General features: G+C 34.0%; 16 protein-coding genes, 1 long non-coding RNA gene, 1 other non-coding gene and 1 pseudogene across 20 annotated transcripts; 8 read left to right on the forward strand and 11 right to left on the reverse strand.

The window, feature by feature from the left end:
• Positions 1–1,844: 1,844 nt before the first annotated feature.
• MSP2 (microspore-specific promoter 2) lies at positions 1,845–4,578 on the forward strand. The gene is made up of 4 exons (XM_021103448.2): positions 1,845–1,925; positions 2,031–2,195; positions 3,147–3,341; positions 4,417–4,578. Exons 1-4 carry the CDS (start codon positions 1,845–1,847, stop codon positions 4,576–4,578), a joined length of 603 nt encoding a protein of 200 aa, XP_020959107.1.
• Positions 4,579–13,580: 9,002 nt separating this feature from the next.
• Positions 13,581–14,168, reverse strand: LOC148563184 (uncharacterized). Its single transcript, XM_088489109.1, has 2 exons — positions 13,976–14,168; positions 13,581–13,876 (listed from the first exon to the last, which is right to left on the reverse strand). The coding sequence occupies exons 1-2, from the start codon at positions 14,166–14,168 to the stop codon at positions 13,581–13,583; spliced, it is 489 nt and encodes a 162-aa protein (XP_088345235.1).
• A 3,846-nt stretch (positions 14,169–18,014) lies between these two features.
• On the forward strand, positions 18,015–19,272 carry PYL1 (PYR1-like 1). Its single transcript, XM_016345625.3, has one exon. It carries the CDS (start codon positions 18,155–18,157, stop codon positions 18,812–18,814), a length of 660 nt encoding a protein of 219 aa, XP_016201111.1. The 5' UTR covers positions 18,015–18,154; the 3' UTR covers positions 18,815–19,272.
• A 13,367-nt stretch (positions 19,273–32,639) lies between these two features.
• Positions 32,640–35,445, reverse strand: LOC110271678 (uncharacterized). The gene is made up of 2 exons (XR_002362243.2): positions 34,865–35,445; positions 32,640–32,967 (listed from the first exon to the last, which is right to left on the reverse strand). It is a non-coding gene; the product is annotated as an uncharacterized LOC110271678 (long non-coding RNA).
• LOC107642316 (protein HAIKU1) lies at positions 33,020–34,871 on the reverse strand. The gene has a single exon (XM_016345626.3). The coding sequence runs from the start codon at positions 34,466–34,468 to the stop codon at positions 33,467–33,469; it is 1,002 nt and encodes a 333-aa protein (XP_016201112.1). The 5' UTR covers positions 34,469–34,871; the 3' UTR covers positions 33,020–33,466.
• Positions 35,446–38,658: 3,213 nt separating the features above from the next.
• TRNAM-CAU (transfer RNA methionine (anticodon CAU)) lies at positions 38,659–38,744 on the reverse strand. The gene is given in 2 exon segments: positions 38,659–38,694; positions 38,707–38,744. It is a non-coding gene; the product is annotated as a tRNA-Met (tRNA).
• A 51-nt stretch (positions 38,745–38,795) lies between these two features.
• LOC107642317 (FAM50A-like protein) lies at positions 38,796–41,716 on the forward strand. Of its 3 annotated transcripts, none has more exons than XM_016345627.3 (2): positions 38,796–38,932; positions 40,948–41,716. In XM_016345627.3, exon 2 carries the CDS (start codon positions 40,968–40,970, stop codon positions 41,511–41,513), a length of 546 nt encoding a protein of 181 aa, XP_016201113.1. In that variant the 5' UTR covers positions 38,796–38,932; positions 40,948–40,967; the 3' UTR covers positions 41,514–41,716. The 3 variants fall into 3 exon arrangements, with proteins under 3 accessions (XP_016201113.1, XP_016201114.1, XP_088342450.1); XM_016345628.3 differs by having other exon boundaries at positions 38,837–38,932; positions 40,945–41,716; XM_088486324.1 differs by lacking the exon at positions 38,796–38,932 and adding an exon at positions 40,721–40,847.
• A 2,898-nt stretch (positions 41,717–44,614) lies between these two features.
• LOC148563185 (uncharacterized) lies at positions 44,615–45,223 on the reverse strand. The gene has a single exon (XM_088489043.1). The coding sequence runs from the start codon at positions 45,186–45,188 to the stop codon at positions 44,919–44,921; it is 270 nt and encodes an 89-aa protein (XP_088345169.1). The 5' UTR covers positions 45,189–45,223; the 3' UTR covers positions 44,615–44,918.
• Positions 45,224–63,469: 18,246 nt separating this feature from the next.
• On the reverse strand, positions 63,470–66,136 carry LOC110262911 (uncharacterized; annotated as a pseudogene).
• Positions 66,137–67,311: 1,175 nt separating this feature from the next.
• On the reverse strand, positions 67,312–70,167 carry LOC107642318 (transcription factor MYC2). Its single transcript, XM_016345630.3, has one exon. The coding sequence runs from the start codon at positions 69,742–69,744 to the stop codon at positions 67,726–67,728; it is 2,019 nt and encodes a 672-aa protein (XP_016201116.1). The 5' UTR covers positions 69,745–70,167; the 3' UTR covers positions 67,312–67,725.
• A 6,778-nt stretch (positions 70,168–76,945) lies between these two features.
• On the forward strand, positions 76,946–81,796 carry LOC148563186 (uncharacterized). Its single transcript, XM_088489125.1, has 2 exons — positions 76,946–79,168; positions 79,334–81,796. Exons 1-2 carry the CDS (start codon positions 76,946–76,948, stop codon positions 81,794–81,796), a joined length of 4,686 nt encoding a protein of 1,561 aa, XP_088345251.1.
• A 20,341-nt stretch (positions 81,797–102,137) lies between these two features.
• Positions 102,138–107,278, forward strand: LOC107642319 (putative ADP-ribosylation factor GTPase-activating protein AGD8). The gene is made up of 7 exons (XM_088487797.1): positions 102,138–102,451; positions 102,582–102,700; positions 103,931–104,363; positions 104,475–104,738; positions 105,540–105,665; positions 106,405–106,503; positions 106,784–107,278. Exons 1-7 carry the CDS (start codon positions 102,383–102,385, stop codon positions 106,889–106,891), a joined length of 1,218 nt encoding a protein of 405 aa, XP_088343923.1. The 5' UTR covers positions 102,138–102,382; the 3' UTR covers positions 106,892–107,278.
• A 1,304-nt stretch (positions 107,279–108,582) lies between these two features.
• Positions 108,583–112,603, forward strand: LOC107642320 (uncharacterized). The gene is made up of 8 exons (XM_016345632.3): positions 108,583–109,408; positions 109,502–109,622; positions 109,880–109,990; positions 110,210–110,376; positions 110,500–110,829; positions 110,941–111,063; positions 111,457–112,012; positions 112,123–112,603. The coding sequence occupies exons 1-8, from the start codon at positions 108,980–108,982 to the stop codon at positions 112,413–112,415; spliced, it is 2,130 nt and encodes a 709-aa protein (XP_016201118.1). The 5' UTR covers positions 108,583–108,979; the 3' UTR covers positions 112,416–112,603.
• Positions 112,604–117,812: 5,209 nt separating this feature from the next.
• LOC107639915 (uncharacterized) lies at positions 117,813–119,019 on the reverse strand. Its single transcript, XM_021103526.2, has one exon. The coding sequence runs from the start codon at positions 118,974–118,976 to the stop codon at positions 117,969–117,971; it is 1,008 nt and encodes a 335-aa protein (XP_020959185.2). The 5' UTR covers positions 118,977–119,019; the 3' UTR covers positions 117,813–117,968.
• A 1,910-nt stretch (positions 119,020–120,929) lies between these two features.
• On the forward strand, positions 120,930–122,099 carry LOC107639916 (uncharacterized). The gene has a single exon (XM_016343477.2). The coding sequence runs from the start codon at positions 121,109–121,111 to the stop codon at positions 121,964–121,966; it is 858 nt and encodes a 285-aa protein (XP_016198963.2). The 5' UTR covers positions 120,930–121,108; the 3' UTR covers positions 121,967–122,099.
• A 2,527-nt stretch (positions 122,100–124,626) lies between these two features.
• On the reverse strand, positions 124,627–125,876 carry LOC148563187 (uncharacterized). The gene has a single exon (XM_088486126.1). It carries the CDS (start codon positions 125,726–125,728, stop codon positions 124,799–124,801), a length of 930 nt encoding a protein of 309 aa, XP_088342252.1. The 5' UTR covers positions 125,729–125,876; the 3' UTR covers positions 124,627–124,798.
• Positions 125,877–130,040: 4,164 nt separating this feature from the next.
• LOC107639918 (uncharacterized) lies at positions 130,041–131,582 on the reverse strand. Its single transcript, XM_016343481.3, has 3 exons — positions 130,970–131,582; positions 130,733–130,889; positions 130,041–130,659 (listed from the first exon to the last, which is right to left on the reverse strand). The coding sequence occupies exons 1-3, from the start codon at positions 131,580–131,582 to the stop codon at positions 130,041–130,043; spliced, it is 1,389 nt and encodes a 462-aa protein (XP_016198967.1).
• A 3,943-nt stretch (positions 131,583–135,525) lies between these two features.
• LOC107642322 (uncharacterized) lies at positions 135,526–136,449 on the forward strand. Its single transcript, XM_016345634.3, has 3 exons — positions 135,526–135,629; positions 135,976–136,131; positions 136,213–136,449. The coding sequence occupies exons 1-3, from the start codon at positions 135,586–135,588 to the stop codon at positions 136,391–136,393; spliced, it is 381 nt and encodes a 126-aa protein (XP_016201120.1). The 5' UTR covers positions 135,526–135,585; the 3' UTR covers positions 136,394–136,449.
• Positions 136,369–137,023, reverse strand: LOC107642321 (AIG2-like (avirulence induced gene) family protein). Its single transcript, XM_016345633.3, has one exon. It carries the CDS (start codon positions 136,988–136,990, stop codon positions 136,478–136,480), a length of 513 nt encoding a protein of 170 aa, XP_016201119.2. The 5' UTR covers positions 136,991–137,023; the 3' UTR covers positions 136,369–136,477.
• Positions 137,024–144,179: the final 7,156 nt, after the last annotated feature.

Here is a 144,179-nt window from a genome sequence, read left to right on the forward strand (position 1 = left end):
CCATAATCCATGTCCATCAAAATTGTTGGCTTGCATTCGGTTTTAGATTCCATCATGCAGATTAGTCCTTGTTTTTTGGCATAAATGTTAGAAATTGTGGCAAGAAAAATTTGTACAACTGATCTTAGATTCTTGGATATATGCCATTACCATATATAAAGGTTGATGCCTCCATTTTTCCAACTTCCATTATTTCAGAACATTGAGATAATATGCCTCAAATTTGGTGCAAAACAGATATTCAAAATAGTGAAATGACCCTTTTCTAAATGTAAAACAATCCTATTGTATTCCATAGAAAGTGCTCAGTATATGCTGATGGAATAACCTATATAACCATGGATGATCTAATATGATAAATTCTAAAAGAGCAATACTTCAAGGTTAGTAAAATTTATTATTTTTTATTAATAATTAACTAGTAATATTTCAAAGTATTGACTAAAAATATATTATTGGACTACTAAACTAAAAATTTTGGACTATTAGCTAATATAAATTAAAATTGTTGGTCCTCTAGTTTTTCTGATTTTAAAATAAGCCTTGTCTTTAAAATAAACATAACAATTGTATTAAAATATAACCAATAAAAGTAAAACCAAGGGGCAAAAATTACCTTAAACCATTTACCCCTTAACCTTCTAAGTGTGTGTTTGGATGACAGTTTATAAACAAGAGTTTGTATAAAATTGATTTTATAAATTTGATTTTGATGAAAAGTAAGTTTATGTTAGAGTGATTTATGTTTGGTAATCTTTGTATCAAAATGGATTATAGTAAAGTAAATGTTGTTTGGATTACACTACTCAAAATTACCTTTAGATAAAAAATTATTAAAATAGACATCAACTTAAATAAATTTTTATATTATCCTATCATTTTAATTTAAATATTTAAATAGATCTTATTAATTAATTTTATAATAAAATTAATATTTACTTACTAAAATAAAAATAACATATAAAAATTGATAAAAAATATTTTTATATCAAAAGCAAAAATAATATATGAAAAATATATCAAAATATACTTTATTAAATTACATTACTTATAATTTTTTTACTACTCTCAATACTCTTTTATTTAATATTATTTTAAATTATAAATTTTAATTATTTATGACTTTATTATTACTTAATTTTTTATTTACTTTGTTCTTTTTAATAGGATCAATAATTTATATTATAACAAAATTATAATAATAAATTAATATACAAGAATTACACTTACAAATTTTAACAGAAGTAAACAAAAAATAAATTGCCAATGAGTTATAACTCAAATGGCATAATCTCCCCATAATCATTTAAGAGGTTACGAATTCGAGTCTCCTATCTTTTGGTATAAATATTTTTTTATATAAAACCAAAAATAAAAATTTTATAAATATATTTAAAATATTCGAGTACTAAATAGGCTAAAAAAATAAAGGGTAGAATTGATAAAAAAAATTAATCTTAATATAATTTTTCTAAACGCATAAGCTATAATTTTTAGCTTCTTATCAACGTACATTAAAAATGTAAAATTATTTTAGCGTTTAGAACAAAAGATATCCAAATATAAAGAAAAAGCGTTCAATCCACTCTCTTTTTTCTAACACTAAACCTAGGGGTAAAAGAAAAAAAATATGTGACTGCCACGTAACATAACAAACTAGCGTTTGACCAGTGAAGGTTACTCAAAATCTCGCTCCAAAAGAAGCGAGGGAATAAGTAACTGTAATACAATCTGTTGATTTTCTTCGCTTCTTTGTTGAGTGCTGAAACAAATAAACAACTACTACTTCTTCTATAACATATATAGCATTTCACCAACACAAAAACCCTCCCAAAACTTGCAAAATGGAAGACACAAAGACAAAACTACCCTCACATGAATCCACCATCCCTCTCATTGCTAGGTTGGATCATCTTGAATTCATTGTGAGAACCTCCCCTTTTTTCATCATTATATGTTATTATATTCTATATTATATATCCAATTTTGTCTTTTTATTTGTTTGTAACGTTTTTGTGGTTGGTCCTTAGATGAAATATTTGGAAAGAAAGCAAAGAAGTGGAAACAATAATAACAATAATAGTAATGTTAATGTTAGTGCTGAGAAACAATCTGGGGAATTGAGAAAGAAAGATGCATTTTTCAAAGGAACATTGCTGGATAGGGTGGCCTCTCTTGAACACAGACTTTATCAGGTGAAATTATATATTTAATTATTCATTATTATTATTATTATTATTATTATTATTATTATTATTATTATTATTATTATTATTATTATTATTATTATTAAATATCTTAAATTCATGCATTCAACCGAGACTTAATTACATGCTGATTAACCAGTGTTTCATTATGATTTAATTGACATTGTTTATTTTAATTAACTTGAAAGCAAATCTTTTTACATAATTAGACACCTGACTTCAACTACTTATTATAGTGATTAATAATATCACTGGCCAACAAACAAGTTGATTATTAGTTATTTTGAGAGAATAAATCCAAGTAGTTCATGAAAGCTTTGCTTAAATTACTGAGATACATCTTTCTTCAATTTTTGTGTCATCATGTTCACTCATCATTCTTAGATTTTGTTGTAACCCTCCGACTTCTTGTTTTTAAATTTTGTATGGGTTTAACTAACATATGCTCTAAGAACATAAGATAAGTATAAAAGTTTAAAATATTTTTATTTAATGAATACAAAATAAATACATTAGAAATTTAAATATTTTATATTTTCAATAAAAAAATTTTAATTTGTAAACTTAATAAGTTTAGGACATAAGATAGATAATTTTTTTTATTATATTAGATATCTAATTAACATTCATTTTATAAGTATAAATAATATCATTCAATTACTGAGAAACTATTATTGAAAAAAAATTAATGATATATAAGATAATTATATAAAAGTTCCAATAAGATGAGATTTATTTATTTCAGTAACTCAATTTAGAGTTCAATTAGGAAGCTAATAAGTTCATTTTTTATTTAGTCAATCACTTAATTTTTTAAAATTATTTTTTATAATAAAAAATTAATTAATATTGACTAATTAAAATTTTATTTCTTATAGTTTCTTTAAATTAATTTAAGAATGTGTTTTGAACCTTTTTTTTTTTTTCCTTCTTTTCCAGCTTTGCATGGAAATGGATTCAAGTGGCAGCTCTTATCCTTTGTCCATAACTTCAACACAAGATTCTGGAGAATCTTCTTCAAGCCAGGAATCCAAAGGAGAAATATGTTACTCATTTCCAACCTTCAACAATCTCCCAAATCATGGACACAAAGCCATGCCTCACAACCACACTAGGACACTTCTTGAATTGCAGGTTAGAAAATAAACAGAATAAAATATTCAAATGATTATTTAAATTGTAATTGTTTCTATTATTGGATCCCTTTATCTTAGCTTTTGTCTTTTTATGAAAATAAAATACTCATAAGGTAACCTAAATTAGAAAGTTGGCACAATGTCTCTTTCAGACTCAACAAGATAATACCCAATTTCACACATCATTAGTCAATTAAATAATCACTCTATTTTATTTTTTTCTCACTTGAATTTGAACTATAGCTAGTTCTAGAAAAATTCAGAACACTCTGGAAACCAATAAAATATTGTTTTTCAAAAAAATCTAATTCAAGTTGAAATAGAATAATAACTCTATGTTTCTCTAAAAAGCTATGATGCATAGACACATAGGATATGACACGACATGAAACACACGACATACAAATTTTAAAATTTTATAACATACAGAAACACGCATATATATAAAATATAAGATATTTTTTAGATAAGTCGTAATGATATTTTGATATTTTATTGATATTTAAATATAAATTAATTTTAATTATATAAAATATTTAAAATATGTTTTGCTTTAATAAATAATAATATATACTATTTTTAAATTTATTTCAAGAATACAAGTTAAAAATAACGTTGGACATACTAACACGTAATGGTATTTAGGTGTATTTATGTGTGTCCGACAAATTTTTTTTATTTTTTACTAACACAGTTAGACACAGCAGACACGCGTGTCGGACGAGTATCAATGAGTATCGTGTTCGAAATATATCTGACACGCGAACACTATAACTAAACAAAGTGTCTATGCTTCATGGCTAAAAAGCATAAGTAGCTTGGAAAATTCACAGGAAAGATAGGTCAAAAGTCCACGTACAATGAACCTTTTTGCCAAAAGCATGTATTCACATACAAATACTAGAAACTTAGAAACTAAAGTAGAAACATATCATAGGCATCATGATTCACCAGGTGAGCCTCTAGTGTGTTCTCCTTTCCCTTTCTCAAATTTGTTGTTTGCATGTTTATAAATTATGAATTAACCAGTCAAGATCATTGTTTATTGACAACATATGTATTGGTGCATGCAGGAACAATGTGAGGGCATTAAGAATCCAAAGAAAAATTCAAGCAAGCAGCAGGTGGTGAAAAATAATAAAGCAAAGAAGAAGGAAAAGAAAGGCACTGTCTCTGTGGCAAAGAAACGGAATCCACCAATTAGTTGGCCACATTTAAAGCTATTAGGCTGCTAATGCTCCCAAAATCATTGTTTAATTCTATAATTAACGGGAACAAGTACCTTATTAGTAATAAAAATTGTGGACCAATACTTATTATTATATTCTAGAAACAACAAGAATCATTAGGAATGGTCAGTTGACTACTTAATTAAAATATACTTAATTAACTTGTCCCCTCATTAATTTTGTGCTATTACCAATTCCCGTTAATTCTCCCCACAACTTTTATTTACCTGATTGTTGTTATTATTAGACATTTTGTTCGTAGTATTACTATTATTATTATATATATTTCATGCATGGTACATTATTATATTTGAATCCTGCTAGGGAGCTAATGGAGTATTTGTATAATGTGTACAATGGACTATTTATTTGGCCCAATATGAGTTAAAAAATAAACATTTAGGATAAAATACTACTAATTTCTCAAACACAATATACCCATATTATCCAGAATAACCATCCGGATACAAAAGATAATAAACATCTGATATCCTATTGAATCGAACATTCCTAAAGCCCCATTGTACACATTGTACAGATACTCTATTAGCTCCCTATACTTTCTCTTATATTTTTATTGTTGTGTTTTTGAAAATTTGTGGTCCTTTCCTCTATGATAATAAAATAAATGTGAGCATAGATTTGGGTAGATAGACTAGATTCAACTATTTGTAAATTTCTATTGATACAATATTGCTTAGAGTGCTTGGGAAATGAACCCTAACTGTTTTTTAGGGCCAGAAAGCCATGTGAAATCAATAATATTATGCACCCCCATCACACTCCAGATTCAGGCAACCCAATATTTTTTTTTCTTAGAAAAATGATTTATTATTTAAGTTGTGAATTATTGGAAGAAGAATGCCATCGATCGCATCATTTGGACGAACAACTGTTTTATATTATTGTTTAATTTGTCCTATCTATATATACTACATACATGCAATCAACGATGCATACTATAATTTTCATATTAGTAATACAGAAATACTAAAGATCGATATTTTCTTTTATCAATATTAGTTATATTTTGGTTAATATTATATTTTTTATATATATAATTTTCATAACAATTAATATGAAAAAGAAATAACTCAATATAGCATATAATAACAATACCTAATTATGCTCTCGACATCTCACATTTGTATGACTTAAATATATTACTTATAATAATACCTAACTTTTTTATTTTTTATTTTTGAATTAAGAACAGTGCTTAACTTTGAGTTAATATAAAACAATGGAAAAATAAAATAGCTACGACGGTTGTATACTTTGTATTGCATGTTTGGATTCATTCAGATGAATTTTCTATCCTTTCTTTATCATCTTTTCTTTTGTTACCTAATTAAATTTAGTCATATTTAATATTATAATAAGTAATTTTGAAAGATCAGTGTTATTTATATCATTAAAAACAGATATCCTTAACACACATTATAGAGAAAAAGTGAGGGGGTTGGGGGAGAAGAAACAAAAATACGAAGATATATTTATTGAAAAAGCTTTCTCTGTTGTTCAATTTAAAAAAATAAAATATTATCTAAAAAAACAAAAATTGACAGACCATTCAATTAAGAGAGTAAATAAGATAGAAAATAAATGATAAAGGAAGATTTAAAAATATCATATATATATATATATATATAGGTGAGTTTTTTGGTGGCATGGTTTTGGATGGCTAAGAATACCTATATGTTGACTGGCAAATAACTTTGCAACATATGGCATGTATGTCAATCCATAGAACAGTGTACTAAAGGAAGAGTGTGGTAAACCACAAATATTAATTGCAATGGCAAATATGAAAATTGGCTTCCAGAAAAAGAGTTTTATTTAGGTGGGTTATTGAAGGGGATTGAAAAATAAAAAAGTCTGGAACTAAAAAAGGGCTGACCAATAATAGAAAAAAAGTGGTATTAAATAATTAAAAGGATGCAGCAAGTAGTGATAAATCCTCAAATGAAATTCAGTATCGTAATAAATTAGTTTTTAATTTATTAAATTAGGAGATACTTAAAAATAATAATAATAATAAATAAAATGATATAATAAATAATTGTATTCAATTATTTGTAATATTTTGTTAAGTTAATGCAATTTGTAACAAATAATAAATCAAATCATATTTGTTATAAAAAAAATCTATCTATATATTTTGTTTTTTTTTAACTTCAATAAAAAAACACAATTTATTCCAATCCATGGAGGCATGGAGTCACACATAAACCAATACTAAAAAATTAGAAATTTATATAAATGAATATCATTTCTTCTTAACTTTATGTTATGGACTACAAATAGGTGTCTTAATTTATATAGAGTATTTTATCCATATATTATTGATATTATATAAAATAAAAAATAGTTTAATTTATTTTACAATGATATTTATTTTAGAATTATTTTGAATTATAAAATATTTTAATATTTTTATTATTTGTATAATAAATTATATTATTTATCTTTTAATTTATTTAAATTATAACTATGTACGAATGAAGTATATATTTTGTAAATAAATGAAAAATTAATATTTATGTGCGTTTAAGAATATATTCAACATTTTTTTTACTTGTTATTCTAGGTAAATGTACTTTTCAATTAAATTATATTTATTTTTATTTTAAAAATCTTTATTACACTTTTTTATTTTTATTTTTATCTTATTTGTTAAGTAAACATTTTATAAAATTTAAACTGAAAATGATATTAAATATTGTTTTTGATATGAATTTGATAATTGGTAATTCAATGACAAATAATACATATATAGAACTTAGATTGTAAGAAGGATCATGAAATATTTAGAATTATTTTGACTTTTACAATATTTAGATGTAATTATTTATTTGTAGTTATTTTTTATTATTTTTATTTTTATTTCATTTGGTATCTAAATTTGTTATGAAATTAAAATATTTAATATTAAAAATTTAAATCTGATGCAAAATCAGAATAAATTTTGTAAATTGAGAAAAGCTTCACCTACTCTGACATAGCAAATTTACTATATTCTCCTTTGTCACTATTGACGTTAGACTTCAGCAGATCTTGTTCTCACCATCAACTACATATCTCCTTCCACATGTCAACTTTTTCTCCAAACACATCATTTAGCCATCTTAGTCACCAAACACTTTCATTCACCAGAGACGTCACCATATATATATATATATATATATATATATATATATATATATATATATATATTGAGTTAGTCAAAACATTAAAAGAGATTTATACCTAAATAGTTTTATTGTAAATATGACACATGATAGAATTTAATAATATCATTTGATCTATATAGTCGACCTTACTTAGTGGAATAAGTGGAATAAGATGTTTTTTTTTTAATCCGTCGCGGATCTAAGTTCTATTTAAGGGTCTGTCGCTGGCCAATGAGTCGCTGCATGCATAAGGCGGGGTTCGAACTCCCGACACTTGCTTAAACGAACGAGTGAGCTGACCAGTCGACCAACCCAAGTTGGTTTAGATGTTGTTATTGTTACTTAAAACAACAAAGGCATAATGGGTCACTCTAACGAGGACTAATTATACCCATATATCCATGGTAAGCCAATTTTATATCATAGTGAATAAAGTGTTTGTACAACATTATTAAAGAAGTAAGAAGAATCGGATACACCCCACTAATAATGAAAAGGCCTAAAGACAACTACACATGATTATTACTATTAAGAATTGCTTAGCAGCAATGCATGGCTCATATAATTAAATAACTCAAGACATCGAATAACATATATATATATGACATTCTGCTAATTACTTTACATGATGTATCAATGAAAAAGGAGCATGCACGATGCATCATGAAGTCGTAGCAAAGCTTCTTGTTCGATCTTGTGCTACTTGCTGGCTATAAGATCGTTTCATGGCCACAAAATTTAAAAATGCCCATTACTTTTTCCTAGTCATGATTGTGAATCTTCCGTCGGGTTAACTTCAAATTGACCAATTTCTTTTGAGTTATGTTACGTGTACATTAAAATCAGTCCCCAAAATCAGTTATCAGTATAAAATATATATTAGAATACAAATATATATTAAAAATAAATTAAACTACACATATATTTATGCACAAATATATTGGTGGTTGATTTTAGTGGCTAATTTTAGTGTACAAATATTATTTTTAATTTCTTTTTCTCTCTATTTAACAACAAGTAAAATATTAACCTAATCATTTATACGTCTCTTTTTATAAATTTTTTCAGAAATAATTTTATAACATAATTGATAGTTTCTTAAAATAGTTTTGTCTTTTACTTTGAAGAATTTGACAAACTTAATATCTCAGTTTAAAAAGTTGGTAATTGTTAACATTTTTTGTGCTAATAAATACAGCTCTCAAAAATTAAACACCTCATATTCTAAATCTTTATAATTTAGATCACATGCAAAAAAAAAAAAAAAGTCAATTGCAGAAACATCTACTTAAATAAATTATAACTTAAAAAAAAAAACTAAAAAAGTGCCCGGAGGCTATAGAGAAAGAGAGAGGGGAAAAAAGGGGGTGCTTAGCTGGAAAATTCGTGAGATGATGTGGACGCCCATGAATTTTTATTTTGGAAGAATATTAGTTGATCAGTAAATTTTGTAATTTATAATTATTAATTAGTTATTATTAATATTTTTAATAATATTTTTTTTATCAAAGATAAGAGACTCGAACCCACAACTTTTTAATTGAGTATGGAAAGACTATGTCATTTGAACTATTATTTATTGGCTAATATTTTTAATAATATAATTATATTTAATAATGTAAAATTATTTATTTTTTTTACTAGTTAAATGTTGACCAAATTTTAATAAAAATACTCTAAATTTTTTCTTTATTTTGAACGAGGAATTTAAACCACATTATTAGTTCCAAACCCTTTTTCTTAATTTTTGAGTAACTTGGAGAACTAACTCATCTAATTCAGCTGACGTCATAACACAACAGCCACAAGAAAATTTTTTTAGTGTTAATCTGTTTAAGAAAAAGAAAATTTTAAAAGGAAATGTTCACTTCATAACGTAGTTAATTATGGTGGCTACAAACAGACAATTTTTTTGGTTATGCCATGACCATCATCTTTCATTATCTTTAGGAGACACTAATCAAACGGGATCATTTTACTATTTCAGAGCCTCCAAACATTAATTATCTGAAAACCAATATTAATTGATGATGTCGATGATAATAATAAGTCCACTTAAATTATTTCAGCGTGTGCATTTAATAATAATATCTATCTCAATTCTTTTTTTTTTTTTCAAAAAAAAATGACGTTATTAATTATTACTACATATATAAATCGATTTTGTTCCAAATAATTGAGTAGAATCAATTAGTTGATTTCGCCGAATTGTTTTAAGTCATTTTTTTTTGTAGGTAAATTCATGATTAGAGGTCTTAGTTTCTTTAGCTTTTAATAATTTGTATTGATAGGATGTCTTTGCAATCCATGTCATAATGCATAATATATATTGAAAAGAGAAATAATTAATTAATTAATTAATTAAATGTTATAACTTATGCAAGTTGCTAAGAAACACTGTGTATCGTTGAAAGCCACAAGCATCTTAGCAATGTCATGTACTCTTGTGGGGCCATTTTGCTCTAAACATATGTCATATTTTAATCATGAGCCTACATTAGGCACGGCACCAAATAAAGGAAAAGAAAGGGTAAAGATACATATATTCCACTATTATTAACCTATTATAGACAAATTTTTAAATATATTAATATATTGATATTTTATTAATTTTTAATTATTAATCTTAATTATATATATTATAGATATTTTTTATAATTAAAATTAACGATTAAAAATTATTGAAATATCCATATATTGGTACACTTAAAAATTTCCCCTACTATAATATATTCATGATTTCCTCGAGAATTATTCTCCTACATACATAACTGTGTCTAAAGTTTCATTTCTAGTTGAGCAGATTTAATTTGTCTTGTATTAAATGCTGATATGATAGAACTATCATAATAATAATAATTCATAACCATATGAGTGAGTTGAAATAGTGATTATTATAGGCATTCAAAAATTCCAAGCAGGTGAAGACGAAAGTTATACAAATAATAAATGATGATGGTGGTAGACAAATAAAAAAGATGATGGTGGTCACGTATAAGCATAGGAACTTCCTTCGGCTTTGCTTATTTTTATTATTAATTATTATTATCTTGTCATTAACGAATCCGATTGGCTCATTGACCCGAAACCTTCGAATGAATTCTTCAAATGTATTCTTTTTGCGCTTTGTTTGTTGTAACAGGAAATTGAGGAATGCTAAGGGCAAGTAATTTTGGTGTTTTGTAATTATTAATTGGTCATTAATAGTATTTTTAATGGTGTGAGATTATATTTAATGGTAGAAGATCACTCACTTTTGTTTTAATAGTTAAGTATTGGCCCAAAAATATAAAAATTGCTGGTCCCCTAAATTTTTTCTATATATATATATATATATATATATTTGTTATTTTGAGATATTTTTAAGATTTTAATTTTCATTAAAATCATTCAATTACGTTTTTCTTTTAGATAACTTAAAAAATAGAGCTACTTTCATAATATATGCTTTGAAATTTGTATAAAATATATTTATATTGATAGTACATACAAATTGTATAAAATATATTTTTGATATATATATATATATATATATATATATATATATATATATATATAATTCAAAGTGAACTATAATGAAATTAAATATTTTGATGATTTCAGTTTCCATTACGTTATTTATGTTATTAGCTCCATTACATAATTTATATCGTGTTAAATGTTAATTCTATAAAAAGAAAAAAAGGTTTCAATTTCATGGTTATGACTTATGAGAGAGTGCTATACCAATTATTCGGATTTTTTTAAATAAAATAAAAAAATTTAATAATTTTTTAAACAAGATATTTTAACTTTAATTTTAGAAATACGATTTTTTTATTGGTAATTAGAGCAAGTTCGTCATACCCCAAATTCTATATAAATTATAGAGTTCGCCATACCCCCGAACTCTATAATTTAGACAGAGTTTGGCGCACTATATATATCAGTGGGGCTATTTGTCTTTGTCCATTTTTTTTCCAATCTCTCTTCCAAATTTACTCTGTTCCTCCTTTCTTTTTGTTTTTTCGACGCCTGTGAAGTTAGTTCATTATGGACAACATTCTCAGTTCCAGGTCAGTAAATAATGGATTAGTTAGTGTTAATTTTTTTAGTTTAATTAGAGTTACTGTTTACATGTTGGATAAAATTATTACTTATAGGTTGCATGTTAGTTAGGGTTATAGATTTACTGTTTATATGTTTTTTAGACTTACTGTTTTTATGTTAGTTAATTTTTTTATGTTATTGTTTTTAAGTATAGTTGTTGTTTATTGTCTATAACATGTTAAGTAGTATAACAAAATAAATTGTTAGTTAATTTAGTCAGAATAATTAGTTTAAATTGTAAATCAGAAGATAGTTAGTGAAATAATTAATTAATTAATTATTGATTAATTAGTTAGTTGATGGCGTCAGTTAGCTGGGGCAGAAGTAGAATTGCTAAGTTTATAAGCTGTTTTGGATTTACATATTTTTTTTAATAATTTAGTTAACGTAAAAGGAACTAAGTTTAGTGTGTGTGATTTCATTTTACTAGATTGTGTTTAGATGGAGCCATGGAGGAGCAGTTATTAGGTTATGAAGGTGAGATGTACCGATTGGATCACGCAGAGCACATTACTGACAGGCTTGATCGAGTGGTACACTTTTTTAACTAGTTTTTTTTATTGTAATTAATAAATAGTGAACTTGTTATTTTTTATGTGTTCACTGTCTCCATTTTTTTTTATTTTTTTTTTGTAGGCGCCTCGGATCTTGCGCACCAGGAGGAATTTGATGATACGGCCGCCGAAGCAGATTAGGCCATATCTTAGACGAGCCGAATTTGAGTATGCGGCCTATATGGTCGAGTTTGAGCACGATTGGTTGCTTGCCTCGGCTTTGATAGAGAGGTGGAGGCTTGAGTCCCACACATTTCATCTACCGTGCAGGGAGATGACTATCACCCTGCAGGACGTGGCCTATCAGCTGGGACTCAAGATCGACGGTGATCTTGTGAGTGGATGCATTGGTGGGTGGGAGCAGCACCATCAGGGACGCACCATCGAAGAGTTATGTGAGCAGATTTTGGGTGTTGTTCCCGACTCAGACGACAGACAGTCACAGACGAAGTGGACTGTGAAGCTCACTTGGTTCCACAACACAGTTTGTGGAGAGATGGAGCAGGATGCCACAGAAGAGCGCCTCATGAGGTACACGAGAGAGTACATCATGTAGTTGATAGGGAGCTTCCTATTCCCAGTTGCATTAGACTCTTGGATGCACAACAGTTGGCTCCCCCTACTGAAGGACCTTGATACGTGTGGCCGGTTATCGTGGGGTTCGGCTGTGCTGGCATGGCTGTACCGCCAGATGTGCCGGACCACGGAGCATGGTCAGTGCAATTTGGGTGGGTGCGTCAGCTTGCTACTGTCTTGAGTTTATCACCATATTCCGCTGCTACGGTCCGACAGCTTTGATACTCGTCGATTTTCCCTGATGGAGAGGTATTATAAATACTTATAATAACCTTTCATATTATTATTACTTAGTTAATTAAATTGAGCGATAAAATAATATTGTGGATGGCATTGTAGGTGGGTTCCGTTCCAACCGGACAATGCCAGAGGCAAAAGTAGGCTTAAGCATTACAGGCGTACCCTGAACGGGATTGGAATGCTGAATGTAAGTGATAAATATTTACATTTTACATATTTAAGCTTTTAATAACTGTTTCATTTGAAATTTGAATATCGTCATTTATATGCATTCTGTGAACAAGTTGAGTGGACGCTGTATGCTGACCCATAGCTGATTGGTCTAGTTCCACCGGTGATAGCTGAGGCGGAGGCCTCGGTGGCTGTTGTATGACCGCTAATTTGCTTCGCTATCGTCGAGTGGCATCAGGTGGACTGGGTGGTACGACAGAAAGAACAACCACGCCTCCTTTGTCTCACCCTCAACAACGGCAAATGCAATAGGCAGAATGTTTGCGTTGCCATCTTGAGATATGGCCATCAGCAAGGTCCCACCGTATTTACCATATAAGTGAGTACCATCAATGGAAATAAGTGGCTTGCAATGCTTGAAAGTCTCAACACACAGTGGAAAAGTCCAAAAGACCCGATGAAACATGACCGTGTCGGTGGAACCAGGCCAGGACTGAGTCACTAGTTCCACTCAAGTACCTAAAGAGACATAATTAGTTGGCTTATTGTATACGTCTGATTTTTTTAACAACGAATAACCAAACTTGAAATAAATCTTACCAGGCAAGTACATCTGCATAGCGAATAACCAACGAGAAAGCTCGTTGTATGACTCCTCCCAATCGCCATATATTATAGCAATGACTCTCTGTTTTGCAAGCCAAACCTTTCTGTCTGACGCCATGTAACCAAAGTGATTCTCCACACCTCCTTGGAGAACCCTGATGTTGATTGTTGGATCGACTTTGACCATCATAAAAATGTGTTATGTAATCACCTTCGAATCCAATCTACCATGGTCTTGTCCCATCGAAGTTTGCGTGCAAGAATGAGGCTCAGTGCATCTCCTAACCTCCCACTTTTCTTGCTTTCGGCGATATGATATAAGTATGCTCCAATTACAACCGGGTCCAAACTGGATACACTGTGCTGCTTAACCGCCAACATGACTTCTTCTTTGTTCTTAAATTATTGTCCAACCTCAAACTCGTTGCTTGGATCCTCTTCAGGGCCTCCCTAGGTAAACGACAAATCCAAAGTCATTGCATCGAGATTCAACCTCGTGAAATGATCCGGCCGGTCATATGGTCGAGAAATGGTAGGCTGTGTCAAAGCGATCTGTGTGTCACGTAATAGTTCATCTCTTCTTCCTCATCACCATCATCAGGAATTCCAGGTGGTTCTTCATCAGAATCATCTCCGTCATTGGGGTTAACTTCATACTAATCCATCATCGGATCTCTAATAGCAGAACTATCATGATTTTCAACACCATCGTCCATTAAGTCAACATTACGAACTTCAACATTAGATCCCTCCTGACTACCCTCAAGTGGCATATTTAGATCCAACATAGTCCTTCTGATAGTTCGTCTAACAGCTCCACTCAACAGACTATCATCGATAGTATCTGCAGTCTGCAGATGATCCTCGGCCACCCACCTCAACGAGATACACCAATAATTCCAACGGATGAACATTTGACCATCGGTTGTTCCATCCACGACCTTATAAGCAGTACGTCATCGTCGTCGCGCAAAACGGTACCTAATTAAAGAAAATAAAAATATCTCTCACAACCGTGGTCTAATAAATATAATAGCAACAGAGACAATACAACTGTAATATACCTTTTATAAAACAAACTGCCATCAATTTCAGTCGGATATTTGTAGTAAAATTTTTTCACCCTTTTTGCCTCTTGTTGCTCGACGGAATACAATATCAAATTCTTCAAAACTGTTAAACTGTCGGCTTACGGTGTCATATAGGTAATTATCGGTTGTTCCGATTTAAAAACGATTGAACATTCTTCGTTATATACTATTTTACCATCGTAATGAATGGATAACAATAGATTTCTTGACATCGTAGAACAAATGTCAACAATAAGAGAAAGAAAATAAACAACAAAATTGAGCTGTTCTGATCTACACACCAACATGTATACTTTTATTTTGAAAACCTATCATAGAATTCGGGAGTGTGCGACGAATTCTATATAATTTATATAGAGTTCGGAGGTACGGTGAACTCTATAATTTATATAGAGTTTGGGGTATGAACAAACTTATCCTAATTACAAAAAGAAATTGTATTTCTGAAAATAAAGCTAAAATACCTTGTTTGAAAAACTACTAAATTTTTTTTATTTTATTTAAAAAAAAAATCCATCATTATTCATATGGTAATAATTTGATAATATTTTATTTTCTGTTGACAGCTTCCTAAATTGCATATTCCTGTCTCCAATTGGAATCGACTTGCGTTATCAACTTATATTTACGAATGTATTTTATTCATTAACATACTGTGTTACCAGCAGTTTACGTAGGTTAACGTATATTGTTATCGACTTATCGTTATTGTGGAATTATAGATTTTGCTCATCAGAATTTTTTTTATTTAATAATTGGAGTATTTTAAACCTTATAGTTATGAGAATGCGTAGAAATATTGCAATTTCTAGGGTATCTAAAAAATCAGGAAGGGTGTTATTTTCTAATAGTATAATCCAAATTGGGTTTTAGATTAAATTTCAATGAAATTATTAGCATGTTATTGGATTAAAGGTTGTGAGATTCATTTTAAGGAAAATATGTCCAGAAAAAGTTGTATGTTCCTCTATGCTGAGGGAATTAAAGGTATATTGCTGGAATAGTGATATAGTATGGATGTAATATTTTGTTGGAGTAAAATATTTGTAATCTTGATAAAATTGAATTTTAACTTTTGTAATCTTTAATTTTTATTTTAGTCGAAAGTACTTGATTATATTAAATACTTTTTTATTTTTTTATGATTTTAGGTTTGATGATTTTTAAGAGATGGTGTAATATTGTTATTTACTAGATAGTGTTCAGAATTCACGTCAAGTGTATTTTATTTTTAAAATTATAAAAAATAATTTGCATTTCCAAAAGTAAAAAATAAAAAAGCTAATTGGCCCTGTTAAATTTACTCTTTGAAAAGAAAAAAAAAAAAAAAACAGTTCAGGTGAATAGGTGATGACTTTATTTTTGAAAAATAAAAAAATTAATTTGGTAGGCCAATTCGCCCCTTTAAATTTTTTAAAAAATTTACAGTTCGCTCATAGCGAATTCTTTTTGTCCGCATATTTTTTAAAATAATCATATTTCGTATATATAAAAAATTAGATACCAAATAAGTTATTTCTATAAAATATAAATTAAAATATAAAATACACATTGAAAACAAATTGAGCAACATATGTATTTATACATAAATATAAAATAATTGATTTAATAATTAATTTTTTGTGTCTGTTTATAAGTATAAAATGGTGAAACATGGATATAAAAATATAAAATCGTATTTGATAGATTAGACATGAATACAAAAATTGTGTCTTAAAGACACTAAAATTAATGTATTTTATATTTTTCTGTAAAAAAATACAAAAACACTAAGTGAAAACATAATTTATTGTTTCTATTTTATTTTTATTGTCACTATCAAATTTTTATAATTATATTTTTTATTATTCTATTTTTTTAATTTTGTACGAAGAAAAAGCTAAAGTTAAATTAATTTTTTTATTATTTATTTTATTTTATATTATTTTATCACCAAAAATATAAAAAATTATTTTTTATATATCTATATTTTATGTCATGTTCTTAATATTCTATTTTATTTTATTTTTAAAATCAAATACAACAAAATTACCAATAATCTCCATTTTTGAGATTTCATCTCTTTATTTTGTAAGATTTATTTTAGAGGAAAAAAATTATAGAAGAGTAAAACATGAGAGAAAAATTATATATATATATATTTTAATTTTTTTCTATTTACTCATCGAAATAAAACTCATAAAATAAAAGCACCGAAACAATACGTGACTACCAAAATAAATAGATCTCAGGTCAATCCCAGGTATAATTAATAATGCTAACTAATCAAATATTTATTAGATTTAGCTAATATTATATATGTTATTGATACATTTTATTTAGGATTGGGATATTCTCAACCCGCAAGTAGGGTAGGGTTGAGTTTATATAAGAATCTCAACCCGCAGGTAGGATTAGGGTTTGATCCAAACGCTACCCTACCCTACCCATTATCCACCCTACTTTTAATGAAGTTTTCTACTTGTAAGAGTACATCTATGTTAGCACTATCCTTTCTTTTGCTAACAATTTAACATTGATTTACACATCCTTATTATCTCAACATTTTAATTTCTAACAACTAAGCCGCATGTGGCTTAAAGTTAAGGTGAAAATTCAGGTGAAGTTGATTTCACGTGAAGTTGATATTTAAGAGCTGTTAGATAAAAATTTAGTCAAATCAATTAAATCATTTAACGGCTCTCAGGTATCAACTTTAGGTGAAGTCGACTGCACCTGAGTTTTTACCTCAAATTAAACAACCAAAAATAATTAGTCACATTATAAGTGGCTTATTAGTAATTGAATTTTTTTTACATATAATATAGTTAATATGTTTTTGTGTTTAAAAAAGCTTAATTCCTTAGCAAATCGATATAATTAACCTTGTAATTTTGTATTGTGTATACTTTATATCCAATTTTTCTCTATATATTCTTTAAAACAGAGTAATGATGTGAATTTCCACATTCACCCCTTCCCTTCCCTCAAAATATCCCTTCCCTCTCTCTCATTCTCAAATCAAGTATCAACCCCATTCCCTCTCCCTCTCTCACAACAAACCCACACACACTCTCTCTTCCTCTCTTTCTCTCATCGAGAGATGGAGAAAGGTGAGGGCAGCGCTTCCTCCGCCGCCGCCGGCGGCGAAAACTCCACCGACAAGAACCCGACCCGCCACAACCTCACCCTCCCCTCAGGACTCACAGTTGACGAATTCGAATCCCTAAAGCACTCCATCTCCGACCACCACACGTACCTACTCGGACCAGGCCAATGCTCCTCCCTCCTCGCGCAGCGCATCCACGCGCCGCCCTCCGTCGTCTGGTCCATCGTTCGCCGCTTCGACAAGCCCCAAACTTACAAGCACTTCATCAAGAGCTGCGCCGTCAAGGAACCCTTCCACATGGCCGTCGGTTGCACCCGCGACGTCAATGTCATCTCCGGCCTCCCAGCCGCCACCTCCACCGAGCGCCTCGACCTCCTCGACGACGACAAACACGTCACTGGCTTCAGCATCATCGGCGGTGAGCACAGACTCCGCAATTACCGCTCCGTCACCACCGTCCACGGCTTCGAGGATCGCGATGGCGGCGGAGGAGGAGGGAAGATCTATTCCGTTGTTCTTGAATCGTACATCGTTGACGTGCCGGATGGGAACACCGAGGAGGACACTCGTCTCTTTGCGGACACCGTCGTGAAGCTCAACCTCCAGAAACTCGCGTCTGTCACCGAAGGCATGAACCGTGACGGCGACGGTTAACAGGAACGGTAAGTCATCACACAGTTCCTTCGGCGGAAAAAGAAAAAAAAAAACAAAACTGAAAGTTCAGAACCCCGATTTTATTGAAAAAAGAGAGGGAAAAAAAAAAAGAAATTGGAATACATAAAAAAAAAAGGAGAAAAGCAACACCAAATTCAGAAGTTTTTCTCCTTATTTCCTTTTGTTCTTTTCTTCTTCTTTTGAGGAATTTTGTTGTTTCCTTTTTTTTGTTGTTGACGGTGGTGGTGGTGATGGTGGAAGCTGTGATCATCACTTGAGTCACCAGCGTTGCGTCCTCGTTTGTGTTTGTTTTTACGTTGAGAGTCATTGTTACAAATGGGCGAGGGCATTTTGGTCAATGCACTTTTGTACAGGAAATGTTGACTTGTGGATCAGTTTCATCATGTTTCCCTTTTAATCATTCCCTCTGAATATATGAATGATCATTTGCTCTTTCATTTTGTAATTCACATTAGACTAGTAGGATTTGTCAACGAAGAAATTGCTAGAAATCAAATAACTGTCCACTCAGTTAAATGCTAGTAAATGGTTACTATTTCTTAACTAATTTTCAAAATAAAAAATTCAGCTACCAATGAGCTTCTAGTTCAATTATCATGTGACTGAGCTGAGTTATCTTCACAAAAGGATAACATAGATGAGACTTGAGAGGGTAAATAATGTGGGTATGGCGGTTGCTTTTATACTGTATACAGAACGAAGTGTCAGGAGTGGTGGTGCCTAGAATCCAATTCTTTTTGTCTTTTTCCCATTGAGGTTGGACTCGCTTGCATTCTTTCTCTTACCATCCAGGAGTTACGATGGATATTTATGTGATAGGAACAACCAGTGCTATACAAAGCTTTTTCATGGAATTGGGGCAAAAAATTGGACAGCATTTCAAGTGTAGTTGATTTTAATTTAATTTCCGTACTACACCTAAAATATATCCAGTAATATTTACTTTATGCCACTACTACAAGTTTCTTTCTCCAAGATTCATACTCACTTTAGGAATCCACCCATCATCATTTTATTTTATATTGACAAGAATCAAATTAAACAGCAATTAATGGTTTTTGGAAAGGAATTAGTAAAACCTAAGTAGCTAATAATGTAGATTAGAAAGTATGATGATCAATATTCAATAGTGGGTACGGCAAGTAAAACCTAGAGTGATAACGAGGTCATAAAGGAGGGAGGGGAGGGATAAGGTAAGTTATTAAATGATATAGGTAGGATCAGAAATAGGCAGAAACCATGTCAGAGGTATGAAGGATCACATCAGTGATGCATGCCAAAATTAAACGACTTCGAATGCAACATTATAGCCAAAAATGACATGGTAAATGGGTCGGGTTCTGGAACCCGAATGAACAAGGCAGAGGTAGATCAACAAAACAACAACCTATCACTTACCATTCCCTTAGCTTTTTCATTTTTGTTTCTCATACAAAACAAGGGTGTGACATTGCTAATAAAAACAATTTTCTTATCCTCGTCAAAAATAAAATAATATAACACTACCAAATCTAGAAGCGGTAATATTTATGTCAACATCACTTTCCTAGAATATTGCAGCATGAGATTAATTTACAGTACTTTACTTTTTTATTTGTTATTTATTATTTACTTCAGCTATAAAAGATACTTATACAGTGCATTATGAAATACAAAATATTTAGAAAATAATAAAAAAATTAATCTAAAGTGATTCAAAATTATTTTATTTTATATTTTTTAATTATTATTAAAATAATTGAATAAGATAATTTTATGTTATTATCTCTCTAACATAGTCCTATGAAATAATAGTGACATTTCTTTTTGGATATAGTACTAAAGTATTTAAAAAGGTTCTTCAATTTTTTTGAAACCAGAAAATATTAGGTTATTTTCATTTTAAAATTGTTGATTTTATTCAATGTTAAATGAAGTATAAATAGATTTTAAATAGTGTTTATATTTGTAGAGTAATAATGTATTAGTAGGGACATTATTTCAGTAGTAGTAGCGTTTTTGGTGGATATATGGATAGTATCTTTTATATGTAATAATAGGAGTGAAGAGCAGAGGGAATTTCTAGGGAAGCAGCTAAAATATTAAAAAGGACCCCATTTGTGGCAAGTTGTTATAGCCTTTGCTTCCACTTCGAGCTTGTGGTTAAAATGTGGCTGTTATTCCCAATTGAAGGCAAACCAGTCCCCATTCTCATATAGTTAGTTGTATCCTACTTAACAGTCTCCTTCACAGTCCTAAGGGCCCCCAATAAGGTTTATCTCCACCTCTAGTCGCTGTTATGATTTGATTTTGATGCCTCTCTCATTCTTGTAACCAACACTATATCTATAATTATGTGGGCCTCTTTTTTTCTTTTCAAATAATGTTTTTTTTTCTAATCAATACCTATAATATACAGCATTAATTGAATAAATTACATGTATCGAATAATATACAATATCTCCATTCACATACATATGCTCATATTAATGTACAATAATATATGATTAACCTATTCGGGGCTCTGTCTTCCTGTCTTCCACTATATGTAACTACAATAATATTGTGATACATATCTACTACATTGGCATTGTACATTGTAGATAGTATATACTGAATTGCAATTTAAAACCATAATGATGAGATATATAGATAGGGTTGGTGGGTATGTGTGTATATATGTTAATGTCAACGTCCTCATGTTATTGTAATGGTGGGTTGATTTTCCTGATTGGAAGTATCAGGATGGATTCGTTAGGGGCATCATGTGGTGTGGTGTGACAGAGACAATCTCGTATATGAGATTGTGCCACTTACTACTGTTTAGAAAAAATATAGGTAATCAATAACATTTTTGAACAATGTGTAAACAATGTGAATTAATAGAGTTAAAAGAGTAAATTTAATTAATAGCATTAAATTAGAATGTAGTATATTTTCATATAATTGGTGATTGTTCTTGTTATTCAAAATTTTCATTGTTTACCTAGCACTCTCCGTTTATTATACGCTGGCCTTTTTGCTTAACAGGACCAGCCCCATTTACCCCTAATCCAAGGGCAATATTATCATGGATACTTCAAGTCAAACAACTTTCAAATTTAATAACAGTAGTTTGTTATTATCTTTGTGAATAGTTGCCACACTATTAATCAATACAAATTTAGAAAGGTATACAGATCAGGAATAGTGTTCTTTAAAACTTCTTTGATGACAAATGATGGTGTGAGGATTAGTTTAATAGCTTAAGGGTGACCAAAATGATTAAGAACTCCATCACCAAAATATGTTACACACTAGCTGAACATAACCATAATATATGGGGTAATTAAGAGTATGCATGTATGATCACGTGCTTAAAGACACTAACTACATGGTTGAAATTAAACGAGCTCATTTATCTATAACCAGATGATAATTGTCCAAATATATTATTATAATGAGACAATCAACCTTTTTTTTTTTTAATCAACAATCAGCTAATAAAATAATTTAACAAAAGATTAAGAGGAAAAAGTTTTAAAAATGATGAATTATAGTCAGAAAATATTAATTCTCATTTTTTTTATAACCACCATGTTACGGCCTTGGACACACTCCAACGCTATTGTGCCGCCACTCGAACTTATTCAACCTCTTGAACTAAGACCAAGTCAACCTAATTCTCAGTATTTAGCAAGAAAACTAAGAACACAAGAGAAAGAAAGTTTTGGTGGAAAGAACACTCTATTACTCAAGTGTTTATTACAAGTGACTCACACACGACTCACACTAACTCTCACCTCCTATTTATAGCCATCCACCTCCTTAATGGATGGTTAGAATTAAATCTAATCAACGGTCCAGATTAATTATCTAGAACCTTCATTACAAATATCTATCCTACTACAACTTTCTAAATACTTCTAGATTCTTTCATACTACTCTTCATATTCCTATATACATCCACACTCTTCTAGAATACTCTATGACCTTCCAGAGTCTTCTAGAACATTCTAGAGTGTTTCGGAACCTTCTAGGACATTCTAGAACGTTCCAGAACCATCTAGAGCATTCTCAAACACTCTAGAAAATTATACAAACACTGTTAAATCTAACCTTCTAAAATTTACCGTGACATTCTCCCCCACCTAATGCGCAAACGTCCTCGTTGCGTTCTGTTCATGATAGCGCTCTAGGTGTTCTTGGAATTGTCACAAATCTTCACGAGCTTCCCAACTAGCTTCAGTTATCGGGAGCCCTTTCCACTTGATCAAGTATTGGATACTTGGTGGTACCTCTCTTCGACGCACGACGCGATTAGCTAAGATCTCTTCAATTTCTTTATCAAAGGATCTGATCACCACAGGCGGAGCACGAATCAAGTCACCTCTACTCGATTCATCTTGGTCTGCATGATATGGTTTAAGCATACTCACATGGAAGACCGGGTGGATCTTCATAGAGGGAGGGAGTTGTACTTTGTAAGCAACCTCTTCATCACGTCCAATGATCTCAAATGACCCTTCGTATTTGCGGATTAAATCCTTATGAACTTTGCGAAAGGATTTGAATTGTTGTGGAAGAAGTTTGATCATTACCTTGTCTTCCACTTGATAGCTTGCATGCCTCCTCTTCTTATCTGCCCATTTCTTCATCCTCTTGGCAGCTTTGTCGAGGTAAGAACGAGTGACATCTGCTTGTTCTTCCATGACTTAATCATATGATAAGCTCCAGGGCTCTTCCATGAGTAAGAGGAAGAAAGAGAGTGAGGTGTAAGCGGTTGTTGTCCAGTCACAATCTCGAATGGGCTCTTCCCTGTGGACTCGCTCCTTTGCAAATTGTATGAAAACTGAGCAATGTCGGGGAATTTTGTACAGTCCTTCCGATTAGCGCTTACAAAATGCCTCAAGTAACACTCGAGTAAGGCATTCACTCTTTCAGTCTGCCCATCGGTTTGAGGATGGAAGCTTGTTGAAAAATGAAGCTCCGACCCAAGGAGTTTGAACCAGTCATTCTTTTCGGTGATCTTCAACCCAAACCTCTTTGCTTCATCAGGTGTGATGAAGTTGTGCGTAGCACCAGTGTCGATCATAGCTATGACGGATTTTTCATTGATAAAGGCCTTGACATACATCAAGCCTTTCTTTTTTGCAGTGCTTGCCTCTTTGTCCTTCACAGCATTCATGAGTTGGATAGATCTAACACACTCATTTACTTGAGTTTGGACCTCTCGTTCCTCGGCGATAGATGCCAGAGTCCATAGTTTGGGACAGTCCTTCATTTGGTGTGGTCCCTTGCACACGAAGCATCCTCCTTTGGGTACGAAAGCTTTCTTCTTTTCCTCGTACTCTTTCTTTAAAGAGTATTTTTCTTCCTTCTTGGTTGAGAAACTCTTCCCCCTGTCTCCCCCACCTTTAGTAGAACTAGGCTTGGAGAAAGACTTGGGTTTAGAGTTTTTCCTATGATACTCAGTGAGTGATTCGGCCACCACGATGGCTTCATCGACATCCTTAACATTCCTTCTTTGTAGTTCTTGTTTTGCCCAAGGTTGGAGTCTATCAATGAAGAAGAACAATGCATCCTCTGATGCTAAGTTGGGGATTTGAAGCGTGAGAGTAGTGAACTCTTTTACGTAGTCGCTAATTGTACTCTTGTGCTTCAACTCCCTCAACTTCTTCCTTGCTTCATAAACCACATTCTCGGGGAAGAACTGTATTTTTAATTCCCTTTTGAAATCTTCCCATGTGACTATGTCGCAAGTACCCTTCTCCATATTTACGCATTTTCTCCTCCACCACAAAGTAGCATTATCAGAAAGGTAGAGAGCTGCAGTGGGTACCTTTATTGCTTCTTCGACCACCCCTTGGCCTTCGAAGTACCTCTCCATTTGCCATAGGAAGTTCTCCACCTCTTGAGCGTCCCTTACGCCCTTGAACTCCTTTGGCTTGGGGAGATCAATCTTTGTCGTTTCCCTTATAATGGCTGGTCGAGATTTTATCTCCTCAAACCAAACTCGAACTTCCTCAAATAGCTTCAAGGAATTCTCAAGCTTCTCTTCGATTTGGAGCATGCTTTCTTTGAAAGCATCTAGTTCTCTCAACACATGAGGCTCGAGGGTCTCCTTGTCATGTTCTATCCTTTGGAAGCGCTCATCCATAGAGGATAGAACATTCTCCAACATAGAAAATCTCTCTTCTAAGAAGTTAGAGTCCTTACCTCTAGGCTCACTTGAAAAACGGACCTTCTTACCTCCCCATTGAAAAGGAATAGCATTCCTTCCCCTTTGAGATTCAACAATGCTCCATGGTTACACTAGAAGCCATACCCACAAACCACTTATGCTCTCTCTCGAACCTTGCTCTAATGCCAAATTGTCATGGCCTTGGACACACTCCAACACTACCGTACTGGCACTCGGACTTACTCAACCTCTTAAACTAAGACCAAGTCAGCCTAACCCTCAGTATTTAGCAAGAAAGCTAAGAACACGAGAACACAAGAGAAAGAAAGCTTTGGTAGAAAGAACACTCTATTACTCAAGTGTTTATTATAAGTGACTCACATACACACGACTCACACTAACTCTCACCTCCTATTTATAGCCATCCACCTCCTTAATGGATGGTTAGGATTAAATCTAATCAACGGTCCAGATTAATTATCTAGAACCTTTATTACAAATATCTATCCTACTACAACTTTTTAATACTTCTAGATTCTTCCATACTACTCTTCATACTCCTATATACATTCACACTCTTCTAGAATACTCTATGACCTTCCAGAGTCTTCTAGAATCTTCTAGAGTATTCCGGGACTTTCTAGGACATTCTAGAACGTTCCGGAACCATCTAGAGCATTTTCAAACACTCCAAAAAATTATACAAATACTATTAAATCTAACCTTCTAAAATTTACCGTGACAACCAGCTACGACCACCATCGACTAGTAGCAACAAACATTCTTCCGATGACCCCTGAGAAAGTCCAGAGAATCATCATCATGGTAAGAACAGCCTAAATAATGATTATGGGTAGTATAGTTTATAATTATACATTATCTATTTATCGTTTTTTTTGTGTATGAATAATGTACTATATTATATAATAAATTTAAAATAATGTCATTTTTATTATGTATAATACACATTTAATTAAATATTGTGTTTTATAAGTTGTTATTCGATAATATGTAATAAGTACTAAAAGATATAATTAAATACAAAATCAATTTAATTAAAATAAAAAATAATAAATTCAGTAAATTTTTAATTATACTAGCAGTTAAACAGTCAGTAATATTTAATAATAAAAATTTATTTTTTCAACTATTCTCTTAATTTTTAATTAAAAAAATTATAATTTTTATCTTTTAATATTTTTGGAAAATAATTTTTTATTTATTTAAATATTAAAAATAAATTAAGGCTCCTAAGTCCTAATAATTATTTTAGTTATCATTTGATTTGATTTAATTTGATTTAGAAACATGTTATGACACCAAAAAACCCAACAACTTGCATGCCTTTAAGTTAGTTATAGATAAAAAATACGGTGCATAAGTCAAAGTTCATTGGCGCAGCATGTTACTCAATTATCAATTATTAGTCACAAGAAATAATCATACCTTATATTTTGTAGCAGGACAAAATTTCTTCTAAGTTTTATGGTCTGAGGGCCATATATATGAAGGTGATGAATTTAGTGGGCCACACACGCCCTCTCTTTGGCACCGTTTTATATTTTTTAAAAAATTAATTATGTTTTTTGTATCATTTTTATGTGCATTTTCTATATATATTTTCTACTAAAAAATTAATGAAAAACAAAAGATAAAATATTTATTTTTATATTAAAAAATAAAAATATAAAAAGTATAAATATTATTGCTTATTTTCTAAAAAAAATGGATACTATGAAAATACAAATTTTTTTATAATTATATTAAGAGTATACTAAAATCAATTATCAGTATAAAATATATATTAAAATATAAAAAATATACATTAAAAATTAGATAAATTATACATAAATAATTTTTTATTTATATATAATATTTTTGAATTTTTTTATAAATATCAAAATTTAATTATAAAATCAGACATTAATATATATATATATAGTATTAGGTGATTAGCTCAGCGATCATATTTTCACATGAAAATAATTATAAATTATAAATAATTTAATTAAATATATATTTAATCAATCATATTAATTTTACCGTATCATATTATTGAAGTATCCAACTAAGAATTAAGATGTATGTGTACTAAAAGCCAATAATCTTAGTAAGGGGTTGGGTGAGTAAAACGAAGAATTTGTGTTCATGTGGGGCTGCTTCATCAGAAAAGCAACCTTTGAAATCGCTGAGGATAGAGATGAACACATGAACAGTTATTTTCCTGAGAAACTTTTGTTTGTTTGGATGATTAAACTGGCATCCATGTTCTGACGTACCTCCCTTTTGGCACGTATATTTAAAGCAGCTAAAAAGATGACTTCTTTGTTATGAGATTTATTATTTTTAGAAAAAAAAAAAAAGTATAGGTAGATAATAAAAATATTAATTAAACAATAAACAATGAATATATCGGATATTTAATTTATTAAGCGTGCGGATGGTTATTCTAATATTAAAATTCAGGTGAGTTATTTCGAGTGTAATATATTTTATTTAAATTTAACAAATTTTAGAATATGTTATTCATATTGTTTAAGAAAATCATTGGTTATTTAACATAGCCCTTTTAAAAATGTTTAATAAACATTATATATATATGGATTCTGCCTATTGATAATGATAACTATAATGGTTTTGTAAATATTATTAAAAAATTAAAATTATATTTCTTTTTTTATATCTTGATATTATTAAAATTAAATTAATCACTGTAATTATTGTAACATAAATATATTAGAATAATATATATGGACACCAAATTAAAAGTAAAAAGTTGTGTATTTTTCACTTGTAATTAATTAAGATTTCATAATATACACATTTTTTTAATGTTTGGTGTAATTTAAATTTGTCAATAATATATATGATGTTTGTATATAACGTTGTAGAAGAAAAGAGGGGATCGGATTAGTTTATTTCAATCAATAATTGATTAATATTTCACATTTTTCTTTAAATTTCTTTTTTTCTCTCTCTCTCTCTCTCTCTTATCTTTTTGTCCCATTTATTACTTTATTAATTGATTATTAATTAAAAAATTGTTTAACTAGAAAAACTCTTTTGTATATTTGGATAAGTGAGGATGGATTATTGAAGTGGGGCTTTGGTTGATCATCCCTTGACAATGATCATGTGATTGCTATGTAACTTTAAATCATGGCCGCATCTTGGAGGAGATTAATTATATAAACCCATATATATATATATATATATATAAGCATTAATGGATTAATTAATTTATATCTTTATAAATTAAATATATTTAATAATGCAAATTTGAATTAATTAATTATGACAAGTATATTATATTAAAATTAAAATATCATAAATTCAACTCTTAAAATTAATAAATATTTTTCTATAGATTATATATGATAAAAATGAATCTTTAGGAAAAAAAAAACTTGTATATCAACTCTCTTTCATATCCTCGTTATATATAACAAATGTGTATGTAGAAATTATCATTTATTTTAAAAAATAAAAAATATTAACAGATTAATATTTTTGTTAAAAAATAAATAATTGACTAATCTTTACTTAATTAACAGAAAAATAATATTTTTTTCATTACCTTTCACATATATATTATATATGATATACATAATTAAAATTTACTAAAATATCACATAATTCTTCCATAAAAAACATTATATTAGCCTTCAATTAATACAAGATCTAACAACTTAAATTTATCGTTACTCGTTACAAAAAGATACATTTTCCAAATTATTCTTACTATTTATATAAAGTTGTTCATACACTGTCCCAATACTAAATTTCAGGTCCAAATAAACTAAAAATCTCCAATCTAAAGATTAGCCTTCACTTGCCATCAACCTTCTCATAAGAAGTCGGATCCAACACAAACTCGCTCCAAAGAAGTCGGGATCAAATGATAGCTGGCGATAATACTTATTCAAATAACTAACTGCCCCTAAAACCTCCCAGTCCACTTATAGGAGCCATATCTCAATTTTTCTAAGATAAAGAGACGGTTATCCACCTTAAAAGATGAACTACTTCAACTGTGGTTATTGGTTCACCATTATAAATACACTGACACCCCTCAGATATTTCTAAGTTCTAATACTCTCTAAACCTACTTACCCCCTTGCTGACTTAGGCATCGGAGTGTCTTTACAGGTACCACCCCTCATTCTTTCATACACAAGTCGGACGGTAGCTTCCAGACGCGAATCAAGTCGGAGATCCTCTCCTCCAGACGTTTGGGCCAACCTTATCAGTTCAGCCTATTAATTTCCGGTTACCCACCGTAACAAAAGTATATTGTATATATATATATAATAAACGCTCAAATAAGTTATCAGTTACTAGATTAATTATTTTGTGTTTATGTATATTCGAAATTTTATTTTATATATAAATTAAATTAAATTAATCAGATACAAGAATACTAAAATATTATTACATAACATAATATATTTTTATATATATTGATTAATTAGTGACTAACTTTTAGTATTAATGTAATATGATTGTATGCTGCTCGTTGATGCATAAGAGAAATAAAGATAAGTGAGGGACAAAATACAGTGGAAATAAACATGTGGTTCTCTTGAAGTTTTCTTGGTTTGGATTGATGGGATATGTCCCAATGCAAACATAATTTAAATAACGTAACCATACATACACTAAACCATTTAGTTGTTGCAATTATATATGTGTAATGTCATTATTATTATTAGGTTTAATTACTCTACTGGTCCTTATAGTTTCGCAAAATTTTTAATTAGGTCCTTATAAATTTTTTTTTTAATTGAGTTCTTACACCAAAATTTTTTTTAATTGGGTCCTACATTTTTTTTCTTTTATTTAGATTTCTGTACCAATTTTTTTTTTTTTAGTTGGGTCCCTATAAAAATTTCACGAAACTATAGGGACTAACAGAGTAATTAAACCTTATTGTTATTATGTGTTTTTGATAGGCCAAAATTGCAATTGCAAGTAGTAAACATAGCACGTGCAGAGCACTAAACCGCACAATAAGAAAGGTTGAAGAAAGCGACACAGCAATACAAGTTGCCAAGTTGGTACTAAAGAGATCGAAAAAGTGCAACACTTGAAAATGGAGAGGGACAAAGAATGAAGAAGGAATAGAAGCTACAAACACTAGCTTTATTAGAGGTGAGAAATGCTTCAAATGCTTTGTGTCAAAAGAATCTTTTCTTTATAGTCCAAATTATTGTGAAGCATTTTCATTTTTTTTTTCCCGTTTCTTTCTTTTGATTTGGTTTAGTTCTTTATTATTGGCTCTTGTGCGTACTGTTGGGAAAAGTAGTGGCCACAATTTCAATTTGCAACCATAGGCCTCCCCAATAGGCCAATCAAATGAATATATGCATGGCCCAAAATTATTAAATTGACCACTCCTTTTTATTAGGAATTTTGTTGAGATTCTAATTATTGCATCACTCTCGATGGCAATCAATTTCACTACAGTCAAGTTTTGGTGTGCCATTTATTTATTGATAAAATATTATTTTAATTCTTAACATTTTAGTTAAATTTTAATTTTATTTTTAATTTTAAAAATATTTTATTTTTACTTTAAATATTTTATTTCGTTCCATTTTTAAAATATTTTATTTTTACGTTAATCCCTCAAATAATTTTCGTTAATGTCATATTGATGTGGCATGTTATGTAAATTATTAGTGTCACGTGTTTGACCACATAAAATAAAGTGATAAAGTGTCTCTTAAGCAGTGTTTGAATAGTGTTTTTTTGACACAGACAGAAATACAAATACACAGTAAGATATAGACACAAAATACATAATTTTTTTAATTATGTTTAGTGATGACGTACAAGACACATTAATCTAAACCAAATATCATATTTATCCCTGTGTTGTATTCACTCTAACACCACTACTAGCATTGCTTTCTACCATCAATGCCATTAATTTTTCAACCGCAATCTAAATAACTATGAATTATCATAAAAAACTTTAATCCAATAATTAAATCAATAATTTTTTTATATATAAAAAAAATTGAGAAAGAAATTCAGACAAAAAAAAAAAAGAAACTTAAACATAATATATCTTATGAGAAAGAATAATGGACAACTTAAAAAAAATACAGGAAGCAAGCACAATCTAAAAAATAGATATAGAGGCAGTGAAAATAGATCTATATGCAAGGAGAGGCGACGGAGGCGTCGGCGCGAGCTAAGGAGAAAGAAAGACGGGTGAAGGTAGATCTGAAGGTAAGGCGAGGCAACAGAGGCATCAGCACGAGCAACGGAGAAGAGAGGCGGGTCAAGGCAAATTTGGAGGTGGCATGACGACGGTGATGGTGGAGGAAGAGATGGGAGAAAATGCAGAAGATAGGAGGAAAGGCGGACAAAGAAGGGAGGCAGTGGCGACACTGATAGTGATGGCGGCGACAATGATGGAAGGAGAAGACAAAGGTAAAATGAAGGTAGGAAAGTAGAATGAACTGGAGAAGAAGAGGGAGAACTATAAGGATTAGGGTAAAGGATAAAATTGAAATTTTAAAAAATAATCAGGAATAGAATTGAAAAAATTTGTATCTCAATATATATATATATATGTGTGTGTGTAACTGGATTCATTAAAATTGTGTTTCAACAAACAAACGGTATATACGTACCACTTTGTCCATATCTCTAGTGAACACGGACATGAACCAAATGGGCCTTAGTGATATATTGACATATTGACGTAGACATATTGCCACGTGTTATAATATAGTTTATCCAAGTATCACTAATACATTATTATTGTAAATAATTTAAATTGATCATTAAATTTTCACTTGTGACTCATTTTAATACTTGAAATTAAAGAACACTAATCATTAATCTTTTTTAAATTCATTAATTTTTTTATGTTTCTAGTATTACATAAATACAAAATTCATATAAATATTTTTAAATTTTTATAATTACATTATTTCAATAAGATAAATATATTATTGACTAAAATATACATTTTCGATTTTTGTCTACATTATGCATATTTTATAAAAAAAAATAAAAACTTATTTAACTCTTTTTTTTTCAAAGTTTAACTATTATTTAACTTCTTAAGAAGCATTAACACTGATTAATTAATAAAAAAAACTTACATGAAAATTATTGCTAAATAATTTGTTTAAAAAATAATTAAATTTATCTTTTATATAAACATTAATAGCCTTTACGTTTTCTCTATTTTTTATCATCAAGACAAAACCCCCACACACCTTCGTTCATAAATCATATATATTGTTGTTAAGTCGTCTTTCGTCATCACCAACTGATTATATATTTTAAGTTTAGTTTGATTCATGTGCACAAAATCAATTTTGTTTATTCGTAAATAAACTTTTGAGCTTGCTAAGTATTAATGAGTAAAAATGATAATTTACTCATACATCATCTTAAAATCACTTTTCGGCTAATATTTCAAACATAAATTGATTTTCACATAATTGATTATTTAAAAAAACGATTATTCAAATAAAAATTATCAAAATAACTTCAATTTTTAAGCATTCCAATATATCTTAAAAAATGTTATTTGTATTTTTTTTTCCGCCACCTTAAGGTCATATAGATTGAGTGCATTTTCTCTTTTGATTTCTGAATGTACACTTGCATAGTATATATATATATTAAACAACAATTATTAAACTTCAATTTTGAGACATTCTAAGAAAAGTTCATAGCAATACAAGAACCTTCCTTTGGTCAGACAGGCATCATTATCATTATAACATAAATCAAAGGAACCCCTCTGGGACACAATTTAGAGGATTTGGATCAAAGACTCCTCAGTAAATATATAAAACAAATCACAACCTAATCACTGAAAGGAATGTGCTAGTTGCAGCAATAAGGTAATCTATTAGAAATAAACACAGCCTAAATAAAAAATCCGAACCTTTTTACGGCTATATCCAGCAGAACAGGCACCTGAGGAAATCTTTGAAAATAGCCACTAAATAAAGATTTTCTGGAAAAAAAGCCAGTGAATAAAGATAGGGAACCAGTTCTGATAAGAAATATAGAAAAATGCCAAAGCAATTATCATTTATATGATAATACACTAAGACAAGTATTTAAAACAACTTCTATATAAACTTAACATGAAATTCACTATGCACTTCAAGGTGTAATCCATTATATTACAAAAGAACATGACCTAATCTACATAATAGATATTTACTGTAATCCTATTCCCTTCATGTTACAGATTAGTCTTCCATCTTACAGCTCCCATCCAACTGTCCGATTGAGTTGTCTGAAGTTCAATATTTTACCTAATGTAACGCTTGTCAAAGTAAAAGGATTGCAGCCATTGGTTATGAACAAAGGAATGTGAAATTAACACTACAAAAAGCCAAAAAGTGCTCTTACAACTTGATTGTACATTGCGTGGCAATGAACAAGACTAAGTTCAGTCCAGTTAGAAGGACGCATCCCAATAAAACATTTAAACACAAAATGAGAAGCTAGTAATCTCTCCACCTAGGACTTGCAATGGGGAAAAATCCTGAAGGAGATAACGGATACATAAAACCTGGAGAAGGTGGAGGTTGAGGACCAGGACCTAAAATCCCAGATTGTGCCATTGGTGAGAAAGGAAAATTGGGTGTAAGAGGAGATGGAAACTGAATTCCGGGCGACAGAGGTAGATAAGGAGACCGAGGGGGAGGTGATAGCAAATTTAGGAAACCAGTTGGAGAAGGCAGGAGGAATTGTGCGGTTGGAGAAGGTAGAAGCGGAGGTCCATTTGCTTGTGGATGTGAAGAAGGAAAGCTAGGCACTGGAGGGTTAGTGGCATTTTTTGGTGGAACAGGACCATTTAATCTTGGAGAAGGAACCACTGGCATGGGAGGATTAGGAAGCAAACCGGATGAAGGTGGTGGAGGCCGACCATTTCCCGATACTTGTGGTTGAGGGAGTGGAGGCAGTTGTGGGTGTCGATACGGTTGAGGGTGAACTTGATTACCCCTTGGACCTGGATCCATTATTGAAGTTTGAAGGTAACGCATGTAAGCTGAGATAGGAGACTCAGCTGTGTTAGTCCATATATCAACTGGTGTAAATGGTGGCAAAGGGGAGCGTGACGGCTGTCCAAACTGAGGTGGTCTAGGCATGGCACTACTATAAGGAATTGGAGGAGGGGCTGTGGGAGCTGACATTGGTGGAGAGTGGCGAGGCCGAGCAATTGGTCCTAATGGGGGAGGCCTAATTTTCTGCAGTCGCATACTCTGCGGTTTTGGTGGATTGTTTGGTGGAGGTCTAAGTGGAGGTTCTTGTGATGGCGATCCAGTAAGCTGCTGAACAATGTCGCGAAAATCATTCTTGCTTATGTTGTAAACCTGAGGCTGTGGCTGTTGTCTAGCAGCATTATTTCCAAAATTGGGCTGGTGTAAAGGGCTCTTTCTTATATTTTTCCCAATCTTATTCACACCCAAACTATCATTAAGCCTGTTTTTGGAGTTATCCATTTGTAGATACAAACCCCAAAACACACTCCAATAGAAAAATTTATCACTTGTTTTTCCCTTCCAGAAACACAACACAATTCTTAAACTTCCAAAGTACACCCAACAATTCAAAATTCGAACAAAAACACAAACTATGTCACAAACCAACCTAAGGAATCTCCTAAACTTAAACAATTCCAATACACTACCTCAACAAACCAAGCTTGAGCTGAAATATAAGCATCCTTGAAGATTGAAATTTAAGCAAATCCTAACTCAGAAACCAAACATGCATAATTTTTCTGATTTGAATCTTAATTCAACTACGACTCCTTTTCACAGAGGCAACATAAAGGTCAATCCCAGCAACACCACCGAAATTAACCCTAGAGCCGAGATAAGAAGCAGAAAACATACCCTTTTTATCCCAGCTCCACCAGAATTCGCCAATCGAACAATCCGAAAGAATTCTCCTCAACACGAATGCAAGCCGATCAGATCAACAATCCAAGATATCCAACGCGAAATAAATCAATAATGAGAACTTAGGGTTTCTGAAAAGGAGAAGAGCCGGAAAGGGGATTGAGAAAAATTGAAACTTTGAGCTGCAGGGACTACGACTTCTGAGGGAATCGAAAAGGTTATTGAGGAACTGCGACGAAGTCGTTGAGTGTGGAGAGAGAGAAGGAAGGAGGAGGGGAGGGGGGGCGGGATACCCAAACCCTAAATCAAGTTTGGGGGCAGAGAAGAGAAACAAGTTGGGGAAAGTGGTGAATTGGGGAAATGAATAAATTAATGAGAAGAAAATAACGGGTTTTTAGTCAGCAGTTGCCATTGGATTAGGGTCCATGCTGATGGCGGTGGTGGGAACTTGAATTGACAATATTTTGGGGGCGGATTCCCATTTTCCAATAAACTACTCCTTCCTGGGTCACCACGGTTAAGCGCCAAGATTTGGACTTAACGAATTTTTTTTATTTTTTTTTTAGCAAAACCAATTCTCGTGCCTCTGTGATAAGAAATTATTAATTATTTTGTTATAATAATTTTATGTTAGTCTATTTTTGTTCGGTTGTCCACTCCATCAACATGTGTTAACTTATTTCCCGTGGGCTAAATGCCCATTTTATTTTATCATTTTGAGTGGGTAAAGATGTAGAATAAAGTTTTCATTCGGTTAACCAAGTTGGGTTGGTCTAGTAATTAGTTCACTAGTCCGCTTAAGCAAGTGTCGGTGTTCGAATTCCGTCTTGTGCATGCAGCAATCCATTGGCCAGCGACAAACCCTTAAATGGAGCTCAGTATTGCGACAGATTAATCCTTGACTTGCCGGGTTGAGGGGGATACCGTGAGAAACAAAAAAAAAAAAGTTTCCATTATGTTTTTTTTTTTATCAAAGGTGTTAATTTTTATTGCATAAAAGGCTAAATATTTAAAGTCAAGTTGGATTTATCTGGTTATTAACTCACTAGTTTATTTCTAGTTTGTTTAAATAAATTGTGTATATAATAATTTATTAACAAACACAAATTCTTAAATAAAATTCTGATTCCCAACGAATTAATTATTTACACATGTAACTAAGTATTTTGAGAGATAAAAAAAAAACTAAGTATTTACACATATAACCTCGTCAGTCCAAACATGAAAGGAACAAATAAAAAATTCCATTATAAGGTATAGTTATCAAATTTGGTCTGATCTGATGAGTTAAATCAAAAATTTAGTTATCATAATTTAGATCGGGTCATTATTTAGAACAAGTCAAGTAATTAATCTATTTAAATTTAATCAAATCCAATAAAAACTGATCAAATTTAATAAAATTCAGTTCAAATTTGTCTGGTCAAACATGGTAAAATCCGATTAAATAAAAAATATTATTTTTTGAAAAAGAAAATAAAATCGTCACTGGAGCCTTTCTCTCAGTGCTAGTGCCATCATGGGTCAACTTCTAAATGAAAGTTTTAATTTTTGGACTGCACCTCAAACTCCATAGCTGTTTCTAGACCTTTTTCTCCCTAAACTGTTCATAGAGCTGATCTGTTGGAGGTAAAAAAGAAAAATCACCTTGTATCCTGAATTAACTATGTAAGCACCAGAACTATTATAAATCCAAGAGATAGTGTTTTTCCCTTCTACTATTTGCGTTTGAAGAATCTGTTGCACTACATTTTCACTAAAACTTTCGTTAATGAATTGCATATTCTAGTTTCCATCTTTGTTCAAAAGTTGTCTAACATACAACAAATGTTCATTTCTACAATCCCATTCCCCTTGAGTCTTTGTCTCTGCTCACTGTATCTCCGCCGATCCATTGGAATTTTCTTTCATCCTGTCTTTAGATTCTCTAGAATTTTATCATTAATCTGTGAAGCTCCTCTAAAAAAGTTTTTGGTAACTTGAAACAGTCAAATTCTTAGGTAGCGTTTGTTTTGAGATACTGAGACAGAGACTGAGATTTAGTATTGTGTTTGTTAGTTCAGAGACTGGTACTAAAATTTCTGTCTCTGTCTCTAAAATTTCAGTATTTCAGTACCTCAAAAAAGTAGAAATACATGGGACTGAAATTTTTAGAGATGGAGACTGAAACTTTAATAACATTTTATACCTAAAATACTTTTATCTCAATTAATTAATTTCAATTTTACCATTTGTGCAAATTAAATTAGAGTTTCATTTTTGTTTCAATTCCTGTCTCCCATTTTGCACCAAACAGAATACTGAGATTTATTTCAATCCCTGTCTCTTAGTCTCTGTCTCTCGGTCTCAGTCTTTCCGTCTCTGTCTCTCCACCAAACGCTACCTTAAAGTTTGGACGAAATCATAATTTTATTTTTAAAGTTTTAAATCTCTTATTTTTATTTGAAATTTTTTATTTTTGTTATTTTAATGTTTTAGTCAAATTATTCTTTTAAAAAAATATTATGTTTTATTATGATTTTATTCTAAATATCAATATAAATCATAATTGTAGTAGTCATAATACTAGTTGTAGTAATTTAAAAATAAAAATAACAAAAAAAGATAATAAAAAAAAGTGTTAAAAAAATATTATTTTCTTATTCTATTTTGTCGGAATATATATATATATATATATATGTGTGCGATTTATATCTTGACACATAGAAGGTAATTTTACAATTAGATTAAATAATAAAAGGAATACATCAAAATGATTTATTGATTTTGACCTTAATGAGAATAAAATCAATAATATTCTATTTTATTTAGTATTTAGAATTTAATGAGAACTAATAACCAAAATTATCTTATAATATTTATCCAAAAAAATTACTCTTCAGATTCAATAAAGATTCAAGTGATTTTGGTTGAGGAATATATATATATATATATATATATATATATATATATATAAACACATATTAGAATTGGAATAAACAGAAAATCAAAATGGTATTAAAAATTTAAGAATCAAATTCGTTCAATCATATTCATGAGTAGAGAAGTCACCAAAAAAAATATTCATGAGTAGAGATATGTTTCCTTTTTTAAATATATTTTTCAATAATTTAACGAATTGTCCTGAGATTAATAAATTTAAAAAAATTTGAAGAAGATAATAATAGAAAAAATTTAATATTTTTACTAAAAAAATTTTAGTTTTGATTAGAGAATAAAAATAGAATCAAATATTTATTTGAGAAAAAAATAAAATAGAATATTTTAAAATTAAAAATGAAATTAAGAATTTACCAAAATATTAAATGACATAAAATATTAAAAACTAAATAATACTTTTAACTTGTTAGAATATTTTATGAGATATGAATTTTGATCATGCTAGTTTTATTGTAACATAATAACTTAAATAGTAGAATAAATATGTTAAAATTCATTTTTACAAAAAATAAAAATAAAAATAAAAACTAATGGTGATGATATACGATAAAAAGAAGTGGTTATTAAACATCATATAAAAGGACTAAAGTTTATACAATCATATATTGCCAAGACGTTGTATTATTAGGGATAGATAGATAGATACAAACATAATATAATGAAGTGACTAAAACTTATACAATCATATGTTGCCAAAACTTATTATTATGGGTAGATAGATACTTAGATAAATAAATAATTTGGATGGGGTTGCCGGTCGGAGAATGGTAGACTAGTAGTGGTGGGTGGCGGTGCAGTAATCTGCGGTGGTGAGATGGTGAATATTTTTCATGGGCAAAAAGAGTGGTTGGGGTGAGAGAGGCTCGAACTCTCGACCTCAGGATAACTCAGATAGCTATGAGACCTACGCGCTAGCCAACTGCGCCACCACCCCGGTTGTTTATTTCTTACAGAAGAAATTTAAATATAATATAAATCATATGTAAAACTTAACATTCATATACTGTTTTCTGTTGTAGGAACAAACCTTGTTGTCGTCGACATCAAGAGTAAACCGCACATCGTTTCTCTCTCTCCCTGTGTGAGGGACAACGCTACAAGTTCGGATCTGCTGCCACCAAGGTATACCCAACTGAAATTTCCTTTCTGTTCTGTCATTTTCTCAAACACTTAAAATTCAAACCTTTCAGTTAAAAAAAATTATCAACACTATTCCCCCACTCTATTCTCCCCCCCCCCCCCCCCCCTCCAAACACTGATTTCAGGATATGACAGGAACCCTTTCATGTTACACCCTCTTGTTTTCAAATTTTTCTGTGGTTTGATTGCTATATTGTTCTAACTCATTATTAACCCCTTATTTCATTGAAGTTCCGAACTTTAGCTTGATTTCTTAGTCTATCTTTCTAAAGTCAATTCCTTGTTAAAGGAGATGCTAATTATTTTCCTATGCAAAAATATTGCTGATTTGTTCCTTCAGCGTGCCACATTATAGATGTCTGTAGTTCACACTTCACACCCTCCTTTCTGTTATTTATGATCCGGGCTTTGCAATAATTATAATTAACCTGCTGATCATTGAAATGGGTGTTTATTACATTTTACTAAAGATATCTAAAAGCTGTCCAAACGAGTGTTTTCACAACTCAATAGGAAGTGACACCTGAAATTCAACCAAAAATTGAAAATTTCATAGAGCTTATCAAGGTTTTGGGGGATTAGGGAAATTAGCAGTTATGTAGCTTGCATTTATTTAATTGTTTTGTTGGCACATGGGATGTGCATTTTAATTGTATTGAATCCTCTGAGGATAAGATTGGTTGAGTGGAATATTTCAACTTTCCATAATTGGCTAATTGCATCCAAAGTTCTTGATTAATGATCCAAATTAATGAGTGGGATCAATGGTGCATTCCAAAGATTTACCAAATTTTTGAAGTAATAAACAAAAATGGAAATGAGAGAGTACATTATCAGGACACATTTAGCCCATCATTGTTTGTAAGACAACTTAAGAGGGATTTGCATTTCCCAGAACATGTATTCTATATGATATCTTTGTTTTGATACTCTTCACTTTTCACTTTGTTCATGCCATGCTAGAGCCGTTGTAGTTTTCAATCTCTCTTCTGCTGGTCCATGTTTTCTAGTTGTTGTAAATTTGAGATAGTCTTCTAATTCGACATTCACCCAACTGCACTTGCACTGCTTTATTTTTTCTTATTCCTCTGCTATGCTTCCATGATCTCATAAAATTCTCTTAATTAAAATTTCAGATCATTCAGAAGTGTAAGTACAAATTGCATGATTCTTTTTCTCTGTTATTATTAAGACATGAAGTGTGTTTGGGAGTTATGAGGAAAGGAGAGGTAAGGTTAAGGGTAAGATGAATTATATTAGGGATTAACATGACACTTGTTTGGGAGTTTAAAATAGACTGATGTGGGGTTATGAAATCTCCACTTTGAGTGAACTCTAGAAGTAATTAGATGGAAATTGTTGGGGGAAGTATAAGCCTTCTTCCCTCTCTTCTCTTAAATCTTACTTACAAGCATACACACCCTAAGGAATGTCTTGTCTGAAGCAGAAAGGCCACTGATTGAATTTTTAAAAAGAGGACTGAAAGAGAAGCGAAAGATATGAGAATAGCCTCCCTCTTTTTTTTTTTTTCATCATGGACTTCATAATTTTTCATTTTTGAACAACTGGAGGCTTTTTTTTGGTTAATTCAATAAGGCTCAACATTAGAATTGAGTGGGGGCAGATGTTACAACACCTGGAGTTTGTATTCATGATTGTTTTTGTTTGTGCTTATTCTATGTTTATATGACCAATGTATATAATAAAACCAAGTGGTTAGATATATTTCTTGCACTTAAATAACATGCATTCTTTGAAAATTTGGGCAGGCAATTTTTGAAGTAATTATTTTCGATTCACTCTATTAAAATGTTGTTTCGTTGGTTAAATAATAATGTGATCAATGGTGATATTGGAGAAGTTACTAAAGCCTAAAGGGATTTAAAAGTCTTGAAAGGTAACATGTTCTAATGTGAAACATGAGATGCTTGAATCAAGGCAGGAATGCCATGGAAACGATTTGCTGATCCTATCATTTTTTATCTTGATTACAGCAGATGCTATCTCTACACTGAAAATGGAAAACATGCAAAGTGTCTCTGGAAAACAAGATAATTCCATAATGAAGTCCATTGAGCAAAGAGCACGCTCTAGAGGGCGTAGCGACTTAATGACTCAACGTCTGAAAAATCGAGAGAGGCAACGAAGATACAGGGCTCGCAAGCGTCTAGAAGCCGAAACCAAGAAGCCTTTTGTTGTACAAGAGACTCCAGCAGTGCAAGTAGAGCTACAACCAAATGGGAATCACAACAGCTTTGTGACTCAACCAAATGAGAACCACAACAACTTCATGACCCGCATATATTGCAAACGGGATTGGAAAAAGGATGCACGGCGGGTTCATCTTCTGAAGCACCAAGATACAAATGGATCAATTGATCATTCTTCAACATTAACTAGTGTTCCTGAGGTTGCATGTTTAGCTGTTGGGAATAAGACAGAATCCATGCTAGAGAGGGAAGTTCAGTTTGGATCTTCTGTTGTTGTCAATAATGAAACTCCTAATAGAGGCTTGCTGGGTAGAAGAGATTGGAAAGCAGAAGCTAGAAGAAAGAAAAGTTAGTGTATTTTTAATTCTTCTTTACCAGAAAGAATTTATCAGTTTTCCCTGTTGAATTTTTCTGTTGTATAATACAATATTGTATAATGTAAAGAATGCTGGATAGCCTGTTACATTTTGGCAGGTTATGATGTTATAAGCAACTAGCCATCATGGATGGAACTCTCTTCTTATATTCAACTAATATGGAGGTTCTTGTACTGTAATTTCAAGAGCAAACTAGATTGACTTTCTTTGAGATTTGAGATTTGGAAAAAAAAAAATCATGACTCCCTTTTATTTGTGGTAAATTACATGGACCTCTGTTACCTAATTTCTTTTTGGAAGAGATTAGTGTAATCACGGAAGGACTAGAGAGAGGAGTGTATAGGGTTCATCTTTTCAACAATTATGAAAGCTTTTTTTTTTTTTTTTTTTACCAAAGATAGGAGACTCGAATCCACAACCTCTTAATTGAGTAACGGGAGACTATGCCATTTGAGCTATAACTCATTGGCAATTATGAAAGCATCTTGATAATAGATATGTATGTTGTGAAATATATAGATCAATGGATGTCACGAACTTGGTATAACATATACACCAAACTACCAAAGGTAGACATTAAAAACCATGTTTAAATCATCATCAAACTATGACCAAATTATTAACATAGGCAATCATAAAAATTCTATAAATAGACTATGAAACTCCATCATAAAACACAAATACACATGAAGCAATTGAAAGCATAAATTGAAAGCATCAATTTATGTTACTTTTGAGTGATGTTACAAATGTTATATGATGAGTATATTATTAACGAGTGTGTATTATAAAATGTTAATCGTAATGAGATTCACATAATAGAGAGTATAAATAAAAGTATTTTATTTCTATATTTACTCCTCTTTTTTATTTATTATTTTATAACACATTATCAATATGAAACTTTAATTAAATTTGAGAAAAAGAAGATATAAGATAATGAATTTTAATTATGCCAAAATTTTTTTACATTGAATTTGTAATTCTCAATATTTTAATAAAATAATTATTTATCATTAATATTGAAAGTTAAAATTCATATTTGATTAGATACGTTCTAAAGACACCATTAAGACAAGAGTATGAGGTTTGAATTATTATATTAATGGAAATGTCTCGAAGACACCATTGTAATATTGATTTTCGAAGAATCCATATAATCCATAGATGTATAAAATTTTTAGCTCTGAGTATGATCTGTAGTTGCAGTATTATCTTATCTGTTACGGCAAAAATGAATTTTTCTTTGATTAAGGATTTATTTTGAAGAAGTATAGTACAATAAAAGTAAGTGTCTTATTCTAAAAGATCATGCATATTTTTAAAAGATTCTAAAAGAAAGACACTATCATCCAAAAGAGATGATTCTTCTAAATATCTAAAATATCAATCCCTGCACCATCACATATATAGTTATTGTGAACTAATGGATCTTAAATATACCATTTAATAATAAAAATAGAAAAGATAAACAACCAAGTAATTTTTTAACCAAGTCACAGTATGCATTTTTTCTTTTTTTTTGTATGCGTTTTTTCTTCTTTTTTGTATACGTTTTTTATTACGTGCATTATTTTTGTTTCTTTTTTTCTTTTCCTCCTCCTTTTTTTACCTCCTCTTCCTTCTTTATTGCCGCCGTCGTCACCACCATCACTACTACTATCTCCTCCTCCTCCTTCTCTCATTTGAGTTATTATCTTTCTTATCTTTTCTCCTCCTCCTTCATTATTATCATCATCATCTCTTTGTTTTCTTAGTTAAATACCACACAACTAGTTTAACGATAATAAAATGACATAATTTAGTTATAAATGACACATAAATTTTTAGTAAATAACATCGAAATTTAAGATGTATAATACAAAAAATCTTTAAAAATCACAAGTCTAAAACCGACTCACTCAACTAACAAATTATATTTAAATATATTTTAGATTCAAAAAACACATCAAATTGTTGTAAATGATACAAAAATGACTAAGTCTTTTATATATTAGTTGAACAACACACCATCAATTCGTTGATATAAAAACACTTCATTTAATTAGAAGTGACACAAAAATTTTTGGTAAATAACACAAGAAATCTTTAAAGAATTACAAATTCAAAACCTTAACTCACTCAATCAACAAATAATGTTAAAAAAAACATCGTTTAATTGAAAATAACTTAGTTAAAAAATTCTTTTGTTACGGTTAAGAAATTTCGATGTCAAAATTAAAAAATTTCTTGTGTCATGACAAAAAAATTTGGTGTTATTTTTCTAATAAATTCTACACAATTCAAAATTCTCGTTCATCATCATCATCATCATCTCATATTCTCGTAATTCTCATTTCACCATCTTAACAAGAATTTGTGTCATGATTAAGAAACTTTCATTGTCATAATTAAAAAGTTTCAGTTCTTTTTTTTAATAAATTCTATATAATTCAAAACTCTAACTCCTCCTCCTCTTCTATTTTACGATCATCTTTTTTTTTCCATCTTCTTATAATTATTCTTCTTTTACTCTTAACAGGAATAAAAACAAAACAAAAAAAATAAACAAAGAAAAAAAAAATAAGAAATTCTGTAATAACCACCATGAGAAAGAGGAAGAGAAATAAAAAACGCAACAACAGCAACAACAAAAAGAACGACTGATGAAGAAAAAACGCGGAAAGAAGAATGAGGAGGAATGCAAAAAACAAGAAAGAGTAATACGAAGAAAAAGTGCATGGTTCATGCACATATTGTGTGAGTGATTTTTATTAGATTTGAGCCAATTTTATCAGATTTAATTGACAAAAATATTTGAATGTGTAGCAAGACCAAATTATAAATGCAAATTTGATTTTCTTTGATAAAAAAAACTTACATACTTGATACTTAGATTAAAAAGTGTTAGCATTATAAAAAATTATTTAAAAGCTTAAATTCTATAATATAAGCTTACTTTTAAGTATTGGATTCCAATTTTTTATTATTATTTTTAATATAAATACCTAAAAAAATTGGCTTAAACCACAGAAACTTACAAGAAAATTAAAGCTTCTTTTTATTGAGCAGCAATGTGTTACAATAAACAATATATCAACCTCATAATAAATGTTAATTAAACCTTCTGCCATTTCTCATCATATACAAACCTTTCTCATATATATCTTAAAAGCCGTAACAATTTCACATTTATAAATCAAAGGTACAGGTATCAAAGAAATCTACAAATTGAACAATGAATTACATAAAGAAGTAAAAGAAAAAAAAGGCTGTAACTTGTTGCAATATGGTGCTAAAAAAGCGCTCTCATATTGCAGCAGCAGCTTTCAAACTCCATACCATAATCATATACACTCTATCTTCTTCCCAGATCTGTACACTTTTCCCATTCTTTCCATCTTAATTATCAACAACCAGATTCTCAAGATTCCAGTCTCTCCTCACCCCACTGCTCCGAACCAATCTTGGCTCGGAGCCTGGAGATGAAGGAACATCTCCAGCGCTCTGAACACGGCGGTGCTCGGCCTTGATCTTAGACAGAGCACCGCCTTTCAGGGTCGTCTCGCATTTGAACAAGCTTCTATCAACCTTTCTGGTGAACAATTCATTATAGGAATCTGACCTTTCAAGGACATGGCTGCACCTGCACGTAAGGCAATTTAGACTCATGGTGTTGTTTCTTGTGTCCCAAGCAACCCAATGTTTGCTAAGGTTGCTGCGGATAATGTTGGGTTGGGAATGTCTTTTTATAATTTAGAATATACTCCAAAGGGTATGAAGTGGAATGACACATAATCTGTTGCAAAAACTAAAATGTGGATTTTTGTTTTGTCAGATCCAGCTGGTGGTTTGTTTTTAGCATAATTTATGCTCTAGAAAGTTACCTTGAACATAGCTAAGCCATTCATTTCTTTTGGTTATCTTCTACAATCTATATACATTCTAAAAGGAGTTATTTTTGTCAAATATGGCTTATCAGCTTATTATTTTGTGTTATATTCTTATCTTTCATTCACTTAATAAGATGAATTACTATTTATTTTGAACAAAATGTTACTATTTTGCCCTTTTTTATTAGCAGCTTATTATCTCTAAATAGTAACGATGAAAAAATAATAACCTAGTTCTATATTTGTATGTAGAAAAGTCAATATACATATAAGGTGAGTAATAATAGAAAAGGTACTTATAATTAGAGGTGTTCATGGATCGGATCGTATCTGCAGATCTGCAATAAATATCCGCATTCGATCCGAAAATTGTGGATACGATCCGAATCGGATACCCTTTATGGATCGGATCGCGGATATCTTATCTACATCTCCGTATTCGATCCGCGGATCCGCAAATCCACACAATAATAATTAAAAAATAAATAAATATATATGTTTGGTATTATATTTACTTGTTTGTATGTTTTAGTTAGTAATTATTATTCATATATTGTATTATTTTATTTTTGTTATTTAGAAAAAGTTTTATTAAAAATATTTTAGGAATAAATAAGTTTAAAAGTGTGAAAAAAATATTTTTATTAAATTTTTTACATAGAAATATAATTAAAAAAAGAATGTCCAATTATACGGATATATTCGATATCCGCGGTCGGATCCAACACAAAAAACCGCGGATATTATATCCGATCCGATTCGATCCACGTACATCTCTACTTACAATATGGTCGGTATTATCAATTATCAAGCATTTGTTTTTTGTTATGAAAATATCAAGTATATGATTATATTGTTTCTTCTTTTTTTTTTTTGTCATAGTATTGAGCTAAAGATCGATCAGCTGGATATTAAAACTATTGAGCCCAACCTATTTTTTACGGGAAAATTTGTGTATCGTTTCAAATAAATAAATAAATATACTTTGGGGTGTAGCCCGTTGTATCAACTATCAAAAACTTACACCAGAAAGAAAAAGTAGACATTCGTCCGGGGAAAAAAGAAAAAAAAAAACTTTTTTCTTTAAATTATTACTATTCGACTAAACCCTAATTAATCCAATGAGAACCCATAAAAACATATATAATTCTGCCTTTTTCCTTTTTTACTTATTTCAATTCTCAATGTGAGCCATCTTGAGATTTATTTTCATAATAAAAACTTTCTTTACATAATAACAAAACTTCTATTTATTTACACTTTTATTTATTTTCCATAAAAAACTTTTTATTTATTTACACTTTTATTGTATTATTTTCATAATATAAAAAATCATATCTTTGAGATAGACGTAAAATATCAATTGATTTATCCTTTTATCGTATTAACTATCTCGGCTTTCAATGAACACCGATCGAATAAAATTGTACAAGATAAACCAAAATTTTCTCTTCATTTGATTATCGACCAAGAATTCGGTATTCGAATAGGGCACTACTTGGCAAAGGCCTCATATTTAAGGTCCAATATGTGTCTGACCCAACAATGGCAAAAAAGTATCACATGGGTTTGAATATCTCTTGATGAAAAAGAGAGTATCTAATGGGTGGTTTGTATTGACAACTCAAAGGTGATAAGACTTCAGTAACTTGATGATCTCCTAAGTAGCATGAAGCTCACGGACTCTTCCATTATACTTTTAGGTATGAGTTCATTTCAATCAATATAACACCTGTTTTACTCTTCTAATTATCTAGAGGGTAAAGTATTATTTTCGTTTCCAGCGTTTAGTTCGAATATTAATTTGGCTTTTAATATTTCAAACATTCTATTTCAATTCGAAAAATTTTTAAACGTCTCATTTCAATTACAAAAAAATTTTAAGTGGATTTAATGTTGTTCCATCATTAAATTTGACACAAATAATTCACATATTAAAAAGCAAATAGTATTTAATTTCAGTATATAAGTAAAATTGACTTACCAATAATCACCAATATAAAAATTTTTATTTTAATTTTAAAGCTTGACAATTGATTGTTAAGATTTGGAGTTTTGTACTAAAAAAAAATTGAAAAGAAGAAGTATTATAAGAAAATTTTGATTATATTTTAACACAAAAGAATATATGACTTAACTAGTAACATTATTATTATTATTATTAGTTTTTTATATTATAACAAAAAATTTATTGTATTATTATTATTATTATTATTATTATTATTATTATTATTATTTAAGAATATTTTTTAGGAGGTTCTTTATCACTCGTGTAAAAGAACTTATTGCCGTTTGAGTTTTTGAGCAGCTTAATAAATAAATAAATATCTCAATCCATCCTAAATAAATAAATATATAACTTACTTCTTTAAACAATTTTATTATTTGGTATGAATCTTTTTTTTCATGGAACTTTATTTAATTTTTTATATAAGATAGCATTTTCGTAAGAGTTTTTTTTATTATTATTATCAGGCCGCTAACAATGTGGTGAAACAATACCGAAGAAAATGCATAATCAAATAAGGAGAGTTTTTCACACCCCCTATAAGTAAATGATATAATGTGAGCTTTAAAGTAAACATATAATATTTCCAGCCAAAAATAAATAAATATTTTTCTATGCAAAATGGTCAAATGATTCATGTGAGCTGTATACAATTACAATAGTTTTCATAAGCCCGGGTACCTTTAGTTTGACCATAAGCAATTAAGCATTAAGCAACTATCTCACTTTCTGCTTGTTCGGTAGGTCGGGTACCGGACGGTTCGGGTTAGGACCCTGAGGTCAACGCTTGGGATGGTGGAGAGTCTCGTCTGGTCGTGGTTTCTTGGTTCCGGGTGTGCGAGGTCCCGAGCACTTCGTATGTAGAGGGGGGTGCCACCTGCAAAGACACTCCGACGCTCTTGTCAGAATATGTGCAGGCGGAAAGGAGGTGGTGTAAGAATGTGACGTACCTTGGGGGGAGAGCCAGTCTCCCCCTTATATACATGTCAGTAGTGGGCCCCTTCAATGGTCAGGCCCATACCCTCAAGGGCGCTGTCCTTCGGCTGTGTGCAAGCCGTACGGGACGCGTGTCCGGGTCGGGTGGAGGGCGCATTACTGGGCCGGCGAGAACTCGGGTCGGGTTGACCCGCGTGAGTTTGGGCCAGGCCGTAACAGTGCCCCCGACGCGTCAGCGATGGCCGTAGGGGCCATTGGTGGCGCGTGATGTTTACACTCGTGCGTTGTCGTCGGGTCGGCTGATCGTGGGAGGGACGCGTCTCTTGCGCGCGTGTCTCTTGATCTGCTGTGGCATCTGTTTGCCGTTTCGTTCTCCGCGCTGGGCATTTAATGCTCATAATGATTTGAAAAAACCCGTGCGCAAAGACTATCTTGCCCCTGCTTCCTTTCGCGCTTTTGGGGGTGGTTTTTAAACAGTTTTTCTCCCTATCCTCCTCCCACTCTCACTATTTCCAACTCTTTTTCTCCCTAACATCCAAAGCTTTCTGTGCGAACTCCCTCTTGCTCCAACTTTCAGTCCAGATTTCCTTCATCGTTCCAGGTAATCTTCTGGTTTCTTTCTTCTGGTATCTGTGTTATGTTCTGTTGTTGTGTGATTTGCTGTTTGCGTTTGTTGCATGGCTGGTTTGTTTTTGTTGAGAGGTTTTTCAGTGCTGGGGTAGGTGAGTTAGGGAAGGGGTACCATTCCAGGATAGGCTTTTTTGGGTGGTTTGTGAGGTAGGCGTAGTTTTTAGCCGTATCTGGTCATGATTGAGTTGAAAAGGTGTAGTTTCTGAGTTTTTTCGGGCTCCCGACCTCATAGACTAACGGAGTGGTACCCCGCTGTAGGTATGCCTCGCGTTGTCTCCCGGTCTTCCGGATCTGCTGCGGCTTACGACCCGTATGCTTGGGTGACTGACGATATAAGGAGTTCACCCAACCAGATGGACTTGGAGGAATTGACGGAGTTCCGGCAAGCCGGCTACTTGTGTGGGGGTACTGACGAGGAGGCCAACTACGAGGCCATTGTCCCGCTTCCTCATGAGCGTATTTATGAGCTCAATTTTCATTCCCCCCGCGTCCCCGATTGGATCTGGTTTTATAAGTCCATGTTCACGCAAGTTGGCGTTCGGATACCGTTCTCCGATTTTCAAATGGCGCTGCTGAACCGGATATCCGTCCCCCCGTCCCAACTTCATCCGAACAGCTGGGCTTCGATCCGCTGCTTCGAGATGGTCTGCGAGTACTTGGAGCTACCGGCGTCGGTGGACGTTTTTCTCTTTTATTTCAACCTTACCAACCCTTCCAAGCAGGGGAAGGCGAGAAAAGGGTTTCTTTCTTTTCGTGCTGCCCAGGGTAGGAAGATTTTTAGCCTTTTTGAGGACTCCTACCATGGTTTTAAGGATAAGTATTTCAAGGTTCGTCCCGTCAAAGGTCGTCACCCCTTCTGGTTGTCGTTAGAGGGGGAGCGTCTCATCCAGACTTACTGGAGCTTTGGCGCGGGGTTGAATCCTTTTGTTAAAGTGTCGTACAAAAGGTTGTCGGCTGTAGATAAGCAGATAGCGAACGTCCTTCTTGCTATCTTTGAAAAGAACCCCGTGAACCCCCATCTTCTTATGGGTGAACGGGAGGCCGCCAGGAGCTATATTCGTGAGTTGTTTTCCTTGTTTGCCTATGTTTGTCAGTTGTTTTTTCTCTTTCCGGTCTAACGACTAGTCGTGCTTGTTGTTTGTTGCAGTGGAAATGTCTGCCACCGTGACCGGTCTTGAGAATCTGATGAAGACCTTTTTTGAGGTAAGTGATGACGAGAATGCCGAAGAGAGGGACGTCGGCAAGTCGGAGGGTCCTTCAGGGGAGAAAGAGGGTCAGGCTTCTCCTGTCCGGGAAACCGAAACGCCGGGAAAACAGGCCGCAGGGGGTCAGGCTTCTCCTGTCCATGAGGAAGGGGGCGCTGACGGGCACGTGACTCTCACCCCTCATCCGGATAGTGACGTGGAGCTTATCCACACTCCCAAGAAGCGAAAGATGTCTTCCAGCCCGGAAGGGGCCCTTACCATAATGGAGAGGAATTTTGATGCTTCCAAGTTCATTGACTCCCAACTGATACCCGGGACAGAAGAGCATTTTCATGCAACCGAGCTGTCCGGGCAGGCGAGGTGGATGTACCGCACCTTGCTTCGTGGGGCCGTGATAGCTCGGAAGGCCGAGTTTGAGTTATCCGGTATGGAGGCGCTTCGGAGGAAGCTTGAGTCTTCTGTTAAGGCGAACAATGACTTTAAGGCTCAAGTTGAACTCCTCCAGGGTCAGCTGTCCGAGATGGGGGGGAAAGCTTAATGCTGCTGAGGAGAAGTCGTCGTTCGTTGCGGAGAGGTTGAAGGCGTCCGATGAGACCGTGGCCCGGCTTCTTGAGCGTGAGATGACATTGGAAGGTCAACTGAACGCCGCTCAGGGTCGGGTTGTCGCCTTGGAAAAGGAGCGGGAGCAGGCCGTCTCGGAGGCGAAGGCCGCTAAGGCAGAGGCCGTTGAGCTTAAGAAGAAGCTTAAGGTGGCCAAGGAGCAAGGGAAGAATGCCATCTTGATGACCGAAGATGCCCTGAAGGCTCAGCTGAAGATTGCTGCTCTTGATTTCGAGACGTCGTCAATTGGTGTTTTCAAGACTATCCAGGACGGGAAAATTGTTGATATGCCGAGGAAATGAAGTCTCGTAACTTAGGATATTTTGTAATGCATTTGCTGAACAACCTGTTGATACTTTGTCGTTTTGTTTGCCTTGAACAATTTACTTGTCCGTTCCGTATTTTGACGCTTTATAAGTTATCGTCGTTTGATTGCTATGGTTTTTGCTTGTTTCATTATTTTGTCGTGTTGCCGTTATCGTGTTACCGTTTATTCTGGGCGGGCTTATTTCTTGTGCCCGTCTCGCCGTTTTCGCATTTGGCAGCAGTTCGGACCGATTCGGTCGCGTAGTCGTCGAATTGGTTGAGGCCTATGAGCCGTCTGGCTCCCGGGGTGATCAATCCCGGGGTGCCGTTTTAGGTTTTGGTCATGAGAAACAGATATGAAGTAAGAAAGTTTTAACAAGTAAAAAATTTGAACAAGTGAAAATTACTCGTCAGTTGGGCAAGTATTTGACAAAGTAAGTAAACAAGATGAATTAATCATGTGGACAGGGCAAATATTAACTATTTGGCTAGACTCCCTGGTCGGTGAGCCGGTGGGTCAGGAGTAGAACCTATTTAGGTTACCTGCGTTCCATGTTCTGGGTACTTCCTTGTCGTCAAGTTTTTCGAGTTTGTAAGCGCCCTTGCCGAGTACCTCCCTTACCCTGTAGAGACCTTCCCAATTTACCGCCAGCTTGCCTTCCCCTGGGGTCGGGACGCCGATGTCGTTGCGTCGCAGGACGAGGTCCCTTTCTTCGAAGTCTCGTTTGAGGACTTTTGCGTTGTAACGCAGGGCTATTCTTTGTTTCAGCGCCGTTTCTGTTAGGTGAGCCATCTCCCTTGTTTCCTCGATCAGGTCTTTCTCGACCGCTTCGCTCATGCCCGCGAGTAGTAGTCGGGGGCTTGGTTCGCCGATTTCGACTGGTATCACCGCGTCAACCCCGTATGTTAGGCGAAAGGGGGTTTCCCCGTGGCGCTTTGCTCGGTTGTCCGGTAGGACCATAAGACGGAGGGGAGTTCGTCGGCCCAGTTTCCCTTCTTATTGTCTAGGCGCTTCTTTAGACCAAGAAGGATGACTTTGTTTGCGGCCTCTACCTGCCCGTTTGTTTGGGGATGTTCTATTGAGGAGAACTTTTGCTTTATCCCCAGGCCAGAGAGGAATTCCATGAACTTCTTGTCGGTGAACTGGGTCCCATTGTCCGAGATAACGACCTCCGGGATGCCGAAACGGGTTATCACCTGCCTCCACATGAACTTCCGGCAGTTGGAAGACGATATCGTGGCTAGCGGTTCAGCCTCTACCCATTTGGTATAGTAGTCAATGGCTACAATGAGGTATTTGACTTGTCCTGGGCCGACCGGGAAGGGTCCCAAGAGGTCGACTCCCCATTGTGCAAAAGGACGTGTAGTCGTTAGCGAGCTTAGCTCGGAGGCTGGTGCCTTGTGGAAGTTGGCGTTTTGTTGACACTTCGTGCATTTTCTGACAAATTCCTTCGAGTCCTTCATCATTGTTGGCCAGTAATATCCTGCTCGGATGAGCTTCCTTGCTAGGGCTTTGCCCCCGATGTGGTGTTCGCAACACCCTTCGTGGACTTCTCTGAGCACGTAGTCCGTTTGGTCAGGGTGTAAACACTTCAATAGGGGCTGGCTGAGTCCCTTTTTGAATAGTTGTCCCTGTATGATTGCATATCTGGCCGCCTCCCTTCTTAAAGCTTTGGCTGCCTTCTCATCTTCAGGCAACTTGCCGAGTTCCAGGAAGTTGGTAATGGGGTCCAGCCATGAGGGGCTCAACTCCGTTAGGTGGAGGGCGACCGTTGGTTCCTTCACCATGCCCTGGATGAGCGACCGGTTACCCGATCCTGGCTTTGTGCTCGCAAGCTTCGACAAAAGGTCTGCTCGTGTGTTCTTTTCTCTTGGAACGTGCTGGATAATGACCTCCTGGAACTGGCTTGTCATTTGCTTAACCTTTTCCAAGTACTTTTGGAGGAGGGGGTCCCGGGCTTGGTAGCTTCTGTTTATCTGCGAGGTGACGACTTGGGAGTCGCTGCATACTTCGACCCTCGTCGCCCCGACTTCCCGAGCCAGCATTAGTCCGCCTAGGAGAGCCTCATATTCTGCTTGGTTGTTCGACACGGGGAACTCGAACTTGGTCGATTGCTCATAGATGACCCCTGCTGGGCTTTCCAAGATGACCCCTGCTCCTCCGGACGTTTGGTTGGAGGCTCCGTCCACATGAAGCCTCCACCGTGTACCCGTTTCCTCGGGAGGGTCGCCCGTTACCTCCACCAAGAAGTCTGCCATTGCCTGGGCCTTGATTGCGTGTCGAGGCTCATACTGTAGGTCATATTGTGAGAGCTCGATGGCCCAGGTCATCATCCTACCAGCCAAATCAGGTTTTTGCAGTATTTGCCGAATCGCCTGATCTGTCCTCACAACTATACGGTGACTCTGGAAGTATTGTCTTAACCTTCGGGAGGATACTAGGAGCGCCAGCGCCAGTCTTTCCAGTTTGCTATACCTCAGCTCTGGTCCCTGGAGTGCCCTGCTCACGAAGTAGACGGGCTGTTGTGTCCTTGCTTCTTCTGTAACGAGGACCGCGGCAAGCGCTTCCTCGGTTACTGATAGGTAGAGGTAGAGCGGTTCTCCGGCTCTGGGTTTCTCGAGGACTGGTGGTGCCGCCAAGATTTGCCTGAAGTGGTTGAATGCCTCTTCGCACGCTGGTGTCCATTCGAACGTCATTCCCTTTCTCATTAAATTGAAGAAAGGCAGGGCTCTTGCTGCCGATGCGCCGAGGAAACGGGACAAAGCTGTCAATCTCTCAGCAAGTCTCTGGACGTCTTTGATGCAACCCGGACTCTTCATTTGAAGGACCGCTTGGCATTTTTCGGGATTGGCTTCCACTCCTCTTTGAGTGATCATGAAGCCCAGGAACTTTCCGGCCTCCATGGCGAACGCGCATTTGAGCGGATTAAGCCTCATGCCGTGTTGTCGTAGGGACGAGAAAACGTCGTTTAGGTCGCTCAGGAGATCGTCAGGTCGGGCGGTCTTTGCGAGTATGTCATCTACATAGACTTCCACTGTTTTTCCCAGGAGTTCGCTGAATATCTTATTCATCAACCTTTGGTATGTGGCTCCTGCATTTTTTAGACCAAATGGCATTACCTTGTAACAATAGATGCCCCCTGGCGTTATGAACGCCGTTTTTTCCTCGTCGGGTCGGTGCATCGGTATTTGATTGTACCCTGAGTAGGCATCCATGAAGCTCAAGTATCTGTACCCTGCCGCCGCGTCGACAAGCGCATCAATATTAGGTAGGGGGTAGCAGTCCTTGGGACAAGCCTTGTTGAGGTCAGAGTAGTCCACGCACATTCTCCACCTCCCGTTGTTTTTTAACTAGAACCACATTTGACAACCAGGTCGAGTAATCCAGTTCCCGGATGAATCCCGCTTCTAAGAGGCTGGCCGTTTGCTTGGCTACTTCGTCCGCCCTTTCCTGCGACATTTTCCTCCTTCTCTGGGCCACTGGTTTGGCTCCTGCCTTTACGGCCAGGTGATGCGACATGAGCTGGGGGTCTATTCCTGGCATGTCGGCAGGTGTCCAGGCAAAGAGGTCGGCATTAGCCCTAATCATCTCCATCAAAGGCTCCTTTATTCCGTGCGGGAGGTTTCTGTTTATGAATGTGAATTTATCGTCCTCCTCGCCGACTCTGAACTTTTCCAAGTCTCCTTCTGGCTCTGGTCTGGGTTTGTCGTCTACCCTAGCGTCCAGGTCGGCCAGGAAGACCCCTGACGCTTCCTTGGATTTTTTCCTGAGAGAAAGGCTGGCGTGGTCGCAAGCGACCGCCGTTTCCAAGTCGCCCCGGAGGGATCCCACGGATCCGTCATCGGTGATGAACTTCATCACCAGTAGTTTCGTACTGATAGCTGCCCCCAGGTCGTTAATAGTCTTTCTCCCCAGGATGATGTTATAAGCCGTCGAATCTCGTAATATTACAAAGTCTGCCATGATTGTCCTCCGTCTTTGCCCTTGTCCCACAGAGGTCGGGAGTGTGATGATTCCGTCTGGCTTGATGAAGTGATCTCCTAACCCTACCACACCCTGCTGGTGGGTCGTCAGGTCGGAATCTCTCAATCCCAGGGCATCGAAAACGTTTCGGAACATGATGTTTGAGTCTGCCCCCGTGTCTACCAGGATTCGTTTGACGAGGCCAGTTCCGACCCTAGTCGTAATGACCATGGGCGGACTTTCCGGCACCTCGTCAAACCATTGGTCCTCCGGGCCGAAAGAGATAGGTGGGAGACCTTTAAGACTTCTAACAGGTGAGGTGGAGACCGCTAGGACCTTGGCATCTTTCTTCTGCGCCGATTTCGACCTCGGGGCGGTATTCCTGGCCGTCACCATGTTTACCACCGTGAGACCGTGGTCGTCACCCTCTGGTTCTTGTCGTCGTCTTGTTGGTCGGGATCTGTCTTCGTTGTCGTTGTCCCGGTTGCGTCTCCTTGGTTCCCTTATAAGGTGGGAGAAGTCGGCGAGTTTGCCGTCCCTGATAGCTTGCTCGAGGGCATCCTTTAGGTCAAAGCAGTCTTGGGTCTTGTGCCCGTAACCCTTGTGATACTCGCAGTAGAGGTTCTTGTTTCCTCCCGTCCTGTCCTTCAGTGGTCGGGGCTTCGACAGTATCCCCTTTTCTGCTATCTGTTGGTAAACTTCAGTGATCGATGCCATGAGGGGGGTGTAGTTGGTGAACTTCCCAACTCGGGGGAACGGTTTGGGTGGTTTACTCGGACCGCCGTCCCTGGCGTGTTCCTTTGGTCTTTCTCTGGCTTCGAAGTGCCGGGATTGGTTGTAGGCGGGCTGCCGTTTATTGGCAGCCACAACCCGGCTGACTTCCTCGTTGTTAATGTATTCTTTGGCCACGCACTGGATCTCTTGCATTGTCCAGACGGGCTTTATGGTGAGGTGTTTCCTGAAGTCCTCATTCGAGAGTCCGTTCGTTAGACACAAACTTGCCACTGAGTCCGTCAGACCGTCAATTTCCAAGCACTCGTCATTAAAACGGTCCAGGTACTTCCTGGTCGGCTCTCCGGGTCTCTGTGTTACCCCCAGCAAATTAATCGGGTGTTTGGCTTTGACAATCCTGGTTGTGAACTGAGCCAAGAAGGCGTGGCTGATGTCGGAAAATTGGGTCACCGAGCCTTGCGGGAGGTTGTTAAACCACCGTATTGCTGGGCCCGCTAAGGTGACTGGGAAGGCGCGGCATCTGACCTCATCTCCCACCCCTTCTAGGTTCATCCTGGCCTCAAAGGCCGTCAAGTGTTCCAGGGGGTCTTGCGTTCCGTCATATTTCATGTCTGTCGGTTTGTCGAAGTGTTTTGGTAGTCGGACCTCGAGTACAGAGCGGTGGAAAGGGGTCGCTCCTATTATGACGGGTCCTCGGGTAGTTCTTCTCGACTCATTGTTCTCGCGGTGGGTTTCCTCGTCTCCCCTGTTCGACGCGCGCTGCCTTTCGTGTCGGGCGTAGATGATGGGGTCGCGACTTCTCCTTCTGGGGCGTACTCGCCCCCCAGTGCTCTCCGACTCGTACTGGGGGCTCGGCGTGCGCCTCGAGCGGCTCCTCGAACGGGAACGGGTGGGGCTCCGTTCTGGGGAGCGTTGGTCGCGCTCTCTTTCTGCTAGCCGGCGCTCTAAGTCCTGCATTCTATGGCGTAGTTCTTGCATTATCCTGGCGTGGTTATCACCCGTCCCCCCGAAGGGGCGTCTCTCGTGAGTCTGTGTCGCATCCCTCGGGGGCGACCGTTGCTGTTGCCGGGATTCCGTCGCGACGGCGCCTCCCCCGAGTATGGGAGGCGCTACCTCGGAACCTGTCCCAGTCTGGACCAGCACGAAATCCATGAACGATCCCCACAGACGGCGCCAATGTTCGGTAGGTCGGGTACCGGACGGTTCGGGTTAGGACCCTGAGGTCAACGCTTGGGATGGTGGAGAGTCTCGTCTGGTCGTGGTTTCCTGGTCCCGGGTGTGCGAGGTCCCGAGCACTTCGTATGTAGAGGGGGGGTGCCACCTGCAAAGACACTCCGACGCTCTTGTCAGAATATGTGCAGGCGGAAAGGAGGTGGTGTAAGAATGTGACGTACCTTGGGGGGAGAGCCAGTCTCCCCCTTATATACATGTCAGTAGTGGGCCCCTTCAATGGTCAGGCCCATACCCTCAAGGGCGCTGTCCTTCGGCTGTGTGCAAGCCGTACGGGACGTGTGTCCGGGTCGGGTGGAAGGCGCATTACTGGGTCGACGAGAACTTGGGTCGGGTTGACCCGCGTGAGTTTGGGCCAGGCCGTAACACTGCTCAAGCATCTAATTTAGACAACACTTGGAATTTTCAGAGAATCTTTTATCGTTAGAATCATAGTACTCATTATATTAGAATATGTCCTTGTTAATGCATGAACCTGGATAAACAACCAAACAAATTAACAACGATTTGTCTGGTAAACCGTTTAGGACAATATTACAGAATCTTTAGAGATTGGAATGGTCATAATTGATTTTGTTTGAAATCATTTCCTTAAAATAAAAATGAAATCCGATTATGATCTTGTATTTAGTAACATCTCATGTTTCCAAATGCTATTAACCTGACAACTTTTTTGTCGCAGCCATTGACTTATTAGGTAATTAAAATGACAAGATATATAAGTACTATACGAAATTACTTGAATTATATCACTTCAATTAAGTTTTTAATTCCACCTTCTTTCACTGTTTCTAGCATGTTTTTTAGCAGACTCTTTTATTATTTTTAGAGAAAAGGATAAATTGATCTTTAACTTTTTTGTCTGCGAACATTTAAGTCCTTGAAGATTTAAAAATACATTTAAGTTATTGACCTCTTCAAAATCTGAACATATCGATCCCTGAGTCTAATTTGTCTAATTTTAAAATTTCTCTCACGTATGCATCCGTATCAACCAGGTCAGTACAACAGGAGTCACGTTTGATTTTTCCAATAAGTCCGACAGACCCAAGTGAACATGAAGAATCGATATGTCCAAATTTTGAAAAGGTCAAGGACTTAAATGTATTTTTAAATCTTCGAGAACTTAAATGTCTGCGGATCAAAAGGTTAAGGACCTATTTATCCTTTTCTCTTATTTTTATAAATGGTAATATTATAAAGATAAAAAAATTCAAATTTATTTTATTTAATATTTATTAATTTTAATAACAATTAATAAATATTTAATGAGATAAATTCTTGTTATTTTTTATTATCTTTTTATTAAACATCTTTGCTTTATAAAATTGTTTCATTTTGACTAGATGATTGCATGCATTCTTTTAATCTCATTATTTCTTATCGAGAAAGTATAGGGAGTTAATGGAATATTTGTACAATGTGTATAATGGGCTGTATTGTGTTCGATTCAGTAGAATATCAAATGTTTATTATCCCTGATATTCGGATGGTTATTCTGGATAGTATGAGTGTATTGTGTTTGATAAATTAGTAGTATTTTACTCTGGATGTTTATTTTTAACTCATGTTAGACCAAATAAACAGCCCATTATACATATTGTACAGATAATCCATTGCTCTCTAGCAGAACTTTTTTTTATTAGAATCGTGGATCGCCATTGGTTAGTTTAAAATTAGATCTAAGACCATTGTATGATTGTAGTATGTTTTATTTATTTTAATGACAAAAAACAGCCCAATTGGGTTTACATATAAACGAGACTAGGTTGATCTTCAAGATGGATAGTTCTATATATAAGTCTATTGTTTATGGATATAGTTTAGATTTGAAAAATCTTTATTTGCAACTGCAAACATGTGTTCTTAATTTGGCGATTTCAGAAAAAGACAATTGCTTAACTGTGTACGACAAAAACAGATATTAATCACTTTCAATAATGGGTCATTATCGGGCCCTTGGAAGGTTAAGAATAAGAAATAATAATAAAGATTATATATTTTTCCCTTGTCGTCTTGTTGGATGTCACTATTACCTTATAAAAAAAATCATAAAAATAAAAAATCATGTCGATGTGGATTTTCTTTGGTTGTTGTTAAAGGCTTAAAGGCTTAAAGGCAAGGATTTAATTAAGTGATGGCAGCATCTTCTTTGTGGTCCACTTCTTTAATTTAGGATCAATTCCTATATATCCAACTGTTTTTATATTTTTGAAAATGCATTTCGTTCAAGAAAATTATATATCTATTATCTATTATATATTTTATTATATATATCTAATTTTAATTTACAACTAAAATATGTCACATGTTATTTTTTATTTTAATTAAAATTATTTTTTTCTAAAATTAAAGAGTTTTATTTTTTTTTCTATTAATTTTACAACCAAAATGTGCCACATGTCATTCTTTCATTACAATTAAAATCAAATTTTTCTCTCCAAAATTAAAAAGTTCTTCCCTCATCCCTACTAATTTTGCAACAAAAATGTGACACATGTCATTCTCTCATTGCAATTGAAATCAAATCTTTCCCTCTAAAATTAAAGAGTTCTCCCCTTCTCTCTCTCCCTTTATCTATCCCTCTTATTCCTTCAATCACTCTATCTCTTTTATATATCATTATCAATGAATAATTATAAATTTGAGAATCAAAATGTGGAACATGACATTTTTTAATTATATTAAAATTAAAATTAAAATATTAAAATTAAAATTAAAATATAGCTATAGTATATATTATATTATATATTATTATCTAATTTAATAAGAAAATGTGTCATATGATATTTTTATTAAATTTGAGAGAAAATATTTTTTTTTAAATTAATAAACTCCCTTTCTAAATTCTCTCATCTACCTCTCTCCCTTTTTTTCTATTTCTTTCTATCATTCTCACTCTATATATAATTCTGATATATTTATGTATTATTATCTAATTTAATAACCAAATGTGTCACATGACATTCTCTTATTCAAATTGAGAAAAAAATATTTCCTTCTAAAATTAATAAACTCCTTTCTTAAATTCTCTCATCTATCTCTCTCCCTTCTTCTATTTCTATCTACTTTTCCCATTCTATATATAATTTATAATTTATATTTTATATTAGTAATTTGACAAATTAAAATGTGTCATCAGATATTTTTTATTATAATTAAAATAAAATTTTTTCTTTCAAAATTAATAAACTCTCTCTCTCGGTCTTCATCTTTATTTTTCTCTCTCTTTTCTCTTATTCTCTATTTTTCTATCTTTTGTTCTACAAAAAATAAAATTAACAAAATAATATAATTCAAATAAAAAATATTATTATTATATACATATTTTTTAGTTTTTTTATTTATTTTTAAATTTTCACTGTTTATCTTTCTAATCTATATTTTTATTTTTCTTCTTTTAAATATTTATTAAATATATTTTAGAGAGAATACTAATGTTATGATTAAAAATTAAAATCAAGATTCAATTGTTTAAAAAAAATTAATTTTGAGTTAATTTTATAACTATCAATATAACTTTTTTATACTAATATCTAATTATATTTTTATATACATAGAGAGAAAAAATATTATTTTTAAATAACAAATATAAAAATTAATTATTTTTATTTGTGCAACAGACTTAATACCTAATCAAAAGTATACAACTTAAATCATTTCAAATTTTAGATAACGAATATTAAAATTAATTATTAGTAATAAATCAAACTCTTTCACATGAAAATAATAACTAAAAATCTTATTATTTGATTTTTTATCAACGAAGATCCTGGTCTTCTTAGTCGACAGAGACTTTTGTTCCCTATAATTTTTGTGTAAAAGTAGTTTGATTCTATAAATTTTTTGTGCTATAATCTATAATATCAAAATAAAACCGACATAATTTTAAAAGATTTATATTCTCGTAATGTAGTTACGGGTAAAAATACTAGTATATATATTAAAAATCTTCATTTTTAAAAATTTTAATATCTTCAATGAAAAAACTCAAGGATACTTTTAGTTAAATAATTCAATATCTTTTGTTCAACAAATTAATACTATATTTTTAGTTAATATTTTTAATATTACTTACTAATTACAAATTAGTTGGCCAAAAATAATAAATTATACTGATTATATAACATTGTTATATATAAATACTACTTGGGGAGGACTATTAACTCGTGTACCTCGCTATTATTGTTTGATGGGTAAGTAACACTTTTGTTAAAGAAAAAACTGACTTAATAACCATAATCCTATGTTTTGTCTATACACAATACAGGTCTAAGGTTCTTCTTACAAATATGGAAGAAAACGAGAAATGGACCACTTCCAAATAAACATAAACATGCATTAAAATATGCGAAGCTTGGATATAAATAAATCAAAAATACTATTTATATATTAAAATTAGTCATTAAAATCAGTCACTAATATATTTATGTATAAATATATGTGTATTTTATACTGATAATTAATTTTAGTGATTGATTTTATTGTAGATATAGTATAAAAGGTACACAAATCATATAAATTTTTTATGTCTCAATCAGGAAAGAAAAATGAAGCGCTCCCAAATCTTTCTAAATGTACAAGCGATCTTTTGCATCAGCATGGGATTTTATTAATTTAACTTATCTCTATAATAAATAATCTTCATAAATCACAATAATCATTAATTTATAGATCAAGAATCGTGGGATAAACATGCTGTTAATATTTTACTGAAGAGTGATTGGGATCAATCATCTCCCTAGTGATGATAACTATGCGTATCTAAATTCTATTCGTTGCTACTTTACTATATAGTTCTGTTCCTTCTTAATTTCTAATATATAATTTATTTATATTGTTCTGTGTGGGGACATCACTACTCTTTAAGTTATCTGCAATTCTGCACACATTTGAATTTGGTATATAATCCAATCGTTTTCCTTTGGCTGCCTATCATGGTTATAAAAATAATTAATCATAATCAGTTAATTAATCACTATGTTCCAGATAGACTATAGTGATGGATTAAAAAATTGATACCTTAGTACAATTTGTTCACTCTTAAGTCAATAAGGACCCCTCGTTTTTTTCGTTTTACTTCTGTTTGAAACACCAAGATCAAACTCACATTTTTCTTTCAGAAAAAACTGTAGGTTCCTATTTATATATTTTATACAAAATAATTAACTATAAAAATAATCAAATCTAATATATAACAATATAAAACATCATACTATAATAAAATTTTTCATAAATATTAAACACGTATTAGCATACAATAATTAATTAGTACATTCTTTTTCGTAGACTCTTTATTATGGTTTTAAGAATCAAATCAAATAAGTCAAATTATCCAAGTTAACAAAAACCATCCACCAGACCAATCTGATTTAAGATAAAAATTAACAAATATTTTGTACGTATAAGTCATTATTATTCTATACAAATTCATACAAGTCTCTTTAATCTAATTCATCTCACGCGTCACTATCTACCTAACTTTTCAATCAACGCACGAATATATAACTGCTTTTTTTGAAAGGATTTCATTTATGTTTTTGAATTTTCTCAACGTTTTCGATCTATGTTCTCTTCCATCTTTACGTTCTCTACGTTTCTCTTCGTTTGTTCTCTACATTTTTGAAATCAAGCTTTAAAATCAGTTTTGAACAGTTATCTCGTTGTTGAAGATAATGAATAATTCAAATTCAGATTGTCAATTGAACCAGAACAAAGTTGATTATTGTTTTGAATTCAATCAAGTGAATGAGGTGTGATTCGATTCTAGTTAATGTTTTCGTTAATAGTTTATGATTCTGTAGGTGAATAATGTTGTTTTTATTTGTGAAAATTGTTGTTCATGGTTGATGATTTGAATTGAATGTAATGTAGGAGTTCTGTATTAAAGAAAATATTTTTCTATAGGGTAAAGTATATTTTTTGTCCTTAAAGTTTGCTAAAAGTTTCAAAAATATCCTTAAGTTTTGATTTGTTTCAATTTTGTCCATCAAGTTTTCGATTTGCATCAATTTTACCCTAATTACTAATTTTCTGATAATTAATATTTTTTTTCCAAATATACCCCTTTCCTTATACTATCATCATCATCATCATCATCATCATCATCACAATCCTCTGTCTCCCCTTCTTTCTCTCTTTTCATCTCACCGTCACCTCCACCACCATCATCATTATTGAGCAACGCTGTCAACCTCCTCCTTCATCATCGCCGGCCAAACCCCTCATTCTCCTTCTTTTTCCTTTCTTCTCCGACCCTCCATCTCCATCACCACCATCTCTGTTGAGCTCCATTCTCGATGACCACCACCATTTTTCTTCTTCTTCGCGGAAACCCAGCACCATCGAAGCCATCGCTCTTCCTCCTTCTCTATTAACAAACCCAGCTTCCTATCTTTTCATTGCATGTATATATCCTGTATACCCTAATCAATAATAATACTAATAAATTAAGCCCCTCTTGTATTTGACTGCAAATTGAAGCCTAATTGAAGATCTAAAGCTTTGTTATTACTATTATGGCTTTGTATTTGATGATTTGAAGAATCAAGAAAGTTGCAAGGCTTGAAGATGTTGTAAGCCCTATTATTATTATGATCTGTACTAGTATTAGAGAAATTGAATATGCAAGAATCTTGGTGTGAAGAAGCAGCAGCTTGATATGATGATGGTAGAGATGAATACCAATTACTATTTGATGCTTTCTCGACTAAAAAGTTTGAATCTTGATCATTGGGGTTGAAGCTAATTTGGGATTTTTCACAAACTGTGAAGTCAGAATAGTAGCTATAAGAAGAAGGATCATAGAACCAAGGTGTGTTACTGTTATTATGATTATGATTATGGTAAGAAAAATCATGATGATTGTTGTTTGGGAAATTGGGCTGTTGAAGATAGTGTGGCTTTCCTTGTTTGAAGCTGCAACCTTTTCTTCTTCATCCTCTTTTTTTTGTGAGCATTTTGGTGCCCACCAAGTGCTTGTAAATTTGCAAATTTCTTCAAACAGTATTAACACTCAAACTTCTTCTCATTATTATTAGTGGTTGTGGTTCTTTGATCTTGTGCTATGATTTTTTCCCTAAACTGGATTTGTTAACAGAGAAGGAGGAAGAGTGATGGTTTCGACGGTGCTGGTTTCCGCGAAGAAGAAGAAAAAGGGTGGTGGTCATTGAGAATGGGGCTTAACGGAGATGATGGTGATGGAGATGGAGAGTCGGAGAAGAAAAGAGAAAAATGGAGAATGAGGGGTTTGGCCGGCGACGATGAAGGGGGAGGTTGTTGACAGAGAAAAAAAGAGAGACAAAGAATTGTGATGATGATAGGTAAAAAGGGAGGGGTATATTTGGAAAGAAAAATATTAATTATAAAAAAATTAGTAATTAGGGTAAAATTGATACAAATCGAAAACTTGATGGACAAAATTGAAACAAATCAAAACTTAGGGATATTTTTGAAACTTTTAACAAACTTCAAGGACAAAAAATATACTTTACCCTTTTCTATATTTGCAGCAAATTTCAGTGTAACACGAAGATATTTAAGTGTATTGTTTAAGAATTTTTGGTGTATGTATGCTGATAAATTCTGCATAATTCAAAACTCTTCTTCTTCCTCCTCTTCATCTTCTGTACTTCTTCTTCTTCTTTTTATCATCATCATCATCTTTTTTTTTTCTTATTCATCTTTTTTTTCTTGTTTTATCTTCTCAAGTTTTTTCTTGTTTTATTCTCTTAACAAGAATAAAGAAGAAAAAGAAACACATAATGCTAAAAAATTACTTGAAAGAGAATGAACTTACATTCATTCAACTAAAAGAAAAAAAGAAAGAAATAAGAAAAAAAAGTAGCATTAGAGGAAACACTTTTCTGTATTTGCAGCAAATTTCGGTGTAACACGAAAATATTTAAGTGTATTGTTTAAGAATTTTCGGTATTTTTGTACTGATAAATTCTGCATAATTCAAAACTCTTCCTCTTCCTCCTCCTTATTTTTTGCTGCTGCTTCTTTTTTTTCATCATCATCACCATCTTTTTCTTCCTTTTTTTTTATTCATCTTTTTCTTTTTGTTTTATCTTCTCAAGTTTCTTCTTGTTTTACTCTCTTAACAATAATAAAAACAAAAAAAATTAAACAAAGAAGAAAAAGGAACACATAATGCTGCAAAATTACTTGGAAGATGATGAACTTGCATTCATTCAACTAAAAAAAAGAAAGAAATAAGGAAAAGAAGAAGAAGAAAAAAAATGCAGCATTAGAGAAAGCATGTTTCTGTATTTGCAGCATATTTCGGTGTAACATGAAGATATTTAAGTGTATTGTTTAAGAATTTTCGGTGTATGTATACTAATAAGTTCTGCATAATTCAAAATTCTTCCTCTTCCTTCTCTTCATCTTTTGCTACTTCTTCTTCATCATCTTCTTATTTCATTTTCTCATAATTCTTTTTGAATTCAGCTTTCGCAACTTCATTTACTTTTTGCGACGATTTTGAGAGATTTTGATCCTTTTTTGAATTTTGAGCATTATGGTTTTGATTGACGGAGAAGAACCGTTTACGTTATTTAAGAGTTAGGGAAGCGCATGTTTACACGCAATCTAAATTGAGAATTGTTTTTGTTGGATTTGGGCCAACTTGTATGAACTTGTATACCAAAAAGACTTGTATGTGTAGCAATCCTAAAAAATTAATTGTCAAGCAAACTAATTAAAATTAACAAAAAAGATAAAAAAAATTAGTAAATTAGTCAAACCAGAGTTAATCAATTTAAAATAATAAAATTTTAAAAAAAATAATATATTTTGTTTATAAATATATTATTTATTACATTTACTGTTGAACTTAAATCGCTATTAAATCTTTGAATTTGATTTTGATAACATTGCTCGTTACTCTTTAGTATGAATTCTTTGTAACAGTACCGGAGGCAAGCAGCCAAGCTACTCTAACTGCACAATTTTGATGATACAAGTCAACGTACATGAATTGATAATTTCATTTATTCCGTGTCCAGATGGATCACTGAATCACTCAGTATTGGGTCATGCATGCTGCGTCTGTTTTTTCTCACAGCTGTAAGGCTACACCTTCCATTATTATTATTGTGGCCATGCACCATCCTCCCACTCCAAACATAACTTAGTGTTTAAATAGTAACACCCTCTGCCTTTGCCACAACATTAAGCAAAGCAGCTTCACAAAAGTTGATTTTACAGCTCACCACTAATACTATGTGTATCCACATGATTTACTAGGAAAGCTGTTTAAAACCATTTGCAAATTCAGTAAAAAACTTATGAATGCTATAAGAACCAAATCCAAACAATAAATGAATTTAATTCTTTGTCCATATATGTACATACTCTTGCTAAAGCCAAACAAGGGTGTCATATTTATGACAATTTAAAATAGTACTAGTAATTAACAGAAACAGATAGGATTGGAAATGCATCTAATGGTAAAACATTTATTATGACCATTTAAAATTACAGAAACAGACAGGAATTAGGAAACCCATGAAACCCAGCCTCCAATTCAATGTTATAATTTCACCCCAAGCTGAAAGAGAAAGAAGCACCCTTTTGGGGTCCTTTTCTAAATTGTAAATTCTAATGGTGATACTGCCAGTGGCTCGTACACAACCAACTTTGGACTAAAGTTAGGATTCCAAAGAACACCCTTTTTTCACCCTTAATCCTAACAATAACATGCATGTCGGTAGACATTGTTCATTGTCAGAATTAGCACAGTACCCTAACAGGAAATTGACTCTACCTTGTGCAAAGCAAGGTGTATAGAATAAAGTTGGTATGTGTTGCTTCAAGCGTTTACTCTAGATCAAAGTAATAACAGTTAACCAGCACATAACACATTATTTAAACCATTTTCACCACTACTAAGCAACAATGGTCTAATTTGACTTTGACATACATCATACATGAGCCTTGCCGAGGTAAAGTGCTGGCAGCCAATGGTGTATATATATATATATACAGATTTTCTGCTGACACATGCATTTTTCACATGGCTAAAAAAAAGCCATCAACTCAAGAAGCCAAAAATTTGAGGTTCCCAACATCAAGATCAACTCATCACAAAAGACCAAAATTTTCTCGTGTAGTTCAAAGGAAGCCAAAACGAAGCAAAAACACCTGCAGCAAGGTTTTATCTGATGATGATTGGTTGAGCCATAGTAGTGTTCAAAAAGGTTGCATAGTGCACAATGAAACCAGCAATGAATCACAGAACTGATAAGCAAGCTGAAGAAGAACAATAATAGTAACAAAACCACAATACAACTCAGAAATTTTATGAGGTTCACTTTATTAAAAGCATATATACATAATGTAATCTAGATAGACAATATATGAACACAAAAATATCCTATTTCTTAACTAATTACTTCATCAACGCTACACCTATTGTTGCCCACAGATTTGATTTAAAAAAAAGTGTCCTCTTCCCTAGCTAGCTAGTTCTAGTGATACATCCAGCTTCCCAAATCAAACTACCTCAAAACTCAGATACTAAGCTACGAAAGAAGAAACCCCAAAAGAAGTAGAACTTATATCATACAGAGATTGCTACCGGGAAGGCCTTAAAATATCCCAGAGCCCACCACAAAGACCAGGAGCAAGTGAATGACATCACACACATTCAGGAGCACCACCAAACACATGATGATTCCTCACATTTTGTGGAGAAAATCTACCGTACATCACCACCAACTTTGGATGTTAGCGCCGACCGGAGCTGCTCCTGCGTGTAAAACCGGCTACCCATCTTCACTGTCGCCTGTTGTATCATCAAATCATTCACCACAGACACGCTGGCGTGGTGGACGTCCAAGTCCAGCTCCATCAGGGCCGCCATCAATCTCGCGGCAGGGTGGTTCTTCTTGCTGCATTGGATTCTTATCATTGCATCCCAGCCAATTATCTTCACGTCTATATCCAAATCAATAAGCTTCCCACCACCTACAAGGTTGTTGGAGGACATCCTTAGTTCCTTGTCTGGAAGAGGAGGAGGAGGAGCTGAAGAAGCTTCCTTTTTGACCTTATCAAGATCCTTCTTCAGTGAATCAAGCTGCTTCTCTAAGCCATCTTTGTCTGATTCGAGGGTTTGAAGCTTTGACTTGAGCTCTGTGATGTAGGAAATGGCGTCGCCAAGGAGTGAAGCTTTGTCCATCTTTGAAACGTTTGGAACTACGGCACGGAGGGCGTAGAATCGCTGGTTGAGCTTCTCCCTTCTCTGCCTCTCCGCTTCCACGTGGTTCAACGGTTCCTCTCTGCCATTCGCCGGCTTCCGCCCTCTTTTTCTTGGCCGCTTCTCCGGCTCCACCACTCTGCTGCTTTCGTTCTCCTTCACCACCGAGGCCTCCAGGTCTGAGTGGTCGGAATCACCGCCTCCGCCACTGGATTTCATGTTCGACGGCGGAAGAATCACAGCGGATGTGAACGAGAGCATGCCGTCGTCGTTGTTGCTTCCTCTCGAATTCGGCGACTTCCTCTTTTTCCCGTTGTTGTCCTCGGCTGCGGCAACGAACTGCGACTGGCCGGAGAAGAAGTTCGCGTTTCCACCTCCTCCGCCTCCGCCTACACCTCCGCCGTAGGAGCTCCTCTTGCTCTCGCCGAAGCTCAGAATCTCACCAGATTCCGGCTTGAGCGAGTGATGCTGACCGTTCCCCGTTTTGACGGCGTTACTACCGTCAAATCCAAACTCCGAAAAGTTCAACTCCCTTGAGAAGAAGCTCCGGTTCTGCGATTGAGACGCGCCACCAGCGTGCGTGTTGTTGTTATTATTCGGCAAGTGAACGGAGCTTGGGGTTTCTGCCAAGGCGCTCGAAGCAGGGTTAACGGAAATAACCGAGGCAGGAGTGGTCGTTGTGACGGTAGTAACGGTGGTAACAGAATCCCTAATTTCAGAGTCGTTAAGCCATAATGAAGAAGGATCGTTCTCACCTTGATCTGCGGCTGTGGTGGTTGTGCTGCCGGTTAACGGCCACGATGAGCCCACGTCGATGCTGTTGCTATTGAAATTGAAGAGAATCCTAACCTTGTTCATCAGATCGGGATTTTGGAATATCATCTCCGTGGAGCCAAGCTCAACCACCCCGTTTGAGGAAGGTATGCAAACCAGGGTTTGGAGCCCGAATACCTGGCCTTGTCTGGCCCGCTCGCACGACGAACCGGCGAGTCTGTCCGGGCCTGTGAGCCAGACCGGGCTCGAGTGGTAGAAGGCCTGGCCGGGGAGCCCCGTCCCGCTTACAAAGGACTGCGTCATGGAGACTAGGAAGAACCACTCGGTGTCGGTGACTTCCTCTTCGACATCGTCGGAGGGGGCGGCGGCGGAGCCGGAAATCAGGGAATTGAGCTCGCGGAGGACCTTTTTACGGTGATCCTGCTCGGCGGGGGTGGTGGTTTTGGTGGATTTGGCCTTTCCCTTGTCTTCATCACCCTTGTAATAGCCGTCGCCCCAGCCGAGGACGGCGGTGGAGGCGGAGGAGGGGTAGTCATAGGAAGACTGCCAGAAAATAGCATATGTCCAGCTCTCCCTAGCCCCTTCGATGAGAGCCTGGAGGCGCTGCTGGAGGGTGTCCTGATTAAATACGGCGGCAGAGGAGGCGGATTGAGGGGGAGGAGGTGGCGGAGGCCAGAGGGAAGAGAGGTCGGAGGAGGTCATGAAGGCCTCCATAACGGAGGAGTTGTCGTCTGTCCAGAGGTTCATTCTCTGCCCATTCAGCAAATTCTGTATTTATTATCTTTCTTTTCCTTGTTTGGATTATTGAAGATAGAGAAGGAGAGAAGGTTGCAGTGTGAGTGTAAAAGATGTGAGAGACACAGAGAGATAGAGAGAGAGAGAGAGAGAGAGATGGACAGCCCGAGTATGTGTCTGAATATGAGAATGGTGGGGGATGCATTTGGGTTCGGGATTTATTTGGAGTGCATTTGGGTTGAATTTGAGAGCGAGTGAGTGAGTGAGTAAAGAGTAACTAGGCTTCCAGGAAATGGGGTGCAACTGTCCTTCCTACTCGCGGGCCGATTTACCCGCAGGATCGGATTCGGCCTCACCCTCTTGCTATCTTACTCCTTTTACCATGTTATCTCTTTTTTTTGCTTTATCATGTACCTTACTCTTTTCGATCCTTCATTTCTATTTTCTTAATCCCCTGCTTAGTCTCACTTAATTATCTAACTTTGCAAACTACTTCTTCGGATTACAAAGAATAATTCTTTTATATACTTGCTGCAGTGTAAGTATTTTTTTTTAATTAATTAAACACTTTAAAATTAGACATTATTTTTAACCGATGAAAGAAAACAACGAAATATATATGATTTAAACTTTTTAGTGTGTTTCCAAGATTTACTAAAATAAAAATGTAAATTTGTAGAAAATAATTTTAGTTACTAGCTTAATCATTTGTGTCATATACTGAATAGAATGAAATTTATAATTTATTAAATTAAAATGAATGTGCTAATTATATAAGTTAAAATTTCTTAACAATAAGAAATAATATATGAAATATATAAAATTACCAGACTAAACAGTTGGTGTCGCACATGGAGCTTTTTTTTTTTTTTTTTAAGTGATAGATGACAATCATTATAGATTGGATCCGGTTTAAAATTTGTCCAAAATTAAAGTATATTTTATCATGCTTAAATTTATCATTTTTACTTGAAAAAGTTTATTTTACTACAAATATTATATAATATTAAGATAAAATTTATTAACTTGTTATATAAAATTTACAGAATCATATATATCGACTCAGCCAGCTTATTTTTATTATAATTTTCTCTACCAATTAATCAGTAATGTGCATATTATAAATACTTTTATATGTGTAATAATATCATCGATCGAATGTTTACTCGTGTTAGTTTGAGGAAAAATAATTGAGTTAATAGTCAAAATCACCTTTTAAAGATTATTCAATTTCCATTTTAGTCCCTAAAAGATAAAATTAATCAAATTAGTCCCTGAATGATAATTGCGTTGATGGAATTCGTCCTTCCGTCAACTGTGACTAACGTTTGCTGACGTTGAACGTTAATTGACAGCGTAAAGCACTCTAAAACGACATAATTTTGTTCTTTTTCCCTCCAAGGATTGAAACGACGCTGTTTGATATCCAGGATGGGATATTTAATCGCGTTTTTTCCCATCACCACCTCTCATAACAGCCATTCTTCTGTTTCGCTCCAAAAATCTCTTTTTTTTTCTTTCTTTTTCGGCGTGAAATGCTTGTATCTGAGGTAGTGTATTGTGGTGGTGCTGCGAGATCTTGTGGTGTTCAAAATCCTTAATTTGGAGGACTTCCGACGACCCATTTGTGATATGGGTACGAGTTAGATAAACAGAGATGGTGGCGGTGGCATACGTTCTAATAATGGTGGCAACGGCGGTTACTGTGACATGAGCTACTATAGCCGTATTTTCTCTTCGGATTTCATTTTCTTCTTTGGATGCTTTGTTTTCTTCGGATCGATTGCGACTCTTTATGAGTGACTCGCTTTCTCACCAGCTGTTCATGCGGGTCTTTCTACTGTAGGTTGTCAAGAGGACAATGAGGATTTTTGATCAATTGAGATTTTTTATGGTGAATCACCCTTTCCTCTTAATCTTTCTGTTTTTATTTGTGGAATTTATTGTGATTTTTCTCAAATATAAACCTATGTTAGTTTCTAATTTAAAGTTGGTAGTTTTGCTTTTATTCTATTGTAATTTTTAGTTTCATTATTTTCATGAGAGAAATTCATTTAAATTTTGAATGGAGAGATTTGTTTTAGTGTGGATTATTTTTTGTCTCATAGAAGTAGATGAATGATGGTGTTTGAACACAGCAAAAACAGAGAAAGAAGAAGGCGACTGGGTCACGAAACCCAACTCCTGACTTAGCCTTCTTCCCCGATGCGTAAGTGAAAAAAAAAAAGAGAAAGTGACTGAGAGGGATGGAGTAATGAGAATCATGTGTAGGGGTGGCTTTAGAGAAGAATGCAAAACGACACTGTTTATTATGCTGTGCTGTCACTTCACGTTCTATGTTAACTGCAGTGTCAAGAAATTAACGGAAGGACAAACGTGATTAAAAAATAATCATTTGGGGATGAATTTGATTAATTTTATTTTTCGGAGACTAAAATGAAGATCGAAGTATTTTTCGATGACGATTTTGACTATTAACTCAAAAATAATTTGTACTCAAAATGAAAATTGAAAGTTGCAGACAAACGAATAAAATTGTAGATAGTAAGATCCAAAATATCTCAAGTAAGAATTATTTAATTATTTATGAATTTTATTACTAAAAATATTTTTTTTCTGAATATTCTATTTTCCAAAACATTAATCATAAGTATAAATTTACGACAATAATTATAGATTTGTTCATACTAATTTAATTAATATCTAAAATAGTGCGATTAAAATCCTAAGTGATTAATAATAGAAACAAACGAATTAAGTAAGCAAATAAATAAATAATAAAGAAGGGAAGCATTCATCATTTCAAGCTTTGTTTCAAAGGAACAATGATAAATGAGAGAATGACACTTCATCTTAAATAATTTCGGGGTAAAAACCATTTTCAACATATTAAGAATATTAATCTATAGCTCAATTGCAAATACTATTATAATATCAATTACAAGTAATAATTTATTTGTTAAATATATGCTTAATCCATGAATTAGTTTTAGAACTAGAAGTGAATCAATCCAGCTCATGAGTCAGCTCGAATTCGACTCATCAATAGTTTGATAAATTAAATTCACGAGTTGGTGAGTCAAGTTTGAAGTTGAAATTAAGCTCATAAATTAAATGAGTCGAACTTGAATATGGATAAGCTCAGTTCATTAGTTCATGAGCTATATATATATATATATATATATATATATTAATGATCTTAATTATTTAAAATTTTATATTTATTTTTTATATATAATTTTAATGTAAGACATAAATACAAAAATTTATAATTTATTGATAGATAAACAATATATAAAATTGATTTTTTTAAATATTTTTAAAAATATATAAGTTATAATTTATTGATATAAAATTATAGATTATGTTTTTATTATTTGAATTAACTCGTGAACTTTCGGTGAATCGAACTTAAACTTAAGAAATAGGCTCGATTGTTAATAAGTCGAAGCCAAACTCAATTTTTATGAGTCGAACTTAAGTTTGATCTAATTCGACTCACTTCCAACCCTAATTAGCTTATCCTTAATCATCTACATAGTAATAATGGACCTAGTGTAAAATGAGCTTTGGAAACCACTCATACCTTATGATATTGATAACTTAAATTAGTTTGTTAGCTTCATAGCAGTTATTAGCTTGTTAATCATCGAGTTGTGTGTGCAGTTTTAGTTTTTTAGATGAAATTATCGTTAAGTGACCCGGTAGCAATGCTTGTTCCCAAATAAATAACTTAAACGGTGTAATATTTCGTCATTTAATTTTTATTAAGATTTGTGTATTGAGATACTATATTTTACTGAGTTAAACTGTAAAACGGTTCCTGAAATTGACGTCGTGTACTAAAATCGTCTTTGAGATTTTAATTGTACTAATTACATCCCTCAGATTGAGAAAAGTGTACTATATTATTTCTTGACTCATTTTCCTTTAACGACATGATGACATAGCTTGATAACGTATACTGTAAGTGACACGTGTCACTCCATGATCTGGCCACGTGTAATGATATGATAATGTGGTGACCAGTGACACGTGGCGTGCTGATGTGGATAATTGTGCCACGTGTTACAATGTTATTTAGCCATGTGTCCGTTTGTGCCACGTGACGCAACAATATTCGTCTACGTGTCGTCTATTATGTCATCATTATAGATGCACCAAATTAGTCCATCACTTTGCATTAAGTGACTCATTTTAGTCCCTGAAATTGAATGTCGTGTACCAAACTAGTCCGTTCACCAACTTTTTTTCATTTTTTTAAATTTAAAATTTTTAATATCTTGGATGCACTAATTTCATTTCTATGTTTTCATATATCGTTTAAATACATGTGCTTTCATAAAAAGTTTTAAGATTTTAGTTTTAATTATATAATTTTTTAAATAATTTAATATAGGTAAATTTTGTAATATATAAGTATGTTATAAAAAAATAATTATATGATTGATTAGACACATTTTTTTTCATAAAAAAAATATGTGTTTTAACAAGAAATCAATAATTAAAATAAACATTTTTTTTTGTTCTTATAAAATACACGTTTTCGTTATGTGTAAATGAGCTAGATTGAAGACACTTCAAGCACTCTCACTACCATCTCCGACATCTACAGTGTAGATGAAAGAGGTCGAAGATGGTAATGAGGGAAGCTTGAAATGCCTTCACGGTTTCATGTCAACTCCAAGTCGGCGGTTAGGGTATTCGCAAGAGAAAAAATATTTTATAAAAACACTTTTATTTGATTAACATAAGATTCAAATTAATGCATTCAAAAATATTGAGAATTTTAAATTTATAGAAAAAAATGAGAAAAAACTGTTGAAATGACTAGTTTGGTGCACAACATTCAATTTCAAGGACTAAAATGAGTCACTTAATGCAAAGTGAGGGATTAATTTGGTGCATCTACAATGATGACATAATGAATGACACGTAGACGAATACTGTTGCGACACATAGCACAACCATCAACATCAGCATGCCACATGTCACTGGTCACCACATCATCAAATCATTACACGTGACCAAATCATGAAGTGACACGTATCACTTACAGTCCACGTCATCAAACCATGTCATCACGTCGTTAATAAAAAATGGGTCAGGGACTAATATGGTATATTTTTGTTAATCTTATGGACGTAATTAGTGCAATTAAAATTTTAGAGACGATTTTATGCACAACGCCAATCTCAAAGAACATTTTGGGTTTAACTCATAATTTACTTTTAATTTATGGTAAAAAAATTAATTTTTTATTTATATCTAACATATAGTTATATGATATTATAAATTTGAGTGTATAAAATATTGTGTGTATTATTATACAAACTATATTTAAAGATAGATTTAAAATTTATAAAAACAATTTAAAAATAAAATTGATCTAAACTAAATATATCTTTATAAAATTTTTCAAAAATTAAAATATATATATTCTATCCATAACCGTAGATTTTTTATCTTGAGAACTTGGAAATGCGTGAAAAAATAGATAGATATCAAAAAGCAAGAAAAATGGACGGCAGAGAAAAAAAGAGAAAAAAATAAAGCAGTGAAATGGAAGTGCAACAAGACAATCGAACATGGAAAAGGATCTTCTTCAATTTTTTTAACAATTAATAAAATATACTGTGATCTCTCACCTTTAATTTTATGAGTGAAATTAAAAATAAATAAGAGAGAATAATAAATGGTTAGATTAAATACTGAATATCATCTAATTTTTTTATCATTGGAGAGAATCCATTCCCTTCAAATAGAATTTGGGCATGCGGGTCGTTGAATCCGTGTAGGCTTCCGCGAAGGGCCCCCACTCCCGCAGTGAATGAAATTCGTCAAAAACTCGGCCCACGCGTTTCAATGTTCAAAATATCGCCATGTCATTTTTTCATTTTGACTCCACTTTTTCACTGATCTTAGCCTTTTGCTTTCATCAGCTCCACCTCATCATTTTCTTTTCTTATTTTAAGGATAATGAAAAATAACTTTGATGTCTATTCACTTGGAAATGGACTTTTGCAATGAAAAAAATACTTAAAAAAATAAAGTGTGATTTTTTATTTTTTATTTTTTAAGTGGGATCAAAATTAAATAGAAAAAAGAAAATAATGAATAGTTAGATTAAATATTGGATAGCATTCAATTTTTTTTTCTACTAGAAAAAATTCACTCTCTATTCGCTTTGATTTTTGTCATATTTTAGTTAAGTATTTGGATAAAAAGAATGTTAGAGGTCAGAAACTTTTATGTTTTATAACTATCAATTGACTATTAATAATATTTTTTATGATGTGAGATCATTCAATTCTCTTTTAATAATTAAATACTGGTTAACTCTTTAAAAAATTACTGACTCTAAGACTTTTCTTATGAATAATTCTTACGTGCTTTTAAAAATTAAATTTTTTTAAGAGATTTGTTAATGTTATTACAAGAATAAAGAGGGTAAGAAGATAGTTTTATATCAAATAAAATAAAAAAAAATAAAGAATTTATAAGATAAAAATCTATTAATTTGTAGTATTTTTATATTTTTCTGAAGTATTTATGAATCATATTAAATTATTCATGATACGTTACCTGTATCCTCGGTCGCCCGAAATACTCGGCACACAAATATCCGAGGCTGACGTCATGTTAAACAAGCTCGGAACAAAAGCAGATAAACTCGGCCTCACCCATTCAAATAAAAAGACACGTGCATCATAAAGCTCGGTCCCGTATCAGGCGTCCGAAAATCTCGGCACGTGATCAGGACCGAAACAGCATCACTCAACTGAAAATAGGAAACGTGCTCAACTAGTTTATAGCACCAAAACAGAATATCTCAACTAACCTATAAACTAGGACTTATCCACTAACGGGCAGAAGACAACTTCTATAAAACCTAGCTAATATGCTTGGCTAGGTATCAGGTTCTACCACTCTCTTACTCTCTCACTCTTTTCTCTTAACTTACTCACTGTGAATCACTGCTGACTTGAGCGTCGGAGTATCTTGTGCAGGTATTCCCGCCGCGGTGTTTGACTTCCGGCCGACGTCAAGCTCTTCCTCCTCGGTGTCAACTCACTCGGAAGCGCTTAAGCTCGGCCTCCCTAGTGTTCGGACGAACCACTTGGCGCCCACCGTGGGGCCGGAGTACATCTAACCCCACTGTTTCCTTCGTTTAGTCTTTTACCTTATTTTGCAGGATCCCCGATCCTCGGACATGGCTGACAAGGAAAATCCACAACTTTCACAGGATGACCTCCTGGCTCAGATCGCTGAACTTCAGGCGGAGGTACGAAGGATAGCCGAGTTCTCAACACAAAATAATGGAGAGAACTCCAAAGGCTCGGCTCAAAGTACGGCGGACCCTTTAAACATCGTCCCGCCAAAGGAAAAGCTCACCCTCGACAACCCCTTCTCCGAGGAGATCACGAATTACCAGATGCCAAAAAACTTTACGCTGCCCACCGCGCTGGAGCCGTACAAGGGGTTCGGCGACCCCCGAGCCCATGTGAAGAAGTTCCAATCGATGATGTTCTTCAACGGCCCGAACAATGAGCCCGTCCTCTGTCGAGCATTTCCCACTTACCTAGATGGTGCAGCGTTACTCTGGTTTTCTAAACTTTCTGCAGGTTCGATCTCCTCCTTTGAAGACCTCGCCAGATCATTTATTGATTACTTCGCTGCGTCAAGAATATATGTACATGGCTCGGACTTTCTCGGCACCATCAAACAAGGTCAGCACGAGAGTTTGAAAGACTACATGACCAGATTCGCTGACGCCACTATGGAGATCCAAGACTTGGACCCGGCCGTTCACCTGCATGCTCTCAAGGCCGGCCTCAGGCCTGGCAAATTTCGGGAGACCATTGCCATAACAAAACCAAAGACGCTAGAGGAATTCCGAGAAAGGGCGGCTGGGCAAATGGAGATTGAAGAACTCCGAGAAGCCCAGAAATCAGACAAACAGCCACATCGGAGAGATGAGGAAAGGACTTTCAGATCGCCAGGCAACCGGGACACCAAGAAACCTCCCAAGCCCACGTCAAAATACAACGCATACACCAGATTCAACACCAGAAGAGAGAACATTATCAGAGAAATCCTCAACGCCAAAATCATAAAGCCACCAGCCCGAGCAGGAAACTACCATGATCAACGGTTCGTCGACAAGACAAAACATTGTGCCTTCCACCGGAAGTTCGGTCATACCACGGATGACTGCATCGTGGCAAAGGACCTCCTGGAAAGGCTAGCACGCCAAGGGCTCCTGGACAAATACATTGAGACCCGGAAGGGCAGAAACTCGGACAGAGTAGAATATGAGCGAGCAGTCACCGACGACAAAAAAGAGAAGGCGGCTCCTGATCCACCAAGAGGAGTCATCAACCACATAACGGGAGGATTCGCAGGCGGAGGAGGAACAAGCTCGGCCAGGAAGCGAAGCTATAGAGCAATGCTGGCAATCGAAGGAACCATACAACCAAGGAAGGACAAAGAACCAGACGTCACAATATCCTTCAACCAAACAGACTTCAAATCGGCAACCCCTAACCTCGACGACCCCGTGGTAATTTCCATCCAGGTCGGAGAGCTGTTGGTAAGAAAAACATTGTTAGATTTAGGTAGTAGTGCTGACGTTCTATTTTACTCTACCTTTACAAAAATGAAATTATCAGAGAAATTGATACAACCCTCCTCTGGAGAGCTAATTGGGTTCTCCGGAGAGAGAGTCCCCATCATGGGGCACATATGGCTAAAGACCACAATGGGAGAGATCCCTATGTCAAAATCAATTGATATTCAATATTTAATAGTAAACTGTTACAGCCCTTATAATATTATACTTGGGAGACCCGCACTGAACATATTCAGGGCAGTGGTGTCCACATTACACCTGTGTGTCAAGTTTCCAGTGCAGGAAAACAAGATCGCTACGGTGTACGCCGACCATCAAGAAGCTCGGCAGTGTTACAACGCTGGTCTAAAACCAGTCCAAACAGAACAGGAAGCTCGGCCCCAGGTTCAAGCAATCCACACGACGGCCAACTCAGCAACACTAGCCGATCTAGACCCAAGGGAAGACCTCGGCGAAAGACCTCGGCCAATGGACAATCTTCAACAAATAACACTAACAACAGACGACAAACAATGTACATATGTGGGAGAGGCATTAGAAGGAGCAGACCGAGCAAGACTCATTCACATACTGCGTCAAAACGCCGACCTTTTTGCATGGACACCAGATGACATGCCCGGAATCAACCCAGAAGTCATCTGCCACAAGCTAGCAATCGACAAAACAATTCGACCAGTTGCACAAAAGAAAAGGAACCTTGGAGAAGAGAAAAAACAAGCAGCACTCGAAGAAACCCAGAAGCTCCTCAATGCAGGTTTCATCAGAGAGATTCGCTTCACCACATGGTTATCCAATGTGGTAATGGTAAGGAAGAGCTCAGGTAAATGGCGCATGTGCGTCGACTTTACAAATTTAAATAAAGCTTGCCCCAAAGATGCATATCCACTGCCTTGCATTGATAAATTAGTTGATAACGCCTCTGGTTATAAAGCTTTGAGTTTTATGGATGCATACTCTGGCTATAACCAGATTCTAATGCACCCAGAAGACCAAAGCAAAACAGCTTTTATAACAGAACATGGGAATTTTTGTTACAAGGTAATGCCCTTTGGCCTAAAGAATGCAGGTGCGACATATCAAAGGCTAATGGACAAAGTGTTCCAACAACAGATAGGCCGCAATATGGAGGTATACGTAGATGACATGGTAACAAAAACACCTATGCAGGGGTCACACTGTGACGACCTAGTAGAAATCTTCAGACAACTCCGAGCATATAACATGAGACTCAATCCAGACAAATGTGCGTTCGGAGTACAAGGGGGGAAGTTCCTGGGATTCATGTTAACATCTCGAGGCATCGAGGCCAACCCAGAAAAGTGCAGGGCCGTGCTGAACATGACAAGCCCAAAAACGGTAAAGGAAGTCCAGCAACTTGCAGGACGAATAGCTGCCCTGTCACGTTTCCTACCTGCAGTGGCAAACCGATCTTATCACTTCTTCCAGACATTCTCTAAAGACAGGAAGTTCAACTGGACAGACGAATGCGAAAATGCTTTTACCGAACTTAAACAACACTTAACATCACCACCAATCCTCCAAAGACCAGAGACAGGTAACCCACTGTATTTATACCTATCAGTATCTAACCATGCTATAAGCTCGGTTTTAGTAACAGAAACAGGAAGAAAGCAAAGCCCAGTATACTTCATCAGTAGGATGCTACAACCAACAGAAACAAGGTACCCAAAGATAGAACAACTGGCGCTAGCACTAATCACCACAGCAAGAAGACTGCGGCACTATTTTCAGAGCCACACAATCATAGTACGAACGAACCAACCGCTAAGGCAGATATTAACCAGACCCGAGCTCGCCGGCAGATTGATAAAATGGTCGGTCGAGCTCTCCGAGTTCGACATCCAGTACGAATCAAGGAAAACACTGAAGTCACAGGTGCTGGCCGACTTTATATCGGAGATGACTAATGACACACATAATACAGAGGTCAGGTGGAGCATACATGTGGACGGAGCGTCAAACAAAGAAGGCAGTGGGGCAGGGATACTACTAAAAGAAGGAGATAAAGTGGTGGCCGAACAGTCACTACAGTTCCGCTTCAACGCAAGCAACAATCAGGCAGAATATGAGGCTCTACTTGCTGGGCTAAAGCTCGCCCTACAACTACAAATACCCCGAATAACAGCCTACTGCGACTCTTCCTTGGTGGTACATCAAATAAAGGGCGAATTTCAGGTAAAAGATCCTTTGTTAGAGAAATACTGGCTCATGACAAAGGATCTAATTTCAAAATTTAAAGAATTTGATATTATCCATGTAAACCGAGAACAAAACACCAGGGCCGATGTGTTATCTAAGTTAGCCACCACACGGCAAGCCGAAAACACATCGGCACTGTCCCAACTAACACTTGACAAACCAAGTTTTGAGCAAGAAACAATTTTAAGTATTACACAGGTCCCAGATTGGCGAACACCTTTTTTCGATTACATCAATACAGGCACCATTCCAAAAGGTGAGTCGAACTTTCCGCTCTTCAGAAGAAGAGCAAGCTTCTACACAGTGCTCGGAAACACCTTATACAGGCGAGGACATTCACAACCATTACTCAAGTGCATCAGCAAAGAGGAAGCCGAGGAGGTCATGGCTGAAACGCATGAAGGAGTCTGTGGTAACCATATCGGCGGCCGAGCATTAGCAGCAAAGATCTTGCGAACAGGATACTATTGGCCGACGATAAAACGAGACTGCATCACAAAAGTCAAAACATGTGACAATTGTCAAAAGCATGCCACCCTCTCAGAGACCCCAGCCGAGGAGCTCCATACCATAGAGGTAAGCTGGCCTTTCGATAGGTGGGGGTTGGATATCCTCGGACCCTTTCCGAAAGCGCCAGGCCAGGTAAAGTTCCTCTTAGTGTCAATCGATTATTTCTCCAAGTGGATAGAAGCACAACCACTAGCACACATAACAGCAGAAAAAGTGCGATCCTTTATATGGAAAAATATCATATGCAGATACGGTATCCCACGAGAGATAATCTCGGACAACGGGAGACAATTTACAGATCATAAGCTCGCCACTTTTCTGACAAATTTTAACATCAAACATCACTTCAGCTCAGTAGAGCACCCGCAAACTAACGGACAAGTTGAATCAGCTAACAGAATTATCTTGCAGGGATTAAAGAAAAAACTCGGCGAAGCTAAAGGGGAGTGGGCCGGCCTCATTCCAGAAATCCTATGGAGTTACAACACCAGCATCCAATCTGCTACAGGAGAAACTCCCTTCAAATTGGTATATGGCGCAGAAGCGCTCATTCCAGTAGAGGTCAGCGTCCCAACGTTAAGGACCGAGCTCTATAACCAACCAAACAATCAACAAGCTCGGTCAGCTGAACTGGACCTCGTAGAAGAAGACAGAGACATCTCCGCCATAAAGCAGCAAGCCAGAAAACGATACCTAGAGTAAAGACACCACAAAAGAGTAGTCCACAGGTCTTTCAACAATGGAGACCTTGTACTCAGACGAACAGAGGATGCACGGAAACCACCAGCACATGGCAAATTAGCGGCAAATTGGGAAGGTCCCTTCCGAGTTCTCCAAAACCTCGGAAAGGGAGCTTACAAATTAAAGACCCTTAGAGGAGAGCAACTCCCGGGAACATGGAACATCTCCTCTCTAAGGGAATATCAATCGTGACATAGCCTGTGTAATAAGCGAATGATGGTACTCTTTTTCCCTCCGATGGTTTTTTCCCAAAACACAAGGGTTTTACTCGGAAAGGGTTTTAACGAGGCCGGACGCAACAAATCATTGTATCCATACAACTTAATGTTCTCATTTTGACAGTTAGCATACATTTCGGTTAGAAAACACTTCAAACTATCCGAGCATAAGCCTCGGAACCCTAAACATCACGAGCCGAGCATATTCCTCGGAAAATTACCAGCATAAGAATAAGTCAAAGTTTATCTAATTAAACTGATCCGAGCTTCATACTCGGAATACAACATGCGCATGCCGAGCATACTGCTCGGAGGAAGTACAAACAAACAACATCACCAAGTCACTTAAACAAAACCTAACGCGCTTCTATTCAAAAATACAAGTTCTACACTAGAACATCTACTCTCATTTCCAACAAGCTCACTTAAATAGAGAATGGCTTTGGCCATCTTCGATACATACGATTACTTCCAACACACAATCATGAGTTTATCCAAAAAATCAAATTTTATAAGATAAGTCATCACCAAGCCGAGCTATAGGCTCGGAAAACAAAAAGTATCACAACCAAGTTATACACTTGGTAACCAAAACATTACCGCCAAATATTCAAAAACAAAATTCAAGATAGACAGCCACAAAGTTCAAAAGAGGCTACAAATGTACAAAATAATCAAATACTAAAAGCCTAGTCTGCCTTATCGCCAATACTAGACTCCCCGCTATCATCTGAAGCAGCAGCACCATCATCCACAAGCTGCCCGTTCACAACCACTTTAGTTGCATCAAGCATGTTCGCATCTGATCCAGGAAACAACACCCGCACTTGAGAAACAGCGCACTCAAAGCCTTGTGCATATGACTCATAAACCTCAGTCTGCAACTCCTTCACCCTTGACCCCAAGCGATCATTGTCAGCCTGAACAGTCTTCATCTCCTCTGCACAAGAGAGGTGAAGACGTTTTTCCTCAGCAAGCTCGGACTCTTTCAACTTTAATGAGGAGGACAATTCCGTAATAACTTTCTCCTTCTTCTCCAAAGCTGAAGATAGCTCAGCAACATCCAGAGCAGACTTGTGTTCTCTCTCAAAAATCAGCTCTTGAGCACGACCAACAGCTACCATACGTGCACCAATCACCTAGAAACAAAAACAAAGAACATCAAACACAATATAACAAACGCACACCAAGACAAAATACAACCCTCACCTGCATAAAACGGCTCACTCCTACATGGCCGACATCCTCGATCATCTTCATATCATCCGGGAAGCAACAAAGCTCATCAGCCATGACAGAAAAAGGATACAATTTTCCCCATAATGAACGACAATGAACATTTTCTGAATAGCCATGCAGTCTTTTTTGAGACTCATAAGCAGACTCCACTCGCTGAAGCTCCACAAAAGACTCCCCTTCCTTCAGGAAAGCCTCAGCAATTTTTTCTTTTGCAAAACCCCTCTTTCGTTTAGACTTAAGAGCAGCCTCGGACTGAATCACAGGGCCTTTATCAGCATTAGTAGCCGAGCTCTCCTTCTCAGCCTTCTTCCGCTGATTGAAGAATGATTTCAAGCCAGCAGTAGTAATCGTAGGCACCTTCTCACCTGCACCAAAAAGCCAACAAGGTAAGAACAGACAAGGACAAAACAACAAACTAAGCAAAAAAACAACTAATTTACCTAGATATCTCAGAACCGCCTCTCTATCAGAATCCCATTTTAACAATTCAGACACAGATAGCAACCCCTTTGGGCCCAACTTCTCAAACAGAAACTCCATCACAAGTTGATCATCAACTGACCTATCATCCACGTCTAAAGCTTGCACAGGCTCGGAACACCAAGACAAAGGGAACTTCTCAACAAGAAACTCAGTTAAATAAAAAGGAAACTCCTCGGGTACACTCCTCACTTTAACATACATGGTTTTAAAATCCTTAAAAGAAGACTTGTAGAGGCCAAAAATAGCGCGACGGGGGTAACTACTTAGATTAACCCAGAGACCTCGGTTAACCCCTTTAGCTTGAAACAAGGAGAAAAACAACCGAAGAGAGGGCGGCTGCTCAAGGAATTCCATCAACACCTCAAAAGCCCTAACGAACCCCCAGGAGTTTGGGTGAAGTTGACTCGGAGCACAATTCAACCAATAAAGCACGCCACATTCAAAATCAGTAAAAGGGACCCTAACTCCCAATTCAGTAAAAAGGCAGTTGTACATATAAAAGTAAGCCCAATCATCACGAGAATGAAAAACCCGATCATCAACACCACAGGGAAGTATCTCTATCCTTATATCACTACCACGCCTAACCCAAACATTCGAACCCAGCATATTAACAGACTCTTTATCACTGAACTGAGACACATACTCCTTAACCCTAGAATCAACCCAACTATATAAACCCCCCTCACCCTCATTAGACATTTTAAAAGAACAGGGAGCAGAAAATCAAAAGTAAGAGAAGAAGAGAGAAGCAGCAAGAAGATGAATCAACACTCACCTTTCTTACTCATTTTCTCCGAAAACGCAGAAGCACCGAGCACAAAAAGGAAAAATATTAGAGAAGGGGAGCACGTTTATTACATAGTGGAAAGGAAGTTACATATGAAACGTTTCCCTCTGATCTACACCCTTAGAAAGCCCACGATCAACGCTCAGCAGATCAAACGGTCAGGGGCTCCTCGAAACTTACAATGCAATCAAATCAATCATTCATTACCACACGAAGAACAACGCAGGCAATAAATGCCACAAACCATTTCAAAACACCAATGCGCCAAAACTAAGACAAGCTCGGGGGCTGTAAGGAGCACACATAATAAACCAAGCGACCGAGGATTTTGCCATCCGAAGTATACAAAGCTCGCCTTAGTCTTGTCCAAACCAAGGCAAGCTTGGGGGCTATGATACGTTACCTGTATCCTCGGTCGCCCGAAATACTCGGCACACAAATATCCGAGGCTGACGTCATGTTAAACAAGCTCGGAACAAAAGCAGATAAACTCGGCCTCACCCATTCAAATAAAAAGACACGTGCATCATAAAGCTCGGTCCCGTATCAGGCGTCCGAAAATCTCGGCACGTGATCAGGACCGAAACAGCATCACTCAACTGAAAATAGGAAACGTGCTCAACTAGTTTATAGCACCAAAACAGAATATCTCAACTAACCTATAAACTAGGACTTATCCACTAACGGGCAGAAGACAACTTCTATAAAACCTAGCTAATATGCTTGGCTAGGTCTCAGGTTCTACCACTCTCTTACTCTCTCACTCTTTTCTCTTAACTTACTCACTGTGAATCACTGCTGACTTGAGCGTCGGAGTATCTTGTGCAGGTATTTCCGCCGCGGTGTTTGACTTCCGGCCGACGTCAAGCTCTTTCTCCTCGGTGTCAACTCACTCGGAAGCGCTTAAGCTCGGCCTCCCTAGTGTTCGGACGAACCAATTCAAATTACAATAATTATATCAAAATTTAAAAGGATGTGAAATTACTTTATTTTTTATGTACTGCTATAGGTGTATATTATCATGTGAGAGTGACAGTGTAAAAATTGAATTAAATTCTAGAAGGAATTGGATAAAGCAAAAGAAGAGAGTGAGTTGTCATAGGGAGAGATATTCACGATGCTTTACTAGGTCGTTATTATGATTCTATTGTCTATTATTTTGGTTAATTCAATAAACAGCAACTTGCTTGACAAATGAACCACTTTTGTCTTAAACTATTGTTAAGCAATTTTATTTTAACTATTTTGTCACGTTTTGGTTCATGCGTGTCGTGTGTATAAACTTATATTTTATTTTACTGGTTTCCCTCTTTATAATCACGTGTATATTCCACTTGCCCATGTGATAAAACCACCCCCACTCCCTAGTATATATAGAGATATAAATACAATTTTGGCCTGGCCCAGTCTCTAATGTTTTATTTTGTGCAATGTTGTGTACCTCAAAAATCTTTTCTTGTGAATTATTATTTCAAGAACTATAATACATCACTAATATGGATTTTTGTGGTCTAACGTGTTAGCACTTCATAGATTGGGATTTCGGTAGTTTTTGTCGGATTGTGTAAGCTGATGAGGGAATAAGCGCTTATATATATATATATATATATATATATATATATATATATATATATATATATATATATCAACTCAAAATTTGAACTTAAAATTAAATTAAATTTATAAATTAAATGAGTTAAATTTGAGTCTGATTAGTTTATAAGTCGACTTGATTATATATATTTAAGTTATAACATTTTAAATTTTATATATATATATATATATATATATATATAGATGTATGTTTTTTTTTGTTATATTTAAGTTATAATATTTTGTTTATTTTATTATAGATTAAATAGATGATGAAATAGAACATAACAAATTTATTTAAATTATTCAGAATAAAAGAGAATAACAGAGTTATATATTAATGTTCTTAATTATTTAAAATCTTATAGTCATTTTTTATATATAATTTTAATGTAAAATATAGATAAAAAATTTATAATTAATAGATAGACAATATATAAAATTAATTTTTTTTATTTTTCAATATATATAAGTTATTATTTATTAATATAGAATTATAAATTATGCTCCTATTATTTGAATCCGTTTGTGAGTTTTTAGAAATAAAGTCGAGTTTGAGTTTAAGAAATAAGTTTGATTATTAATTAGTCAAACCGTGAGTAAAGCTTAATTTTTATGAGTCGAACTTAAATTTAGCTTAGCTCGATTCAACTCGACTCACTTATAGCTCTAGTTGTGTAGAAAAATTATTAAATGCTACTAAATATATATTTGAAAAATTAATGTATTAACAACAATCTTAGACCTGATCATTTATATATTTTTATTTAATACTTTAAATTTTTGTGATAAGTTATTCATATTAAAAGTTTTTTTATATTAGATTTCTATTATTGAGTGTGAATTCTTTTTGGTTTGCTAAACCTAACTGGTTGGATAACTTGAATGATTGATTGAGTTTGAGCTCAACAGTGACTACACCATTACCAAAGGGTTTAAGGACAAATTGATGTAACTAGTCTTTAATATTGTATACTTATCTTATATAGATTTAGAATTTAGGGTTTACTCATAAATTAGTATTGTTAATTTACTTTTGGTATTTTAATATCTAATTAGCATTTGATCTATCAACTTATTTCAACGGTTTTATGATATAATATTAAAATTTACATAATTAAAATTTTTTAATTTAAATTTTTATTGACTTCTTTACAAATTAAGAGAAAGAAAAATCTTTACATAACGAAGTGTATGTATTAAATGTAATCATTGTTTTTTGACAAATATATTTTATGATAATATTTGAAAAATTATTTAAAAGGTGCATACCAAGAATCAATTTCTAAACTCATTTTTCAATTTTTTCCCTTCAATTTCGGATCATTAACATAGAAATAAAATTGTAAACAAACTCAGAATAAAATTACCAAGTTTTCATTTTTTATGGTTATTCCCACCCCCACCCCCAAATTGAATCTTTTGGATGCATCTTTTAATTTGTATTCTTTTCTCTTTTATGAAGTAAGATATTTTATATCAGAGAAATTTATAGCCGTAATTTTTTCCTTTTTTTATTATTTGATATTGTGTGATTAATATTTTATATATATAAAAAGTGATGTGTACAAAAAAAAAAAAAAAAAAAACTAGCACAAAATTCGCTATTATATATATTTTATGTATATAAACATAAATTATTTTATATATTTTTAATATATATTTTCTATTTAATCTCAAACTTATTTTTTCAGAAATCAGGATAAATTATATCATAGTAAAAAAATTGTTAAATATGATTTCTTAGTATCAGTATTGATATTTATTATTTTCATTAGTATTAGGGTTTTATTTTTGTTATAAATAAGTGCTAGTATTTCTTTTTGCACAGACCAACGTAAGAAAGGAGGACATTTGCTTCTAGGCCGGAAGTGAGTCGAGTTGAGTTGAGTTAGACCAAGTTTAAGTTCGGTTCATAAAAATTGAGTTTGTTTTACGGTTTGATTCATTAACAATCGAGCCTGTTTCTTAAGTTCAAGATCGGCTCAGCCGAAAAGCTCATGTGCTGGTTCGAACTCACGAGCTGACTCAAATAATAAAAACATAATCTATAATTCTATATCAATAAATTATAACTTGTATATTTTAAAAATATTTAAAAAGATCAATTTTATATATTGTTTATCAGTTTATCTATCAATAAATTGTAAATTTTTTATTTATGTCCTACATCAAAATTATATATAAAATATAAATATAAAATTTTAAATAAATAAAATAACTAATATATATAATATTAAAAATACAGATTAAATGCATATAGGATATATGTATTAATAATTATATATATATATATATATATATATAATCGAGCAACCTCACGAGCTAATGAATTGAGTTTATCCAAACTCAAGATCGACTCATTATTTAATTTATGAACTCAATTCTAGGCTCAAACTTGGCTCACCAGCTCACGAGTTTAGCTTATCAAACTATTAACGAGTCGAGCTCGAATTGGCTCATGAGTTGACTTGACTCACTTCCAACCCTACTTGCCTCCACTGAAATTTTATTTTTTTTTTTAAAATTATATCTATATATAATATATTTTCAATTCAAGATTTAAATCACTCTACTATAAATAGACTAAGTCTAGTTACTCAAAATTTCAAATTCACTTTTTTATTTCTCCAGTATTTTGATTATTGGTTAACCTATTTAAATTTAATATTTTCCTATTTTTAAATCTCAGTCATTACTTCTTTATTCCCTTAAATCCTCTTCTTAAATTTTTTTTTAAATTATTATCAATATTGAAGTGAAGAGAAAATAAAATAGTGAGACACCAAATCTCTCATTATTTATTGATTTCGTATTTTCAACTTTGTTTTTAAAATTTTTTATCTAGTGATCATTTTTTCTTCATCATAAGGTAAATTATAAATTTTTTATATTTTTTTCTATATAATTTTCTATGACTCTATATATCTTCCAATTTTATTATTTCTCTTTTTGATATTTTCAATTGTAAATTTTAATTCAATTAATTATAATTTAAGTATTAATATAATTTTTTATTTTTTTATGACTTTATATATTTTATTTTATTCTCAATTTATTGATCTTTATTATTTATTATTTATTTTTCCGTTCTATTTTATATATATATATATATATATATATATATATAATTTATGATGCATATAAATTTCTAAAGTGAATTGATCAATTTACTAATTTAAGATATATTTTTTTCTAAAAATAGTAATAAAAAATATTTTTATAATATATAATTAAATAGATGTATAAAATCTTTAATCTTGACATTATATCAAAATTAAATTAAAAATTATATAAAAATTTAATTATTTAAAAAAAGGAAAAAATTGTGAATTAAATTTTTATTATTTTATATAAACATACTTTAAATAAACAAGTTTAATTTTTTTTATATTTATATACGATTCTAATTTCAAATTATAAAAACTAGTATATCATTATGTGCTAATATGCTAATTTATTGAATCTTTTATTATCAAATGTGTATAAAAATATATAAAAATAAAATTATTTTGGATAACAAATTATTTATAATTTAATTAAAATGTTATAAATTTAAATTTTAGGAATTAAAAAAAGATATTTTTATAAATTATATATAATAAATAATATTTTAAAAATAAAAATGTTCATTAACTCATTTTAATTTTATATTTATATTATATTTTAATATAATTAATAATATTCAACAAAATTTATTTTAGTATATATATTTTTGTTCTTGTTCTTCAAATTTTTTAGTCTGTCATTACTTGTAATATAACACAAACACGTAAAACCAAGATTTTAAAAATCAAATTCATCATTAAATCGATAAAATTAAAGATTTAAAAATTTATAAGTTAACTGGAGTTAAATAATTGTTAAGTAGGTTAATGCAAAATTATTTAGTGGCGAACGCGGAGTGTAATGGGAGGAAAAGAAAAAAGAAAACTGGGCGTGACAAAAAGTGAGAGTCACAGTGTCACACATCGTTGCCAAAAGAAGCCAATCATTTCTTGCTTTCACCCCCACACACACACATGCACACATCACCACGTGATTCATATTTTGATCCCACTCCCTCACTTGCTAATTCTCCTTATCTCTTCATCATAACTTCTGTTTTTAATTTTTACTCTGTTAAATTGGGAAACAGATCGTCTTAATTTTTTTAAATTGAAAGATTAAAGTATAATTTTTAATTTTTTAATATTTTAATATTTTATTTTGATTTTATTTATAAAATTAATAATAAAAAATTATACTTTATTTTTTTAAATGAAAAAAATTTAAAAAAATACATTTTCGTTAAATTATTATTATCATAATCATAACATTGTGTTATTTTTTTGACTATATTACATATATACTAAAATTAGACATTAAAATTAATTATCAGTATAAAATATATATTAAAAATAAAATATATATTTACCTACAAATAATATTTGTTGATAATGAGTGTTGTGCACTCGTTAAGAAAAGACAAATTTTTATATTTTAATACTAATAGTAATTAAATTGTTGTTTATAGCCGCCACGGAGTGAAAAATCAAAGCGTTCCACATTGGCGGTGGCCACTGAATGTGGACTTTGTCCGTACAGTAGTAGCTTTTAACTTTTTATTTACATTTCGAATATAATCAACCACTTAATATATATCTTGAACTAAGGATAGCGCTTAAATAAAATCCTTTTGAATTTGAGCAATATTTCAAATCAATTTTTGAGTAACTTTTTGTTAGATATTTTAATCTCAACAAACTTTTGCCATCAAATTTGTCCCTAATTTGAATTGTTAGATAAATCACTGTCTGCATCAAATTTTAATAAAAACTTAAAACAACTTAAAGTCTTGGTTAGTTGAAAGTAATATCTATCTAAATAAAATCAGATCTCCCTTGCAAAATAATCTATTAAAAATTACTTTAGAAAGAACGACAAAGAGTTTAGATTTGTCATTAAGTTTTTACTTTTCTACTTTTAAAATTTGAATTTAAGATTTCTAATTTTAGAGTTACTTATCATTTTGAATTCACTTGATTTTTTAAAAAATGAAATTATCATATAATTTTGAATTAATTAAAATATATGATAATTACTTATACAAAAACATTTTTATATAAAAATAATAATATTGGCCAATGAGTAATAATTCAAATGGCATAGTCTCCCCATACTCATTTAAGAAGTTGCGGGTTCGAGTCTCATATCTTTAGTAAAAAAAAAAGTTAAGAATTATTAAATTTATATATTAACATATTTAACTAAATTATTTAAGGTAACATTTATCTATATTTTGACTGTATCTTCGTATGAAAATATACGAAGATATTTTCATACGAATAACTAGTGAAATATATTGAATTAGGTAAAGTGAGGATCAGTGATTAGTTTAAGAGAAAATGACAAATCGATCTCTGACTTTTTGGTCTACGGACATTTAAGTCCCTGAGAATTTAAAAATATATTTAAGTCCTTGACCTCTTCAAAATCTAGATATATCGATCACTGAGTCTAATTTGTCCAATTTTAAAAATTCTCTCATGTGTGCATCCATATCAACCATGTCAGTACAATGAAAATTACGTTTGATTTTTTCATTGAGTCCGACGGACCCAAGAGAACATGAAAGATCAATATGTCTAGATTTTAAAAAGGTCACAGACTTAAATATATTTTCAAATTCTCAAAGACTTAAATGTTTGTATATCAAAACGTCAAGGACTTATTTGTCTTTTTTTTCTTAGTTTAATAATTGCATGAAAATGGTAATATTAAAAAGATAAGGTAAATGATTGATTGATTGAGCATATAACAAAAAAAGAAAAGAGAGAAAAAATGATGGATTGATTTCACCATTTCACATGGACGGTGGGAGTTAAAAGTAGATGGATAATTGATTATTGAGGAATGAAGGGTGATGGAGATGTCCCCCACGTTAGAGTTATTGCAAGATATGGCCAATCTATAAAGTGCAATGGAATAGGGAAGTATACTAGCCTTGAAATAGTATTGTAGATGAAATTAATTAAATGTTACTCTCTCGTGACACAAAAATGGGGGCACCCATGTCCATGTGATTGGTCTGCTATACTATGCTTAAAATGTGCCTTAAAAATTAGGTACACAAGGCCCTTAAACGGTACCTGTCCCAAAGATTAAGCAATACATCTTAATAGGAAACTCCCACCACATGCATGTAGACACTGTCTACAGTCAACGAGTCCGCGTAAGAGTCAATTATTGATGTTAGAGATATTGACTTTCAACCTTAGTTACTTGATACTTAATACCATATTAAAAGTAAATTGACTCATGAAAAATATGATTTGTTTATAAGCGGATTATTGTTGTGGATTTAAATAACTAGTGAGTTAAGTGGATTCAAGTTCAACAGCCATAAATGGACTCGTTTGATTTTTTTTTAATATTCTTGTTATTGTAATATTAATATTTTTAATTATGTTTTTAAACTTTTATTAGTTTAGTATAAAATATAAATTTAATTTTGATGTACTGCTGTTAGTGTAAAATTACATATATATTCAATTACGTAATATCACATTAGTTAAAGTACTTTTTATATTAATTAACCGCATAAATGGTCATCTAAAAAAACGTATATGATTGCACGATTGTGTAAAATATTTTATATTGTCAATGCATTAAAATAAATATATATGAATATTTGATAAAAAAATTTAACTTATAGTTATATGTATATTAATTAAGTTTAAAATACTAAAATTATCAATCTAGTTTTTCTAGTTTAGTTTTTTTTTTTTATAAATAAAAAAAAAAACGAACCAAATTAACAAGCTAACCCGCTTAATTTATCAGCTTGGACAAATTGAGTCGAAATTACATTTTCTTGACTCAACAAATTCATTAACCCATTTTTTTTCAATTTTAACTTGGGGACGAGTTAATTCGAATCTTTCTATCTGTTTATTTGACTTTGTACTTGTAAATAGTTTTTTTTGAAGAAAATATATCGCATATAAAATAAAGTCTTTTAAACCTCACGATAGAATTTATTTCTAATAATACTTAAAAATTAGTGCAAAGCAATTGAAAAATGAAACTCGCAATCAATGGTACTTGTTGTGTCCGTAACTCATCATCGAAGGATGCATCATTACAAAATACAAACTAAGTCAGCAAAGGACATTAAAGAGGCTATTGTTGTATTGTAGTGGAACACCTTATTTCTATTTATATAATACACGCGCTGTCCTAATATCATATTAGTAATGTGAAACATATGCATGATTTGTTAAACTACGTCTCTTTTAAAGATAATCTAAAGGCTAGTGTTCGGTTATTGTTCGGGTGAATGGCGGTTCGGGTGGTATTAGAGTTAGAGCAATTAGTTGAGATGGAGGATCTGAGCTTGAGCATGAGTTTCGTGAGTAAGATGATTATCTGAGTCGTCGGTGAGTTAGCGGATGGAGTCACCTGCAAGAATATTTCGATATTAAAGTCAATATCTGTACGATAAGACGACTAATTAGGATAAAAAAATGACGTATTTTTGGAGAGGGGTAGGTCCCTCCCCATTTATATTTTGAATTCGGATGAATCTCTCATCTAAAATTTATTTGTCTAAAAGCTTACCCTAGCTGTTCAGGTCTTTTCAATAAAACATTAAATGACATATGGATCACTTCTAAATTTAGGTCGAATATCCGGTGAGTCAATGATTCGTAATTAGACCCATAATCTTTGTTGGATCAGACCGAAATAGCTAGGTTCAATTTTTATATAATATTTTTTCTATTTTAAAATAACTGTTGTTTTTATTTATGGGATTCACTAAAAAAAAATAATGTATTCGTAGTCTTAATGAACTCAACAAATAAAAGCGATAAATATATTAATTTTTAAAAGTAAAAGATTAAAATAGAAGAAGTAATTAGTTTGGTTCTCAAGTTTTTATTTGATAATCGATTTTTCTATTTGAGTTTTATAACCATGAATTTAGTTTATTTTTTCACTAATTTATTAGATAAAGTTAACTCACGATTAGAAAAATTATTTTTAGTGATTATTTATTTTATTTTTAATAATAATAAAAATAATTACTAATATTTTTACTAATAATTAGATATTAATTATCTTATATTTTATTTTTAAAAAATTTTAGTATTAATTATATATATAATTGTCAGTAATATTTTTTTAATAATTGTAAAAAATATATAATTGTCATTATAAAATTTAATAATAACAACAAATATATAATTATCATAGAAATATAAGTTAAATATGACATATAATGACTATTATATTATTATCACTAAAATTAATTTTTGTTCTAGTGACTTTTATAGAATAGTAGTCCAATGGCTAGCTCACATTGTACTCAAGGTGTGAGATTCAATTTGGTCCTTTAAAAAGTTTAATTTGATCCATCATCAATAATAGATAAATTTAGAAATGCAAGTGATTTATTATAATTTTGTTCATTGAGGTAGCAAATTGACTATAACACTTTAATACAACGTCACTTAGTTATTAGGCTGACATAATAGCACACTTAACTACACACATAAATATTATATGAATTAGATTGTAACAAAATAATTAACTTAATTTATGATTATAAAATCAATAAGAACCAAACAGAATATGTTTAAACTTAATTGATTATTAGGTAAAAACTCATAAAATAAATTAAGTTTTATCCCCTCAATTTTTAGTATGTTACATAGTGTAATTTTATACATAATTGTTAATTGATCATCTACACATGATTAGTTTTGCAAATTTTATGTAGCGAATATCTACTTCTGAGTAGGGTTGGAAGTGAGTCAAGCCAATTCATGAGCTAGTTCGAACTCGACTCGTTAATAGCTCAATAAGCTAAGCTCGTGAGCTAGTGAGCCAAATTTTAGCTTGGAATTGAGCTCATAAATTAAATGAGTCGAGTTTGAACATAATATATAAAATTGATCTTTTTAAATATTTTTTAAAAAATATAAGTTATAATTTATTGATATAGAATTATAGATTATGTATTTATATTTCTATTATTTGAGCCAGCTCGTAAGCTTTCGGTGAGTCGAGTTTAAGCTTAAGAAATAGGCTCGATTGTTAATGAGTCGAGCCGTGAGTCAAGCTCAATTTTTGTGAGCCGAGCTTAAACTTGGTCTAGCTCGACTCAACTCGACTCACTTCCAACCCTACTTCTGAATGTAAAAAAAAAGAAGAAGCTATATTTGAACCCTAGCTACCTATATTTCTTAAGGATAAAGTTTAGCTTCTATAAAAAAAATAAAAAAGTATCACTTATCTAAAACTTTAAATTTTAAAATTAAGTCTATAAAATATAATATGACTAGAGGTATTTTAAAGACTTAACACGTTTTACTACCAAGAAATACATTCAGCTATGAATGATATTCTTGAGTCCTGAAAGAACATATGTCAACAACTTTTGAAAGAATTAATTAATTAATAATAATCCGCGTAGAGTTAGGCGAAGACATGTTCCTAGCTTAAAGTTTAAACCCCCCTTTTAGCTTTCGTAACATACACCTTAATTGGTCTTCTTGTGTTCAATGATTGGCCGGTGGGATTTCTTTGAACTTTGTATGAAAAAAATAATGCGTTTAGTACTTTATTAATTTACCCTTTTTTATTTTTATTTTCGTTGTTTTCAGTTTTTATAATTTTTAGAAGAGATGAAAATAGAAAATAAGAGGTTTTGTTTATGTAATATTACTGTATTCTATTTTTTATTTTAAAAATCCTAAAAAAAAAAACTGAAAATAAAAATATAAACCAAACTATTTTTTATTTTAAAAATTTTTTCTTTTTCATTTTTTGTTAATTTAGGTTCTAATTCTTAAACATTTAAAACCTTAGAATTTAATTAGGGTTTATTTATTTCTGTATAAAATAATTCAATATAATCCAGAGTGGCATGATAAACTTTAAGCATTTATGGTATGTTATCATTGAAAAGTTATTGATAGCTCTAATTAGCAAGCTAAGAGATTAATATGTTTGAAGAAATAATGAATAATCATTAATTTCTAACATGTAACAGGAGTAGAAGATTAATTATTGATATAAAGACAATAATTAATGGTGTGAAACACATGGGTGGTGTGCAATTGTGCATGCAGCATAATAAGTAGTGTTTATATCTCAAGATAGAACATGTAAGCTTACTTGCATACATATTCAACAAAAGTTCTCATATAGATAATTTTGTCAAGAGTACTGCTAGGAACCAATGACCTAAGTATACAATGTGTACAATAGACTAAATTTTTGGTTTATGAATAAAATGAACATCACCCATAATACCATATCATGAAATTATTCATCCCAAAAACGTAACCTGACAGGATAATGTAACACTAATGGTCATATCTTTAATACTTCTTAAACTTCTATTGTACACATTGTACACTTAGGCCAGTAACTCTCTATACTTATTCTTTTGTCAAATGAAGTAGTCCAAAAAGTGTTGTATATTATGAACTTTGCATAACAAAAATTGATGAGGAGTATATGCATAGTATATTTTTGTTTTTGCTGTATCTTTTAGTTTGGTAGATTAATAATTAATCTGTCATAATTTTAAACTTTATTTAAAAATTTATCGTTAATTAATAAATTATATATATTAAACAAAATTATTCGAATTTTGATGTTTATTTAATTAAACTATTAAATTAACCGCTAAAATAATAGAAATTCATTGAATATATGCATATTATAGAATAGAGATAAGAGAAGATTCAAGAAAAGGGAAGGGGATATATGAAAGGGAAGTGTGAGGAAGACAGTCAATAATGGATGATAGGCGTGGCCTGCATGGGCCCAATAAGGACAAACGCGCACGTTCTTCATGCCTTTACCACACATCATTATACTAAATTGGTGACAGCCCATGCAACTTGCTGCTAATGATAGGGAAATTAAGTATAAATTCTTGAGCTATGGTCGAGTTTTAAATAAAATTTCATTCTGTATAATTAAATTGGATTGATTTAGTGGTTAACTCACTAGTCCGCTTAAATAAGTGTCGAAAATTCAAATCCCGCCTACTGCATGTAGTGACAAACTCTTAAATGGAGCTCAGTACATTTATAGTTTCACATCAAATTATAATTTTTAGTTAAATGTAATTATAATTTTATATTACTTATAGTAATTATTTTACTAATATTTTTCTCTACTTGATTAATGATATTTTTTTATGGTTCTTTTTATCTTAAATAATATTACTATCTAATTTTCTCTTTCTAAAACAAAATATTTTTAAATATATATATATATATATATATATATATATAATAATAATAATAATAATTTACTAAAATTTTAACATTAAATAAACACGTTAGGGTTAATGTTTTCTTTTGTTTTTTCAGTTTTTCGTTCACACACACAATTTTAACTTAAAACGTTTTGTTTTACTTTTTTTTTTTGTTTTACTTACGTTAATAAAATACATATTTTTTGTAACACAAATAAATATATAAATAAAATTATTGATATATATTAATACTGATATATGATTAAGTTGTATTAGTACAATAAAGTAATAGAGAGAAAACATTAAATAAGACAAAAAAAGACTAATAAAGTAATCAATGTGTATATATAAAATTACAAATTTAACCAAAAAATATAATTTAATGTAGAATAATTGAAAGAGTGTGATTTTTATGTCTAAATTAATATGTGTATAACTGTATATTGCTAACATACTCATGAATTTGCGTATATATGTTAGCACATCCCTTAATTTAATATATTATATGATTCGTAATTTACATTAAAAAAAAAAAAAACAACCACCAATTAACTTACTAGCTATAACGTTAATTACTTATTTGATTATATGTATGTGGTAAAGGAGTTTAAATAATCTATGAGGAGAGTTTGATTGCTATATATGAATAAGTTTGATTATGCATATATTGTGATTTTATTAAAATAATACATGTCAATGTAAAACATTTTGGCTAATTTAGAAAATCGAATACATATATCATCGTATTCAACCTTTTTTTTTTATTATATATATAGACAAAGCGAGTGATTAATATTAAGAGGAGTGCTAGGGAGCCAACAACTTTTGTGTTTTGTAACCATTAATTGGCTATCAATAGTGTTTTTAATGGTGTGAGATTACATCTAATTGTAGGAGATCACTTACTTTTCTTTTAATGGTTAAGTGCTGGTCACAAAACACACAACTCCCTAAACTTTCTCTAATATTAATTCACATAAAATACTACTCTATCTGGTGGTTTGTGCCTCATAAAGAATTCCTGTTAAAAATTTAAATTTTTAAGCACGTATAATATTTCCCTTTTTTTTTGTACATAATCAATTTTTAGGGTCCTTCCACAGTTACATGGGTGGCATATTGGTCCAGTTGGCATAAAGTTGAAGTTACGTTACTGAATGATAATGAGTTATCAAATTCAGGGGCCACACTTATATGGTTATCATTTCTTCATAATCGAGAGAATCAAAATTAAAACCATAATATGGACGAATCAATGAATACAACCCCGACTACTCAATAATGCATCCTTTTTACACCAAGCAATTTATATTATCCACTAAATAAAAATGATTTTTCACCCTCACCTCCCCCCTCCCTCCAAAAAAATAAAATAAAATAATTTTTAAAAAAAAGATAAATAGGTCTCTAACCTTTTCACCCGCGAATATTTTTATTTCTGACCATTGAAAAATATTTTTAAGTCTCTGACCTTTACAAAACTTGGACGGATCAGTCCCTCCGTCCAAATGCCTCCGTCAAGGACTGATTCGTCCAAATGCCTCCGTCAGGGATTGATCCGTCCAAATTTTGTGAAGGTCAGAAATTTAAAAATATTTTTCAATGATTAGAAACAAAAATATCTGCAGGACAAAAAGTTAGAAACCTATTTATCTTTTTCTCTTATTTTTTTTTTTTAAAAGTGGACTATATTAATTATTGATTATTTGATTTACCAGCCAAGACAGGAGTCAAGAGTAACGGAAGCAGCAGTGAGAATGACAATTTTATTTTTGGGATGTTTATTTTTGTTATTATATTTGATTTGGTTTGATATTTTCTATTCTAGTTAAAGCAATATGAGTATGAGGATATGGTGTGTGATTTAGAGGAAACACGTATAACGCATGTTATTTTATAGGGCATAAGAGGACAAGACCTGTAATTAATTATCAAGCATGTGCTTGCTCAGAGGAATTGTGTGGCATCGTATGTATTTTAATTTGGTGCAATTTCGGAGACATCCCTAATTATAATGAGTAGGAGAAGTGTCACTGAAATTGCTCGTCATAACTACGGTGGCAAATCTCCCTGACACGTGGGCATTTTCGCAGCTATTATTTCAAATGAGAATTTAGAGATGAAGATTTTTTTTGCAAGAACAGACATGAAGAGAGAAATTTTTCTAAGACAATTGCGAGAACTCTAACGAAGATCTCCATCTCATCCTCAATGATTTTCGAATAATATAAATTTATTAATTATTCTTAATATTTTAGATATTATTATAGATATTTTAGTAATTTTATTTATGAAAAAGTCTAGGAGCCAGTAATTTTATTGTATTTTGGCCAGCATGTAACCAGCAGAAAAAGGTGAGCCATTAGATAAAATCTCACACCATCAAATCATCATTGATGACTAGTTGATGGCTACCAATCACAAATGTTGTTGGCCCTAGCATTGCTCTTTATTTATTATGTATATTTTTTTTGTTTCAAGACTTATTTAAGTCACACTATATTTTTTCTTTTGTGGAATAGGAATAATTTTTTAAATCAGTTCTTAAATATTTTGTAGTTGGATAATTTAATTTCTAATAGATTTTAATTAATGCATCAGTTTTTAATCTTTTTTTTTTTATTGATCCATCGATTTTCACATTAAATTTTAATTAAAAATTAGATAAGTTAACTTTTATTTTTATTTAATAAAGATATGTCAATTTCTAAAACATTTTAAAATTTTTGAATTAATTTCTACATATAAACAAATAATATGATATGAGGAATAATATATTTAAAGAAATAAAGTTTTAAAAATTGATAATTTGATAATTAAAATTTGTCAAAAATTAAAACAATGTTTGACTAAAATTTTTTAAGAAATGATTTTGAGTATTACTCTTAAAATTAAATACAATCCACAATGTTATGCCTTTTCCTCTAGGTCTTACCGATTCATTTTCTAAATAGTGGTTGCATGCATTATATATTTAATTTGGAGCAAGAAAATAAGTTATTATCATTAGCATGCTCTTAATGAACGTTAACACGTGATACTTCTAAGTAGTAGTGTATTGTTCTATATTTCTATTAGATTAATTTTACGTTGGTCTAATTCTGAACCATGTGAAAACAATCACACACACGAAGAAACTATTATACCAAAAAAAAAAAGACTTAAACAACTAGATAACGACCAAATATTCAATTAATGAACATATTTATTAATTATATCATTTATTTGCTACACTAATTATTTGATTTGTTTCACAAAAATAGGGGATGGACCCTCTACAACGCCTGACAAAACATGATGTGGGCAACTAGCCCAATCTTATTTTGGGCTTTGTTTATTTGAACTGGAAGGGATGGGCCGTTGGAAGCCCAACATATTGGAAGTCGAAGAAACCATTTGTTTTTGCCTTTTTGGCCAAGAAAAGTTTTGATGGATACAACACAGTTTGGTAAGCCCAATCCTCCAAATAATATACTGCCAGAAAAACTCAAAGTCCAAATGATGAGAAAATATCAAGTAAAGATGCCCGGACCAAAAAAAAAAAAAACAACGTAAAGCTGAATTTCTGCAATTTTTTTTATTTTTATTTTTCACAACATATTTCATCCTGACAAACTAATTATTAATTCATAGATCACAGCTCCATTTTAAAGGTTTATTACTGGCTAATAGATAGCTGTATACGCTAGATAGAATTTAAATTCGTAACACTTGTTTAAACAGATTAGTGAATTAATCGCTAGACCAACTTAATTTGGATTACTGAATTTGCAATTTCGACTGGTAGTTTGGTTGGGTATTACTGAAGTTAGTTACGAGGAACGAATGAACAATAAAAAAGAATATTATCCGCTATCAAAGGAAAAGAGAAACTATAAGTGTAAGTTGACCTTTTGATTATAAGCAATGTGTTATTGAAAGAGTAAACGCAAAGTATATGTAAAGGTCCAACCGTCCAAGATCCAAAAGGAAGGTGTAATAGGTAATCTAGTTTGGTAATATACTAAGCCTTTGGTCTAATCTGCAACGACTCTAATGATGTAAATGCAACTCAAACCAGCTTCAAATTACAGGCAACAAGAGATGAATAAATAAATAGGCCGATGATAAAATAAGAAAATGATAATCTAATTATTCTTAAACTAAAATAGTATGATTTATATATGATAAAATTATAAATTTAACATTCACTTTTTCATTTTACACGATTATTTTTCAAAATTTATATATTTCAAGACTCTTGTGGTGTTGGTCAGGGACAGCAACCAGTCAACCACTTAGGAAAAGCCCAAACTCGACATCCCAACACCCATTTCCGTTAGGCCATCCTGCATGGCTTTCTTTTTTATAATTTTTAACCCTTTTTTTTTTTGGTTGGAGATCTGATAGGAACATGATTCTTTTACCATTGATTAGTCTAAAATAATAAAAAAAAGAATTGCTTAGTCTTTATTTATTGCTCAAAGCCCCAAACCCAATAACTCTAGTTAAGAAAAACAATATACACTCTAATCTAACTCATATATATATAAATACTATTTAATTCATTTTTAATATATATTTTATATTAATAATTAATTTTTGGGATTGATTTTAATATGTATTTAACATAAATGATATATATTTATAATTATATTTTACTAATTGAGATATTTAGTTAATGAGTGAATAGAAAAGAATTTTAAAATAAAAAAGGAATTTAATTTTTATTATAGGAGAGACAATAATAGATGGAATAGAAATTTTGCCATTTACAGGCACTTCTCCAGTTTGGTGATTTGATTTTGGTGTGTTTGTGAGGAGGAGGAGGGTGCTTCTGTTCTAAACCAAGCACACCACCCCCCTCAAACCCCATTTCCCATTTCCCATAAATAACCAAACTTTCTTCAATACCCATTTCCCCATTTCCCCCCTTTCTCCATTCCCCACCTCCTTTCATTTCATTCTCCCTCCTTTCTTCTCCAATGGCTTCCGAAGGCTTCACCGACAAGAATGCAGTGTTCCGTAAACTCAAGTCCAAGCCCGAAAACAAGGTCCCTCATTCCTCCCCCAACTCCTTTTCATTCTTCATTTTGTGTTTTTTGAGATTTGGGGTATTCAGATTCAGATCTGGTAACTCTTGTCTATTTGTGTGCGTGTTTTTGTTTGATCTGTTACTTTCAGATGTGTTTTGATTGCAATGCTAAGAACCCAACTTGGGCCTCCGTTACCTACGGGATCTTCCTCTGCATCGATTGCTCCGCTACTCACCGGAGTCTTGGTGTGCACATCAGCTTCGTCAGGCAAGTTATATTGGTTTTGTTTAATTCTTGTTCGTGTGGTGTAGTGGCTGTTCTCTTGTGTTGGGATTTTGGGCTGGCGCAATCTGCATTGGCTAGAAGAACTTGGAGCTGAATGTGCTTTTGTTTTTGTTTTTTCATTAATAATATTATATATATGAGGTAAACTTGTTAATGGATGTGCAAATTGTGGGGTATGCATGTTGCTACCTTTTAAAACTCAAGGAGATGGGCCAATTGGTTTTTTAACAATTGACCAGCTGAAGAAATTGTGATTGTGCTCCTAAGTGTGGCATCAGAGTCCTAGACTTGGTAATGGGGAGATTATTATGTGATTTGTGGTATATGTGGGTTTATTAGAAGGTAGTTACAAGGTTTTATTGTTGACCAATAATGAAGATGTCAATCTCATTGTGCATTAGCCAATGAGGTATTGGGTCTCCAGGTTGATGCTCTGCTTGCAGCAACTGGTTGAGTTGGATGCAAATCTAGTGTTCCTTTGTTGGTAGGTGATCTATAATCCCATTGTAAATCTTCATCCTTTAGGCTTTTCGTCTCCAAAATATTGGGCTTTTAGTAGATCCATGTTTCCCTTGCGGAATTAGTAAATTGGGGTGGTTAGTTCTGTGCAATGAAAGGCATGGTGGGAGCAAATAGTGGATGTCGGTATATGGCTGCATGTGTTCCTGGTTTTTGCAACTAGTTGGCATGCCTCATTTAATGGAATCATGATGAATCGGTATTTGGCAAGCTTTTTGATGTGATTTGGAAATATTTCCATATTATTATTGTTTGTTCAAATTTGATATTCATTGCATTTAGAATTCTGAGGTTAGCATTTCTGATTTTTTTTTTTCCTTTTCTCGTGTTGCCTTTCCTCATTATTGAATGGATGGGTATTATTTTCTTAGGTTCCTCAAGTTGTCAGTGAAATGAGAATCTAGATTCTTGAGTGGAGAGACTAAATAGACAATTGACACTAAATGAAGTCAAACTGGAACAACCAAAACTTATGTTTACCTATAATTGTGTAGACAAATTTTTAAGAGGAGATTATTCCCGTCCACATCTTCAATTCTGAGTTTCACCCCAGTCGATCCCCCTCTTCTCTTTTTAGTTGGTTGTTTGTTTTGTTAAATATATTCTATTAAAAGGGAGGGTGAAGCACAATAGAAGGATAGGAGAGATAGATGAATCTCTTGTGAATTAAATGTGCTTTCTTTTTGCATATAGATCTACAAATTTAGACTCGTGGAGTCCTGAACAGCTAAAAATGATGAGCTTTGGAGGAAACAATCGTGCACAGGTTTTCTTTAAGCAGCATGGATGGACTGATGGTGGTAAAATAGAGGCCAAGTATACGTCAAGAGCTGCAGAGTTATATAAACAACTTCTTTCTAAGGAAGTTGCTAAGAGTATGGCTGAGGAAGCAGGTTCATCGTCATCACCTGTTGATTCTCACTCTTCCCAAGCACCTAATGGACTTCCTGAAATAAAGACCAATGGATTACCAAAGGAAAAGAATCTAGGAAAGCCTGAAATTCCTGAGAAGACCACTTCCCCAAGAGCTTCACATACAGTCGTCTCCAGCACTGTCAAGAAGCCTATTGGTACCAAAAAACCTGGCAAGACTAGTGGACTTGGTGCCCGGAAGCTCACAACAAAGGTATGCAAATATATGCGTGGGCGTGGGGCATGTGTGTATACTCATATTTTAGTGGCGGTTGATCATTTTTTAGAAAATTGATTATTTATGAATTATTATTATGAAATGCAGCCAAGTGAGTCTCTTTATGACCAGAAGCCTGAAGAACCACCTGCTCCAGTACCCACCTCAACAAAAAGCAGTTTTCCTGCCGGGCCATCAACATCTCGGTTTGAGTATGTAGAACATGTCCAAGCACCTGAGATGAATTCTGGAGGTCTGGCTACAAATATGCATGGTCATGTTGCTCCACCAAAGTCATCAAGCTTCTTTGCAGACTTCGGGATGGACAATGGTTTTCCTAGGAAATCTGGGCCAAGTCCAACTAAAGTGCAAGTAAGCCCCATGCCTAAAAATTTTTATCCGTAAGGAAAATCGGCTTACTTACATATTTAACATGTTTTTCTGCACTTTTTTATTTTTAATTTTCCGATTTCTCTTAGGTTAAACACTCTATTAATATTTTTTTTCTCTTTCTTCATATACAAAACTCAACCACTTTAACTAGATACTAGGTACATACTGAGGATTTGATTGATTAGTGTCTGTCCTAGTTGCTTAGTAGATTTTGTACCTATTCTGGATGTGTACTTATGAACTGTTTAGCTGTGTTTTATAAGTGTCTATGGACGTAAAATACTGAGACACCAAGGTAAAGAGCAGAAAAGTTGTATCCTTATTCTTATCTCCCCATCTCTAAATAGATATTTGCCTCCTTGTGTATGAATTTTGTCCTGGGACAATTACCCAACAGAGCCTTTTTGTACTAAACTAACCTTTTGTCACATCAAGTTCATTAAATTTTGTGCTCAGTGTTAGTTTTTGCGTAAACTTTTGCAGCACTTCTACAACACTCTTAGTATAACCTACTTTTAGGTGAGAGACTTTATCTTCAGTGAAATTAATTTTTAATGTCCTCATTGACCATTTAGTTTTGAGTTGTTTTGGAAATTAATTTTTTTGCTTCATATTGCTCACTTCTTTATCATGTGTCCAAATATGTGTTGACTTTATTTAACTATTGTCTCAGCTGACTTCTTTAACTATAGCTTCATCTGTAAAATATGTATCTAAGCTTCTTTGATGGATTTATGTCATGTTGATTCATATTGTGTTTTGGTGCCTGTCCTTTATCAGATTCAAGAATCTGACGAAGCAAGAAAGAAGTTCTCAAATGCTAAATCTATTTCTTCCTCCCAATTTTTTGGAGATCAGAACAAAGCTGCAGACATGGCTACGCAAGCTACTTTGTCAAAGTTTTCAGTATGTATCTTTTCCATTAATTAATTACTCAAATTCTCTGAATATGCACATTTAGGTAGATAATAATAAGACATGCACCTTGTAGACACAATTGTGTTCTAGGGAGCACAGTTTTCTTTTCAATTTCTTTATGGCCATTGCAACTATAGTTCTCCATTCCGTTTTTTGTAGGCACGAAAATCATTAGTCAGATAAAAACAAGGCAGGACAAAAAATAATTTCTCAGCAGCCTCTTGCTAAAACTTTCCACTGTTTTTAGTGTTGAAATCCCCCGCCCCAGTGTAAATTGAATAAGTTGGAATCCATGTGTTTGTGTTTTATGTTCAATTAGTTAAGCCATTTGCTATCAATACTGAGAAGCAAGGCATCAAGTTAATACATTGAAATGATGGATTTTGACATATAGTACTAGAAACCCTTAATCATGTCATAAAAAGGACAACGATGGCTAACTAAGAGGCCTGAATAGCTTTTATGCTTTATCAAAGTGCATTATTGTTTAATATAGTTAAGATGAGGTTTTACTTGTCCCATGGATTATCAAATTCTTAACCTGATATTTTTTAGGAGATATTTACTTTTGATTTTTGAATTTTGGTACACTAATAATATAAAAGGGTGTAACACTGTTATCCAATCATATATTAACATTGGCAAATTCAATATCTTATATTATCCCTTCAAAACCGGGGCCTTTAAAAGTTGATGTTTGACAGAGTTCATCGTCTTCTATTTTCAGGGTTCATCTGCCATCTCCAGTGCTGATCTTTTTGGCGACTCATCAGACAGCTCCATTGATCTTGCTGCCAGTGACCTCATCAACCGACTATCTTTCCAGGTATGCTTTTGGATTTAGAAACTTGACTATGTTCATGTCCACAATTTCATGTTGCTCATCACTTGTAAGTTGGTTGGGGGAGTTAGTTACCATATAAGTATGGGTAGAAGAGATTTGTTTGCATGATTGATCATTTTGAGAGTTGTCTCTCGACTCTCGGAGCTCTAACTCTTCCATACACGCTCTTTACTTGTATTTCCCCCAATGTATAGGGTTCCTCGCACATCGCTACGGATTTCAAGCCTTTTAAATGGATATATTACTCTCTTTTGTTTTACAGGCACAACAGGATATCTCTTCCCTTAAAAACATTGCTGGTGAGACTGGGAAGAAGCTAAGCTCCTTGGCCAATACATTGATGACAGATCTTCAGGACCGGATACTCTAAAAACTGTATGTTTTTGTATCAATGCAAAAAACTCCTTCAACTCTGCAACTTTTGCTTCGAATGTAATTCAAGAGTGCAATTTATACGATTCTTTGCGATACAAAAATAAGATATTAATTTTCAGGGTTGTGCTAGATTGTTGTTTATATTTTGTATCACATGTATTATTATTTGATGATATTGTGTTAGATGTTTCTTTTTTTTTTTTTTTTGGGTTAGTCAAGTTTATGCCTCTTTGTAATGAACTCAACAGTGTCATCTTGTATCAATTTGAAAATGACACTCCTTTACTTTTGTAACAAGATTCCCTTCATGTTCATTGTGTAATGTACCAACTTTTGGTTCTCCAAATAACATTATTGTTTGTCAATAGATGACAGAGTTAAATAATTATGAGAAGTTTATGCAGTTGATTAGAGAATTATGCATGTTAGTAAGTGATTAGTAACTTGGACTGAGACAAGGTTTGCCTGTTGAGTGTTTATAAGATATTAATTTTTTTAGAGAAAAGGACAAATAGGTCTCTGACCTTTTGTCCGGCGGACATTTTTGTCCCTGACAATTGAAAAATACTTTTAAGTTCCTGACCTTCACAAAACTTGGACGGATCAGTCCCTGACGGAAGCATTTGGACGGATCAGTCCTTGACGGAGGCATTTGTACGGAGCGACTGATCTGTCCAAGTTTTGTGAAGGTCAGGGACTTAGAAGTATTTTTCAATAATTAGGGACGAAAATGTCCGCGGACAAAAGGTCAGGGATCTATTTGTCATTTTCTCTAATTTTTATCTCTGTTCATTGTTAACCATTAGTTTGACATGATTGGGTTAATGCAATTGGGCATAATTTGTATATAGATAACTAAATATATTAGATTTAGATGTAAAAATATTATCGACTTATTAGGTTTATTTTTAGCCTGGACCTTATTAGTTATTAGAGTATGGAGATAGTAATTTAATTTGTAATCTTGTATGTTTTAAAAGGAATTTAATAATTTAATAATTATGTTATGTGTATATAAAAATTGAATTATTAAAATATATATGTTAGAATATAAAATACATATTGAAATTGTATAAAATAATATAATTATAGATAAATATATGACTGATTTTTGTAGTTATCTTTTGTGTGTAAATAATGTTTTTGTTTTAAGCAATCCAGCAATTTATATTTTAAAACAGAAATATCTGAATTAGGACTAGATAAATTACTTTAAATTTAAAACGGTAGAATGTATTTATCTTTCAATTCACATATTTAAATGTATTTATCTTTATTTAAAATATAAGAATGAGTTATCTTTCATTAAACTACCGTATTTTTTTGGTTTAACAAACATGTCAAATATCTTATATTTTGGATATCTATCTAAATACTAAACATTTAATTAGCTTTTAATTCGCATATTTGTAGCATGTATCATTGAAAAAAAAAACAAATGTTATCTTTGATAAAAAAAAAAATGTCAAATATCTTATATTTTGGATATCTATCTAAATACTAAATATTTAATTAGCTTTCAATTTGCATATTCGTAGCATGTATCATTGAAAAAGAAAACAGTAAATTAAAATTTAAATGCTTATCTTACCATCATCACTGATCCAAAAGATAAAAAAATAATCTTATCTCCATCATCGCATAAGGTAATTTTAATTTTTAAGTGGCTTCATGATTAAGTCACTCATTGTAAGAGAGGATTACTATTAATGGAAGATTATTAGTAATGAGGTGAGATCAGTGAAATACAGAAGGGGCAAGTGTCGGTGAGAAACAAAGAAAGGGCGCGAGGTCATTTTCACTGAAAATTTTTGGTTCCACAACGACAAACCCTTTTTCCCTCTCTTTTCAAACCCTCGTTTCCCTCCTTTCTCCAAAACCCTAACCCCCAAAAATTTCATCCATTTTCTCCCCGTTAACTTAAAATTCCTTCCATCCCACCAAAATTTTCCCTCGAAATTTCACTCTTCGCCGTTCCAAAACCTTCAAATCTTGATGCCTCTCTTTTTCTTTGGTTTCATTCCCTCCATCTGTGTTTTGAAACCCTAAACCCCTAATTCTTGCTCCTAATTACGCAATCAGCATGTGTGTCTTACTCCCTGCACCCGCTGAGCCCCGGCGGGACGAGATGGACGCTCTTTTGGAACCACCGAGTACTCTTTCCAACACCCTAGATTCCGCACAATTGGTTCCTCCGTTCCCTAATCCGAACGACTCCTTCTCCGTAGAAACCCTAGCCTCCGACAACGCTCGTCCGTCGGCCGCGGCGGCGACACCTGCCACCGGCGATGATATCTATTCCGCCATTATAGGTAAGGAAGATCCGCTCGAGGATCTGGACCCGTCTTCCTCGTTTCGCATCTTTGACGACGATTTGTCTTCGTCGTTCACGGCGGCGCCGGCGCCGTTGTCGTCTTCGAAAGATTCCGATTCTTGGCTGTTCTCTGGAGACGCTGGTGATGAGCCTTCGATGAACGAGGACTCTGGTTCCGCGGTTGTACCTTCTAGAGTGGTACGTTCAAATTTTATTGTATTTCTTAAAATCCGTTAGATAATGTTTTTGTCACTTTTTCTTTACGTTTTTGTTGATTTGTTCGTTGAACAGGGAGCGGGGCTTTGGAATCTTGGTAACACATGCTTTCTAAATGCGATTGTGCAGTGCTTTACGCACACAGTGCCGCTAGTCCAGGGTCTTCGATCATGCATTCATTCTGCACCTTGCGACGGTTAGTTAATAATTGCCCTTATTTGGATTTGATAATGCTATTTATTCTTTGTACTTGTTTGGTGTCTTAGCCTATTCAACAAAACAGGTTGTGGCAGTAGGAATTTTGGATATGGTTAGATGCAAATATGGTTTATTTATTACTTTATTTTGCTGTTAAATATTTTATAACTAGGCAGCAGTTTTAATGTGGTATGATGTTTCTATCTATTTGATATGCTAATTCAAGATTTTGTTTATTGGAATTGGAAAATTCAGGTGATGGTGATAGGTTTTGCGTCATTTGTGCCCTCCGTGAGCAGATTGAAAGCTCATTAGGAGCTTCAGGAGGAGTTCTTTCACCTTCAAAGCTTGTTGATAATTTGAACCGTATCCTTCTGTCTCATTACACTTGTTGGGACGTAGTATACTAACTTGCATATCTACTGTGGGCCAGTCAGTTGTAGCCAAGTTTTGAATGGAAAAGTTGAGAGCTGTTAGTAGTGGGTGTTATGTAATTGGTTTATTAGATTGAGCCTTAGATGATTGTAATTTTTATTGCCTTTTCCCTATTCTTTTGGTATGTTGTTATCCATAACCATGTTACAGATTTTTCATCCATGTTTAGAAGATACCAGCAGGAGGATGCCCATGAATTTATGCAGTGTGTCTTAGATAAGCTTGAAATGTGTTTTAAAGATTTGAAAAAGAATAGTAAGAGTTTTGAAGATGATAATCTAGTAGAGAAGGTATTTGGAGGTCGATCCCTTAGTAAGGTATGTTGGAATATGTTCACATTGCATAACTGGTTTTTGGCTCCTTTAATGATTTAGTCTTCTAGACTGGTGTAGATTGTTATGTTGCTCATTCTTATGATTTCTTGGTATTTTGTGTTTCAGCTGCGTTGCTGTAACTGTGGCCATTCTTCTGACACTTATGAGCCACTGATTGACCTGAGTTTGGAGATAGATAATGTAGATACACTTTCAAGTGCTCTGGAGTCATTCACTATGGTGGAGAACATTGATGCTAAGTTTAAATGTGATAGCTGCAAGGAAGAAGTGTCAATGGAGAAGCAAATTATGCTGGATCAGGCTCCTTCAATTGCAACTTTTCATTTAAAGAGATTTAAGACAGATGGAACCTATGTTGAAAAGATTGATAAGCATGTAAATTTCCCACTGGAGTTGGACTTACAGCCTTACACCATTTCTCATCAAAACAATAATGTAAGTTTTGTCGTTTCCCCACCTACATTCTATTATATATTTTTTCTGTGGTATTTTAGTATATTGTTTCCACTGTTGATTCCTTGTTCTGACTCTTTTTCATGGTAATAGGTGCCATTGAAATATGAACTGTATGCAGTTGTTGTGCATATTGGGTTTTCATCTACTTCAGGACATTACTTTTCCTTTGTTCGCTCTGCACCAGATACATGGCATAAGTTGGATGATTCAAAGGTAGCAGCATCTCAAGAACTTATTCCCTCTAGATGAACTTTTTTATATTATAAATACATGATTGATGACAATTACTAGCAATCTCTTCCCAATGTTTATTGTGATTTGAAATGATTAATTGGTTGCTATTAATGTTGTGCGAGTGGGTTAACAGTTAGTCTACACTATTATTGAGTCTTAAACAAATATTGTGCATGACAGTGTATTATGTTCTCTGAAGCAAAGTCTATTACATAGTGCATATACAACAATTATTTGATAGCATTTCTTTTTCTGTGGTATTGGTTATATAGATATTTGGGCAAGTTATGATTGATTTTATTTCCTCAATGATATGGTTCAGTCATATTGCATGAGAATATTTCAGTAATTGATTTTGCTAATTTACTTCAGGTCACGATGGTCTCAGAAGAATCTGTCTTGTCTGAAGAGGCATACATACTGTTTTATGCGCGACAGGGTACACCATGGTTTTCAAGTATTATGGAACTAATGCCGTGCACAGGTCCAAGTACTTTGAATACATCTCCAAAGTCTGTTCTAGATACCATTGACAACAAATATACAGCAAATCCTGTTATAACTGCAAATACTGAAAGGAGCAAGGTTAGTGAGCCTGGCAGATTTTTGGAGCAGCAATTTCATTATTCTTGTCAAAAAGGACACGAGTTGCATGAGATCAGTGATGTTGGTGATACTTCTCATGACTGCAAGCAATCTCCTCCTAGGCCAAATTGTGTTGGTTTTAGTGGCTCTAATGTTTCCCTTAATACCCAAATGCCACTTCCAAATAATGCCATCCCAAATGTTGGTGGTTCATCTTTCAATGGAAATTCACCTATTGATGGTAGTCCTGATAAAAACAAGCACAGCGGGGAAGCTGTTGATATTGCTGTGAATGACAGTTTTCATCCCTTAACACCACCCAGCTCACCTCTATATACTCCAGGTAATTTGTTTTATTTCTAATGATTCTTTTTGCATTATTATACATATACAATTCAGTGAATTTGATGTTTTGGTTTGTTTGTATTAACATTATTTAGTTGAGCATTTCAGATCAGAGTTACTATATTCCACGTGATCATTTGAAGTCAGAGAATCGCATCAGATGTAAAAGATCATTAAATACACTAGTGTTGGATTCTGAGAGACAAGAAGCTCTGAAATGTGTTAAGAAGATGTCTGGTTCAAGGAAAGAAGCATTGCTGCAGTTTGTTAGTCCAATCAGTGAACCCTCCAACAAAAGGAAAAGGAAGATTGATTCTTCACTGTGTAAGAAACGCAGCCCTCATAGTGCTTCCTCAAAATCAAACCATTTGCGCCCCGTGGCTGCAGGAATTTCTCGGTGAATACTCCGGCTTTTGGCATTTTGAGGATGTACTTAATTTTTTTTTCCTTACTTTTTTTCGGTGTAAAACCCTGAGGGTTCTTGTTATGCTGAAACTAAGCCAATACATACTATGGAAAATGTATAGATAAACATCCGGATGTAAGAAACATCGTTCATTCGTTTGTATTGGTTTTCTCTGTTTTGCAATTCAGCTCAGTGATCCAGTGCTAATTCAATAATGGGTGAATGAAACCACACATTAAGGGAAGAGCATAACTAGTGAATGTTGGCATCTGTAATTTAAACGTGCTTATAAATATTAGGATTGTTTTTGTAAGAGTAAATGTTCTTTTCGATCTCTAACCATTTGTCCGATAGATTTTTCACTTAAGAAATATAAAAATTCAAATCGGTTTTTATTTATTTTGATATACGTACGTTTCAGTTCCTCTGATGTGTTAGTAACTTGTTCACATGGATTTTTCTCCTTCATAATTGAGACAAATCGCCCTGTGAATTTTTGTTGAAACGTTGCGTTTCATAAAGAAGCGTTATCTTCCGAGTGTTTATAGTTTAGGTTTTTTTTTATTTTTATTTCTATTTTATATATTCTTCATTGTCTTTGCTGTGTGTAGAGTAAAAATAAGGACTTTTCTGCTGAAGAAGAATATGACTACGGAACTCAGAGACTCTTCACAAATCGTGGAGGAAAGCAGTGGAGTTGGGAACCAATGCAAGAAAAGATTTGTAGGCAAGAAAAGATTTGTAGCATCCAAATGTCATTATGGCACAAATGCAATATTATTTCAATCTAGCACTATAGGAAATCCGAACAGACTTTTTTTTGTTGCTCTTATTTTAAGGTAATCATTTTTCAATTTTAGTTTTGTTTCAAAATTCGTTATCATTACCAAGGAGTATTATTTGTTGCAGACTGCAGCTCTACATTGTAAATACTTTGCCTGGCTTGATGAATATGTTGAGTCATATACACATAAAGCTGATGTCAATCAGAATGGAGTGGTTGAAAGTTTGAAGATGGAGGAAAGATTGGAAGCACTAGAAGTAATGATGGTGAAGCAGGGAATTGAAAAAACATTTGGAGGCAACACTAAATACAAAACCTCAACCACTTTTTTAATTGGAATTGCAGTTACACTTATAATTTCATCAATTTTTAGTGGATTAATTGAAAAAAATGTGAATTTGATTTGGTGTGCAAAGTTATGTAATACAACTACTTAATGTATCATGGTTGAAATTCATGGCTTGTATGAAGACAATAACTCATGTTATGGTTATTTACTCTAATTTAGTGATACTTAATTTATTTCATTTCATGTAGTTATTAAAATTTAAAATAATGTATTGAGATATATTATCATATTGTATTATTATATAATTGTGAAACACATGTCTATAAAAATAAACCAATATATAAAGTGAATAAGTGATTCACAAATCAAAGCATGAGTGTTTCATAAAAGTTGAAACCAATATATAAAGCGATTCAGTGATTCACAAACTAAAGTATGAGTGTTTCACAAAAAGTTCACTCTAAAATATGAACAGTTCTAAAATTTCACTCACAAGACCATGTGTATTTTTGCAACTTGATACTAAAACAAATACTAAAAGAGTTGATAATATCTCTAAATCAACCATGAGTATTATGTAGACTTCAAATCAGAACCTAATCATAACATCAAATTATAATCCAATATATGCAATAGAAGTCTGTCACTATAAACTAATTATAAGTCAACTATATCGTGCAGAATTGTATTTATAAAACCAAAAATTATATGCCAATTATAATTGCTACAAACATCTAATTATAATCCAATATATGCAACCGAAGTCTAACTATGACTTGATATAACCTAATTATATGCTTATATGTTGTTATCTTCTGTTGGTGGGACATGAGATTCCATCGACACATCTGATGGTCTCCCAAATCATCCTGAATCCGAGTTAAGAACCACATCCAGTTTTCTGTATTTTTTGCTTTTGTCACAGTATATGCAATAACGAATACATGGTTGTTCGCATCAAGTGACATTGCAGTTAGGAGTTGGCCTCCATAATACCCCTTTAAAAAGCATCCATCTAGGCCTATTAGTGGTCTACAACCCTTAACGAACCCATTTCTACACGCATCTAAGCATATGTAAATTTTGTCAAACAGCGGTAGAGACTGCGAAATTGGGTCAACACACATGTCAGCCGTGTTGCTTGAGTTACTCCTATGCAACTCTTGTAAATAATCCCACAATTTTTCATACTGTGCCTTGTCGTTTCCAACAACAATTTTCCTAGCTGCTTTCAAATCCCTCTGGATCATTTTTGGATGGACCTGAACATTGTAGTCCTGTTTCATATGCTCCGTTGCTTCCCTCGGTGTCAGCTTAGGCTGTGTTGCCAACCTTTTTTCCAGCTTATCTGTGACCCATGCCCTATCGGCCAAGTTGCTTCCATAATCCCTTCCACATGTCTGCTTGTTGTGAAATGTTTTTATTTCAAATGCCATTGTTTTTGAGTTCCTTGCCACGTATATCAACCATGGGCAGTTTTCCTTTGCACATCTAGCCCTGACCCTCTCCTTCTCATTCTTGATAACATGCAATCTCTTCCATTCCAGACAAATATATTCTTAAAGGCCTTCTTAAATCTCTCTATACTCGAAAATTGCATTCCAAGCTCAAATTGAACCTCTCCATATTCATTTTCTTCATTGAAATCAAGTCCATGCATTGTCCTCTCATCCTTAGAAGATACCGGGGTATGACATTCTTCAGAAGCATATTTATAGTTGTAGTCATCACTGTCACTCTTTAGTCTTTTCATTAACCACTGTTGGGCCTCCCAATTCATCTTCTACTGGCCCTTGAGCAGAACCTAACCCACTAGGAGGTTCTCAGTTCGATTTCCTTTACTAGATTCACCATATAGCATATGTCTCTTCCTCCTCCTCCCGGTATACCTCTTTGACAAATTCTTATCATTTTTCTCGGGTGACACCTTCTTCTTACTTGATGGAGACACCGATGTTTTTCTCTTTATTTTTTTTCACGTCTTTTTGGTGACTCAATATCACTACTATCAGTCTCATAACCAGGAGAAGGAGGCTTGTAGGCCTCATCCTCGGCACTCTCATATCCGTCATCCGATGAAGAATCATCTGTGACTACAACGGGTTCTTCCTCTGGTTCTGGCTCTGCTTGTGGCTCTGGTTCGACTTCCATTGGTTGACTTATCGGGTGCCCAAAGTAGATGTAGAAGTCATTTCTGTCTGGACAACTTAGGGTGGCTTCACACATGTCATTAATATCCTGGTCACCTTGAAGGATATGAAGCCCAAATTCCAAGTTTCTTGCTGTTGGATCAAGTCAGTAAATTTCTTTGTATTCTGGATAACCTAATTCTCTGAAGAGTTCTTCCAAATCCTTCTTGTTGACAAAATCAACATCCATAGATGAAAATTTCTCAATCTTTCCATCTACGTACCGTAACACTCCATTTGAATCTTTATTGAGTCTCCCACCACGATAAAAAACAGGGATAATAAACACAGACATCTGCAAAAATCCAAACCACAACTCAGTAACAGAGCTAAACTTCAAACTCAATCAACAGCAAGTAGATTATAATGTCTATCAGTTAAGAATTTTTAACTCATCAGTAAACACAAAGATAGAAACTTTTAAAGTTAACATCACTATTATAACTTCGCAACAACTCTAACTCATCAAACAAAGCCAGTGCTTCACCCCATCCACCTATAATCACCATGTAGAAGAGAACCGAATTATCAAAGCTAATTTCACTCCCATTATCTGACACACTCCTCAACTTGACTACAGTAAAAGATAAAGTAAGTATAAGAGAACGAAGCATTCTTTATCGTTTCAAAGAAACTTGCCAAATGCAGTCAATGACTTTTCACATAGTGGTGCAACCCGCTCGCACGTCCTTAACGTAACGCTCTTTTAGAGGGAAGGAGAAATGTTTTCAGATTTAGGGCCAAATGTAAATGATGAGGGAGAAGATGTTTTATGGAATAACCCTTTTTATGAAACGCAACGTTTCAACAAAGGTTCAGGGGGCGATTTGTCTCAATTATGAAGGAGAGAAACTCACGTGGACAAGTTACTGACACATCAGCAAGTGACCTGCTCGAAACCAGTTGTAGGGACTGGAACGTACATATATCAAAGTAAATAGAGACCGATTTGAATTTTTATATTTCTTAGGGAGTGCGAAGTCCATCGAACAAATGGTTAGGAATCGAAAATGACATTTACTCATTTTAAAAAGATATCTCTGGTTCTTACCAAAAAAAATGACCATGTCTTGGACCCATCTCTTCGACCAGAGAGAAATGCTTCCTAGTGGGTTGCTTTTGTTTGTTTGTTTTTATTTTTTAAATAAACTTGCATCTGTAGTGAATTATGTCATGCTTGTCTTCTAATTTAAAACTGAACAAGAACAGTTGATTTGCATGGTTTAAAATGGTGCATAATTTGTTCTTCCAAAATTCTTCTGTTGGTGATAGTAAACCAAATCTTTAATATTTATTCAGCTACAGTTACAAATTGTTATGATGATTATTAACTTTCTGACTGTATCCTTAAAACTAAGTTAAACTAATTCCACATACTAAATACTGATACAAATTCTTAGAATTTTTCTTAAGGGATATTATTTTATTGTTGATATATTAAAGATGAAATCATTTATTGTGTACTAGTTTGCTAACGCTATGATTTGGATTTGATTATGTATTGAACTCTAGAATTCTGGTGATCTTCTTGTTGCTGTGGCAGAAATTGCAACTTTTGACATCGGTTATCTTCACTGGCTTTGGGACTCCCTTCTTGGACATCCAACTCCTCATGTTCTCTTCACTTGTTATTATTTCATATTAGGCAAAGAAGAATGTTAGGGGCAGTAATTTTGGTGTTTTGTAACCATCAATTGGCTATAAATAGTGTTTTTAATGGTGTGAGATTACGTCTAATGGTAAAAAATCACTCACTTTTATTTTGATGGTTAAGTGCTGGCCAAAAAATACAAAAGTTGTCGGCCCTCTAGACTTTTCCTTGGAAAAATTCTCAAGTGACTTTGATTTTCAAGCGGAAATTATTATAAGGTAAATATCAAATATTATATTTTTTTAAATTAAATATTAAGTTTTTTATTTTTTAACAAATTAGACACATAGCAAACCTTATTATTATATTATTGTTTTGGCATTTAACTAAAATTTGAATAGAGGCTGATACAAGAATTTAGCAGCATGTGTCTAAGTTCTAACATGAGTTTTCATTTTCTTTTTAAAAAAGAAATTGTCAAATTAGTATGTATTTTTGTCGATATTAGATGCGAGAATAAAATAAATAAATATATAAAATGAACAAATAAATATTTTTGCTTCATATAATTCAATAGTTGATAATCTGGCAGTTATAAATTATAATGGTTTAATATAATTATGATTGTGATTATTATGATACTCTTACTAATAATGTGGACAGATCAAAGGGGATACTTTCATGTTTAGAATTTCCTAGGGAATATAATAACCACCATGACCACCCCCACTTCCACCACCTCCTCCATAACCACCACCATGTGCACCGCCTGCCCCATAACTACCACCTCCACCAGAGCCACCACCAGCGCCGCCACCATAAGCACCACCACCGTATGCTCCACCGCCTCCACCAGCTCCGCCACCACTTCCATAGCCACCTCCATGTGCTCCTCCAGCACCACCGTACCCTACACCACCCCCACCACCACTTCCGCCACCTCCTCCATAGCCAATGCCATGTTCTCCAGCAGCACCACCATATCCTCCACCGGATCCACCACCTGAACCGCCTCCATAACCAATGCCATGCTCTCCACCAGCACCACCACCATAGCCTCCCCCTGATCCTCCTCCTTCACCACCCCCATAACCACCTGCACCATGGTCTCCACCAGCACCATAACCTCCTCCTGACCCTCCGCCGCCGCCGCTCCCATAACCACTATCATGTTCCTCACCTGCACCACCATATCCTCCACCAGCTCCTCCTCCAGAACCATATCCTGCCCCATGAGCTCCACCTGCACCATACCCAGCTCCACCACCACCACCACTACCACCACCTCCTCCATATCCATGTTCTGCACCGCCACCATAACCACCACCGGCCCCACCTCCTTCTCCTCCTCCGTACCCACCACCTGGCTGTCCCTCATATTCACCACCACCACTGCCATATACAATACCATGATCACCCCCAGCACCATACCCAGCTCCGCCTCCTCCACCGCCACCATGTCCACCACCAGCACCACCATATCCTACTCCTCCACCTTCTCCACCACCACTCCCACCTCCATAACCAACAACACCAGCATGATCCCCACCAAGTCCATAACCACCACCACCACCGGAGCCGCCACCACTACCACCTCCAATGCCATCATAAGTAAGCAAAACCCTACTTGTGGCAGAGCCTATCCCAAGAGCCAAGAGTACTAAGAAAACAAGAGTGTGAAGTGTTTTGTTTACAGTAGCCATAATGTAACAATATTCCCAAAAGCTTTGGTTGATATGAAAATGGAGAAGGTGAAAAGGGTATTTATAGTGATTGGAAGAAGCTAAGGCGCGTTGAGAGCAAATCACTCTGCACATGCCTTCACAACATAGTGGATCCTTGTCCCCACTTTGTGCCAACATTCTCAACTAACCACATCCTATTCAATACATATTCTCTTCACTCTATTAATTACTCACAATTAATGCCATGCCATTGTGTGCTTCTGCTGTACTCCACATTCAAGTCTCAAGTAGCTCTAAAAGCCAAAGCTTTCGCTAAAAATAAGACCTAAAAACCTAACGCAATATATATTCTTGTCCCTTAGCTTCTATGGCAAATTGCCAATACTATGATCTATATGTTTCATCATTCACACCGCCAACTACGACTTTCCACTCTGCCCATTTGCTTCTTTCTTATATTTTATATTCTTTTTTTTTTTTGGACATAAATTTCCAGCCAAGCCATCATCATACATTTGGCAAAGTCTTCAAATTTGTTTCATTGCTGATGAGTAACCTGGCCTTTAGAGAAATGGTAATCCTTTTTACCCATTTAGACAATATTTCGAAGATATTATGATTTGCAACATTATCATTACTACATCTGTATTCCTTGTTATAATTTCTGTGTCATTTATGTTAGACGTAAAATACACAAATTTAGTATTTTTAGACACAATGTCTTCCATTCATACTGATTATGAGATCCAATCCTTTCCTGATTTATCTATTTCTTTAAGTGCCTCTCATTTAGTTGTTTCACTTCATATTCCATTAATAATACACTAATTTTTTAACAAAGACTTGTATATATTATGACTCATCTCTACACATCATATAGTTGTACTTATATGTGAGAGATGCTACAAATATAGAATAGAAAAATGTTTCTATTTTTTTTATAATTTATTTGATTTCATCATTTCAGTAATATAAAAATAGATTATTATTATTATTATTATTATTATTATTATTATTATTCCACGATATCATTGATAAGATGATGAATATAATGTCCAATGATATATATAACATGTTATTGTTACGTTAAGATCAGAGTTGCACTGAAATTTGTTTATGCGTGTAAATTTATAGGGATCAATTATACTACACATTGAAAAATTCAAAGAGAATCACATATTTGGGAATAAATATCTAATTTAGTTTAGTATTATCTTGAAAAAAATGTATATATTTAACAAAAAGAAAACGACAAAAGCGATTTTTAATTGTCCGTGTTGTGATGTATGTATCTTGCCATTTTAATTTTTATTGAGAGAGATCGCATTATCTTATAACAGAATAATAAGGATAAAAATCATTTTATTTTTGGATTAGGAGTGTGCTTGGGAACATTGAAAAATTAGAATTATTTAAAAAATTCTTATTTGTATAATTGCTTTTTAAAATAATGATTATGTGATAGTTGATTTATGTTTGAATATTTTAATAAATAAAAGGTGATTTTAATTAGAATAATGTGTTTGAAATGCAATAAAATCTACTTATAAATAACATAATTATAAAAATATGTATGGAATGATTATTTATATTAGTTATATTATTACAATCCAAAAATATTAAACTTTTGCTTATAATCATATGCTTCAAAAGTATTATTTTTGCAGTACAAGCTTATTAGTTTTGATTATAATCTATTTTCATATTTTTAAGTATTGTTTGGTAAAATATATACATTTTTTCTATAGTTGCCAAACATGCTGAAAATAATAATGCAAAGTGCATGTAATGAATATTAAATGGAAGTAGTGAGTTTATGAGTCGGACACCAATAAAAGAAATTGAGATAGATAAGATGTATTGGATAGGAGAAGATTGATTAATAATAAGATGGCATGAAGCAAGCACAAGATAATGAGAAAATGAAGAAGGTGAATGTAATGGGTGACAGCAAAAGCACATTAGAAATAGTTGGTGTAATAGTTTGTTCCAGTTTGTACTTATTGATTTCAAACATTCTGCATGTGCCTTTGCATGGGCCACTACATTCCCCACAATCCCAAACGCGCTTTAGATGCTTCATAAATTCCTATATATTTCCACCTTCAATCCCTTAAACTCTCATTGTGGGATTTCAAACGGTTTCCAATATGAAAACTACTTCTTCTAATGTTCTGAATACCGTTTTCTTAGTGTTAGTAGGTTTGGGAGTGTGTTGTGCTGCTAGAACACTCCTTACTCTAGATGCTGATGTAAGCATTGGTGGTGTTATCCATGCTGGGGGTGGTGGAGGAGGTGAAGGCGGAGGTGGAGGTGTAGCTGATGGTGGTTATGGAGGAGGGGCAGGCAAAGGAGGTGGTGAAGGTGGGGTACATGGGGGTGGCTATGCTGGTGGTGGAGGAGGTGGAAGTGGAGGAGGAGGAGGTGGTGGTGCAGGAGGTGCAGCTGGTGGTTATGGAGAAGGTGCCGGTAAAGGTGGAGGTGAGGGCTATGGTGAAGGTGGAGCACATGGGGGTGGTGGCGGCGGTGGTAGTGGAGGAGGAGGTGGTGGTGGTGCAGGAGGTGCAGCTGGTGGATATGGAGGTGGTGCTGGTAAAGGAGGAGGTGAGGGATATGGTGAAGGTGGAGCACATGGGGGTGGTGGTGGTGGTGGTAATGGAGGAGGAGGTGGTGGCGGTGCAGGTGGAGCTGGAGGTGGTTATGGTGGTGGGGAAGGAGGAGGAGCTGGTGGTGGATATGGTGGAGCCGGTGGTGGGGGGCAAGGCGGAGGAGGTGGAGGTGGGGGTGGTGGAGGAGGTGGTGGCGGTGGAGCACACGGAGGTGGATATGGTGGTGGAGAGGGTGGTGGAGCTGGAGGAGGATATGGTGGTGGAGCAGCTGGTGGTGGTGGTGGAGGCGGCTCTGGTAGTGGCGGTGGTGGTGGCGGTGCTGGAAGTGCTCATGGGGGTGGATATGGAGGCGGTAGTGGCAGCGGCGAAGGTGGTGGACATGGTGGATACTACCCCTAAAAAGGATGAAATACATGTTCCTTGTAACCCTAATAATATCAACAATAAGAATTCATGCACGACGAGCATGTTAAAAAACTATGTAATTTTAAGTTTGATTTGAATTCTCAATACATTTATCGTTGAAGACTTCTATTGATCTTTTTATGTTTTTAGTATTAGCAAGTTTAATATCATACTAACTAGATAATGTAGATTAATATCATACTAACTAGATAATGTAGATGGTGAATGATGCATACAGTCCGGTTGATAATCTCAAATTGTCTCCTTCATTCTTAGAAAAGAAACATCTAAAACATCTAATGTTAATACATCTAAATCTATTATAAGGAACATTCATGATGCATGTTTATAGTAATTTTTTTTATTTGAATAATAATTGATTGTTTTGATTCAAGAAATGCTCTAATTTCAATGGATCTGTGCAATGATACATAAAAATGTAGTGTGTATTGGTTTACAAAGAGTAAGTGGTAACCGAGAATTTTAGAATTAGTGTACATAAAAAAATATTGAGAATTTTAGTATAAAAAAATATTAAAAATTTTAAATTTGTAAAAAAAAAGAGAACAAAGTAGTCAACAAACTAATAAAGGGACTAATTTAGTATACGATATTTAATTTTAGAGACTAAAATGAGTTATTTGATATAAAGTAAGGGACTAACTTAGTACATATATAATGATGACATAGTGAATGACACATAGACAAATAACATTGTGACACGTGCTATAATCCGACACGTGACAAAATATCATTGTGACACGTGGTATAACCATCCACGTCAATGTGACACGTGTCGCTGACGTCATCAAACCATGTCAGCGCGTCGTTAACGGATAATGAGTCAGAGATTAATATGGTACAAATTTTCCAATCTAAAAAACGTAATGAGTGCAATTGAAATTTCAGGAATAATTTTAATGCACGTCGTCAATTCGAGAGACCACTTTATTAACCACTCAATCCTTCTTGATTTCCCTCATTCAATTTAGTTCCCATTAAATTCTCCAAATAATTTATGATGTCCCGACCCAAAATTCATTCCAATCCATGCCCGTTCAAATCGCAGGCAAATTGTCTCTTGAAAAATACTTTATCCGTGGAGTCTAACAACAGAAAACAACCCATTTGCTATCATCATCAAACAATTCATTTGATTCAACGCGCATTTCAGCCTAATACAGACCCAATTAAAACAGACTCAGTCTAATTTCTCAATTGCGATTTGGCTCAAATCAAGTTCCTAACACGTTTCTACTTTCTATTGCTAAAAGAGGCCCTTATAACACTCTTCCTATTACTAAACGGAGACAGTCTGACATATCGCAGAAAAAAATAAGAGAAAGTATAGGGAGCTAATGACCTAAGCGTACAATGTGTACAATGAAGATTTAGAAAGTATTAGAGATATGATTATTAGTGTTACATTATCTTGTCAGGTTGTGCTTTTGGGATGAGTGGTTTCAGGATATGGTATTAGAGTTCCAGATTTAGAAGGTTAAGAGTTCGAACCTTGGCCACCCAAAATTAGCTTTTTATAACATGAAATGTTTATTATCCCTAGTATTCGGATGGTTATTCTAAATAGTATAGATGATGTTCATTTTATTCATAAACCAAAGATTTAGCCCATATCTATATAGAACTTAAATTTGTACGATAGAACGACCTTAATAATTTCAGTTCTAGATTAGCAAGACAACATTTATATTTCTATATATATTAAGAATATTGTTTTTCTTAAAAAAAAAAAAAAAAAGCCTATGATCAGAAAGGTGGTTATCATCTTCAGACCCATCAAAAGCCTTTAATTTCATCTCAACTAACATATTATTTGAATAATAATATTTGAAAAACAATAAAAAGTTAGTCTAGATAATTTAAAATTATCTTATTTAATATTTATAAATTATTACTAAAATATGTGTAATTTTAAATATAGTAAATATGTAATTATAGATTTTATATTTATAATATGTTATCTTATATAAGGTATGTTTAGATATTGTCTTTTCTTGTTGTTTGAGTTTGAAATAATTGTGTATTTGATTTTCATTCCACTTTTTTTATTCTCTTCGATAAATCAAAATAAAACTAGGAGAAAATTAGAAACAACGAAATCTGAGAGACATTGTGTGCATCTTGCAACAGTCATAAAATCCTACCTGCTTTCGGATTCCTTCCTATACAATACTAGTCAACTTGTAAAATGTGAAACGTGAAATGTTAAATGAAAAAAAATGTATTCTTCCAATCATGCATGTATGCATTACCCATTAATTTAACTTGAGGTGTACATTACCCAAAGAAGCTCATAAAATGATCTCTATCTATATCTGGTTTAGCAAAAAATATGATAAAGATCTTCTTGATAGAACGAGGTATGAACAATTCTAATCCAATGCCAACTCGCATGTTATACTATTTTGAGGATCTTACCTTATAAGCCACTTTAAGTCATTTTAAAATTGCTTTTTGAGATATTTCTCTGGAGTTATCAATCATGGTATTCAAGGCATCCAGTTTTTAGTTCTTGTTGTATCAGTTTCTCATAAAAACTAAGTTTGTTAATTCTGTTACTTGAGAATAAGGCTTAAGTGTCTTGAAGCACTACTTGCATAACCTCTAATATAATCATACATACATATGGCGTATAAAACAAGAAATATCATGCGTGCATTAGACATTAATTGAACTTCCCCAAGGAGTGGTTTATTAGCATCATTGTACATGCATCAATTCTTATTTGGGATTATTTATTGTAACATATATATATAGGGAGCTGATTAGTGATCTTTAATCAAGTGACTTGTTAAGGTTAACTCATTAAGGGAGGTATCCACCATGCCCACCGCCTTCGCCACTCCCTCCACCGTATCCATATCCACCGCCATTAGCACCTCCGCCACCACCGCCACCTCCGCCGCCACCGCCACCGCCACCAGCTGCTCCACCACCATATCCTTCCCCACCTCCTCCACCTGATCCTTCACCATATCCACCTCCATGTGCTCCACCGGAACCACCTCCACCACCCCCACCACTCCCACCTCCTCCACCGTACCCTCCTACACTAGCTCCACCATATCCACCACCGTATCCACTCCCTTGCCCCCCACCGTAACCACCACCAGATCCATCTGCACCATCTCCGCCGCCGCCACCACCTCCTTCGCCTCCTCCTCCACCACTGCCATGTGCTTCCCCTTGTCCATATCCTTCACCACCTCCGTGTCCAGAACCTTCTCCATACCCCCCACCGGCTGCACCACCATGACCACCCCCTCCTCCTCCTCCACTTCCACCACCACCACCATAACCACCCCCAGGTCCCCCACCGTGTCCATATCCTTCACCACCTCCTTTACCATATCCTCCTCCATAACCACCACCTTGAGCACCCCCTCCACCGCCACCACTGCCTCCACCACCACCACCACCACTCCCTCCCCCGGCAGCACCCCCTTCTCCATATCCTCCACCTTTGCCATATCCTCCTCCTACTCCTCCATAGCCACCTCCACCACCTTCACCACCACCATAGCCTCGTCCTACAGCAGCATAAGCGACACCACCAACGCCATTGTCGTCTAAAGTGTCAACGCTGACCTCTTTGTCGAGGAGAGTTCTGGCAGCACAGGAATACACTGCCACACCGAGTAACCCAAACAAAACAATATTCACAATCTTTGAAGTTTTCATATTGGAAAGTGTTTGATGTTTCAAAGAATGAAATGGGGTATATATAGGAATCATGTAACTGTGTAAGACTCCAAAAGCGCGTACTCATTCTGGGTAGAGTTGACTATCAAGCACACTGCAAATAATATTTACTACTAACCATTTCCTTCATCCAACTTCTCTGTGTGCCAAACCAAATCCATGTTAATTGTTATGGACTCACCCCTAAATTACTCAACACTTCTTACTCTTATTCTATTCAACATATTGCTCCAGTCAATGCTAGCTATAACTACAAAAATTAATTATTATCTATTTATGTATAAATATAAATTATTTAATTTATTTTTAATTTTAATAATTACTTTTTGAATAAGTATGGAGAGTCAATGGCCTAAGCGTACAATGTGTACAATGGAGGTCTAAGAAGTATTAGAGATATGACCATTAGTGTTACGTTTTTAGGATGAGTGGTTTCATGATATAGTATTAGAGTTATAGATCCGAAAAATTAAGAGTTCGATCCTTAATGTTCATTCTGGATAGTATGGGTGATGTTCATTTTATTTATAAACCAAAGATTTAGTCCATTGTACACACATTGTACGCTTAGACCATTTTAGCAGTACTCTTAATTTTTTATTCTATACGTAATATAGAAATTATTTGTTTTATTAACCTATTAAGTAATAGAAGTATATAAGTGAATGTTTATATATACGAGAATAAAGTATTTAAGGCAAGACATATATATGGCCTGATTCAAAGAAAGAAAGAGCTAAGGATGAGAATGATAGTAGTAAAAGGTGACATCAGCTTGCACCCGAAATTCAATTCTAGTGAACTGCATTCACTTCAAATTCAAAGTTCAAACATACACTAAGAAAGCCCACCTTTCCTGGAAAACCGCACTACTACACATATCAGCTGGAAATAGTTGTCAAAAAGAGCTATAACTTAGACAAAATAACTTTTTCTTCTCTATTCATAGACTTTACTTGTTGACTCAAATATCAATCAATCTTTATTCTTTTTATATGGTGTTATATATTTTTAAGAAAAGAATGAAATTTAACTATATATACATTAGAGATTGTAAAATTTTATTTCTTAAGATTAAAAGATATACAACAAAATAAAAAAAATAGTATAAAGATCATTTATAACCTCAAATTATCGTGATTTGATGGATTATTGTTCTTCATTTCGTTTTCCCCTATCTATGTTCATGTGCAGCATTTGTTGACTATGGAAAAGAGCGCGTATATTATATATATATATATATATATATATATATACGTATATTAAAATTAACTGCTAAAATTAATTATCAATGTATTTATATATAAATATATGTGTAATTTAATAGTCACCAAAAAAAAAAATATGTGTAATTTAATTTATTTTTAATATATATTTATATTTTAATATATATTTTATATTTAGTGGTTAATTTTAATGTACATGTACCATTACTCTATATATATATATTCCATATATATATGGACACCGCTGCTGGCACTGCCCCTATATTGTTAATTTCCGATGTCCGAGATTGCCATGCACCCAAAATTACAGCATACCACCTAATCTTGAGAGTCTTAAGACTTTTAATACATTATACACCGTAATTTAATTAGCCATACAGAGAAAGAGAAAGAAGTAAACAAAAAAGGATTAGATGATCAATACTTTTTTATTCATTAATATTTTATATTTGAACAAATACTAATTAGTTGTTTTTTTTAATCCATAAAAACATGATATACATAAACAAATGAAGAAAAGAGGGAAAATGGTAAGAATTATAAAGAGAAAAATAGATTAGAAGAGAAGAAGAAAAGATACGAAAAAGGAAAAGAGAAAGAATTAGAGGAATCGACGTATCCCTAGCATTCCCCTTTAGAATAAGTAGGACATAATAGGGTTTAAGTCTTATCCTAATTTTATCTATGAGTTTAATTTCCTTTTCATCCGAATTCTATCCCCACTTTAAACCTCAAACCCAATCTTATTGGATTCATCTAAAAAAATACAAATTTATTTTCACTCAAATACAATCTCTAATCATTTCACCTTTTATAATATCAAATAATGGTTATGTAATATTAGCAAAATGAACTATAGCACTAAGTTGGGATATTTTTTTTTTTGTTTCACACGGTATCTCCCAACCCGACAGATAAATGATTAATTCGTTGCAGATTTAAATTCCATTTAAGGGTAATGGTTTGCTGCATGCACAAAGCGGGATTCGAACCCCCAACACTTGCTTAAGCGGACCACTCGACCATTAAAACGTTGGGATATTAAAACGAGTTAAATTGACTAGACTGGTCCTCCAAACCCATCAAAAAATGAATAATAACCCGTCAAAAAATGAACAAATATATATTAAAATATTTTTGTATCATAATCGGTGGAAATTATTTTTCTTATGGAAAAGTAGTTGGTGTTTTGGAAGAATATTGGAGGATGGGAGAATTTACCGGGTGGTGGAGCTGCCGGTCAACACGCAGGGACGTGGTGACCCTGCTACGGTGCAACGTGTACCACCACGCAGGGATGAGATGATGTGGCCAGCATGCAGCTTCTGGCACCACGCAAGGGCGTGGTGGAGCTGGCGTGACAGAGTCCCGATGCACCACGGGATGGCGTGCTGAAGCTGCTGGCATGCAGGGGACATGTCTCACCCTGGCAGCGTGCAGGGCATTCCTAGCTCTATATAAACGGAAGCCTTTGTTACAATGAGATAAAAAGAGTGTTAGTGAGAGGAAGGAGGGCTTGCTCTATATAAACAGAAGCGTTCTTTTAAGGAGAGCTTGCTGGCTGCTGCTTCACCGTGGAGAAAGGGTGAAAAAAATAGGAAGGAAAAAAATATTATTTTATTTTTACTTTAAAGAATGGTTTGTGATTATAAAGCTCCGGAAGAACATATTATAAATTATTTGGATCATCCAATCTATGTAAGTTGGTAAATTATAAGCTCCGAAGGAACATATTATAATTTTATTGTGTATTTTTATTTTTGTTTTTTTTGTTATTTAATTTGTTTAAATATAACTTTTTTTGTTAATTTTAAATTAATTTGCTGTTATAAAAATATTAAAATAGAATATATATTATATTATAGTTTTCTATACGAGAAACTAAAATTTTTTTAAAAAAATATATTTTTTAACGATAAAAATATGAAAATAATACTATAGTAAAATAAATAAATAATATACATTCTGTAAATAAATATTGAACATATTCAAAAGTTTAATACATAATTGTTAAAGTAATAAATAAATAAATATTAGAAAAATATATATAGGTTGTTATTAATAATGTTAGAGAAATATATGTCGATGCACGAAAAAAAAAATTATTTAGCTATGGTAATGCACTTGTAACTATTGAAATAAATAAATATCTAAATATTATTATTAATTGAAGTGATCACATACATTTTATAAATTTATTTATTAATGTTTGTTTATTAATAAATGAATATTTATAAGTATTATAACAAATATAATTTTGTTGATGCAGTCCAACAGAAATTTGTTGGTGCGTAAACTGGATCCGCCACAGAGTTGAAACCCGAGGGTCAAAAACTACTTACGTGCCACCGGATTCTACCATGTATCTATGATTGGGATGATAAGAGGATCTCACCCGTTGTTAGCTGCTCTGGTTGAAAGGTGGAGGCCGGAGACTCACACTTTTGTGTTGCCGGTGGGTGAGGTTACAGTGACATTGGAGGATGTCGCACATATATTTGGCTTACCAATTGATGGAGAGCCTGTGAGTGGATGGACTGACAGTAGTAGTGATTTCGTTCAGAGTCAGAGCATGGCAATATTCGGCCGTGAACCGGTGCTCAGTCGTAATTCGAAATCCTATATAAAGCTTGGTTGGGTTCGAAGTGTCAGAGATGAGGAGCCGTTGGACACTGAAGAGTCCATAAGGAGATACGTGAGATGTCAGATTTTCTGTCTGTTAGGGTCGACCCTATTCACAGATAAGTCGACCGCATACGCCCATGCGAAGTATCTACCATTGCTTCGCGATTTCGAGCGGATCCATACTTATAGTTGGGGTTCAGCATGTCTTGCTCATCTTTACAGAGCACTATGCCGTGCATCACGATATGATACAAAGGAGATGGATGGTCCTCTTAATCTGTTGTTTGTTTGGGCATGGGAGCGAATGCCGTGTATTTCGCCCGTACCGAGGCATATCTTTCCACCTGCTGAGATACCAGTTGCCATGAGGTAAATATTTATGGTTCTTGTCGGAGAATATATTCATTATGCATGTTTCAGTTACGGTTACTGACATAAATTTTTTCACTGTATCATGTTTCAGGTGGAGTCATTCGGAACGGAGTACAGCGTGGTTAGAGAAGACTGTTGTGACATTTAGGCATGATATAGACTACATACATTCGCAGATTCCTTAGAAAGAAGTGCCACGCATCAGCTGTCTCCCCTTCCACCAAGGCAAAAGTAATAGGCACAATGTTCTGGTTCCCATCCTGTGCAACAGCGACCAGAAGTGTACCTTTGTACTTTCCATATAGGTGTGTTCCGTCAACCTGAACTATGGGCTTGTAATGCCTGAATGCCCTAACGCATGGATTGAAACTCCAAAATACGCGATGAAGTATTTTTACCCCTTGCGCCTCTTCATTCCCATTGTAGAGTGGGCGTGTTTCTATCTGGACAACTGACCCAGGCATCTTCTGAACCATAACCAAGAGCCACCACGGCAAGGCTTGGTAACTCTCCTCCCAATCACCGAAAACTTTCGCTATGGACTTCTGCTTTGCCAACCAAGCCTTTCGGTAACTGATGGTATAGTTGAACCTTGACTGGACTTCGGCTATTATAGTTTTCACCTTTATGAACGGGTCAGTCTCGACCAATGGCCTTATAGCCTCAGCAACTGTGTCCGAGTCCAACTTGGAATGATCCTGTGAAATCACTCCCGTTGTGCACGTGTGCCTACCGTTGTATCTGCGTATCTCCCAACAACCTTTTTTTCCGTATCAAGCTGGCTCGGATAAGCCAGTCGCACCAACGCCCATACATCTTGCATTTTGCATAGAACGTCTGTGGCTCAAACTCGTACACGTCGTAGTCAACTCCTCTAGCGATAGTGTAACTTCTAATTGCTGCCACGACCAACTTTCTATAACTGTATTCCACTCCAATCCGAAACTCTCCGTCCTCGGGATCAGCAACGCCTACAGAAAGTGCCCATCATCGTTTATTAATCAATCCAAAGTATATATTAAAGATAACATATTATTCGGTCATCACGTACCTATGTTTGAATATTCCGGAAACTCCGGTGCATGCATGGCGTCGAGATCCAACTCACACATAAAAGGTGGCACGTTCATCGGTTGACTGATCGATGGGTGAACCACTACATTATCAGCTGCTGTCTCAACTCCCACATCACCATCCTCGTCTTCGTCGCCGGTTTCATAAGTGGCTTCAAAGTCCTCTTCGCTGTCACTATTCATTCCATCGTACACTGCAGCTATATCATCCTCCACCTCTAAGTCATTTTGAATCTCTTCCGCCTCTACGGTTTCAAACTCAACATACAGCTCAATATGTGGCTGTCGCATCTGAGTCTGCCGGTGAATTTGAAACATATTATGCATAGTCACTTCGTCAGTGATTGGCATGGTATCAAACTGTATTAGACCACCGAAAACTACAACCGGATTCCGGTACAGAATTCTGCTCACTCTCATTAATGTACCGTTCTCCATGCTTTGACAGAGACCATTCTGAAGTTCCATAAACGTCATGGTGCATGGAACCACAAACGAAAATGGATTCTGGCACACAAACCTCACTCCCTCATGAGTATTACGTATTATCTCACCGTCGCGATACACTACCAAGTTTGTGGTACCCTCCATTACACCAGAAACACACTCAAAGAACACTCACACACTTCCTCAGAATGAAAATGAACCCGTGCACTGCCTTATATAGAGGGTAGCATTCACTACGCCCCACGTTTTGATTGCCTCAGGCGAATCACGTACTGCCACGTGTCAGCACGCCCCCACGTGCCACGTCATCACGCCCCCACGTGATGCATATGTGTACAGACCAAGCTCCACCACATCATCATCATGCTCCCACATGGTGCTTGCGTGGCTAATTCATATTCCGCCACGTCATCATCACGCCCCCACGTGATGCCTGCGTGGCCTGTTCTTGCTCCGCCACGTCATCATCACGCTCCCACGTTTTGAGTTAGCACACCCCCACGTTTTACCACCGTGTCTCACTCATCTTGCGCCACGTCATCTCACCTGACACTCGTCGCAGCCACCACGTCCCTGCGTGTTGAACATACATCCACCATTGGGTAAAACACAATATTCCTCCATTTCTAACCAAAACACCAATTTACTTTCCATATTAAAATTTTTGAGCCCATAATCGGAGTAAAAAATAAAAAAGGAAAAAAGTTAAAGAAGTTAAAAAAAAGATTGAACTAACCTATAACTTAGCCCACAATATATATCACAATTATATACCACGTAAATAGTATTTGGTCTTTAAACATGCAAGTAAAAACATCCCATCCAAAAACAAGTAAATAAATAGAAGTCCAAATATGCCAAAATTCAAATAAATAATAAAGAGTATATCATTTTGGCTCTTAGAAAAAATTCATTTTTTTGATAAAATGACCCTAAAAAAGAATGAATGACATTTTGGCATTCCAAAAATAATTTCAATTTGACAAAATGTATCAAATATATATATACTCAAGAAAGGATTTTAGAAATCATATTTCAACACGCTTTTTTATAACTCTATTTAGAAACTGATGCGAGTTTCTTCCACAACACTTAGTTCGTTAGCTAGCTTACTAATAATTTCTAGATGCGCATGCAGAATTTGTTAATCGTACACATCTGTTAATAATAATATATAATTATAATGGCAGTATTGTATTTTGGGTGAATCGTATATTATAATATTATATGAAAAGAATAAGAAGATCAGACGCATCTAATAGATGAGTTAAGAAGAAAACTTGGTGTTTTTAATAATTTCTATATTATTTGTCACATGTATAGACGAGAAAGTTCCTTTCAAAGAGAATTCAATAATAATGGCTATTAATATGTATACGATGCACTAAGGTAGTGTAACAAGAAAACCATATACTTGGTGCATAGCGTTAGAGTTATATATATATATATATATATATATATATATATATATAAGAACATAACAGTTGTTCGGGATGAGAATACAAGGAAAACAAAATCAATCGTTAACATTTTTTATTGTGCAAATTAACCCTGTGTAATAACACATTTTTCGTTAATAATAAATGAAAATAATAAAATGAAATAAAGTGCACGGGAAAGAAAAAGAGAAAAAAGAGTCAATTTTTAAAAGTTAAATAACACACCACTTATAAGTAAGGAGACTAAATTAAAGTGAGATCAAATAAAGGAGTGTGTCTAAGAGGAATTCAAACAAGTCAAGTTCGTCTAATGAAAGAATTGATAAAATGAGAAAGTAAAAAATCAACAACAACAACAAAGTCCTGTCCCACTAAATGAGGTCGGCTACATGAATCAAATAACGTTATTATACTCTGTCATGTATCATGTCTACAGAAAGACCGTTTACATGTAGATCTCATTTGACCACCTCATGGATAGTCTTCTTAGGTCTTCCTCTGCCTTTCACACCTTATCCATCTTTCATCTCATCCACACTCCTGACTACCACCTGAGACGCGATTCAACCATCTTTTTCATAATGGGTGCAACTCCAACTCTCTCCCTTATATCTTCGTTCCTTATTTTATCCAATCGCGTATGACCATTCATCCATCTCAACATCTTCATCTTTGTCACACTCAATTTATGTTTGTGCTCTCTTTTAGCCGCCCAACACTCCGTACCATAAAGCATAGCCGGTTTTATAGCGGTGCGATAGAATTTACCATTAAATTTTAAAGGCACTTTTTTGTCGCATATAAAACCAGATGCACTCCGCCATTTTGACCAACCTGCTTGGATACTATGATTTACATCATGTTCAATCTCTCCATTATCCTGTATGATGCACCCAAGATATTTAAAACTTTTAACTTTTTGTAGGATATTTTCTCCAATCTTCACCTCTATATTAAAGTTTTTCCTTCTCAGACTGAACTTACATTCCATATATTCCGTCTTGCTACGGCTTATGTGCAGACCATACACTTCTAAAGCTTCTCTCCATAACTCCAACTTCTTATTTAGGTCTTCCCTTGACTCTCCCAAAAGGACGATATCATCGGCAAAAAGCATGCACCATGGCACAGGCTCTTGGATGTCCTCTGTGAGTACTTCCAAGACTAATGTGAAAAGGTATGGACTTAAGGATGATCCCTGGTGTAATCCTATACCAATAGGAAATTCCTCTATCACACCACCTTGAGTCTTCACACTAGTTGTGGCCCCATCATACATGTCTTTACTCTCATCTTTTCTGAAACCTTCCATAAGACCTCCCTTGGTACTCTATCATACGCTTTTTCCAAATCAATAAACAGCATATGTAGATCCCTTGTATTATTATGATACCTCTCCATCATCCTTCTTAATAGGTATATCGCTTCAGTGGTAGACCTGCTTGGCATAAATCTAAATTGGTTCTCTGTTACTTGTGTCTCTTTTCTCAACCTCCGTTCTATCACTCTTTCCCATAACTTTATGGTATGACTCATAAGCTTGATCCTTCTATAGTTTCCACAACTTTGTATATCCCCCTTATTCTTGTAAATAGGTACCAAGGTGCTCTTTCTCCACTCATCAGGCATCTTCTTTAACTTTAAAATTTCATTAAAAAGCTTGGTTAACCAGTTGATGCCTTTTTCTCCAAGACCCTTCCAAACCTCAATCGGGATATTATCAGGTCCTACTGTCCTGCCATTTTTCATCTGCTTTAGAGCCCCTTTTACCTCGAAGTCTCGAATCCTTCGATAGTAGTCAAAATTTTGATCTTCTTCCCTTGTACATAACCGACCAAGGCTCGGAAGAGTCTTCTGTCCCTCATTGAATAACTCATAGAAGTAACTCTTCTACCTTTCATTAATCTTCTCATCTTGAGCCAACACCTCTCCATCCTTATCCTTTATACACTTAACCTGATCCAAATCTCTCGTTCTTCTTTCACGGATCTTTGCGATTCTATATATACATTTTTCTCCTTCTTTCGTGCCCAAAGACTGGTAGAGACCCTCATATGCTCTTGGTCTTGCTTCGCTTACAGCCACTTTTATCTCTTTCTTAGCCGCTTTATATTTTTCCCAATTATCTGTGATGCGGCATAAAGACCACTCTTTAAAGCATTCCCTTTTTTAAATTACTTTTAAATTAAAGTAGTGAAAATTATACCATATATATATAATTAAAGTTACAAATTTAACCCTAAGTAACTTCTCACTATTAATTTACTCTCTTGATCTCCTTGTTTTAGAGAATTTTTTTTCTAACCACTTCTATGAACCATTGAATCTCATTTAATAAAGAACAAATGATGCAATAAAAAAAAGTAGTAATAGAATTTAACAAATTAAATAGAGAATATATTATTATATTATTAAATAAATATATTTCTATTTTCTAATCTTTGATAGGTTCACCAGAATTAGTGGCTCAGAATTGTATTGTAGCCATAGACGGCAGAGAGGAAAAACATTTTGCCTTTGTTCTTTTTCTACATCTAGTATGGACAGCCAAATATCCCTTTCACGAGCTTCAATTATTGAGCAACGGAGGGTATTTTTGGGTTTACAATGTTTTACACATTTACTCACCCCCAAATCCCAATTGCAATAGCATATATACGGGAAATTGAAACTAAAGCCCACAAAAAACAAAGTTGATAACTTAGGGAATGCAGAGCATGGAGGCCATCAAGGAACAGCAGAGTAGTCTCAGGTTTCCTTGCTCTAGCTGCAAATGATTTTTCTATTTTACCTTGTCTAATTTTTTTTAAAATAAATTTAATTTTGATGTATTGGCAGTGTATTTGAAATAATATATTTGGTTTTATCTTTATACCGTGTGTTTATTTTTATTTTTTTACAAAAAATAGGAGACTCGAACCCGCAACTTCTTAATTGAGTATGGAGAGATTATGTCATTTGAGCTATAACTCATTGGCTATTCCGTGTGTTTAATAGCGTATAGACTATAGAGAACCTTGTTATTGTTGTTGGATGTCTTAAGTAGAAACCATTTAGGCAAAGTTATAGTTTATAAATAAAAATTGTTCAATGTGCAGGGAAGGGGAAGGGGAAGGTCCAACAGATAAGAAATTGGGGTTAGGGAATGTGTACTGCAAGATGGGAGAGGGATGGACATGCGTGATAACCAAGACTGAGGGCCCTGATGCTGGCAAAGTTTTCCTTAAATGCGGTGAAAATTGCTCATGCACAATGTAAAATCAATTCTCTAACTAAAATCTTATATATAGTTGTTTGCATGTGTGTGAGTGTGACCAATTAAATTTGGCGTGCAGTGATGGTGAAACAGTTTCTAAGGAAGTTGAGATTGGGAGCGGCAACCAAGCATTTTGCAAGTGCGGCGAAGGGTGGAGCTGTGTCATATACAACAACACTCAAGGCCCTGAGACTGGCTCCGGCAAAGGCTTTGCTGAATGCGCTGCAAAATGCTCTTGCTCTACTAATAAATCCATTTAATTACGACATGTGTCTCAGAAATCAACTTTAATAAAATGTGCACTTAAACTGCTTAATGCATTCTTTTTCATTTACACATCATAATTAACAACTAAGAACAAATTCACGAACCTCGTCAACGGCATTGCTACCAGGTTTTCTGTTCTCTTTCCTCACATACTCCTTCGCTTCTTCAACCCCATACTCCTTCAGCCCCACCTCCCCCTTCTTCTTCCACAACCCTTCCCCAAACCCTCTCTGCACGAAATACGCCTCTGCCTCCACCGCGTCTCCGCCGATCTCCGCCACCCGAACCGGCAGCCTCTCGTAGTGTCCCACACTCAACCCTTCGAAATCATCCAGAAGAGAGAGAGCGCGATCGGAAACTGAATACACCTCGCCCTTTACCCGCTGTCCCGACCCGGGAAGGTTGATCAGGTAGGGGATTCCGTTGGGACCCAAAACGAGTGGGTGCGGCTCTTTGGTTGAGTATGATCCAACTAAAACGGCGTCGTTTCCAGCCATCAGTCCCTCCATCAGGGGGTAGTTTGGTAAACCTCGCTTTAGGGTTCCATACACGAATATCAAGTGCTCTCTCTCTTCCTCCCCCACCACCATGATTGATTGCAGTGAACTACCCAAGTCAAAGGACATACATTCTTCTTGTTTATATTCAGAATCGATTAGGTCCGTTTCTTCTTTCTATGGGCTTTTTGAAGCCCAAAAGAAACTAGGCCTTTTCGGAAAAAGGAGCCCATATAACACTGACGTTCCGGCCCAAGATTTTGCTTGTTAACTAGAGTATTATTAAGAATCTTTTGAAGATAATAAATTTTGGGCCGAAAACGTTATGCCCATTGGGTTTCAAGATTAACAATGCACCCAAATAACAAAAAGCTAATGTAATTGATTTTATAATACACATCATTTCGATCTAACCACTGAAAATTTGTTACGTTATGTAGCACATGCATCATGAGACTATAGTAATTGAATAGCATAGTCTTCAGTCAGCAAAATTAAGCCCCACCGCGATGCCATGTAGCCATATATAAGTGGGGAAAAAAAATCAGCAAGTATAACGAACTTGATTAATCGACGCATATTGTTGTATCGAGTGGTACTGTCAAATAAGGCAATTAAGGATGGTGACCAGGCATGGGTAGGGAGATTTTGCGTGGACGAAGTTGCTTTGGTGAAATAAAATATATGATATGATATGATAGATGGAGAAGGGACCCCATAAAATAGCGGTACTATATATGAGCACGAGAGCTTGGAAATTAAAATCTACTGTTCCAAACTTGTACGTGGTGGTTTAGGCCATCACACGCGTACACAAATGTAGTCAGAAATTAGAAAGGAATGCAAAAACTTTTCTTGGAGATGATAGATAGATAGATAGATAGAGGAAATGATGCAGATAATAACCCTTCAACAACACCAACCAATTTCTTTCTTTTCTTTTCTTTTTTTATGTTGATTTGATTTGATTGCATGGCAGAACAATTCAATTATTGAGGGATAGATCTCTGATGTTACCGTTAATTTGCAGGCAATTGGGTTTTGTGGTTTTCCTTTTCGTTGAAAAAAAAGTTAGGGTGAAATAATAATATTGGATGCCATATCTATCGTACACTAAGCTAAGCTACTATATATAGTTTAGGAAACATTTCAAGTGCATCGGGAAGTACTGGTGCACCGGTTATTTTAATTGTTGATTTTAATTAATATATATTATATATATTTTTTATAATTTAGATCAACGGTTAAAACAATTGAAGCACCGGTACTTCTGGTGCACTTGAAATGTTTCCGTTAATTACTGATGAGCGGTCTTTCAATCACGTAACGTATACTAACCACTATATTTATGTAAGTAACATTAAATGTTATTAGACGTTTTTTATATTGTCAATGTACCAATATATATATTAAGAAACTAAATAGTGATGAGCCAAAGACTCTCAACATCATCATTAATTACATGATTCACCGTCTAATTTTTCCTCATCATTAATTACATGAGAACTTTCAAAGAATATGATAGTTTGAAATGTCGAAGCTATGGGCGTTATTTGTACCATGATACTACCATCACTGACCCATGCACGTTTAATTGAAAGGCTTACTTCTCTTCTAAGTTCTAACTGTCGAACATAGACGGATATCATGTATTATATTAACAATACATGTATGTAATAATGCCTCTATTGACCTACCAAAATATTTATTTATTTTAGACTTTGAATTTAGCTTCTTCCTTTTTTCAAATTCATTAAAATGGTATAAAACTTAAAAGTAGTGCGTATTCGTCATTCGTGTGCGCATGTCTGTCGTACCCACTGGCACGCACGGATTTCATTCTCCTATAAACGCGATCCCACTTCAATAATTAGAGGAACGAATGCAGAATGCTCTTTACGGTTTTAACACAAAAACTTTAAAATTTAACATGTCATAGTTTTAACATTGAAAGTAGTATTTTGATACTTTATAGTAAAACATGGTTATAAAGTAACAAAAAGAATAACATGATGTGAAGTATTAATTTTTTATTGGTTAAATCATGAAGCGGGAGGAATTGTTGAGGTGAGTATGGACTGAGTGGAAAGGATTCACGTGGTGAATGGGCCAGTTAGCACATGAGATGTCGTGGTTGAGTTAGCATAGCTTGTGGCCCTAAACCACGCAACTTAACTTGGATTTCAGATTCATCGTTCATCTTTGGCCCCTCACTTTGCCGGATTTCACCCTCGATAGTAACAAATCATAATTCATCAATTTCCAGGGGAGGGGTGCTTCTGTAATTTGCTTTGCATCATCCACCTCAACAAAAATATGCATCTATTCCGTACATTATTATACATTACATTTCGATAATAAACAATTCTATACCAAATCAGATATCATATACATTTGTGTATAAATATATATATTATAATTAATTTATTCTCAATAATATTTATTTTATATAAATAGTATAATTTAGTAATAAAAGAATTTATAAATAATATTCATCAGAGACGTAAAGCTAAGTATGTAAAATGGCCAAGTTGTCCAGGTAAAACTGTTCGCGCTTGTGCCTGAAAATGCAATGAAGTCTATCTACTAGCCTTAGTTGAAGGTGCGGACGGTAACAATTTAATAGTATGTAAACATGAATAGTAGCATTTACCATTTTTCTATTTATCTTTTATGTAGAAACTTACACGCATTTATTTTTATATAAAGTTGGTAGTTAAAAATCATTAAATAATAACTTAGTTAATTAATAATATTAAATTATCTATTAAATTTTAATTATCAACTTTATATAAATATAATTGTACATGACCAATAAGTTATAGTTCAAATGGCATAATCTCCTCATACTCAATTAAGAGGTTACGGGTTCGAGTCTCCTATCTTTGATAAAATATATATATAATTGTACATGAGTCTCTATTATCTCTACCATCTTTTATTAGTTTTTTCTATTTTCTTTTTATTTTTCTTTTTTATTCAAATTTATGATTACTAAAGAGAGTAAAACCCAATTTCAAATGTCTCTCATTATTATCGTTATTATTTGTTATCCCTTATATTTAGATATAAAGAATGTTAGAGAGTTAACAGATTTTATAATTTATAATTATCAATTAGTTATCATTAATATTTTTAATAATATAAAATTACATCTAATAATATGAGATTATTTATTTTTTTTTATTAGTTAAATACTAATCAAATTTTAATAAAAATATTGATCTCTAAACTTTATCCCCATAAGAGAAAAGCTGTAGGTACAATCTTTGCTTTTCAACTAAAGGTGAAGGTAGCTTGGACAAGGTCTTTAATTAATTAATTTGGTAACCCTTCCCAAAGAAAATGATTGCCAATTACTTCCTCATGAGTACTTTATTATATAAATAGAAAAAGTATATGTAGATAATAAAAATATTAAATAATGTTAATAATAGATATATTAGATGTTTATTTTATTAGGTATACAGATAATTATTCTAATATTAAGATTTAGGTGAATAATATAAAAGTATAATATATTTTAATTTAATTAATAATTATTCATGTTATTCAAAAAAATTATTGGTTACTTAACATAACACAAATCGAAAAAGTAACCCATATGGATATTGGGATCCACTAATAAGTACCTTAACTAATTTGTTAGCTTGAATATGATGAAATTCAAACCATTAACTTCCCCACAGCGAGAAATTAAGGGATTTGTTAGATGAGAGAGTCTATATGGCAAGGTACGTATACATCTTTTTCAAAATTTAATTCACCATGAAGACTAAATATTAGAATGATAAAGCTTTTAGACATTGGAGTTTTACTATTCTCACTTAATTAATGATGATGGGGATGTATGGATATGAATGTATAATACAATAATGTAGGTCAATGCCCTAGAAAAACTTCTTTTGTTAAAAAAAAAAATAGATAATAAAAATACTAAATAATATAAACAATAGCTACATTGAATATTTAATTCACTAGGTATATAAATGATTATTTTAATATTAAGATTTAGGTAGGTAATTTGGGATAGGATCCCGCTAAGGAGACAATGAAATATGCATACAATGCCTACAATGGACTTTTTATTAGGCCCAAATTGAAATTAAAGCTGAAAATTAACCCTAATTCTATTATGGCTGTTTACTTTAATACACCACCAGATTTTTACTATTTCCACTTTTTTCTCAAATCTCCAATCCCTTTTGTTACGTTGTTTCTCCTCTCCCCACTCAAACCCTCCCAATTCGTTACAGAGCCCCTTGACGGCGCTAGAACCCTGAGCCCCGCAACCTGCAACTGAGGAAGGTCATAGGTGAACGCAAGCAACCTGTGCGTTGCCCTCAAGCTCGACGCCGTCACTGAACATCTGGCCTTCACTGCAACCCAGTCGTCAGGCGAGACGCCGCCGATCAGAACTGCCGCCAGGGTACTGGATGTTTGGTGTTCATGATAGATTTTTTTTGCCTCTTTAATTAGATGAAAACTGTAGTAGGTAATCAGATTGTTGGTTTTCACATTCACATGTATCCATGCTTATTATAGCTTTTATTTTATTTAGATGTTTGTTTTTTTGTTAATTCTTTCATGGTTTGTATTTTTTTTTTGTAAAATAATGGATGTATGATACGAATACTGGCTTCTGATATGAGATATCAAATACTAATTTTAAATGATATAGGTACTACTTACTAGTTACCAACAGCATCCAATATTAAACAGTACAAGATAGTGAGACCAATATTAATGCACCAATCTCCAAAAATGAATAAATATTGCTGAAGGAAGTGCCTAATAGATGATTACGTGAGCAATATTTTGGCTAAGCAAGTTTCTGCCATTTCCAGGTTTACTATATAATAACAGGTTTAAGTGTTTAACTGTATAGGGTTAGAAAAACCAGATGTTGATGGATTCAGTTTTAATTTTGGACTCAGCTACTCTTAATCCAGTTATGGTAGTATATATGTCATTATATTTTGGCTTTATTTAAACATGTAAAGCTTCGAGCCCATTTTGTAATTTTAGAGTTCAGACCATACTTGCACAAATATAACAATAACCCCACTTAACTCAGTTTGCTACCCTTAGTTACGTCACAACGCAAGTCAAAATCTAAGCCATAAAATACCAAGCCTTTTTGCTGTCCTATATTAGTCGAAGTCTAAACGCCTATAAAGCAACACAACAACAAAATATTGACTGGATTAGCTAAATATTGACTGGATTCTTTAAATGTTACATTGTCGTTTATCTATCTTGTTTATTGGTTATTAATTTAAAAACACATTGCAATGTATTGCAGGTGTCAGCGGCGTGACATCAGATTGGTTTCTATTTTTTTTCCTGTGCAATTAGAGGGACGTAACCGTGGATCCTATATAACTATTGTTAAGTTGTTGTGATTGTGTTTTTTTAGATTCTCTTAGGCATAATGATTGAAAGTGAAAGTTACCATCTAGAGAGATATTATGACATTTTTTAATTATGAATGTATTCAAGGATACATGTTTTTCATTTTTCTATTTTGAATGAGTTGAATTGGTGAAGCATTGCCCTCATGATATTTGACCCTGAGACTAGTTAGTTTGATTCATTTTGAACAGATATAACAGTGAGCTAATGAATGAATGTGAAACCTGACAATCCTTTGTTCTATGATAATAAACATCTGATTATATGAGAAAAATGAACATCCAAAATCAAGCAGAAATGAACATCCAGATTGACTCTGAAAATACCGTAGCGTTATTTTTTTCCCTATCACGACCAGATACCCACTAAATTAACGTGTTAATGAAAAAGCTTTTGTAAACCACGATAGTCAGTTAAGTCATATATAACATTCATCACATAGAAATAGAGAGCCAATAATAACCATCCGCATTCACAAGTAAATTGAACATCTGATCGCCTACAGAAATGAACATCTCACGTGTCTGTTTGAAGATAACCATGTAGCCAAAATTCATCTCTTCACTTTCAACCTCAGTAACATTCAATAGTGGCATGACCTATAATCACGAAATAAACACCCAAATCAAATAATGAAAACTATTTAGATAAACAACTAATAAATGAGATGCAAAAAAATTCTCTCTAAATTTCATAGAGAAAGATACACAAATATAACTGAACCACATCATCCTACCCATATTAACTTGGAAAAAAATGCATCAACATCACCTATTGATAGTAACTAAATTACTTATTTTATTTTACCTATTATATAAGCATTTTAACTACCCCTATTCTCTGTGCTACATCACACTGTGTACCACTGATATCAAAAGGCAACACATACAATCACCATGTACTTAAAATTTAAAACTAATAATCAATCACCATGTACTCAAAAGGCAACCCCAAATTTAAAATTTTAAACCAATTTGATGTTTAAATAAAACTAATAATCAAGTGTCATGTCAAAACTCAATCTAAACATCATTAAAAATAGCATAACATTACACAATTCTGAATTATAATGCGTAAAGATAACAAAATTTAAGGCAAATGCTGGCCAAATATAAGAATTAAACAAAAAGTTTCACTTAGGCATTTCATCGAGCATGTGGTGTGCACAATATGTAAACAGGGATTTTAAACTCAATTTAAACAGCAATCAATCCAGAAAAATCGGCCATCAAACATTTTGGAATTCAAAAAGTATCAATCCATTAATCTAAGCCTAATCTAAACACTAAAAGCAGAATTAAAAATTAGTTAAAATAAATAAACGAAAGAACACAGACAGGAGGAAGCATGGAACCTGCGTTGGTGAAAGGGGAAGAATGAAAAGAGAGGGGTAGTAGAGGCGGTGTTGCAGCGGCACAGAGCTCAGCCACCGCTGGGTTGCACTGAGGTTTCTTGCTGGGATTGGGCTTTGCACAGAGACCAGGGGTAATGTACAGGAAATTGAGGAGAAATGGAAAAAGAGGGAAGAAAAAGAGAAAAGAGGAAAGAGAGAGGGGGTAGGCAACGGTGGTTGCCGGTGGTGATAGCGGTGGTGTCGGACGGAGGACTGAAGCGACGAGATTCTCGGATTAATCGAGAGAATGGAGGTCACTTTGTTGTTCTGATTCTATAACTGACGGTAATCCTAATTTGTTTCAAATTTCAAATTAGAAAGAAATCAAAATTAATTAATTACCCATAATTTAATTTTAATTTCAATTAAACTCCATTGTATGTATTGTACAATAAGAATATTGTCTTCTCATACTTTTCCTTTGGGATATAGTGTATTTTTATTTTATTGAGTCAATTTTAGAATTTATTGTTC

Source organism: Arachis ipaensis, chromosome B5, assembly GCF_059453495.1.
Source record: "Arachis ipaensis isolate K30076 ecotype BB chromosome B5, ASM5945349v1, whole genome shotgun sequence".
In the NCBI taxonomy this organism is placed as follows: domain Eukaryota; kingdom Viridiplantae; phylum Streptophyta; class Magnoliopsida; order Fabales; family Fabaceae; genus Arachis; species Arachis ipaensis.

Coding starts and splice junctions, on each gene's coding strand:
- LOC148563187 (XM_088486126.1), bottom strand. CDS start 125,728: ATGATTCCTATATATACCCCATTTCATTCTTTGAAACATCAAACACTT.
- LOC107639916 (XM_016343477.2), top strand. CDS start 121,109: ATGAAAACTACTTCTTCTAATGTTCTGAATACCGTTTTCTTAGTGTTA.
- LOC148563185 (XM_088489043.1), bottom strand. CDS start 45,188: ATGAGTCTAAATTGCCTTACGTGCAGGTGCAGCCATGTCCTTGAAAGG.
- LOC148563186 (XM_088489125.1), top strand. CDS start 76,946: ATGGCTGACAAGGAAAATCCACAACTTTCACAGGATGACCTCCTGGCT. Junction 79,169..79,333: donor GGTTATCCAATGTGGTAATG/GTAAGGAAGAGC, acceptor GGCTATAACCAG/ATTCTAATGCACCCAGAAGA.
- LOC107642318 (XM_016345630.3), bottom strand. CDS start 69,744: ATGAACCTCTGGACAGACGACAACTCCTCCGTTATGGAGGCCTTCATG.
- LOC107639918 (XM_016343481.3), bottom strand. CDS start 131,582: ATGGAGGGTACCACAAACTTGGTAGTGTATCGCGACGGTGAGATAATA. Junction 130,890..130,969: donor TCCGGAATATTCAAACATAG/GTACGTGATGAC, acceptor CACTTTCTGTAG/GCGTTGCTGATCCCGAGGAC. Junction 130,660..130,732: donor TTCTATGCAAAATGCAAGAT/GTATGGGCGTTG, acceptor GGAGATACGCAG/ATACAACGGTAGGCACACGT.
- LOC107642320 (XM_016345632.3), top strand. CDS start 108,980: ATGTGTGTCTTACTCCCTGCACCCGCTGAGCCCCGGCGGGACGAGATG. Junction 109,991..110,209: donor GCTTGTTGATAATTTGAACC/GTATCCTTCTGT, acceptor ACCATGTTACAG/ATTTTTCATCCATGTTTAGA. Junction 112,013..112,122: donor CTCACCTCTATATACTCCAG/GTAATTTGTTTT, acceptor TGAGCATTTCAG/ATCAGAGTTACTATATTCCA.
- LOC107642317 (XM_016345627.3), top strand. CDS start 40,968: ATGGAAAACATGCAAAGTGTCTCTGGAAAACAAGATAATTCCATAATG.
- MSP2 (XM_021103448.2), top strand. CDS start 1,845: ATGGAAGACACAAAGACAAAACTACCCTCACATGAATCCACCATCCCT. Junction 2,196..3,146: donor TTGAACACAGACTTTATCAG/GTGAAATTATAT, acceptor CTTCTTTTCCAG/CTTTGCATGGAAATGGATTC. Junction 3,342..4,416: donor GGACACTTCTTGAATTGCAG/GTTAGAAAATAA, acceptor TGGTGCATGCAG/GAACAATGTGAGGGCATTAA.
- LOC148563184 (XM_088489109.1), bottom strand. CDS start 14,168: ATGGTCAAAGTCGATCCAACAATCAACATCAGGGTTCTCCAAGGAGGT. Junction 13,877..13,975: donor TATGCAGATGTACTTGCCTG/GTAAGATTTATT, acceptor GAGTGGAACTAG/TGACTCAGTCCTGGCCTGGT.
- LOC107642321 (XM_016345633.3), bottom strand. CDS start 136,990: ATGGTGGTGGGGGAGGAAGAGAGAGAGCACTTGATATTCGTGTATGGA.
- PYL1 (XM_016345625.3), top strand. CDS start 18,155: ATGGAGAAAGGTGAGGGCAGCGCTTCCTCCGCCGCCGCCGGCGGCGAA.
- LOC107642322 (XM_016345634.3), top strand. CDS start 135,586: ATGCAGAGCATGGAGGCCATCAAGGAACAGCAGAGTAGTCTCAG. Junction 135,630..135,975: donor GAACAGCAGAGTAGTCTCAG/GTTTCCTTGCTC, acceptor TTCAATGTGCAG/GGAAGGGGAAGGGGAAGGTC. Junction 136,132..136,212: donor GAAAATTGCTCATGCACAAT/GTAAAATCAATT, acceptor TTTGGCGTGCAG/TGATGGTGAAACAGTTTCTA.
- LOC107639915 (XM_021103526.2), bottom strand. CDS start 118,976: ATGGCTACTGTAAACAAAACACTTCACACTCTTGTTTTCTTAGTACTC.
- LOC107642319 (XM_088487797.1), top strand. CDS start 102,383: ATGGCTTCCGAAGGCTTCACCGACAAGAATGCAGTGTTCCGTAAACTC. Junction 102,701..103,930: donor GTGCACATCAGCTTCGTCAG/GCAAGTTATATT, acceptor TTTTGCATATAG/ATCTACAAATTTAGACTCGT. Junction 104,364..104,474: donor CCCGGAAGCTCACAACAAAG/GTATGCAAATAT, acceptor TATGAAATGCAG/CCAAGTGAGTCTCTTTATGA.
- LOC107642316 (XM_016345626.3), bottom strand. CDS start 34,468: ATGGATAACTCCAAAAACAGGCTTAATGATAGTTTGGGTGTGAATAAG.